At 44.4% G+C, this 144,179-nt stretch overlaps 2 protein-coding genes across 3 annotated transcripts; one reads left to right on the top strand and one right to left on the bottom strand.

Annotated features, from left to right (window-relative positions):
- Positions 1-4,648: 4,648 nt before the first annotated feature.
- Positions 4,649-21,995, top strand: WNT16 (Wnt family member 16). The gene is made up of 4 exons (XM_033959735.1): positions 4,649-4,850; positions 4,953-5,188; positions 11,814-12,100; positions 20,676-21,995. The coding sequence occupies exons 1-4, from the start codon at positions 4,777-4,779 to the stop codon at positions 21,138-21,140; spliced, it is 1,062 nt and encodes a 353-aa protein (XP_033815626.1). The 5' UTR covers positions 4,649-4,776; the 3' UTR covers positions 21,141-21,995.
- Positions 21,996-30,937: 8,942 nt separating this feature from the next.
- On the bottom strand, positions 30,938-134,281 carry LOC117367064 (protein FAM3C-like). Of its 2 annotated transcripts, XM_033959285.1 has the most exons (10): positions 134,237-134,281; positions 122,772-122,821; positions 100,122-100,180; positions 94,505-94,600; positions 85,422-85,545; positions 71,640-71,698; positions 51,915-51,965; positions 45,930-46,014; positions 33,830-33,956; positions 30,938-31,628 (listed from the first exon to the last, which is right to left on the bottom strand). In XM_033959285.1, exons 3-10 carry the CDS (start codon positions 100,132-100,134, stop codon positions 31,539-31,541), a joined length of 645 nt encoding a protein of 214 aa, XP_033815176.1. In that variant the 5' UTR covers positions 100,135-100,180; positions 122,772-122,821; positions 134,237-134,281; the 3' UTR covers positions 30,938-31,538. The 2 variants fall into 2 exon arrangements, with proteins under 2 accessions (XP_033815176.1, XP_033815177.1); XM_033959286.1 differs by lacking the exon at positions 122,772-122,821 and having other exon boundaries at positions 134,237-134,254.
- Between the last annotated feature and the right edge of the window lie 9,898 nt (positions 134,282-144,179).

Genomic DNA, 144,179 nt, shown 5'->3' with positions numbered 1-144,179 from the left:
CATATAATGGAAATGACAGGCATGCAAATCTGCTCCATGCATATTCATTTGGGCTATCCTGAAAACCCGATTGGCCTGGTGGTCCACCGGGACAGGGTTGGGAACCACTGTTCTAGGGCTTTTGATTGGCTGTTGAGACAGACATGGGAGAAGCCACTGCTTGCCCTGGATCGGTGGCATGGACTGCTGCTACTATTTGGGTTTTTGCCAGGTACTTGTGACCTGAATTGGTCTCCATGAAGACAGAATACTGGGCAAGATGGTCCATTGGTCTGATCCAGAAAGGCTATTCTTATGTTTGCCTTGCTGGGTGGGTGCTATCTTTTGTTTTAGACTACCTCCAGGGATGAAGCCATACTCTTGCTTCTTTGAGGTGGCTTTCTTGCACTCCTGTCTCCTTTTACGTGTGTTTTTCCTCTATTGATGGTTCCTGCTGGTTGGGGTAGTTTATGGCAGCTTTGGATGGGGAGGGGGGGGGGAATACCTGAGCAAATTATTGAAGCCAAGTTCAAGTTCAGGTTTATTTTGATTAATCGCCTATATAAAGCTTTCTAGGCGATGTACAATAAAATACAAGTTAAAAGAAAACAAAACATAATATCACATTAGTATTACAAAACATCCGAAACATAATCACAAATAATTATTAATTAATTAAATAAAATAGAGAAAATTTCTCTTTACCTAACAATTAACAAAAACATAAGACATAACAGGAGGAAAGGAGGGAAAGGGTTACAATATTTCTCTTAATAAAGGGAAAGAACAAATGGAAGGGAAAGACAATATATAAAAAAAAAAAAAAGGGAGAAAGGAAAGGAAATTAATCGTTAAAAGCATCGTTAAATAAAAAAGTTTTCAATAATTTTTTTAAAGAAATAAGATCTTTTTCCTTTCTGATAAAAAGAGGAAGGGTGTTCCACAGTTGGGGAGCTAGTACAGAGAACATATCATTTCTCCTAGTTCCAACAATTTTTAGTGAAGGGACCAATAATAAGTCTTGCTGGGAAGATCGAAGGAGTCGAGTTGTACAATAAGGGGTTATCATTCTAGATATGAATAATGGCGTATTGAACAATAATACCTTGTAAACTAAGAAAGCTATTTTAAATGTTATCCGATGATTAATAGGTAGCCAATGCGACTTGATAAGAAGAGGGGTAAAATGATCATATTTTTTATTAATTTTCTATTAATTTTCTATTAATATTCTGGTTCACTCTATGATAATTTCTAAATTAGATTATTGTAACTCTTTACTGTATAACATATCTCAAAAAAAAAAAAAAGAAAAGAAAAAAAAGCCATATGCTTATTTTAAGATCTGGGATCTAATCTTCACCTGGCAGCGAGCATTAGGCCTCTACTCGGGTTTCCACCTCGTTTATGCATGGAGGTCCATGACAGAACCCCGAGCCCTTGCTGGACATGGCAGGGTGGTAAGGTCAAGTTCAGGGTTATCCAGCTCTTGGTGGCACATAACTCACTTGTTTTGTGTTCTTCGCTCAGGTTAATATATTTCTTTTGATTCTGCCTTATTTTTGCAATAAGCAAAGCTGCAGTCTGCTTTAACTCCATTTGCAATGTGCTGTGTTCCTATTTAATCTTAATAGTCTATAGGGAGCAACTTTTCTGTTTTTAAGTAATGAAGGATGGCTTTATTGTTCATTTTCTGCCACTTATAGGTGTGCCTTGCATCTGATTTAATAGTTGTTGGGTGTTGTTTATTAAACAGTACATAGCGCTAGAATCCACTCCCAATTTGGGGCACGAGGATTTACACCAATTGAAACCTGGAGTAAATCCTCACACTTAATCTGCAGTGTTCTATAACACTGTGTGCAAAGTGGGGGCACCCCTGACCTGTCCGTGCTCCTCCCACAGCCAATAGTTAAGCTCTGGAACGCATTGCCAGAGGATGTGATAGGAACGGATAGCGTAGCTGGTTTTAAGGAAGGAGGAAATGTTCCTGGAGGAAATGTCCATAGTCTGTTACTGACAAAGACATGGGGGAAACCACTGCTTGCCCTGGATCGGTAGCATGGAATGTTGCTGCTCTTTGGGTTTTGGCCAGGTACTAGTGACCTGGATTGGCCACCGTGAGAACGGGCTACTGGGCTTGATGGACCTTTGGTCTGACCCAGTAAGGCTATTCTTATGTTCTTACATGAGCCAAGTATAGGACTATCAAGCCACTGTAACATCACTGATGAGGCTGGCTCTGAGGCACTGTAGAATGAGGCATTATGACATCACAATCTCAGCTCTGGATTGGGGTTCCAGAATCTTGCTGTTCTTTGGAGATGTTGGAATGTTGCTACTCTTTGGGTTTTGGCCAGGTACTAGTGACCTGGATTGGCCACTGTGAGAACAGGCTACTGGGCTTGAAATGACCCAGTAAGGCCATTCTTATGTTCTTATGCCCCCTATTCCGTTCTGTGCTTAAAAATTTACACACCCATATTTACAGAATGCCAGCTAGGAAGATGCACTCTGAAATGCAAATTGTTGCCAATTGGCGCCAAATAATTGATCGTTAGTGGCGAATTATTGCCACTAATTCACTCGTTATTCAATTAAATTGTGCATGCAAATGAGATGTATGCCCAAATGTGTGCACATAATTTGGGACACCATTTATAGAATTTGGGGGTATATGTGCAACTGCCATCATTATAAATGCCTTGTCTTATAAAACTGGACAGTAGCGTAGCAATGGGGGAGGGGAGGAGCGGTCCGCCCTGGGTGTGGTCTCCCTAAGGGCGTGGCACCCCTCCTCCTCCTCCCCACCCTCCTGTGCCTCTCCTTGCCGCAAGTACACGCTCTTTACCTTCCCCTGACATTTTTTTTAACTTTCCCTATATCGGCATTGGCGCACTCTCTGACATCACTTCTGGGACCCGCACCTAGGAAGTGACGTCAAAGGGTGAGCCGACACCGACGTGGGCATGCTGTTCATTTATTTATTTAGTCGAATTTCTAGCCCTTCCTCCCAGAAGAGCCTAGAACGGATTACAAGTTTACATACACAGTAGAAAGTTTAGCAACTAGATTACAACTTCATATACAGCAGATAAATAGAACTAATCAAAAGGATGATGAAATTCCGATGTACATGTTTTGAGAACTGAGCATGGCACATGATGGGCAAGAAAGATGCAAAATCAGAAAAAAGAAAAAGAAAAGAAGGAAGAAACTCTTCCGATACAAAATTTGCGCGAGCGGGAAGGCAAAAAAAGGGCTTTTCAACGGCTGTTGAAAAGAACGCGTCTTCTTAGCTCCGCAGAAACTAAGAAACTGGGGACCGCGCGCCTCCGTCAGGCAGGAAGGCACTCACGCGTGCGCGGTGCGGCCTACTAGAACTTTCCAAGTTCTTAGAGTGCAATCACTCTAAAATTGTCCGTAACGGGGCTCCGTCGGTGCCGTCACCCATCAGTCAAGAATATGCTGCCTGCTTGTCCTGGGATAATACAGGATTTGGGGGCTGAGCACAGTAACATGGCAACCAATGGACCCTATAAGTAAAGCAGGAACCCCCATGAATTTCAAAAAACTGCGAATACAGGGGGTTTTTTTGCCTGTCAAAAGGCAGGGGAGGCAGGAGAGGGCAGATGGAGAGGCAGGAGAGGGCAGCTGGAGCACGGGCGGGTGAAGAAAATCACTCGCAGTCTGCTCTGACTGCCTCTTCCTGCTGTAAAGTCGGGCTGCACCAATCTGGAGCTGCTTTGACACGCAGCTCCTGATTGGTGTAGCCCAGGGGTCTCAAAGTCCCTCCTTGAGGGCCACAATCCAGTCAGGTTTTCAGGATTTCCCCAATGAATATGCATGAGATCTATGTGCATGCACTGCTTTCAATGCATATTCATTGGGGAAATCCTGAAAACCCGACTGGATTGCGGCCCTCGAGGAGGGATTTTGAGATCCCTGTCCCTAATGAATATGCATAGAGCAGATTTGCATGCCTGGCACCTCCATTATATGCTGATCTCTCTCATGCATATTCATTGGGGCTATCCTGAAAACCTGACTGGCCTAGTGGTCCTCCAGGACAGGGTTGGGAACCACTGCACTAGATCCCTGCAGTAGGTCCAAAGCGGTTTACATCTGGCAACATTGTACAATTAAGAAAATGACAAAAAAATAACTTAATATATAGCAATCACAACGGAAGATAAAAGAAAAATAAATTATACCATGTTTAAGGAGCTACCTGTCACACCTGCCTCAGAACTGGTGAAAATTCCAGCATACTTCCTTTACTGGTGCATTTCAATTGTATATAGGGAAGCCCTTGGAGCAAGATAGAACTCATCGCCATGTATTTGGAATTACATGACACAAAACTGCCCCATGCCCCCTACCAGTGGAGTTGCAGAATCTCAGTCCACGCTAGCCACAAACTATGGCTCCAGCAAAAGGAGGCCGGATCGAGGCATCCGGGTTTTACTTCCAACCGGAAAGCAACGGAAACGAGGAGGACGTCTGGGGGTGCAAGCAAAACCCGGATGTCTCAATCCCGTCCCTCCTTTTGCCGGAGCCCTGGCTGTCAAAACTTCGCGGGTACACGAGGCGGCCGTCTGGAAAATTCTGTCCAATGGGGAGTGTGGACGGCCAGCTCGTGCATATGCATGAGCCGCTGAGCCAATCGGCTTTCGTGGGTGGGGATGGGGGAAAGAGAAGCCGAAAGGCGCTTTCTCACCTTAAAGCCAAGGGACAGGGAAGGCTCGGCGGTGGCTGTGTGCCGGGGACGGGTCCCTCCGTCCTCGGCGCCCAGGCATGGAGCCTCGCCTCTGCGTCCTGCTGACCGCCCTCCTGGCCCTCTGCCCTTGCTGCTCGCAGGGTACCTGGATGTGAGTAGCGCTGCCCCCCTTTTTTTTTTCTCTCCGGACCCCTGCACCCCTTGCCCGTCTCTTGTCTCTGCCCATTGGCTGACCCCTCCCTTGCCGTTGCAGGTGGCTGGGCATCGCCTCCTTCGGGCTCCCCGAGAAGCTGGGCTGCGCCAACCTGCCCCTCGGCGCCCGGCAGAGGGAGCTGTGCAAGAAGAAGCCCCACCTGCTCTCCAGCGTCCGCGAAGGGGCCAGGCTGGGCGTGCAGGAGTGCAGGAGCCAGTTCCGACACGAGCGGTGGAACTGCTCGATGGCCGCCGCCGCCGCCGACTTCTCCGTCTTTGGCTACGAGCAGAGCAGCGGTGAGTCTGTCCCCCCCCCCCCTCTCTCCGCGAAGCCTGGGTCAGCCCTCCGGTCCTGGGGGCTCTGGTTCTACTGCTGCCAGGATGTATGGGGGCTGTTCGAACCTGGACAAGAAAGTGTCGCCTAATAGATGGAAATTAGACGTGCAAAAGAGAGAAAGGACCCGGACAGGTGCAGAGGGGCCAGGAGAAGAAAATCAGGGGGGGGGGGGGCAACTTCTTAAAGTTTTCAACAGACATGGGGAGATGAGGCTTTAGTTTGTACGCGCAGAGGGGTTGAGACTAGAGGTCTGCACAGGAACGGGGATCGCGGGAATCCTGCGGATCCCGCAGGGGTCCCGCAGGAATCCCCCCTAACCCACGGGACTCCCACGGAGGACCCCCCTCTGGCCCACGGGACTCCCACGGGGACCCCCCCTCTAGCCAACGGGACTCCCATGGGGTTGGAAGGCAGGGTTCGTCCATATAATATAATGGACACGCCAGCCTTAGTAAAAGAGGGGGTTTATAAGTTAATTACCTGAACAGAAAACAAAAAAAGGATTCCACCAAAGAGATTTCCACAAGGAAAACAGCAGCGCAAACACAAAAGAAACTGTGGAATTGATGATCCTGTCAGAAGTAATTGCTGCTTTTTATGGGGACGGGCGGGGATGGAGGTAATTCCTTGCGGGGACGGGTGGGGACGGAGAGGATCCTGATGGGGACGGGTGGGGAAGGAGAGGATCCTGACGGGGACGGGTGGGGAAGGAGAGGATCCTGGCGGGGATGGGTGGGATTTCTGTCCCCGCGCAACTCTCTGTTTAACTTAAATTAGGAGTTGTAAGGAAGGGGTAAAACACGGATCTTAACTGCAGGTCCTTAAAACTCTGAAATCCATGCCACTTTTAGTCTCAGCCTAGGGAGAGAAAAGCATTAGGATCCGTCGGAGCTAAAGTGTCAGAGCCGTAACCTATGCTGAGACTAAGGGGTCCTTTTCTCAAGGCGCGGTAGGGGTTTAACGTGCGGAATACTGCGCGTTAAACCACCTGCCACGCTAGTCGCTAACGCCTCCATTGACGAGGCGTTAGTATTTTGGCTTGCCGCACAGGTTAGCGCGTGATGAAATGTCCGCGCTAACCCCCGTAGCGCACCTTGATAAAAGGAGCCCTAAATCTCCGGCCGCGCTAGCCGCTACCGCCTCCTCTTGAGCAGGCGGTAGTTTTTCGGCCAGCGCGGGGGTTAGCGCGTGATGAAAAGTCGCTGGTGTTAAACCCGCTAGCGCGGCTTCGTAAAAGGAGCCCTAAAAGTGGCACGGGCGCCCTCAGAGTTTTAAGGACGTGCAGTTAAGATCCGCAAAGTCCGCGTTATACCCCTTCTCGTGGTTTAGCCCAGGTTTCCATCCTGTGCTAATCCGACCCCTCCGCGCGTCTGTTACCCTGTGTCTCTGATGCAGGAAAACATTACAAAGTATAAAACACAGCTGCTGGATTTTATAGAGAAGGACATTAGCCTTCAGAATCTAGTGTTTTAGATAGATTGCGTACAGGAGACTGGCGGCACCTATTCATAGATTTATTAAAGCAAAAGCTTAGCTGGTTTGGAAACTTTTGAAGACCAGCGTTTTCAAGCAGTGGATGGCGAGGGAGAAAGATTTGGAGGGGGGAAGGGAGGAATGAATGCTGGACCTATGAGTACCGGGTACCAGGGGGAGAAAAATTAAGGAGGATGCTCGGCGGCTTTGCTTCAGCGGTTTATTAACGGATTCGCAAATTGCTGATCCTGAGATTTAGGATTAAGGGCCAGTTGAAAGAGCTGCCTGTAAAGCTATCGCCGTAGGGAAAGTCAAAAGTATTGTTTGATGATGGGTAGTATTAAACCATCAGTAGCTGAACAGCTGGGGAAGCATTATGTAGCCTGCGGAGAATGCTTCACATCTGCTTTGATTTAACCACAGTCCCTCCAGAGTACTTAGCCCTGGTCAAGTGACTAATTGGACAAAGTCGAAAGACCTATATAAGGCTCTTTCAAGATTTAATCTGCTGTCACAGCCTTGAATTTATGGAATAAAGATGATGGACATGATTCAAAACATGTAAAGAAAAAAAAAAAATAAAGGATTATGGAGATCCTTTTAGTCTGAGGTTAGACGTGAGCAGGCTGAAACGGTTATTTATTATACTGGGTTTCCAGGAGGGGGGGGGAATACTGAAAGATACAGTTAAACTGAGATCAGAAGAAAGGACAGAGCTGCTAATTTAACAGAGAAGTCCAAGTACCAAGAATGCTTTTCCATAACTGCATAATGAGAAAGGGCATTTTGGGAAAAAAAACAACAAAACACCCCCCCCTAAGTGATTAAAATGCACTCCTGACCTGTTTATCTGCAGTTCAGTTTTTAATTACCTGTTTATTGTTATATGCAGCGTTTTCTGTGTTCAAATTTTCCCCCAACATTTGATGACACACAATTTAAAATTGAATCTTTAATGCTAGAACTTAACCCTCCCCCCCCTCCCGTTTTACTAAGCCTTAATTTTTGAAATCAATAACTTTCTTTTCATTGCACCATTAACCCTTTTTTTCTTTTTTAAACCTGTTTTCTTTTCCCAGCCATAGTCGATGCTTCTGGACCAGCAACAGCTGGTTAAAACCAACAATCATACATCCATCATACAATTATGGATACTTCAGTTAGTAGGTGATTTTGGCACCTTACCATTTAAAGAGGGCTCGGAAATAAAACTCATGAAAATAGATAACGTAATAGAGATGTAGAGCCCAAAATGTGTTGCTATATTTATACGCACATACACTCTCTTTTATGAAGCTGCGTTAAAGAGTTTTTGTAGCGCCCGGCCATGGCAGTAAAAACTCAGATGCTCATAGAATTCCCAGGAGTACTGGAAATTTTGCCTTCATGACCGGGTGATTAAAAAACGCTAACGCAGCTTCATAAAAGAGGGGCTATTGTCCTACATCATTTACATAAATGTTTATTTTGTATGGGTTTTCAGAAATGTTTTTATTTTGATGACAATATCCTTAGGACTGCACTTATTTGTTTAGGGTTTTTTTTGGCTCAATTTTGTTGATTTAAGGATTTTGAATGTACAATCCCTTCATATATGGAGGCTCTCTTGATGTACGAGTAATGCGCCTTGCAGCTTTAAAGTGAGGGCGAAATATAAGAAAGTACAATAGAATGGTACTGCTGAATACTAAATCACTGAAGTACTATTTGGATAGTTTCATAGAATATCTTTAGACTACTGTAGCACTATCTCAATAGTACTAATGACTATCCAGTGTAGCGAGGGGGGGGAGGGGCAGGTCCGACCACTCTGGATGCCATCTTGATGGGGGCACTGACACCTCTCCTCCTTTCTGCACACCACCCCCGGTACCTCTTCAAAATCATCGCCGGCAGCAAAGAGCATCTCCTAGCTGCTAATTGCGCCAGCCTCGGCTCTTCTGACATCACTTCCTGGTCACAGGTCCAGGAAGTGACATCAGAGAGAGCTGAGGCCAGCGTGAGCAGCAGCTAGTTGTTGCTCACTGCCAGAGAAGATTTTGAAGAGATATTGGGGGGAAGGGGTAGACGCATGGCTTGGCGATGCCAGGTACCACTTCCCCAAGTGCCTCTTTCCCTCGCCAAGCTGCTGTGAATCTTTGCAGACCACAATGGCATACTCCAGATAGTGTTACTGAATATTTAACAGATAGTGTGGTACTATCCTGTAGTACCACTGAATATGTTTACAGAGCACCGTAACATTTGGGGTCCTTTTACTAAGGTTCGCTAGCTGATTTAGCACGCGCTAAATGCTAACGCATCCATTATATTCTATGGACATGTTTGCATATCGCATGCGCTAAATTAGCTAGCGCACCTTAATAAAAGACGGGGATTATTTGGAGAATGTCAATGCATTTCTTTTCAGACCATAGTACTGGCGTGATTTAGGAGTGGTGAAATCAGTTATCCAGGTTGCACAGGTATTTGGTGACACCACCCAAATAATTATCCAGATAATTTACAAGATAAAAAAAAAACCTGTCCTAAGTAAATCTGAATAAGCTATTTGGATTGCGACCAAATATTGCTGCTATCTGGAAATCACCAGGCAGCCTCTGGCTACTGCCACTGAATATCAAGATTGTTTTTTTTGCTCGTGGCAGCCAGAATTAAAAAAAAAAAAATATCAGGAGGCTAGAATTATCAACTAGAATTAAAATTAAGGGGTCCTTTTTATTAAAGTTACCATGTCTTAAAGCAGGGGTCTCAAAGTCCCTCCTCGAGGGCCGCAATCCAGTCGGGTTTTCAGGATTTCCCCAATGAATATGCATTGAAAGCAGTGCATGCACATAGATCTCATGCATATTCATTGGGGAAATCCTGAAAACCCGACTGGATTGCGGCCCTCAAGGAGGGACTTTGAGACCCCTGTCTTAAAGCATGAAATTACTGTGTGGGAGCTGCAAAACTAACAGAACAGCTATTCAAGGTACTCCCAGCATTTTGTTCTAACAGGTCCCATGCTAAAATGCCAAGCAGTGCCTGGCACCTGCTTGCAGTTAATACCAGGAGCACTTAGCACTCCTATTTGGGAGACAGTGAGTCTTCGCTAATTGCAAAACTGCCAGTTAGCACGTGGTATTTGCCGTGTGCTACCTGCAAAATGCTGGGCATGCACATTTCCTGTTCACACCTCGCCTCCTTAACACAAGGAGCATGCAACTCGCGGTTTGCTGTGTGCTAACTGCTAAAATACCACAAAAGCCATTAACACGGTTGTGTGCTAGCAGTTGCTATGGTAAACTGTGCTATCATGGCAAACAGCTCCTTGTGACTCTGGGCAAGTCACTTAACCCTCATTGCCCCAGGTACAAAGCTTAGATTGTGAGCCCACTAGGAACAGAGAATGTACTTGCATATAATAAATGCAGACCACTTTGGCTGTGCCACAGTATATTAAATCCCATACCCTGAAGTGCTTAATGAGCGTTAGTAAAAGGGCCCCTATGTTACACCATTAAAACACAATGCAATATCTTCATGCAATTGTGCAGAATTTCAGCCAACCAATCAAAGTGAACTTTTATTAATCTTTATTTTTCAGAATGTCAATTATTACATACCATAGAAAACACTATTACAAAACACAATCAGAAAATAGGAAAAAAAATAAGGAAATCAATTCAATCATTAGTCCACAATTATAGGAAATAGGATCTAAAATGAAAAGGAAATAGTAGATTACAAGGGGGTGCTAAAAAGTTCTCAGCCCAACCAACCAACTTCCTAAATTCTGAGCGTTATTGTGCCACTGTAGCTGAAAAGAGCGTTATCTTATTTCGTTAAGTGCCAATTTGCAGAAACAAAATTCTATGTTTTCACATTGTTTCAGATCATTGATTGAACCATATCCATGTCATTCTCTGAGAACTTTCCAGCACCCCCTCATAGTGTGAAGAGTCTCTGGTAACCAGAGCTGAGGTTGTGATGTCATAATGCCTCATTCCACCAATAAGAGTCAGCCTCATCATGATGTCACAATGGCCTGATTGTCCTATACTTTTCTCACGTTTATTACATATGAGGGAGTGCTAAAAAGTTCTCCGCCCAACGAACCAACTTCCTAAATTCTGAGTGTTATTTTGCCACTGTAACTGTTATTTTGTTAAGTGCCAATTTGCAGAAACCAAATTCTATGTTTTGACATTGTTTCAGATCATTGATTGAACCATATTTACATCATTCTCTTCTTGGTTGGACTGAACTTTTCAGCACCCCCTCCTACAACATTTATTCCAATATTTAAGTGGAGTTTTCCAGGGATCTCAAAGTCCCTCCTTGAGGGCCGCAATCCAATTGGGTTTTCAGGATTTCCCCAATGAATATGCATTGAAAGCAGTGCATGCACATAGATCTCATGCATATTCATTGGGGAAATCCTGAAAACCCGACTGGATTGCTGCCCTCAAGGAGGGACTTTGAGACTCCTGTATCAAACGTAGTAGCCAGTCATTACAGTGATTTCATACAATAAATCTCAATCCCTCTTTTGCTGAAATACAAATTAAGAGCTGAATTGGGTCAATGAAGGAATAATACCTTTCCTTATAACCCCCCCCCCCCCCCCCCCAACAAACCACACACTGGCAAGTAAATTTCAACTTAAAACTCAAACTTAAATTGAATTTCAACTTAAAACTCAATCCTAAATTGAATGCTCTAGGTCAGTGTTTCTCAACTCGATCCTGGAGTACCCCCTTGCCAGTCAGGTTTTCAGGATATTCACAATGAATATGCATTATCTTGATTTGCATACACTTCCTCCATCATATGCAAATTTCTTTCATGCATATTCACTGTGGATATCCTAAAAACCTGACTAGCAAGGGGGTACTCCATGACTGAGTTGAGAAACACTGCTCCAAGTCTTAAAGCCAGGAATTGCTGGTGTCTCTTCCATGTATCTCTAGCACGATCAGAAAACATACATATTTTAGACCTTAAGAATTGCTCATATTCAAAGTGACCTTTACTTTCAAAGGCTGCCTATTTAAGTTTTAATTTAGCAGCTGTAATGCTATACAAAATGCTTATTAGGGCTTGACATCTCCATTCCTTTTCCTGCAGGCACCAAAGAGACTGCTTTTATTTATGCGGTCATGGCGGCCGGCCTGGTGCATTCTGTGACGCGGTCCTGCAGTGCTGGGAACATGACTGAGTGCTCCTGCGACGCCAGCCTGCAGAATGGCGGCTCCCCAAGCGAGGGCTGGCACTGGGGGGGCTGCTCTGATGATATTCAGTACGGCATAGGGTTCAGTCGGCGGTTCTTAGATGAAACGAGCAATAACATCACTGGGAAGTACAGGGATGGATTGACAACAATGAACCTACACAACAGTGAAGCTGGTAGACAGGTATGTGCCAGCCCCCTAAACCTAGCAACTCAAACCCACAGTCCAGACTAGGGGTGGGCAACTCCGGTCCTCGAGGGCCGGAATTCAGTCGAGTTTTCAGGATTTCCTCAGTGAATATGCATTGAAAGCAGTGCATGCAAATAGATGTCATGCATATTCATTGGGGAAATCCTGAAAACCCGACTGGATTCCGCCCCTCGAGGACCGGAGTTGCCCACCCCTGGTCTGGACCCACTGATAAAACCACCCTCTGTTTAATATTCATCAGGCCAAAAGAGAAAAGGAAAAAAATAAGCCCACATGGGAAATGTAATATCAAAAAAAGGAGTGGGGAAGGAACACAATCAACCAACTATGGGAATAAACAATTGATTAAAAATATAACACATATTGCATGTACAAAACATATATATACACTTTGCCCTCCGTATTCACGGTTTCAGCTTTCGCGGTTTCGATTATTCACGGTTTTTAGCTTGCTTGCTCCTCCCCCCCAAATTACTTCAGCTTGCATAGAGAAATCGCTGATTCCAAGCGTTTACAGTGAAAATTGCCGATTCCCGTCACTTTTTTCACCGTGCTTTACCTCTCCTTCAGGAACAGGCCAGGCCATGTTATTCATGGTTTCACCATATTCACGATGATTTTTAATAGAAAACAGTGAATAACATATGAAAAAGTTATTCGCGGTTTTTCTGTACAGTATTTGCGGTTCTGTTAATCCCCTATCACAGTGAATATGGAGGGAGAAGTGTACGAGGGCTGTTTAAAAAGTATCAGACCTTTATTCATAAAAATACTCGTATTCAGATACAACAATCGTATACTAATCTCCTTCAAAGTAGTCCCTTTGGGCTGCCACACACTTCTTTTAATGGTTCTGCCACTGTCGGAAGCAGCACTGGAATGCCTCTTTTGAGATTGTTCGCATCTGGTCCGTCGCATTCTGCATGATAGCTTCTCTTGACTGAAATCTAGTTCCTTTCAGGGTCGTACCCATAAACCCTGGACTTATCGCCAATGATCACTGTGCTGAGGAAGTTGGGATCACTATTCACAGTCTCCAGCATGTCCTGTGCGATCTCCAAACGGAGTTGCTTCCGCTCGATCATTAACAACTTTGGCACGAACTTCGCTGAAATTCTCTTGAAGCCCAAATCATCGGTCAAAATGGAAAGAAAAGATCCAACGCTGATGTTCGCTTCTGCAAGTTCTCTGATCGTGATTTGACGATCCTGCATCACCAGGGTCCTCAATTGGTCAATGACGATCTCATTTCTGGATGTTGAGGGCCTACCAGAACGTGCTTTACTCTACTGGTGTGCGGCCATCTCTGAAGCGGTTGTACCACTCCTTTATCTGTGTGGTGCCCATTGCTTCGTCCCCGAAGGCCTGTTGAATTTTGCGGATCTGTTCCACTTGGGAATTGCCAAGTTTTACACAGAATTTAAGGCAGTGTTCAACTTTTTCTGTCATTTTGTCAAAAAAGGAAATCCGACGGCGCTCACTTACACTTCCTCTTCCTCACTCATCGGCGGTCTGCCGGCAACTGACAGCTTCTGTAGGCGGGAAAAAATTCAAGCATGCACATTAGGGTCGCCTACATACGTGCACCAAACCACGCCTTCCTAGCTTTATTTGTTTACCCAAGAAAAATTAAGGTCTGATATTTTATGAACAGCCCTTGTATATGTTGCAAGGCCTAAGAAAGTCTTTGACTCCTCTGTTTCCTGGGCCCCAACAGGAACAGCCTTCCTCAGGGGTATTTTAAGAGAGCCCAGTAGATGGCGCCAATATAGAAGCAATTAAACCACAGGCTAAAAAGCTGTGAGCCAAAAGCTCCGAAACTGTTTATCAAGGCCTGCCCTTCACTCTTGAAACCAAACAAAGATTCACTGTGAAGAAGTACTGCTGAATTTGAGTAGCGCTGCTGCTTTTGACTCACAGAGGAGTCGAAGACTTTTTAAGCCATGCTACATATATATGTTTTTTGTACATGCAATATGTGTTATATTTTTAATAAATTGTTTACTCCCATAGTTGGTTGATTGTGTCCCTTCCCCACTCCTTTTTTCGATATAATATTCTTCTGGGCCAGGGGTATGGAGATTATATCATTGTTTGCTTTATTCAATGTCTTTGTGTTTAATCACAATTTTTCTTATTTATTCTTCACAATAATTCTAGTTACTAATACTCATTTGGCCCAGTATTGAGCTGGCAGTGCGCAGTGTTTTTTTAAGGTGTTGATTTCTGCGGTTGAATTTGACCAAGATATTCAACGCTTGGCCCACGGTGTGGTCTATCTTTTGGGGCGTGGTGTGTCTGTCTTGCTTTGGTGGATGTCTTTCTGGGTTAATATCTGCCCTGCTCTCTGATGTATGTCTGTATCTACTTTTCCTGTGCACTTGGCACCCTGCTTTGTCCTACCTTGATTTCTCTCTCTTGTGTTATCCCCTTATCTCTCACTTGCATCTCATTTGCTTCTACTTCTGATTACTTTGTCCATTTTTGTACCTTCTTTCTGACGCTGATGTCGCGATCTTCTCCTTTCTGTAATCTTTGTACAGAAGCCCTCAGTTCTTTTAAGATGCTACCACCTACCTGAGCTGGATATGCCCCCCCCCCCCCCAGTGCTCCTGCCCTGCTCACTTTTCATAGGCCAAGCAGAGGAGGCAATGGACAGGGGCGTACTCCCCTTGCATTCTGTGCTGCCAGAGCACCTGTATTTAGCTCGGGGTGCAGCCACATAAGACACAAGTGAAATAGGGGGTAGCGAGATTGCTTCCTGCCCATTGTCTCTTCTTGGGTGATTCGGGCTTGGTACAGTCCTGTCATTAACATAATTTTAAGGATCAAATAAAAGCAGTAAGAATCTTATATTTGCACTGATTTCTTTTTTGCAAGTTTTCTTGTTACAATGCTTCCCCCTTTTATAAAGGGACCTAAACAAACTGGAGGAGTGGGCGAATAAATGGCAGATGGACTTCAATGTAGGGAAATGCAAGGTCATGCATATAGGGAGAAAGAACCCAATGTTCAGCTACCAAATGGGGGGATTAGTATTAGAGGGAAGTAACCTTGAAAGAGATTTGGGTGTACTGGTGGACACAACAATGAAGTTAACAGCACAATGCGCAGCAGCCGCGAAGAAGGCAAACAGAATGTTGGGTATTATTAAGAAGGGTATTACGACCAGAATGAGAGAAGTCATCCTGCCGTTGTATCGGGCAATGGTGCGCCCGCACCTGGAGTACTGTGTTCAGTATTGGTCACCGTACCTTAAGAAGGATATGGCAATACTTGAGAGGGTCCAGAGGAGAGCGACACAAATGATTAAGGGCATGGAAAACCTTTCATACACTGAAAGATTGGAGAGACTGGGGCTCTTCTCCCTGGAAAAGCGGAGACTCAGAGGAGACATGATAGAGACCTACAAGATCATGAAGGGCATAGAGAGAGTAGAGAGGGACAGATTTTTCAAACTTTCAAAACATAAAAGAACAAGAGGGCATTCGGAAAAGTTGGAAGGAGACAGATTCAGAACGAATGCTAGGAAGCTCTTCTTCACCTAAAGGGTAGTGGACACCTGGAATGCGCTTCCAGAGGATATAATAGGGCAGAGTACGGTACTGGGGTTTAAGAAAGGATTGGACAATTTCCTGTTGGAAAAGGGGATAGAGGGGTATAGATAGAGGATTACTGCACAGGTCCTGGACCTGTTGGGCCGCCGCGTGAGCAGACTGCTGGGCACGATGGATCTCGGGTCTGACCCAGTGGAGGCATTGCTTATGTTCTTATGATAAACTGTCTACACATATACCCTCAGTAAAATACTACTGTATAGTGGGCAAATATTCAGTGGAAATGATCTGAATAAGAACAATTCCTACCTGAATAAATTCCGCTGACTAGGTCATAGCCAGATTTTCAGTGGCATTTACCCCAACTGTGCCACTTAAAATCTGGGCATACCACCTTGGTACTATCTGGGCAGTCTGGAGGCAGAGCCAGGAGTTACCCAGTTATCAACAATATTCAGTATACATATTTCTATAATGCGATAGTCAAAAACACTTAATACATTTTTGTAAGTCTGTGCTGAAGTAACTAGCTATTTCTGGGAATTACAAATATTAATGTGACTACTTAAGAATGATCAGAAAACAGAAAAGCTTTTAATAAAATTCAGACCCTCATGGGCTCATCATTGCCTGCAAGGTTTTTAGCATACAGGTAGCAATGCATTATGTCCTCTGTTTTAAAAGTGTTTCCATTAATTTGCTTACCACAGAAGTCGGACATGCCAGTCTGTAATTTCCTACTCATTTATTTATTTAAAAATGTATATACCACATACAACTATGTGGTTTCCATATCACATACAACATAGACATGTCTAAACAATATCATTAATCGTCTCTGTTACAAACAGGGATAGAGCGCAAATTCAATCAATTCAGAAACACAAGCAAGCTTTAAATCGTACATTTCTGTCAAAAAAATTCTAAAAGGCGATTATCAACATTAATATACCTTAGCATAAGAAGGCATTGGCAAATAATTGAGTTTTCAGCATTTTCTTAAAATTCACCCTCCCCATACAAAGCCGCAGGATACCAGGCAAGGAATTCCATAGTTCTAAGCCAGCCACGGATATCATTGATGCTCCGATCCTAGCATGCATAGTCCACATTCTACCCTCCAAACTTAATTTCATCCCATTTACATCTCTAAGCTCTTTTCTCATTTTATAGATCTCAAAGAATGCTTGTAAGATCTTTGGGGAAACATGATACAATGTCTGATGTTTAATTGCAACAATATTAAACTGCTTTTCTCCAGTGCTCCTGTACCACTCCTGACTCTAGAGAAGCATTGAAAAGGTCAGTCAACCGAGCCACCAGAACTTCCCTAAGTTCCTTCAGCACCCTCAGACGTACACCATCCATTCCTATCGCTTTGTCTACCTTTAATTTAGCTAGCTCCTCATGAACACAACCCTCTGAAAATTGATCAGGGTCTACCATTCTTCTATCCCTATTCGCATTTTTCTTCTGAGCTCCTGTTCCCTATGCTTCAGCCGTGAACACAGAACAGAAATATTTGTTAAGCAATTCAGCCTTTTCTTTATCAGTTTCTACTGTTCTGCTTCATTTTTTCAATCAAGTTCCTTATATTCAACTTGATGTATTTTATCTGTTCTATGTATTACTTCTTTCCCTGCCATGCAGGTATTTTCTGCATTATATTGTAAATGCTTTGTGTCTATATCTGTTTTTAAGTCCATTATTCTAATTTGTATTTTATCTGTATCACCTTGTTGTGAACCGCCTAGAACTTTTTCGGTATGGCGGTATATAAGAATAAAATTATTATTATTATATTATTCCCCTTCACCTTTGAGTTTCACAATGCCAGTTTTGCACTTTTTCCTATCACTGATATATCTAAAAAATGATTTGTCTCCCAGTTTTACCATGTCAACTATTTTTTTTATTCCATTTGCATCTTTGCTTTCCTGATTACTCAACCAGCCTGTCTTAACTTTTCCAGATATTTTTGCCTGTCTTCCTCTTTCTGTGATCTTTTGTAGTTTATGAAAGCTAACCTCTTATTCATTACCTTCTCAGCTACTACGTTTGAGAACCAAAGCGGCCTTCTTTTCCTCTTACTTTTACTTACTTGCTTCACAAAAAGGTCTGCCATCCTTACAATAACTTCTCTGTTTTGCCCACTGCATTTCTACTCTTTCAAGCCGTTTCCTTGATATAATTCTCCATCCAAATAAAGTTGTTGTTTTTTTTTTTTTTTTTAAAGTGTAGAACCTTTACTTTTGAATGAGCCCTCTCTATACCTGTCTTAATATTAAACCGTACCATGCAGTGATCACCGGATGCCAGATGATCACCCACTATAACATCAGAAACATTTTCCCTGTTTGTAAGCACTAAGTCCAGTATGACCCCATCCTGAGCTAAAACTCTTCCCCATATTGATTTCCAAAACAATTGTACACAAAAACAAGCAAATAAGCATATGTTGAAGGTCTCCACTGCCAGGCAATAAGACCTATAAACACCCAAGCCCCCCTTTGACAACCGTGACACTTTATAGGGTTTCCAAAGGACCCGATGAGCCACAGAAGAGAGGGAGTGTGTCACTGAAGCTGAGAGGGAGGTCTACAAACCCTTGTCCAAAAAGTTACCCAGTCATCCTTCCCAAATGTACCCCCAAGCCACACATCGATTAATCCCCCTTAAACTTCTGGTACACGATTGAGGCTTTTTTTTATTCTGCCTAATTAACCCCTCTCAGAAATCTCACAAACCAGTATCTCCCTTCTGAACAAACCTTAATAAACTACAATCTTTTTTGCCTTTCAGGGTCAATGTTGTCATTAGTGGCTTTGTAAAATGAGCCCTTGAGTGATTAATGGAAATATTATCTGTATATTGTTTTGTTTTATACTGTTTTTTGGTGTTTTTATCTTGATTATGTTGCTTTTTATTTTGTAATCTGCTTAGGTATATGCAGAATATGTTTTTTTTTAAAATAAATACTTTTTTTGAGACAGCTTCTAGAACCTTTACCAACCACTGACCTCTTGTTGAAAGAGTGGCTGTTTTAGAGGAGACCTATATTTATACTTTATGTTTTTAGGTTTTAACTCGTAAACACTTCTGTAGCACACATGCTGCAAAATAGTTAAAATAAATATTTATTGGCTAAACACTGGGGAAATAGCACATCCCCTAATTCTCTTTCACCCCTTTCCTGGCTTGTAATGTATTCTCTGTTTTTGTAGCATTCCTGAACTGATTGTGCTTTTTATTCTCAGCTTATGACTGATTATAAAATTAAAAAAAAAATGTTAATGGAAGCTATGATGCATAAATGTTGTTCATAAAGTAATTCACAGATTGTGACTTGTGTGTGACAATGACAAGTTTGTTCCCAAACCCATTTTCACAAAGTCTACATTAGAGAGTTGCACGGGGACAGAAATCCCACCCGTCCCAGTGAGGAATCCCCTCCGTCTCCGCCCATCCCTATAAACTTCAGAAATAGTTATTTCATTTAATTATGCTACTGAATTAAAGGCTCTGGTAGAAATCCATTTATAAATAAGCAAAAAGACTTTATTAATTTGGAAATATTAATTGGGAAGAATACATACTTTGTAAACGGGTTTCTACCAGAGCCTCTAATGTTTATAAATTTTTATCAACACAACTAATATACTACTTTATCCTGAAGCAAAAAAAAAAAAGAAATAGAATTCTTTTCCTACCTCTGTTGCCTGGTTTCTGCTTTCCTCATGTTCTCATTCAATTCCTTCCATCCACTGTCTCTCTTCCCTTTGCGTCTTCCATTTGCTCTGTTACTGTGCCTCTCCCTTTCTCCCCCCTTCCAAATTGGTCTGGCACCCATCTTCTTCCCTCCGCTCCCCCCATAGACTGGCATCTCTGTCTTCTTCCCTGCCAGCGTCTTCTCCCCACTCTCTCTTCCCCATTTCCTTTCAGCGTCCTTCTCTCCCCCTGTCTACCCCATGGCCTTTCAGCGTCCTTCTCCCCCCTCTGTCTTCCCCATGGCCTTTCAGCTTCCTTCTCCCCCCCCGTCTTCCCCATGGCCTTTCAGCGTCCTTCTCCCCCCGTCTTCCCCATGGCCTTTCAGCGTCCTTCTCCCCCATGGCCTTTCAGCATCCTTCTCCCCCCCCCCCCCCGTCTTCCCCATGGCCTTTCAGCGTCCTTCTCCCACCCACCCACCCCCATCTTCCCCATGGCCTTTCAGCGTCCTTCTCCACCCCTTTGTCTTCCCCAGTGCTTTCAGCGTCCTTCTCCCCCCCTCAGTTTTACCCATTTCCCTTAAGCGTCTTTTCTTCTCCACTCCACCTTTCCTCCCTTTCTCCCTCCCTACCTTTGTGGCGCTTCCCCACCCAACCGACAACAGAACAGGCCCGGTCGGACAAACCTCCCTGCCCTGTAGCCGCGGATCTAAATTACTTTCTTACAGCTGCTGTAAGAAGGTAATTTAGATTCGCGGCTACAGGGCAGGGAGGTTTGTCGGACCGGGGTTGTTGTCGGTCGGGGAAGCGCTACAAAAGTAAGGGGACCTGGCCGGCTGTGCTGCACCTGGGGCGGACTGCCCCCCTCCCTTGGTACGCCACTCGAGCCGCGAGGCTACTCTTCTTCTCCTCCCTCCCCTCCGACGTCAGCGCTGACGTGGGAAGACTTCCGTTCGGCTCTGTGCTGCAAGCAGAGCAGTTAGGGAGAAGAAGAGCCACGCGACTGAGTACATCCAGCCCCGTAGGAACCCCGCGACTCTAGGGGGCGTCCCCAAGGGATTCCTGTGACCCTAGGGGGTGTCCCCATGGGATCCCCTTGACCCGAAGGGGGAACCCGCGGGATTCCCGTCATCCCCGTTCAGCTCTCTAGTCTACATGGAGGTCATGTAAAAATATGTGTACCACACCCAGTTAAATGCTCACGTTGGCAGATTATGACAAAAAAACCCAAACAAACATTCTGTGCACACATTTACTATCTTAACCTCTTCTGTGTTTTGTTTGTAGGCTGTAGCGAAGCTAATGTCTGTGGACTGTCGTTGTCATGGCGTTTCCGGTTCCTGCGCCGTGAAGACATGTTGGAAGACCATGTCTTCTTTTGAGAAGGTTGGGAGCTTCTTGAAAGACAAGTATGAAAACAGTGTACACGTGCTAGACAGACTGAAAAAGAAAGTACGCAGGAAAGAGAAAGACCAGCGCAAAATCCCAGTGCACAAAGAAGATCTAATCTATATGCATAGCTCTCCAAATTACTGTATGCGAGATCAAAAATTGGCAGTCCCTGGGACACATGGCAGAGTGTGCAATCGCACTTCAGATGGACCCGATGGTTGCAACCTCCTCTGTTGTGGGCGTGGCTATAACACCCATGTTGTCAGGCACGTGCAACGCTGTGAATGCAAATTTGTATGGTGCTGCTATGTGCGATGCAGACAGTGTGAAAGTGTGACTGATGTGCACACCTGTAAATGACAATCACACCTAGAAAAAAGGTGGCAGATTGTGGGAACTAGGCTTTAGTGAGAGAAGACTGATGAGTCGTTTAGAAAACACAACCAGTCACTATATTAAATTCTCATCTTTTTATGACAATCAAAGAACTCCAGCTCCATTGACTAATGAAATCATACCTACAGCCCAGGATAGATACGTCTGAAAAGGTCTGATAGTTTGGTACCAGTCATGATTACCATGATGGTAACAGAATGTCACAGAACACAAGACACTTGTAGTTCTGTGCTGTGTTCCACTAGAGGAAAGACGTGAATGTTTTAAATGAATAGCCCAGATGTAGATATGGGGCCTACATTGACGAGTGGGAACTGGGCAGAGGACCAGAAATGAAGAGTGGGAACCGGACAGAGGACGAGACACACAGTGAATTCAATGGGGTCTGTGGCGATGTGGTTGGCAGCATAGATACAATAGGTGTTTTACTACCCTCCAATATTGAGCAAACACCTTCACTATGAGCGGAGGGATAATGCATGTTGCCTTCGGCACTCGTGTTCATTTTGAAGTCTGCAGGAGTAATGGGGCAGACTGGATGGATCAAGGGGTTCTTATATTTACCACCTGCTCCTGTGTCAATGCTCGTATATTTATTATTTTGGCATCTGTACATCATAGACACTGCAGCTACATATCATTGCTAATTCCAAGGGATACTTACCAGCTGACGGCAACATGAATCAGCTTGTAAAAGCAAAACCTAGTGCTTGCACTGGGACATTCACAAAGAGGGAAGGGGAGCTGCACATTGGAACTTACTTGTCGCTTTTGTAGTTTATGGTTTTCTGGGTAAAATTCACCTCATCTTTTCCCTTTCCACGTTTTGTTCACTGTGTTTCCTTGGCTTGGTGTGGACAAAATATGTTTTCTTTTATGCCTATTAGGGGATTATGAATTAAGCCTCTTTTTTTAGAGTATTGCGTTCAATTCTGGTCTCCTTATCTCAAGAAAGATATAGCGGCACTAAAAAAGGTTCAAAGAAGAGTGACTAAGGTGGTAAAAGGGATATAACTCCTCTCATATGAGGAAAGACTAAAATGGTTAGGGCTCTTCAGCTTGGAAATGAGACGGCTGAGGGGAGCTATGATTGAAGTCTACAAAATCCTGAGTGGAGTAGAACGGGTACATGTGGATCGATTTTTCACGCTGTCAAAAATTACAAAGACTAGGGGACACTCGAACTTACAGAGAAATACTTTTAAAACCAATAGGAGGAAATTTTTTTCACTCGGAGAATAGTTAAGCTCTGGAACGCGTTGCCAGAGGATGTGGTAAGAACGGATGACGTAGCTAGTTTTAAGAAAGGTTTGGACAACTTCCTGGAGGAAAAGTCCATAGTCTGTTATTGAGAAAGACATGGGGGAAGCCACTGGTAGCCCTGTATTGGTAGCATGGAATATTGCTACACCTTTGGTTTTGGCCAGGTACTAGTGACCTGGATTGGCCACCATGAGAATGGGCTACTGGGCTTTATGGACCATTGGTCTGACCCAGTAAGGCTATTCTTATGTAAAATATACTGTTAAGTTTATGCAAAATAAGAGCTTGATTTTGAAACTAGCAGGCTAGGGCTGTATAGCTTTGATTTTTAATTACTGGCCCTTTAAAGACAAAAAGCTGCAATCTTTATAGGAGCCACTGGATGGCGCTCTTTAGGTATAGATGCAGAGTTACCCAGCTCAAACTGTAAAGATGCAGTTTAAAGTCATTCACATTTTGCAGTGTAGTTTTGATTGTCATGGTTGACTGACCATAGCCGGACTTTCACTGCATTTCAGACCTGTCCTGATTATGGCAACAAGTTCACCCTTCAGACCTGGCTGGGCACAGAGAACATATTTCACTTACACAGTTGCCACATCCTAATACTATTTTTACAAAATAAAAAAAAAGTCAGACAGCAGTAGGACATCAACTCTGGCCTCCATGGACATAAGCGTGTTGCAGGAACCAGGACATTATTGACAGATTCATTGTTTTACTCGCACGCTGTAAGGCAATGGGGGGCATGGGTCTCCTTCTTTCAATTGTAGTGGAAACAGGACTTTAGAACAACCTGCTAACATCAAGCGGGAAAGCTTTATTTTTCCAATTTTAGAAAAACATTTTCAAAGTGATGGCTTCAGAAGCATCGTGTAAAAAGAGTTCACTGTTTAAATGTAAAAAGTAGTATTTTTGATAAGACAAAATAGAGTACTTTATATTTTCTAAATGTTTAAATTATGCAAGTAAAAGGAAATATTTAGTTTAATAAGGCCCAGTAGAGTGTTTTAGCGCTGGCCGGCGCGGTAAATGCTCCGATACTTGTAGGAATTGAATGACCATCAGAGCATTCATGGCGCCGGCCAGCATTATAACGCTTGATAAAAGGGAGCCCAACTGTTATTCTCTATGTTAGGTTGATAACATTATAACTATTAAAATAAGCAGTTTTGAGCTTCTTCGCTTTTTTTAAATGTGGGATGGAAGAGGGCCTAATGGTTAAGCACAGCAGGCTGACAATAAGGTTAAACCAGGGTCCAATTCCATTGCTGCTTCTTGTGACCTTGAGCAATTACTTAACTCATATACAAATTTACGGCCCAATAGTCAGCAAAAATGGTAAGCATCATTTGCACCACTCACAGCTGCAGGCTAAACTGACTCGAGTTATTCAATGCTGGGGCATATGAGGGTCCCAGCATTCAACATCTGGGTAGAAACATAGAAATTGATGGCAGATCCATCCAGTCTGCCCACCCTAATGATCCTCCCCTGCCTTTACTTTGCGAATAGATCCCACGTGTCGATCCCATTTGGCCTTAAAATCAGGCACGCTGCTGGCCTCAATCACCTGAAGTGGAAGACCATTCCAGCGATCTACCACCCTTTCAGTGAAAAATAATTTCCTGGTGTCACCGTGCAGTTTCCCGCCTCTGATTTTCCACAGGTGTCCTCTTGTTGCCGTGGGACCCTTGAAAATGAAGATATCTTCTTCCACCTCGATGGTCACCCAGATGTTAACTAGGCAGTGGCTGATATTCAGCCTTTTTTTGCTGTCCTAACATTAGCTGGTTAGTGGACTGAAAAATCACTGCTAACCAGCTAAGTAGATGCTCCACTCATACTCTGTCCCTGGCCTAGCCATAATCTAACTGGTTAGGGCAAGACTTCTCACCCCACTCCTCAGGATACACAGAGTCCCATCAGGTTTTCAGGAGACCCACAGTGAATATGTAAGAGAGAGGTTGGCATGCATTTTCTCCTTGGTATGTAAATTTATCTCACACATATTCATTGTGAATAGCCAAAAAACCCAATGGTCCATGGTGTACCCCGAGGACTGGGTTGAGAAATCCTGCTGGTTAGCTGCAATATTCAACAGCACTAGCTGGTAAGTGCCATCGAACAGTGGCATAGCCACAGGTGGGCTCAGGTCCACCCAACATTTCAGTCTTCCACTGTGGTTGGTGGGGATTCCCAAGCCCTGCCAGCTGAAGACCTCCTCCCCACCAAAGGAATTTATGTCAGGCAGCCACGGGCACCATCTTAGAGCCACCATTTTTCCTAGCCATAGACCACTTCTTCCCTCAAGCGTGCTCAGTTTTCACACATGTGTAAAACTTAGCATATACACATGGGGACTGGTGGTTAGCGGCAAAGGCTCCAAGACAGTGTCAGCGACTGCCCACCATGCCAATTTCTTTAGTGGAGAAGGTCTTCAGCATCCCCGCCAGCAAAGGTATGCTGTTGACCCTGGGGGATACCAGGGGGAGGCAGCAGAAATTAAAATTAGATTTTCTTCAATTGGGGGGAGGAGGGTAGAGATGAAAATTTTGGCCTACCCTAAATCAGCTGCCTGCTTATGCTACTGCCACCGAATAGCAAAGATTAGTTATCTCAATGAGGTTTAACCCAGCAGGAACCTCTTCTGCCTGGTTAAACTATTTAGAATATTGAGCAGTTAGCTTTCAAGCTCTCTGGAGACAGAAATATACCTACTGTACCTGAGTAACTCTTTGAGTTACTGCTAAAAAATATGCACCCTAAATCCAAAACCCCTTCACTGCTCTAGATGCTTCTAGAGAGCAAGTTTCAAAGGTCGTTTACCAATTTCAGTAGCAGGGGCTGTTTGCAATGAAGTGGCCTTGGCAGCTTTCTTGGAAAGCAAAATTGGCACTGCTATTTGAACCAGCACAATGTACAGGGCAAACAGCTCAGGCAGAAGTACTAGACAGACAATAACACGTATCTAAAGAGAGCTCAGAAAATAATGAACTGATTACACAACTGTAATTTCAGATAATAAAAAGCTGAACACTGTATTAATACTAGTTAGAAAAAGTGGAACTGACAATGAGAAGCTAATCTCAAGATTCACAGATCAGTTCAGATGCAGCAATTGTGGCTATTTATAACTGGAAACATTTGCACCAAGTGGTACACTTACAAAATTTAAAAAGTGTAATTTTACCTTAGTTTTGTATTTTAAAAAAGGAAACATCTTAGGTGCCAACTCAGCTATGTATAGTATTAAAATGCTGAATCAAGAAAGAAATATTAAATGGAGGGGATGGCGAAACTATTCAGAGCCTTGTTAGGATAGGAGAAATCAGCAAGGCAAAGTGACCCAATGGAAATGGCTTTGTGGTTCAAGGTTAGGAGAAGTGATATGTTCTGTAAACGACAGGAAGCCAATTCTGATGGCACAGAAGAGGAATGATGTGATTGAAATGTCAGGCATCAGTTAACAGTCTTGATAAAAGATTTTTGCGCAGACTGCAATCTTTTAAGGAAAGAAGAGATAAGCCTGCAAAGAGGGTGTTACAGTAATCAAAGTGAGATGTAACTAAAGGATAGAGAAGGGTAGCACAAGTGGTATCCTCAGGGTAATTATAAACTGTCTGAATATAACAGAGTAAGAAAAGCTGGATCTGATGGCTAAAGTAACCTGGGCCTCAAAAGAGAGTAAGTGTTTTAGGTAAATAAATACCCAGTCACAAATGTACTAGAACAAAAAACTGTTCTTTTTTTTTTTTTTTTACAAAAAATATACAATTGGCTCATTTTAATTGCAGAGAGAGAGAGCCTAGAGAAGGCTTCCATTACATGTAATTATCACAGCAAATCAAAGCTAATCAAAAAGTCAGGCACATCTCATTTTATTGATTCTTGTAATACAGTTGATGCTTATTTCTAAATTTTCATACTGCACTACCATAAGTGATTGTTCAACACCGCTTCTAAATATTTAGTGCAAACCACAAGGCTTAATAAAAGCTGATAATTATATAGCAATTTTAGTTACCCTACTGTACGACTGCTATGTCAGTCCCTCTGAAAATCCTGTCTTCATGGTTCTTGTTGAAATAAACAAAGCAGTACCAGCAGTGTTAATGCAGTAGGCAGGGGGTCCAGAGGCTGAATGCATGTGTCCTTCAAGTGACTAGAAACATCTCAGTGTCACTGTTTATATCCAAATCAAAGTTCTACAGCAGTCCCACCAAAATGTGCACGTGTAGTTCCATGAACATAGTTTTTTGAGAGTTTTTTGTCTTTCTGCTCTTCAAACTCCAATAGGAGCCAAAGCATCAGAGACTGCTTTACCTTGGAAGGGGTGCAAGTAATGTTGCTTCTCTGTTGGTTTAATGATATCTGGCACTGTACTATCAAAAAACATTGTCTGGATGTTGCAGTCCAAGATGCAAAGCATCTACTGTACTCGCACTGTTCACTTCTTTGTACTGGATGGGCCATGGGAAATCCAGGCTTTTGGTGTGCGAGTAAAACTGGATGGGCCTACCCGATACCATTCTAGAGCCCATCACTTGCCAGCATTCAGTAGATGTGTGGAAAACTGGTGAGCTACAAGTCAAATAATTAGTTGCTGTAAAGGTGGAATAGATTAGAACATAGTCAGTTACAGGTTTTATAATCTAGTTCATTTATGTTTTACATAAATATTATGCAGAAACCTCAAAACGCAGTAAAAGGTCTAATCAACTCATAGAGCGACCCGCTCTGCCTATAGCACCAAATCTAATCCAAAACCAAATATAAATATTATAATAACAAGTGAGGGAGAGGGTCCTCAGTGTGAAGGATAAGCGAAAGGAGAGTATCTCCAGCGCTTTATACAAACTAATGAAGGTACAATAACCTCCACCTGCACACCATCACTAGACCCCTCCAGTGTGCCCAAAATAATCACAACGTGAACAACCAATTGAGTGACAAAATAATCACGGCAAAAATGGTGCTTGAAACGGCAGAGCAGGATGCTCTGGGAGCTCCCCAGCTCATTCCTAGATAAAAAAAAGCAACTGAGCTTGCAAGCATGGTCCAAAAAGTTAACGGGCAGAAAAAACTGCCGCCGAAGTAGATTCTACCAAGCCCGGTTTCGGTGACACTAGGTCCCTTCCTCAGGAATCTGTTGAACAGGACGGACGGAGATGAGCGGCCATGAGTGGCCCAGCACAAGTCAGCCAAGGGAGAAGGAGGAGCTAAAAGAGCAGAATGCAAAACATGCTTAAAAACTGAGCAAAGGAATACGTCATCACAGGACAGCCAATCAGAGCCCCAACGGCAAAGACCATACAATAGTATTCCACTCCATACTTTCATTGAGGCTGTGGGGATGAACAGCATTAAGCTCAAAAATCCAGAATTGCTCACGAAGCTGGATACGAGCAATTCTATCCCCTCTAAAATCCACAGACAATTGTTCAATAATGAACCAGGTAAGATCAAAAAGCGTATGGCCTCTTTCCAAATAATGGACCATGGGGGAAGACATAGTAGAGGTATTGAGTCGGCTCTTATGTTCAGCAAGTCTCGTTTTTATTTTACGACTGGTTCGTCCCACATATAACAAATTACATGGGCATGTGATGACATAGACAACCCATTGGAATAGACAAGTAGTGTGCTGTCTAAGCTTGTACTAACGTTGGGTAGTAGGATGGCACCAAGTCGTAATTGCAAGAGAATTGAAAAAGACATTGCAGGAGCCACAAGGTTTGTGACTCCCTTGAGCATTATTCCCATACGATTGGCTTAATAAGTTGCCTAAGTTCTTGGAGCGAGAAAAAGCAATTATGGGTAGTTCTTTAAAACTGTCATGACTAGTTAGAATGTGCCAATGCTTCCTAATAATACTGGCCACAGTTTGAGCTTGGTCCGAGTAGGAAATGACACACACTTGACGATCAGATGTAACAGTACTCTGAGGATTCAACAATAATTTGGGGTTGGCATAGCGAGCTCTATGGTAAGCGCATTTAATGACCCAATCCGGGTAACCCCTATCCTTAAAGCGCTGAGTGAGCAATTTGGCCTGGATTTTGAATTTGGCAGCGGTAGAACAGATACGCCGAATTCTTAAAAACTGACTGATAGGAAGAGACTGTTTTAGTCTGGTGGGATGACAGCTAGAATAATGCAGATAGGTGTTGCGTTCAGTTGGTTTTCTATAAACAGAAGTGGTAAGTTTATGAGCTGTCTTGACCAGTGTCCAAATAAGTAACAGTTTGTCTATCAATCACAGCAGAAAATTTCAAATGCACATCCACAGAATTAAGCCAAGTTAAAAATTGTTGGAATTTTTAATAATAATAATAACAGTTTATATACCGCAGTACCGTTAAGTTCTATGCGGTTTACATAAGATTAATGAAGTACAAGTTGAGAGAACTTAAGGGATGGGAAAACAAGAGGGGGATAGGGTAAGAGAACCGTTAAAGAGGGGAAGAGAGGAGCGGGTCAGCTATCTAGATACTTCAGGAACAGGTGAGTTTTGAGGCGCTTCCTGAATACTTTGTAAGTGGTGGGCGAGAGCAGTTGTTCTTGATCTTTACCCCATAAAGCTGCTTGATGTGAGAGAAGGTGTTCATGGTGTTTTTTTAGTCTGCAACCTCTAACGGGGAGAAACGAAGTGCAAGTGAGAGCTTCTCTTGTGTCTGTTGGCTGAGAAGGAGAAGAGGTCAGTTATGTATTTAGGGGCTAGACCGTAAAGAACTTTAAAGCATAGGCAGGCGAACTTAAACTTTACACGAGCTTCCAACGGCAGCCAATGCAGCTGTTTGTAGTATGGCGTCACGTGATCAAATTTCTTTAGACCGAAGATAAGTCTGACCGCAGCGTTTTGCATTAATTGTAAGAGTCGCATATTCTTTTGGGAGATTGCTAAATAGGCGATGTTACAGTAGTCGAGTTGACCCAGTACAAGGGATTGTACCAGGATTCTGAATGCAGAGTTGTCAAAATATGATTTAATGGATTTAAGCTTCCAGAGGGTGAAAAAACCCTTTTTTATTAAAGAGTCCACCTGGTCTTTCATGGTTAGGCATTGGTCAAGAGTTACACCCAGTATTTTAATGGTGGGCTGTATGGGGTAGTTAAATTTGTTGATGCCTAGTGGCGTTTTGGTGTCAAGCGGGTGTGGTGAAGCAACAAAAAATTTTGTCTTCTCTGTATTGAGCTTGAGCTTGAAGTCTGTCATCCAGTGCTCCATCAAGTTTATGGCTTCTGATGCTTTGGGGATGGTTTCCGAGATGGAGTTGACAAATGGGATGATGATCGTAAAGTCATCAGTGTAACTGAATAATTTTATCCTCAGCCGGGTTAATTGTACGCCCAGTGAGGTCATGTAGATATTGAAAAGCAATGGGGATAGCGGGGACCCCTTGCGGTACACCGGATGGGTTGCTCCAGGTGTTGGAGAGATCATTATTGAAACATATCTGATAGGTGCGGGATAGAAGGAAGCCAAGAAACCAGTTTAGCACTTCACCCCTGATGCCAATAGCGTCTAGGCATTTTCGCATGGTCCACCGATCAAAGGCAGAGCTCATGTCGAATTACATGATCAGGGCATTGAGGTCTTTGCTTAACAATAGATGCAAATTATCTAAGATAGCCGCAATTACAGTTTCCATGCTGAAAAGAGGTCTAAAGCCGGATTGAGTCTCATGTAGGAGTGAGAACTGGTCAAGATATTCCATCAACTGGGAGTGTACCAATCTCTCCATGATTTTTACGATAAGTGGAATGGAAGCAATTGGTCTATAGTTGGTTACTAGAGCTGAGGATTCTTTACTATTTTTTAGGATAGGGGTTATTATTATATGACCATTATTGGTGAAGAATTTCCCATTTTTCAAGTTATGGGCTAAGTAGTGCAGTAGTGATAGTTTAAATTCAAGTGGTGCCGCTTTCATGATTTCTGGGGGACATGAGTCCAGGATGCAATATGATTTGGAGTATTTGTTATATAATTTGGTATAGTTATTCCATTCTATGTCTTGAAAGGAACTCCAGATCATATCTGCAGGTGTTTCATTTCCTTGTGTGTTAGCTATTTGGTGATCACTAGGTTCTTTTGTTGAGCAATTGTTTCTTAGGTTTTTCCGCTGTGTCGGACCAAATCAAGAAAACATTGTCGATATAGTGCAACCATAATGTAATAGAAGCCATCCAAGTAGACAAATACAAAAATTTTTTTTCAAAAGCTGTTACATAGAGATTAGCTACACTCGGGGCCATGGCAGTGCCCATGGCCACCCCATGACTTTGAAGAAAAAAATCTCCTTCATCTTCAAAAAATATGCAGCATTATTCCTCTTATCACTCATCTATCATAATGATTCTTTTTGGAAGGATGGTTTGATTTGTTGAGCTTGTTTCTACGTTTAGGTTTAGATCTTATAATTCAGTTTTCCATTTTGATTCTATTTATTGGGGGGTCAGAAAGTAGACACACACCAAAACAGTAGATGAAATAACAGAATGAATATTTCTTTAGAACAGAACTACAATACAGTTTTGCCAGACAAAGTAGATGCCAAAACATTTTTAAAGAATTATTCTCCTTCAAATTTAAACCCTTTGTATTCCTAAAAAAACATTACATTTCAAGAGCAGAGTGCAATGGCATCTCTCTGCTTTGTCACTAACTGGTATATTTTACATTTATAAGAATGGTTTGCATTTATAAGATTTACCCATAATTAAAATACCTGTCAAAAGCACCAACATAAATTTCCATTATAAAATCAATTTGCTTAGGTGAACAGCAATTATTTTTCAGTTTGGACCCAAGAAGAATGCATGATATTAATAAGTATGCAACATCACGGTATTATTTTGGAGAGAAAGAAGAGTTAACTGTCCTGAAATGGTTCTTGATCTTGTCCTTTATTGGCTCATTTATTGATTTTTCTCCAAAACTATGGTAGCAATAAATAATCCACATATCAAATGTATGAATGCTCAGGTTCACACTCTGAGCATATTTACAGGGGGTTGCTTCATATCTTGCTTTCACTGCCATTTCTACCACACCCCTTTCCGATGCAAGAAGTTCACATTGGCTTGCTGGTTTTAGTCCTGCTTTTGGGGGATGCAGCCTTCCATCTCCACAAACTCCGGCCACCCTTCGTATTTGTTTGTGTCCTTGTTGTTCTTTATCAGCTGTAAACAGAAAAAGTTCTTCCTAAGATGCTCAATTTCATATATTCATTTAGACTCGTGAGTTATGCAACAATCAATCAGTATAATATATACTCTCAGTCAATTCCAACCTTATATAGCTTTAGCTTTCTATATTTATTTTGGCCTCTGTTTCACCAGCTCCAACGCTTAACCATATTTCTTTTAGCGGGAAACCTTGGGTGTTAAATCGTCGCCGGCCTCAAATATCTTAATCAAAAACTTTAGGATTAATCCTATTTTTCAGTTTTTAGAAATATAATTTTAAACTTATCTTAATCTGTAGCTTCATCGCTAGCAATAATTACAACCTAGGAAACATGGAGTCCAACATGTTTCGCTATCGCATTTTCAAGGAACTCCAAGTGCCGCTAATGTCATCCTCTTGCTCAGAGGATCAGGGAGAGTCGGATGACATTAGCGGCATGAATGTGCCTAAACTGTGGAATTCAGTTAAAGAATGGCTCCCTGAGTGCATAATCACATAAAATTGTTTCTGTCAGAGGAGTTCATGGAAAAGTATTATAATAAGAGAATCCCATAGAGGGGCATAATCGAAAGGAACGTCTAAGTCAGTTTTCGTCCAAGTCGCAAGTCGTCCAAAGTAAAAACTAGCTTAGGACACATTTTTGAAAAATACGTTCAAAATTTTTTTTCATTTCGAAAATCGTCTAACTATACGTCCTGCTGATCTGATCATCCAAGCCGCTAAATCATCCATCTTTATACCACATTTCTTCCAACTTTTCGTCCAAGTCAAAAACGCCTAGAACAAGCCCTGTTGAATGTGGGAGGAGTCTGCAAAGTGATAGACTGACCACCCAGACATGGCACCTAAATAGTGGGGCACTGCTGTGAACTTCACAAAAAGAGTGTCATGTCATCATCTCACTACAGCTCCCTTATAGCTCTTGGTGAGCCCCCCAAACCACCTCCAGAATTCCCTAGACCCACTTATCTACCACCCCAATAGCCCTTATGGCTGCAGGAGCCACTTATATGCCAGTACAAAAGGGTTTTGTGGGTGTATAGGGGAGTGCACATGTTTCAGTATCAATGCAGTGATTACAAGGGCTTATGGGCATGGGGCTCCTCTCCATGGTTCCCTAACCCACCCCCAAGATGGCTTAAGACACCTCTGTGCAGCACGACTAGGCTTTCCTATGCCAGGCTGACAGGTGATGATGTTCTGGAGGCACAATTTTCAAGTTGTGATTAATATTTTTATGGAGGCGGGGGGGGGGTCGGTGATCACTGGGGTAGTGTGTGGGGGTCTGTATTATGTGTTTGCAGTGCTTATCTGGTGACTTTAGGTGGGTTTTTGTGACTTAGACCATGTTTGATCTAAGTCACAACGTCCAAGTTCCGTCGATCCTGTGCTGTCGGTTATACATGCAGTACGACTAAGTCTAAGTTGGCCCATGTCCTGCCCAATTCTCGCCCTCGACACTCCTCCTGAAATGCCCCGTTTAGCTATGGTTGTTCAGCGGCACTATAAAGGCCTTGGTCGTTTAGAAATACATCCAAAACCTGTTTTTATTATTGGCACTTGGACATATTTTGACAATGTTCGTCCAAGTGCCGACTTAGGCCGGTTTTTGGACGTTTTTCTCTTTCGATTATGAGCCCCATAGTATACACACACATAAAAGTACTTTTACACTACCTGTATGTAGGCATTCCTGGGGGTATAGTGTGGGTGGAGCATGGGCAGATTCCCAAAGTATTCCCCTACTCACATACATATCTGCATATTTCACCTGGGTATATTTATACCAGATATAAATATACAGCACTGCATTTAGCCACAATTTCTGCAGGTTTTGTAAGGCTATTTTATAAGACCTCTTTGTCTTTATAAAAAAAATCCCCAAATAGGTGCCTACTTGCATTTTCTACCAAGGTGACCTGTTATAAAATTACCTTCCATATGTCTTTGTAAAACCACTGTGTACATTTGCTATTCACTATAAAAATCACAATAAAATATTCCATTGGAATGTTTTTGCAGTACATCAGCCTTATTATAGCAAAGATACAAATCGCTCAAAGGCTTCTTTTCTCTGTAGACCGTACTAAAGCTTTATACAGCCTGATATTTTTTTAATTCACTTCCAAATAAATATATTTAACTGTCAGTCACTAAATTGCTGAATGAAAACAAACAAAAAAACACAACTGACCTTTTCAAATGGACTTTTGGTTTTAATTCTTTTTCCACCTGCAAAAACCCAGTTATCTCTAAGGGAAAGCTCATTGATAGACGTACTTCCCAGATCAGAAATCAGCTTCCGTGACTCACTGGTGAGCCTTAAAACAAACAGCAAGTGGATAGGTTAAACATGACCATTGCCCCTTTCACAGGCTGGCTGCTGCCATCTCTGAAATGTTTGTGTTCCTGAACAGGGCTTTTTTTTTTACATTCTGCATTTCAAAACAGCACAGCACCTGAACCCAGAGTTTTCCCATTGAGTATAATGGAACATAGCATTTTCCCCTACAATTCTATACATAAGTTAGATAAATGCAATCTATAATTTTATTTAAAGATGGCTTCAGGTCAGTTTTTAGAGAATGACACAGGGACAAAGTTTGTCCCATCCCCACTGTCCATCTCCACCCCATCTCTATCCCATCCGCATAGGCTCTGTCCCCAACTTTATTCGTGTCTTGATACCTCGCAATATGGTAAAACCTCCTAAGTGGTTAATCTAATATAGGGAGAGGGGTGCGAGAGTTCAAGACAGACACAAGAGTGAGGGTAAGGGGTAAACTACAAATTATGATAGGAAAAGGGGGGAGGTGGAACAGATTGGGGAAATGGGAGTTTATCATCCCATCCCCCTAGTCGTTTGGGATCATGAAAGAGAGGGACCAGATTATGTGTAAGCATCTGAACATAGGATGTCTTTAGTTTAGTTCTGAACTGGTCTAAAAGTAGGTAATAGTCTTATTGAAGAGGGAAGAGAGTTCCAGAGTTGTGAGCCATGAACAGGAAAAGTAGATTGCCAAATGTGCTCATGTACTGACACATGGTTTGATGGTATAAAAGTTAATTAATGTTGGCAGATTCGAGTGCCCTAGCAGGAAGAGTAGGGAATGAGGTATCGCGTGAAATGTAGTGGTTCTGCTGAGAATAAAATTCAAAATTCTACAACCAATAGTTACAAAAATCAAATATCATAAAACTGGAAAGATGTATCAATTTCTAGATGTGTGAGATAATTGATTCATCTTTTCACTCTCATGTTTCCAGTTTTATGATTTTTGTTGTGGTTCTGCTGAATTTTGAAGATTAGAGTGAGTTAAGAATATAAGAACATAAGAAGTTGCTTCCGCTGGGTCAGACCAGAGGTCCATCGCGCCCAGCAGCCCGCACCCGCGGTGGCCCATCAGGTCTATGACCTGTCAGGTGTTCCTTGACACCCCTTTAATCCCCCTTTTTCTTCTATCTATACTCTTCCTAACCTATCTCTACTTTTAACTGTACCCCTCAATCCCCCTATCATTCAGGAATTTATCCAATCCTTCTTTGAATCCCCGTAGCGTGCTCTGCCCTATCACAACCTCCTGGAGCACATTCCATGTGTCCACCACTCTCTGGGTGTAAAAGAACTTCCTGGCATTGGTTCTAAACTTGTCCCCTTTCAGTTTCTCCGAGTGCCCCCTTGTACTTGTGGTTCCCCATAGTCTGAAGAATCTGTCCCTGTCTACCTTCTCTATGCCTTTCATGATTTTGAAGGTTTCTATCATGTCTCCTCTAAGTCTTCGCTTTTCCGGGGAGAAGAGCCCCAGCCTTTCTAACCTATCAGCGTATGAAAGGTTTCCCATACCTCTTATCATTTTTGTCGCTCTTCTCTGGACCCTCTCAAGTATCACCATGTCCTTCTTGAGGTACGGCGACCAATACTGGACACAGTACTACAGGTGCGGGCGCACCATTCCACGATACAGCGGCATGATGACTTCCTCCGTCCTGGTCGTGATACCCTTCTTAATGATACCCAACATTCTGTTTGCTTTCTTTGAAGCTGTTGCACACTGTGCCGATGATTTCATTGTTGTATCCACCAGCACACCCAAGTCCTTCTCAAGGTTACTTTCCCCTAGCAATGATCCCCCCATTGTGTAGCTGAACATCGGGTTCTTTTTCCCTATATGCATGACCTTGCATTTCTCTATATTAAAGCGCATTTGCCACTTTTTTGCCCACTCTTCCAGTTTCTTTAGGTCCCTTTGCATTCTTCCACGGTTCTGACCCTGCTGCAGAGTTTGGTGTCATCTGAAAATTTAATAACTTCACACTTTGTCCCCGTTTCCAAGTCGTTTATGAATATATTGAACAGCAGCGGTCCCAGCACCGACCCCTGCGGAACACCGCTCGTGACCCACTGCCAGTCCGAGTATTGGCCTTTTACTCCAACCCTTTGCTTTCTTTCTGCCAACCAGTGTTTAATCCATCGGTAAACATCCCCTTCCACCTGAGCATGGGGCATTGACGCCATTTGTGAAAGCTTCAGGTTTGAAAATAATTCTACATGCAAAATGACACCAGCGCAAGGTTTTAAAATTATAACCAGGATTTATTGAATTATTGGTTCTATTTTCCCATTATTAGATCAAAAGAATAGCATAATTGCTTACATTGCGCTCATGGGAGATCATCATCGTGGCCAAAGACTGGCCTTCTCACAATGGTCTCGTCTTTCTATCTCATTACAGTCTATTATATAACTTTTGGTTTAGTGACATCATCAAGTTTGACGACCAATAACATTTCTATGGGTGGTCTTAAAGTTTAGACAAAGAAACATTCCTCCATGTTTAAAAGTTAGTCAAAGTTTCAGATGATTTCTGAATTAACATTAACATTCAAAAGAATTCACAATTATTAACATGGTAAATTCTCAGTCCTTCCATGCTGACAAGTTCTGAGCCTTAAAGGAAAAAAACTCCTAAGCTGACAGATTCAAATTGCACAGCCTTACACAGAAATCTTACTCAGGAGAAAAAAGGGGGGTTAAATCCCCCTCTCCTCTTCCTGAAGCATGTTTATGCTTATAAAACCATTTATATAAACCATTTATATTTTACATTCATGTCACCACATATCACATTCAGGGGCCCCAAACATTCATAATTTCATTCATATCTTGGCCATTCATACTTCATACATTTTATATCTCAGTTTGGAATATGGAGTTTTCCTAACTAGCCTGAGCACATCTGTTTTCAATTAGAACCACGAGGCTAAAGGCGGGAAGCTGAACAAAGAACAGAAACTATTCACTGGCACAAGATGCTGGCCTAAGACAGGACAGTTATAGTAAAGAACCTAAACTGGACTCCATGTAATCATGATTTCATGATTTCCACCATGATTTAGCTCAAACAGCAAAGTACACAAAAAACACCATTCTTTTCCTTATATTAATCTTTAGTATATTTTTCTTCTGGCCTTAGCTACATTATATTTAAATGTTTTATTCACCTATTTTTCGTACGCTTCTATTTGGGCGCGGTCCTTAACTAACACAGATGTTTGTCTAACTAGAATTACCCAGAATCATACGAAAAACTGGCTTTTTGTAGAAAAAAACTCCACAAAAAATACTGCACTTATCATGTCCTAACATCCATTCTCATTTCCGTCCCATAACCAGCACCCCCTGCTGGCCACGAGCCACTACTCACACCCCGTGGTTCCACAGCTTCCTAAGTAGCCGCTCGTGGGGCACCTTGTTGAAGGCTTTTTGGAAGTCGAGGTAAATGATGTCTATGGATTCCCCTTTGTCCATCTAGTTGTTTATCCCTTCAAAGAAGTGTAGTAATTTTGTTAGGCACGACCTTCCCTTGCAGAAGCCATGCTGGCTCGCTTTCAGTTGTCCATTCTTTTCTATGTGTTATTTTATAGGCAACACAGTAGGGCAAGGGGAGTAAGTAAGCTTGATTCAGAAGGGGGTAATATGATCAAACTTGTGAGCATTACTGATTAATCGGATGCAGTGTTCTGAACTAACGGTAGTCTATGTAAATCTGTCTGCTGCAGACCAACATATAAAAAGAGCTGCAGTAGCTGATTTGCTGGTTGATTAAGAAATGAACCAGTATGCTGACTGCAGAAGCTAAAAGAAGTGATTGGATAGACTGAATCATGCGCAATTTGATGGAATGTCTATTTGACCAATTTGAGGGCGAAATGTCAATTTGGAGTCAAGAACCGCACCTAGAACGCGAATGGAGTCATCGTAGGAATTGGAGTATTGTGAATTGTCACTGGGAGGGGTAGAGTAACAGTGTTCTGGTTAGAAAAAAATGCTAGACTTGGATTTGTTGAGATTTAGTTTTAATTTAAAGTATAAAAAGGGACAATAATCTGTACAACTGTGGCGCAGTGGTTAAAACTACAGTCTCAGCACCCTGAGGTTATGGGTTCAAACCCACGCTGCTCCTTGTGACCCTGGGCAACACACTTAATCCCCCCCCCATTGCCCCAGGTACATTAGATAGATTGTGAGCTCACCAGGACAGACAGGGAAACATGCTTGAGTACCTGAATAAATTTGTGCAAACCGTTCTGAGCTTCCCTGGGAGAACGGTATAGAAAATTAAATAAAAAATAAAATCACAAATAGAGCTTTTCATTTTGATCTGGTTTTGCTATGATAAAACAACTACAGACTGTACAAAACACAGCTCTCAGACTGATCTACTCGCTGAGTAAATATGAGCACATCACCCTCCCTCCACTCCGGCCCAGACCAGTATGAAATATTTCCTTTTGTTTCCCTCCCCTCTCTCTTTCTCTCTCTCTTCGCCTCCCTCACCCACGAGTCCTGCATCTGGCCCTCTCCCTTCTACTTGCACTTGGCAACACCCCCCTGCTCCGTGGCTCTCTTAAGCAACTCGTCAGCAGCGGTGATCAAGACAAGCTGCCGACATCGAGGCCTTCCCTCTACGAGTCCCGCCTTTGTGGAAAAAGGAAGTTGAAACAAACGGGACTCGCAGAGGGTAGGCCCCGACGTCAGAAGCTTGTGTCGATCGCTGCTGCTGAGTTGCCCAAGAGAGCCGTGGAGCAGGGGGTGTGGCCGGAAGCAGGTAGAAGGGAGAGGGAGATAGGAAGGCTGTAGAAGCTCCGGAGCATGACACCGACCCCGGCCAGGATGATTTCTTTTACAGGCTGCTGCTGCCGCTGCCATGCTCCCCTCCCTCCCCCCCCACCCGAAATGACAAAAACAGCCTAAAGTGGATGCCCGGCGTCGGCGTCTTTGACGTCGGGGAGAGGAAGGCTGATAGGCCCGGTAGATCGGGATGGCAACACGAGCCTTATCACGGAGTCCGGGATGGGCTCTGCGATCAACTCACGTTGCCTTCCTGAGCTACCGGTTGATCGCGATCGACGTGTTGGGCACCCCTGATCTATCATGTTTACCTCTACCTAACTTGCAAATCTTCTGGAAATGTACAGTTAGCTTCTTTGTAATCTTAATTCCTAAACTGTAATGTTCCTGGAAATGTCCAGTTAGCTTCTTTGTAATCTGCCTAGAACTGCAAGGTACGAGCGGAATAGAAGTCACTAATGTAATGTAATAACCTTCCCATAGATTCAATTGCCTATGTTTTTACATCATCTGGGAAGGAAGTTGGATTGTCTTTCAGACATGGGTGTAGGAGAGAACCTAAACTATACAGTGAATAAACAGGAAAATAAGTGTCTATTAAATGTAGGGAATGTTCTTTGATGCCAGCAACGATGGATGAATCTTTGCAGTAAGATTCTTGGGCAACTGGGCAAAAGATGGAAGACGTTGCAGATGGTAGGAGTCTGATCAGCAGATAAGACTCTTGTTTCCACATCAAAGGCAGACCAGACACAAATGATGTCATTTAACATTTAAATCCAAAACCAGCTTGTGCAGGTTCTATTTTTTTAAAACCATTGAATTCAGTTACCAATTGTCTAACGTGTGTTTTGACATATTGATACTAGTCTCCAGTTTTAAAAGAATGACACGGGAACAAAGTTTGTCCCTGTCCCCGTGATTAACTACGAGTACCCATCCCTGTGTCATTCTCTAAGCAAGGTCCCTGGTTGGTTTCTCTGTGACTTGGTTGTGCACATTATCACAATTCTGGAGACCACATTATCAAAAAGATGTGCGGAGAATCGAGTCGGTTCAGCGAATGACCACCAGGATGGTCTCGGGACTCAAGAATCTCCCATATGAGGAAAGACTGAATAAACTGCAACTATACTTGCTCGAGGAACGTAGAGAGAGGGGGGACATGATTGAGACTTTTAAATATATCACGGGTTGCATCGAGGTGGAAAACGATATCTTCTTTCTTAAAGGACCTTCAACCACAAGAGGTCATCCGCCGAAAATCAAAAGTGGGCAATTTCATGGCGACACCAGGAAGTATTTCTTCACCGAAAGGGTAGTCGATCATTGGAATGAACTTCCATTGCAGGTGATTAACGCCAGCAGCGTGCTCGATTTCAAAAAGAAATGGGATATGTATGTGGGATCTCTAGCCGGGTGAAGTCTGGGGGTGGGTCATTAGCGTGGGCAGACTTAATGGGCTACAGCCCTTTTCTGCCGTCATATTCTATGTTTCTATGTATAGTTTGGCTTTTCAGAGCAATGTTCCCTCACCACCTTTCTACCTATCTTAAGATTTACTATAATTCCTTTTTCCATGCTTGTATTATAAATTATTGTAAACCTCTCAAAGTATTGACTTATAGTGCGGTATATCAAAATTACATGGAACTCTTAAATACACAGAAAACGAGGCTGTCTGACTAAGCCATATAAAAACATGCTAAGCCCATATTCTAACACAGTATTTTCCCATGTACTAAGTCCATTTCTAATTTAGCAATATTTGACATTTTTCAAAAATTTACCTTAAAAATTTAACACGGGAGCATTTATCGCATCTTAGTTAAGAGGCACTGTGTTAATTCTGCATAAACCAGTTAGCACACACCAAGGCAAAGGTGTTAGCTGTAACACCATTCTACACCAATAATATGCCTTCAGCAAAAAATATATTTAAAAAGTTAACACACAAGGTGGTGCACGTTGACAGGCAAACTACCACATAATGCAGTAATGTGTTTTGCAGGAAGCCTTTTTTCCCTGTGTTAAGCACAAGTTAGCACTTAAATGCTCTTAGTAAAATGGCCCCAACATGTTATATGTATAAGTCAACCAATTTAGTAGGAAAGATTTCATTTTTGCTTTTCATTATATTGGGCATGCACTGAAATTGAGCTGTCCAGGAATACCTTCAGATAGAAAATATGAAGAGTAATTAATGAGAATAAACCCCCCGAAAAAAGAGGAGGGAGAGGAGGAGAATTTGAACAGAAGGCAGAGAGAAATTCCGTAATAGAAGGCTTACCAATACTTCATTTATTATTATTTAAAATTCATTGCTCATCAATTTACAAGAACTTCAGTAGGTTTACCAAAAAAAACCTAACTTATAACAGTTACAGAAGATAATTAACTGGGCCTGGCTGGCAGCAATGTTGCATGCTATTATAGAGAGCAATCTGGTAGAGAAGAGATACCATTAATGTCCATCGTCATCACCTACTAGCCAAATTTAAGGCCCAGGATTGTAGGGTTGTATAGAAGCACTGTTACATAGGATCTTACCAAACACTGAGGCTGCAAAGACTTTAATAAATTAAGTTAGGAAGGGATATCAAAGAGGGAAAAATAATTCCTTGGTCCTTGCAAATGAGATGCCGGATCTAAGCCCTGATTCTGACCGATTTATTTTATTTATTTAAAAAAATTTGTAAACTGCTTAAAATCTAAGTGGTAGACAAATAAGCAGGGTCGGCTCAAGCTATGGACCAGGTGAGACACTGGCTCAAAGTGCTGATAGAAGGCATCTAAATTAGAGAATGACACGGGGAAAAAATCTGTCCCCGTCACTGCACCATCCCCGGCCCACCATCCTCTGCACCGCCCCGCCACCGTCACCGCCATCCCTTTCACCGCCCCGTCACTGCCACTGCCATCCCATTCACCACCCCATCACCGTCCCCGTCTAGCACCCATCTTCTTCCCTCCGCTCCCCCATAGTCTGGCATCTGTCTTCTTCCCTTCCAGCGTCTTCTCCCCACTCTGCCTTCCACATTTCCTTTCAGGGTCTGTTCCTCTCTACCCTCTTTCAATGTCTGTTTTATTCCTTTCCACCACCACCCTTCCCTCCCTCCTTTACCATCTGTTCCTTTCTACCACCCTTCTTTCATATCTTCTATCAGTCCCCCCACCATCACTAACAGTCTCTCTTCTCCCTTACCATGAGCAAATAGAACTTCTGAAAATTGTATTGCTGAGGCATTATTTCTAGTACGCCTTTTTTTCCAGATGGATAATGACATCAATTTAATAATTCTTACTGTCTGCTCTGATTTCATTCACAATTTGGTTTGTGTTTTGTACCTGAGGATTCCATGAGGTATTTAACCTTTTCCTGTCTCTTCTGTGATTTCAAGTTGATTCCTTCAATAATGGAGTCTCAAGGCAGTAGCAGTTTTCTATTTTGGGCTCTTTTGACATTGTTTAAGGGATTTCTTGTACATTTGGTGCTGGTCTTCTTTGATGAGGTCACTTCAGAATCTATTTCCAAGGAAGAGAAACTTTTTCCCTTTCACCCCCTCCTTCCTTGTGTGAGCCGGAACACGCGGTCCCCGCAAGCAAGTAATTTTATATCATTTTCATTCTATTCATTCATAGAAATTAAAGTCTAGATAATGCCAGTCACATAACAAAACATGATTTTACAAAAATAATTCCCTGCACAGTCAAGCCTGCAAGGATTACTAGATGTCTTTCAGCAGCTCCCCTCCCTCCCTCCCCCTTACCTTTGTGGACAAGTCAAAATGCTCTACCAACAACAAAATTTTAAAAACACAAAGCACGCTGTACGCAGAGAAAATGTTAATTATCATTTATATTCCGCGGGTTTTCAAAGAGGTCAAGGCAGATGACTTTCTGCAATGTCACCTCAGTAACAACTATACAAAAATAGACAAATATTCCCCCTCCCTTTTTACTAAACTGCGATAGCGGTTTTTAGCGCAGGGAGCTGCACTGAATGCCTCACGCTGCTCTCGACGCTCATAGGCTCCCTGCGCTAAAAACCGCTATTGCGTTTTAGTAAAAGGGGGCCATAGTGCAAAATATAGACAGCAGATATAAATTCTCAAAACGGACACATTTTGTTCACTAAGTTGAAAATAAAATCATTTTTCCTACCTTTTTGTCTGGTGATTTCATGAGTCTCTGGTCCTTCTTCTGGTCCTTCTTCTTTCTTCTCCTGCCCCCCCCTCTTTCTTTCTCTCTCCCCCTGGCCCCAATCTTTATTTCTGCCTTTCTTTCTCTCTCCCCCTGGCCTCCCTCTTTATTTCTCTCTCCCCCTGGCCCTCCTCTTTCTTTCTGCCTTTCTTTCTCTCCCCCTTGACCCCCTCTTTATTTCTGCCTTTCTTTCTCTCTCCCTCTGGCCCCCCTCTTTATTTCTGCCTTTCTTTCTCTCTTCCCCTGGCCTCCCTCTTTATTTCTCTCTCCCCCTAGCCCTCCTCTTTCTTTCTGCCTTTCTTTCTCTCCCTCTTGACCCCCTCTTTATTTCTGCCTTTCTTTCTCTCTCCCCTTGGTCCCCCTCTTTCTTTCTGCCTTTCTTTCTCTCTCCCCCTGACCCCTCTTTATTTCTGCCTTTCTTTCTCTCTCCCCCTGGCCCCCCCTCTTTATTTTTTCCTTTTTTTCTCTCTCCCCCTAGCCCCCACAAAGCCATCGTGCCAATTTCTCCACTTCCACGATTCTTTCCCTACCCTTACCCCCAAGCCAGCAGCCGATTTCTCCCTGCTCCTTCCCCGATGTCCTGATGTCCTGAATTTCATCGGGCAGCAGCAGCATTCACAATTCACTGCTGTTGCCCGCTTCAGGCCTTCCTCTCTGTCGGGTCCTGTCTTCATGAAAACAGGAAGTAGGCAGGACCCTGCAGAGAACAAGGCCTGAAGCCAGCAACAGCAGCGAATTGTAAACGCTGCTGCTGCCCGAAGAAGGTAATGGAGCACCGAGGCAGACCGCTTCTCCCCCCTCCCATCCGAACCCCCGCTGAACCTCCTATCTCCCCCCCGTGAACCTTTCCGACCCTCCCAGCGAGAGCAGCAAACCTCCTTCACGGCTTTCTCCTCCCTCTGCCGCGTCACTGATGATGTCATCAGTGATGCGGCAGAGGGAGGAGAAAGCCGACGCTACTGGAGGGAGGTTTGCTGCTTTCGCTGGGAGGGTCGGAAAGGTTCACTTGGGGGGGAGAGATAGAAGGGTCAGCGGGGGTTCGGCTGGGAGGGGGGAGAAGCGGTCTGCCTCGGTGCTCCAAGGCCTGGCGCCATTACCTTTTTCGCCCCCTCCCCCCCCTTGGTACGCTACTGCTCTCCAGCTCTCCTTAGTTTGCCGGTTTTCTTTTTCGGCGACCGGCACGCTTTCAAAGAGCCGCGCATGCGCGGCTGCTCAAAGTTCAATCTTCTGCTCTGCTGCAACTTCCTGTTTCCGGTTGGGTCAGAGCAGAAGATTGAATACTGAGCAGTCGCGCGTGCGCGGCTCTTTTGAAAGCGTTCCGGTCGCCGAAAAAGAAAGCCGGCAAACTAAGGTGAGGTGGAGAGAGGAAGCTGGTTAAACGATCGAGCCGGCGTGCAGGCGGGCAGGTGGGGGCTGAGGGGACCGCATGATCCTTTATGCCTCACTGCGGTGACAAGACAATTCACCGCTCCACGGAGCGGTGATGGCCTTGTCCCTGTCCCCGCAGAGGCTGCTAATTTTCATTCCCCGTTTTGGGCGGGTTACCCGTGGCTAAATGCGGTAGCCGCGGGTAAACCGCCATCATGTCATTCTCTAATCTAAATCACTGTTCCCTTTAGTCCAGGGGTAGGGAACTCCGGTCCTTGAGAGCCGTATTCCACTCGGGTTTTCAGGATTTCCCCAATGAATATGCATTGAAAGCAGTGCATGCAAATAGATCTCATGCATATTCATTGTGGAAATCCTGAACACCCGACTGGAATATGGCTCTCGAGGACCGGAGTTCCCTACCCTTCTTTAGTTCCATCTCTCTGTCCTCTCTCCTTGCAGTCCAGCCTCTCTTCCCTTCCTCCATCTGCAGTTTGGCATCACTATTTTCGCTCAACCCTTGACAGTAGATGGGGAGAAAGAGCAAGACAATACTACAAAGGGGAAGGGGAGATAGTGAGAACAATTAATTTTGACACCTTTTATCACTGGTGAGGTGCAGAGGATACACTTCATAGAGAGGGGAGATACTGGATTGAGGACAGGATTGAGGGTCATGCCGCTGCAAAAATGTTAGCTCAAGGCACTACAGTCCCTTAAGCAAGTCCTGCAAAGAATTAAAAGAAAACTCCTGTGTCAGAAAAAGAGAATTAACTTGACAGTATGCAGTCAAACCTACTTTTCTTGTATTCTGTTTACAAGGAGCAAAACATTAGTATCTATAATTTGCAAGTTTTATTTTCAATTTCCATGCAGCCTCTGCACTGGGAGACATATTTTTGCAACATGTCTCAAACCCTTATGAGAAGGCAGCACATGCAGATCTCATCTTATACATATACATATTAAATGTGGCTAGCCTGAAAACATGACTAGCTAGGAGGTACTACAGAAGTGGATTGAAAATCCAATATAGTAGAATAAACGGAGAGATGTGAGAAAAAGTAAGTACTCTGGCTCGTAATGTCTTGAACATATGGGAAAACACAACAGGAGACCCAAGCATCCGTCTGGATGAATCATATTTGGGAGGTACAACGTACAACAAATAATGACTTGTCTGCACTGTATATTTTCTATTGTGGGGGAGAAGGAAGTTGTAATTTTCAAACCTTACCAAGTGTGCAAAAATACCTTGTTCCAGTTCTACAGGCTCCAATATTCAGCTATATTTTCATTCTGTTTCTCATATCGTTTACAGAAATTTTCTGTTTGGTACACATTTTTATTTTTTTCCCCCATTTTGAAGGGCATTAAGAGGAAAAAGCGTACACTATTTGTGATGTAGGATAAAACCCAAAGTTTCAGGGGCTTTCTTTTCTTTCCAGGCAAAACATACAGCATGGGGAACATTATTCCAAATGCACATCCATAGCTGTGACCATAAATGGATCTAGCACTCTATGCACATGGAAACTATCTAACAATGCGCTTACAGGATAGAAGACCAGTTATAATAATCACTACTTACTTTGTTGCACCATCATCATAAGTTGCCATCAACACTATGGTGCCGTCTGGTATTTTCTTTAGAAATTCATTAAATGGGGTCACATCTAAAACAGAGACTTTTCAGTAAAAATTATTATTACAAACACCAGGGATTCATCTACAGGGCTGTTACCTCAGGACAGTGTTTAAAAAAAAATTTATTGACAGTCTGCAACCTAACTTACTAACCACTGACAGAAGAGACTTACTGACAACCTAACTTCTGCATATATATAGGTTTTTCTTTTACCATTTTGTGCACAGTTGACTTTATTCCAAGATTTACCTCTGTTTGGAGAGATGCAATCTCCAATGGCCTCCCATTTCACATGCATTCTTTTTATCATCATGTAACTGTTAGTTGGCAAGCCTGCTTATTTATGCTGTATAGTCTCCAAGTGGTCACCCTTTGGATACCATAGTAATAGCTGAACAAATTCTGATTACATAGCAATAGACATACAGAACACTGAAGACATTCTTTTCTTAGGAGGATATAGAGTAAAATATCCCTAGAAATTTATAAAGCAGAAAAGAATAAAAAGTGAAGCTGTATGTACTGGATTGTGGTGCTGATTGCAGAAAAAAAATAAGAGGATAAACTAGAATATGTTACGAAATTAGAGAAAAAAATAGGTGTCATTAAAAAATGACAAACAATTAATGAGACACTCTGTAGTAATTAAGTGATTCAATAAATAACTTATTAAAAATTCATCACTTAAAATCTTTAAATCAAGACTTTTTAACTTAACTTATACTTAAATTTGTATATATATAACACAAAAAATTGGTGAATGTGAAAAGCTCAGACCCTACAACCAAACTCTAGTGTATATAGACACGGAGCTAGTTGTTACAGAGACCACCACAGCTGATCACTGTCTCATTCCACCGCTATCTACCAAATTATACACAGATCATAAATACTTCTCTGTGGTGGTGGCGGTGGAGTTGCTGGAAACGTCTCACAACTGCTCCGGTCTGATAATCAACATAAAATAAAGATTGCTGCTGTCTCAAAATAGAGAGTTGCGCGGGGACAGAAATTCCACCCGTCCCCACCCGTCCCCGCCAAAGTCCCACCCGTCCCCACCCGTCCCCGTGAGGACTCCCACCCGTCCCCACCCGTCCCCGCGAGGAATCCCTCCGTCCCCACCCGTCCCCGCGAGGAATCCCCTCCGTCCCCACCCGTCCCCGCGAGGAATCCCCTACGTCCCTGCCTGTCCCTATAAACTACAGAAATAGTTATTTCATTTAATTATGCTACTGAATTAAAGGCTCTGGTAGAAACCCATTTAAAAATAAGCAAAAAGACTTTATTAATTTGGAAATATTAATTGGGAAGAATACATACTTTGTAAACAGGTTTCTACCAGAGCCTCTAATGTTTATAAATTTTTATCAACACAACTAATATACTACTTTATCCTTAAGCAAAAAAAAAAAATAATAATAATTTTTTTCCTACCTTTATTGCCTGGTTTCTGCTTTCTTCATGTTCTCATTCAATTCCTTCCATCCACTGCCTCTCTTCTCTCTGTGTCTTCCATTTGCTCTGTTACTGTGCCTCTCCCTTTCTCCCCCCTCCCAAATTGGTCTGGCACCCATCTTTTTCCCTCCGCTCCCCCATAGTCTGGCACCTCTGTCTTCTTCCCTGCCAGCGTCTTCTTCCCATTCCCTCTTCCCCATTTCCTTTCAGTGTCCTTCTCCCCCACCATCTTTCCCATGTCCTGTCAGGCAGCATCCTTCTCCCCTCTCTGCCTTCCCCATGTCCTTTCAGTGGCATTCTCCACCCCTTTGTCTTCCCCAGTGCTTTCAGGGTCCTTCCCCCCCCCTTTCTCCCGTTTACCCCATTTCCTTTCAGTGTCCTTCTCCCCCACCATCTTCCCCATGTCCTGTCAGGCAGCATGCTTCTCCCCCCTCTGCCTTCCCCATGTCCCTTCAGCATCCTTCTCCCCCCTCTGTCTTCCCCATGTCCTTTCAGCGGCCTTCTCCACTCCTGTTTTCCCCATGTCCTTTCAGTGGCATTCTCCACCCCTTTGTCTTCCCCAGTGCTTTCAGGGTCCTTCCCCCCCTTCATCCCGTTTACCCCATGTCCTTTCAGCGTTCTTTTCCACCCCTTTGTCTTCCCCAGTGCTTTCAGCGGCCTTCTCCCCCCTTAAGCGTCTTTCCTTCTCCACTCCACCTTTCCTCCCTCCCTGCCTCCACCTTTGTGGCGCTTTTGCACCCGGCCGACAACAGAACAGGCCCGGTCGGACAAATCTCCCTGTCCTGTAGCCACGAATCTAAATTACCTTCTTACAGCAGCTGGAGTAGTGAAGCTGCTGTAAGAGGTAATTTAGATTCGCGGCTACAGGGCAGGGAGATTTGTCGGCCGGGCCTGTTGTCGGTCGATCGGGGGATCTGACCGGCTGTGCACATTCTCCGGGGCGATCCGCCCCCTCCCCCCTCTTTCGTACGCCATTGCCTTCTTCCTACCTGCCCTGCCGCATACAGCCGACCGGAAGTCTTCCTGATGTCAGCGCTGACGTCGGAGGAAGGGAGGGCTTTGCTTAAGCCCTCCCTCCGACGTCAGCGCTGACATCGGGAAGATTTCCGTTCGGTTGTGTGCTGCGACAGGGCAGGTAAGGAAAAGGAGACTACCCTCGCGGCTCGAGTGCACTGCGATCCAACCCCGCAGGAACCCCGCGACCCTCGGAGGCGTCCCCACGGGATCCCCACGACCCTAGGGGGCGTCCCCACGGGATCCCCGTGACCCAAAGGGGGAACCCGCGGGATCCCCACGGGTCCCGCGGGATTCCCGTCATCCCCGTTCCCGTGCAGCTCTCTATCTCAAAACTTCCCTCGATCTCCCTATTCGAGTTTCATGAATTGGAGCTTCATCAGGAGGGGACACATTTTAAGATATTTGTGTGCCAAGATTAGTTCAATTGTTCTGAAGAGAGAGAGAGAGAGAGAAAAGTAAAGTCTAAACTAGTAACCCTGTTCTTTGAAATGATACTTGTCTTGGATGCCGCTTGCGCTGCCGCTTCGAAGGTGCCTGCATGCAACATACTTGCTCCTGTCTATGAGGTACAGGATCCGCAGGGCTCTAGTCCACGCTCTCTCTTCAGAACAATTGAACTAATCTTGGCACGCAAATATCTTAAAACGTGTTCCCTTCTGATGAAGCTCCAATTCGTGAAACTCGAGTTGGGGAAGGGGGTCGATGGAAGCTTTGAGACAGCAGCAATCTTTATTTTATGTTGATTATCAGACCGGAGCAGTTGTGAGACGTTCCCAGCGACTTCACCGCCACAGAGAAATATTTATGATCTGTGTATAATTTGGTAGATAGCAATGGAATGAGACAGTGATCAGCTGTGATGGTCTCTTCAACAACTAGCTCGGTGTCTGTACACTAGAGTTTGGTTGTAACATAGAAACATAGAAGAAGAAGATAACGGCAGATAAAGGCCATAGCCCATCAGGTCTGCCCACTCTACTGACCCACCCCCAAGTCTACTATCCTAGAGATCCTACTCCTGGTGACAGGTTCCCTTGGCTTAACCCTCTAAGGGATCCCACATGGGCATCCCATTTGCTCTTAAATTCTTGCACGCTGTTTGCCTCGATCACCTGCATCGGGAGCTCGTTCCAAGGATCAACCACTCTCTCGGTGAAGAAATATTTCCTGGTGTCGCCATGAAATTTCCCGCCCCTGAGTTTGAGCAGATGCCCTCTTGTGGCTGAGGGTCCTTTGAGAAAGAGAATCTCTTCTTCCATCTTGATAAGGCCGGTAATATACTTAAACGTCTCGATCATGTCTCCTCTCTCCCTACGTTCCTCAAGTTCGTACAGCCGCAAATTTTTCAGCCTTTCCTCGTACGATAGATCCTTGAGCCCCGAGACCATCCTGGTGGCCATCCATTGCACTGACTCTACTCTCAGCACATCTTTTCGGTAGTGTGGCCTCCAGAATTGCACACAGTATTCCAAATGAGGTCTCACCATGGTTCTGTATAATGGCATTTTGACTTTAGGCTTCCGGCTGACGAAACTCCTGCGGATGCAACCTAACAACTGTCTTGCCTTAGATGAAGCCTTCTCCACATGATCAGCAGTTTTCATGTCTGCGCTGATGATCACTCCCAAGTCTCGTTCTGTTGAAGTTCTAGCTAAGGTCTCACCATTCAAGGTGTAAGTTCTGCATGGATTTCTGCTGCCGAGGTACATGATCTTGCATTTCTTAGCGTTGAAGCCCAGCTGCCAGGTCGAGGACCAAAGCTCCAACAAATGTAGGTCCTGTGTCATACTATCGTGTGAATTGCCGTCTCTCACTATATTGCATAGTTTGGCGTCGTCAGTGAATAATGTTATCTTACCTTGAAGCCCCTGAGTTAGGTCCCCTATGAATATGTTGAAAAGGAGCGGGCACAAGACTGAGCCCTGCGGTATTCCACTGGTCACCTCCGATGTTTTAGAGAGGGTACCGTTAACTACCACCCTCTGAAGTCTGCCACTCAGCCAGTCATTGATCCATGTAGTTAGTGTTTCTCCCAGCCCCATTGATTTCATCTTGGTCAACAGCCTGCGATGCGTGACACTATCGAAAGCTTTGCTGAAGTCTAGGTATATGACGTCCATGGATTCTCCCATGTCTAGCTGTTTTGTTACCCAATCAAAGAAGGGTCTGAGCTTTTCACATTCACCAATTTTTTGTATTATATATATATATATATATATATATATATATATATACAAATTTAAGTATAAGTTACGTAAAAAAGTCTTGATTTAAACATTTTAAGTGATGAATTTTTAATAAATTAAAAAATGACAACCAAACATAACAAAACAACAAGATTTGTAAGCAGTCATACAATCTTTCCTTTTTAAACTCTCTAGGGTAAATGGGTCTTGAAGATATCATCACTGTTAAGAAGAACCACACCAAGTCTGTGTCCAGGCTTCTAAAGTCAGTGGGCTATGTAAAAGTCTGTTGAGCAGTTCTACAATGCGTAAAGTCATAAGTTAAGAAGAAAGGATTATGAAGGAGTCTGTTCATTAGATCTTTGGCTACCAAGACCATAGGTGAACTACATCCATGTCTGGCTATTACTAACAGGGTAACCAGAGTTGCTCTCTCCACCCAAGCAGAAGATAAAAAGGGTTGTGTCAAGGTGCCAGAGACTGAAGAAGGAAGGAAGGAAGAGGCAGCTGAGAAGCAGATTTGGAAACAAGAAAATGTTCTTCAAGCTTTAAGGGGGAAACAAGTTAAACCATGAAGAGACAGTTAACTCATTATATGTGAAGCTGAGAGTGAGAAGCCTAAAATTTAAGGCTGGTCTTTGGGAAGTGAAGGAACTGGAGCAAGCCTTACTATACTATGCATTTTTCCTATAGATACAAAATGGAAGATAACCTTTAATTCATAAGCCCAGAGCTAGACGTACTTGGTTTTGCTCTACTTTACGAGGAAAATAATTTACAGAGAGGTGTTATATAAATCTCAGTATCACAGAGAACCATATACTGGCACGTTTTCCCTGCCTAAAGGTAGTTACCATGGCACTTCTATGACAGTACAGAACCTTAAGCCAGACCCTGGTGCCCTACAAAGATGCTCATGTCACGTGTATATTTCCCTATCAGATCTGCTCAGTCTTATGGACTGTTATGGTCAAACATTCTCCATGCTCTTACCCACTGTATAAAGAAGGCACGAGCAGGAGGGAAAAAGCTCATGCTTCACCATCCTTCATCAACAAGCTGTTAGAAAGTAAATGGGTGATCCTATCTAGAAAACTACATAACTAAGGCCACAGAGCATCCACATTAAGTGTCATCCTAAAGCTACATTTTCAGGAAACACTTTTACAGGGACGATCACTTGAAGAAAAATAAAAGGAGTTTCTGCTCACATGCACACTGGCATACAACAGAGGTAGAATAAACACATGCATATATGGTATACACTTACCTCCTGCCCACATGTCAAAATATTTTGTGTCTACCACATCTCCAGTTTTGCCTAGGAAAAGAAATATATTCAAAATAAATTATGAGATGGTTTAGTTAGCAATCAATAAGTTTTTGCATAAGCACAAAAATATTGCCAAAGCCTTCTTGCTCCTGGACTACTCTAAGTTTGGGTTCCTTCCACTAGTTAGATTCTAGGTCTAAAATTGTGGAATTTATTGCCAAAGGATGCTAGGTTAGAAAACATTAAGAAATGTAAAGCACTCTTATTTGCACCAGGTCTATGTGGTATATAACTCCGTTTTAAAATATTTTAAGATCTCCACCTGTACATTTAGGAATCTTCAGGCCATCAACCCTGTCACTCTCGCCACCGCTGTTTCACCCCTCCTCTCCACATCTATGCTACACAAGTCTGAAAACAAGAAATCTCCTCCTGTAATACCACTCTCTCTTCTGGTCTAAATACCCTCACTTCCTCTACCCTACGCTCTGTAAGGTACCCCAAACCCCAGCCCTGGCTAAACTCTAAAATCCACTACTTATGATCCTATGCCAGATCTGCTGAACAGTTCTGGCTCAAATCCCATATTCATGATGACTTCATTCATTTCAAATTACTACACCCACCTAACTATCTCAACTCCAAACTTCACCGCCTCTTTACCACACTGAACTCCTTACTCAAGGTCCCCCTACCCCAAACCCCTCTGTCACTCTCCCCTCAGACTATGACTGAGTATCTAGCCAGGGGGAATGACAAATGCCTGTATCTTGATGTTGTATACAGACCTCCAAGACAACAGGAAAAGCACAGTTACTTACCGTAACAGGTGTTATCCAGGGATAGCAGGCAGATATTCTTGACTGATGGGTGACGGCACCGACGGAGCCCCGGTACGGACAATTTTAGAGTGATTGCACTCTAAGAACTTAGAAAGTTCTAGCTAGGCCATACCGCGCGTGCGCCTTCCCGCCCGACAGAGGCGCGCGGTCCCCAGTTAAGATAAGCCAGCTAAGAAGCCAACCCGGGGAGGTGGGAGGGACGCAAGAATATCTGCCTGCTGTCCCTGGATAACACCTGTTACGGTAAGTAACTGTGCTTTATCCCAGGACAAGCAGGCAGCATATTCTTGACTGATGGGTGACCTCCAAGCTAACAAAAAAGAGGGGTGGAGGGAAGGTTGGCCATTAAGAAAACAAATTTTGTAAAACAGATTGGCCGAAGTGTCCATCCCGTCTGGAGAATGCATCCAGACAATAGTGAGATGTGAAAGTATGAACTGAGGACCAAGTAGCAGCCTTGCAGATATCCTCAATAGGAGTGGAACGGAGGAAAGCTACAGATGCTGCCATAGCTCTAACTTTGTGGCCTGTGACAGAACCTTCCAGTGTCAGGCCCGACTGAGCATAACAGAATGAAACGCAAGCAGCAAGCCAATTGGATAGGGTGCGTTTAGATACAGGATGACCCAACTTGTTAGGATCAAAAGACAAAAACAGTTGAGATGATCTGTGAGGTGTAGTGCGTTCGAGATCGTAAGCCAAAGCACGTTTACAGTCCAAGGTATGCAAAGCCTGTTCACCTGATGAGAATGAGGCTTTGGAAAAAATACAGGTAGGACAATGGACTGATTAAGATGAAAGTCAGACACAACCTTAGGGAGAAATTTGGGGTGTGTACGTAGAACCACCTTATCATGGTGAAAAACTGTGAAAGGTGGATCGGCCACTAGTGCATGCAACTCACTGACCCTCCTGGCAGAAGTGAGAGCTATCAGGAAGACCACTTTCCAAGCGAGAAATTTGAAATGTGCTGTGGCCAAAGGCTCAAAAGGAGGCATCATTAAAGCGGAAAGAACCACATTGAGATCCCAAACCACAGGAGGGGGCTTGAGAGGTGGTTTTACATTAAAAAGGCCCCTCATGAATCTAGAAACCAGAGGATGAGCCGAGAGGGGTTTTCCATGAACTGGCTCATGAAATGCAGCAATGGCACTAAAATGAACTCTGATAGAAGTAGATTTAAGGCCAGAGTCAGACAAGGAAAGAAGATAGTCCAACACCAGTCCCACTGCCAGAGACATGGGATTATGGTGATGTAAGATGCACCAGGAAGAAAACCGAGACCATTTCTGTTGATAACACTGAAGAGTGGCCAGTTTCCTGGAAACATCAATGATAGAACGGACAGGCTGAGAAAGGAGTGAATGAGCCGAAGTCAGCCCGAGAGAAACCAAGCTGTCAGGTGCAGAGACTGTAAGTTGGGATGCAATAGGGACTGTTGATGCTGAGTAAGCAGAGAAGGAAACAGTGGAAGAGGTATGGGTTCCCTGCAACTGAGTTGAAGTAGAAGGGAGAACCAATGTTGCCTGGGCCACCGTGTAGCGATAAGAATCATGGTGGCTCGTTCCCTCTTGAGCTTGAACAATGTCCATAGCATGAGCGGTAGAGGGGGAAATGCATATAGGAAGAGATTGGTTCAATCCAGGAGAAATGCATCGGGTGCCAGACGGTGAGTAGAGTAGAGTCTGGAGCAAAACAGGGGCAGCTGATGATTGTGAGGAGCTGCAAAAAGGTCCACTTGAGGAGTGCCCCATTGGGCGAAAATGGACTGAAGAGTCGTGGGATTGAGAGTCCATTCGTGAGGTTGGAGAATTCTGCTGAGATTGTCCGCTAAGGACAATTCTGCTCCCCTTGAATGTAGACAGCCTTCAGGAATAAGTGACGAGCTGTCGCCCAAGACCAAATCCGTTGGGCTTCCTGACACAACAGGCGAGAGCCCGTCCCTCCCTGTTTGTTGATGTAGTACATTGCAACTTGATTGTCTGTGCAAATGAGTAGTACTTGAGGAAAAAGAAGATGTTGAAAAGCCTTGAGGGCATAAAACATCGCTCGGAGTTCCAGGAAATTGATGTGGTGTGTCTGTTCCTGGACAGTCCAAAACCCCTGAGTTTAGAACTCGTTCAAGTGAGCTCCACAGGCATAGGGGGAGGAATCTGTGGTGATGACTAGTTGATGAGGAGATAGATGGAACTGTAGACCTCTGGATAGATGTGAAGATGTCAACCACCAAAGAAGCGACTGTCGAAGAGACGAGGTCACAGATATGTGTTGTGAACAAGGATCCGTCGCTTGTGACCACTGGTTCGCTAGGGTCCATTGAGGAGTACGTAGGTGGAGACGTGCGAAGGAGGTGACATGTACTGTCAAAGCCATATGCCCCAATAGCACCATCATGTGATTGGCAGAGATGGTAATCTGTTGAAACACCTGCCGACAGAGATGAAGGATGGTCTGAAGGCGGTTGGATGGAAGAAACGCCCGCATCAGAACAGTGTCCAGAATGGCTCCAATGAATTGAAGGTGCTGGGTTGGAATGAGGTGCGACTTGGGTAGATTGATTTCGAAACCCAACAGCCGAAGAAAGTGGATGGTCTGGTTGGTGGCAAGCAGAACCGCCTGAGGAGAGTGAGCTTTGATCATCCAGTCGTCCAAGGAAGGGAAGACTTGAAAATTGTGAGAGCGGAGATAGGCCGCTACTACAATCAGGCACTTGGTGATTACCCTGGGAGAGGAGGCCAGACCGAAGGGTAGCACCTTGTACTGATAATGGGTTTGATTGATGAGAAAGCGAAGATATTGCCTGGACGTCAGATGGATAGGAATATGTGTGTAAGCTTCTTTTAGATCGAGGGAGCATAGCCAGTCGCCCTGAGAGATGAGAGGGTAGAGGGTGGCAAGAGAGAGCATTTTGAACTTCTCCTTGACCAAGCATTTGTTGAGATCTCTGAGATCTAATATAGGTCTGAGGTCTCCGGTCTTTTTGGGAACTAGAAATTACCGGGAGTAAAATCCCTGACCTCTCTGATCTTGAGGAACTTCTTCGATGGCATTGAGAAGAAGGAGGGATTGAACCTCTTGAGCTAGAAGGAGGGACTGAGACTTGTTGGAAGCAGACTCTGTTGGCAGACCTAACGGCGGAGGAGTCTGAAAATTGAGGGAGTAGCCGTGGGCTATGATAGAGAACACTCACTGGTCGGTGGTGATCACTTCCCATCGAGTTAGAAAAATGTGTAGTCGACCTTCTATAGGTTGCGAAAGAGGACATGAGGGAGGAATACTGGCAATGCCCTGGAGAAGCGAGTCAAAAGGGCTGAGTTGGTTTAGGCTGAGCAACAGGTTTCATGGCAGGCGGCTGTTGTTGGCGAGCCTGTTGTTGTTGCTGCCTTTGCCTCCGAGGCTGAGGAGGATGAGGCTGAATCGGCCGAGCAGAAAAACGCCTCTGATAGGACGTCTGCTGCCTGAAAGGACGAGGAAGAGGTTTCTTCTTGTTTTTCAATAAAGTATCACACCTCGTCTCATGAGCAGAAAGCTTCTGAGTGGTGGTATCCAGAGACTCACCAAACAGCTCATCACCCAGGCAGGGAGCATTGGCAAGGCGGTCCTGGTGGTTCACATCAAGGTCTGAGACGCGAAGCCACGCCAATCGTCTCATCGCTACAGCCATAGCAGTAGCTCGAGAGGTCAGTTCAAAAGTGTCATAGATGGAACGGACCATAAACTTCCTGAGTTGCAAGAGACTGGCAGTGCATTGTTGAAAAGCAGAAAGCTTGCGGTCAGGAATAATAGCATTTTGGGAAAGTCGTTTACCAAATTTATCCATGGCCTTGCCTTCTCTGCCAGGAGGGACAGAGGCCTATACACTAGAGCCTGCAGATTTTTTGAGGGTTGACTCCACCAGCAAAGATTCATGTGGAAGCTGAGGTTTGTCAAACCCTGGGATAGGAATAACTTTATAAAGCGATTCCAATTTCCTTGGAGCTCCTGGAATAGTGAGAGGAGTTTCCAAATTTTTGTAAAAAGTTTCCCTTAATATATCATGAAGGGGTAACTTTAAAAATTCTTTGGGAGGTTGTTCAAAGTCCAAAGGCTCCAAGAATGCTTTTGACTTCTTAGAATCAGATTCCAAGGGAAGAGAAAGGGTGTCTGACATGTCTCTAAGAAATTTGGTGAAGGAAGAGTGCTCTGGCTTACTAGCAGGATCCTGCACCGATTGATCAGCCTCATCCAATGAAAAATCCTCCTCGGTACCGAGGGGATCATCGGAGTCATCCCATAAATCAGGGTCCCGTACCGATGGGAGACGGCCCTGAGACAAAGGGGTAGAGGATTCGGTATGCCTGGTTTTGCGTACCGATTTGCCTGAACGCAGCGACACCGTACCCGGTGACTGTAAAATGGGACGGGTGTCAGAAAGCGGTACCGGATCAGAGGCCGAGTGAGCCATACGTCGAAGAGACTTTGGCTCTGCCAATAAGACAGGCATCGAAACGGAAGAGGCAGATTTTAGCGGTGCCGATAACATCGATGCCGATAACATAGGCTGGTCGACTATCGGTACCACAGGCTCAGTGAGTACCGACACCGGAAGGTTCGGAGTTAGCAGAGCCGGGAGCAGGAGTTGTAATTGCTCCTTAAGCTGGACCTGAAGGATGGATGCTATACGCTCATCCAGAGACGGTCCCAATGGCACCGGTACCGCTTTTTTCTTGCTCGGTACCTGCGGTGCCGCTCGACGCTCAGGCAAAGTCGATGCCGATGAAGAGGCAGTGACTTCTATGGGAGCGAAGCATTTGCGGGGCCGGCGCGCAGTCTGCAGGACTTGGCTCACTGCTTGGTCGACTGGCGGGCCAAGAACAGAAGGGGACGGCTTCTTAGCCGGCTTACCTGAAGGGTGCGACACCGAAGAGACCTCTTGCGGTGTCGAAACCACCGGTACCGATTTGGAGGAAGTCGCTGGAGTCGACGCCGGTGGAACTTCCATAGCGGCACCGAAAAGAATCCGCTGTTGAATTTGGCGGTTCTTCAAAGTTCTCTTTTGAGAGAACTACAGCGGGTGCACATTTCCGCCCTATGGTCCGGACCCAAACACTGAAGGCACCACTTGTGCGGGTCGGATAAAGAAATAGGGCGTGCACACCGCTGACAGTTCTTAAAACCCAAAGACGGGGGCATGAAGGGAAAAACGGCAGAAGCAAAATCGAAGCCCGAGGCTTCGATGGTGCCAACAGGCCCCGCTGGGGCCGACCGAAAAAAGTAAAAAAAAATAGACTTTTTTTTTTTTTTTAGAAAAATAATAAAAGAAGAAAAAGTGAATAAATTCACGAGAAAAATTACGCGAGCGGGAAGGCGAAAAAAGAGAGTCCAACAGCCGTTGGAAACACGCGTCTTCTTAGCTCCGCGGAAACTAAGAAACTGGGGACCGCGCGCCTCTGTCGGGTGGGAAGGCACTCGCGCACGCGCGGTGCGGCCTAGCTAGAACTTTCTAAGTTCTTAGAGTGCAATCACTCTAAAATTGTCCGTACCGGGGCTCCGTCTGTGCCGTCACCCATCAGTCAAGAATAAGCTGCCTGCTTGTCCTGGGATAAACATAGATATAGAACTAATCGAAGATATAGAGACCATCACTCTGCGAGGAGACACGGTACTGTTGGGGGACTTCAATATGCCTGATGTAGATTGGAACAAACTTTCTGCTATGTCCAGCGGCAGCAGAAGGCTACTAACCTCCATAAGGGGAGCACAACTCAAACAGTTGGTATTAGAGCCCTATAAGGATCAAGCGATACTGGACCTAGTACTCACCAACAGAGATAGTGTCACAGAGGTTTCAGTAGGCGATACATTGGCCTCCAGTGACCACAACATGGTATGGTTTCACCTCAGGAAAGGTTTCACTAGATCAAACACATCCACAAAGGTCTTCAACTTTAAGGGCACCAACTTCAAAAGCATGGGAGATTTCGTCTATCGGGCGCTGCAAAACCAGGCCACAACAGATAACGTAGAGATAATGTGGTCAGCTCTGAAATCTGCCCTACACGAAGCGACCAACCTCTATATAAAAACAGTAAGTAAATGGCGGAGAAACAATAAACCTCAGTGGTTCTCTGCGGAGATATCGGACCTCGTAAAAAAGAAAAAAGGAGCATTTATCTCCTACAAACATTCAGGAAAACAAGAGACTAAAGAAGACTATCTGGTCAAGTCTAGAGCTGTCAAAAAACAGTCAGAGAGGCCAAACTCCGGATGGAAGAGAATCTAGCAAAGAACATTAAAAAGGGGGATAAATCCTTCTTCAGGTATATTAGTGACAGAAAAAGGAACACAGATGGTATAGTGCGCCTTAGGAAACCAGATGGGAATCATGTAGAATCGGACTCCGATAAAGCCGCACTATTAAATAAATACTTCTGCTCAGTCTTTACCTGCGAGGTGCCAGGATCTGGTCCAAAGCTGCAGGCAAGGGAGAGCTCGGAAGACCCGTTTCGAGATTTTGAGTTTACGCCCAACAGCGTCTACTATGAACTTTCCAAGTTCAAAGTGAACAAAGCCATGGGACCGGACAAACTACATCCCAGGGTACTTAGGGAGTTGAGTGATATCCTGGTGGAGCCGTTATCCACGCTCTTCAATCTTTCCCTAAGTACAGAAAGAGTCCCATTGGACTGGAAAACAGCCAACGTAATTCCACTCCACAAAAAGGGATGCAGGATAGAGGCTGCAAATTACAGACCAGTGAGTCTCACATCGATAGTGTGTAAAATTATGGAAACACTAATCAAACACAAATTAGATACGATCCTGAACGATGAGACTCTACGAGATCCCCATCAACATGGATTTACAAAGGGAAGGTCCTGCCAATCCAATCTGATCAGCTTCTTTGACTGGGTAACGAAAAAGCTGAATATGGGGGAATCCCTGGACGTTGTGTACTTGGACTTCAGTAAGGCTTTTGATAGTGTTCCACACTGCAGGTTATTGAGCAAGATGAGTTCAATGGGATTAGGAGAAACGTTAACTGCATAGGTAAAAGACTGGCTCAAAGGTAGACTTCAGAGGGTGGTGGTGAACGGTACTCCCTCTGAAACATTGGCAGTGATCAGTGGAGTGCCGCAGGGTTCAGTCTTGAGTCCGATCCTATTTAATATCTTCGTAAGGTACCTGGCTCAGGGGCTTCAAGGGAAAATTACATTATTCGCTGATGATGCCAAACTATGCAACAGCACAGTGCCCGACTATATGACACAGGACCTACTCTTACTGGAGCATTGGTCCTCAACTTGGTAACTAAGTTTTAATGCCAAAAAGTGTAAGGTCATGCACCTTGGCAGCAGAAATCCTTGTAGAACTTACACCCTAAATGGTGAGACCTTAGCAAGAACTGCAGCAGAACGGGACTTGGGAGTGATCATTAGTGAAGACATGAAGACTGCCAATCAAATGGAGAAAGCTTCATCCAAGGCTAGACAAATGATGGGTTGTATCCGAAGAGGTATCATCAGCTGGAAGCCCGAAGTTATAATGCCATTATACAGATTCATGGTGAGACCTCATCTGGAATATTGTGTACAATTCTGGAGACCACATTATCAAAAAGATGTGCGGACGATTGAGTCGATTCAGCGAATGGCCACCAGGATGGTCTCAGGACTCAAGGATCTCCCATATGAGGAACGGGTGGGTAAGTTGCAGCTGTACTCACTCGAGGAACATAGAGAGAGGGGAGACATGATCGAGACGTTCAAATATGTCACGGGCCATATTGAGGTAGAAGAGGATATCTTTTTTCTTAAAGGACCTACGGCGACAAGTTGAAACTCGGGGGTGGGAGATTTCATAGTGACACCAGGAAGTATTTCTTCATCGAAAGGGTGGTTGATCATTGGAATAGTCTTCCACTGCAGGTAATTGAGGCCAGCAGTGTGCTGGATTTCAAGAGAAAATAGGATAAGCATGTGGGATTACTTCAAGGAAGAAATTAGGGGGTGGGTCATTAGAGTGGGAAGACTTGTTGGGCCGTGGCCCTTTTCTGCCATCATCTTCTATGTTTCTATGTTACTTCTATGACAATGTTCACAAAATTAACCTCGAGTTCTCAACCGAACCACCTCCCCCAGCCCAACCCCAACTCATCCCTTGCCACCTTATTCTTCCTTTCCTGAAATTAAAGAGGAAGAAACTGCACATTTTATTTCCTTCTCCAAACTCATCACCTGTTACTCTGATCCCATCGCCATCCATCTACTAACCACTATCTCTCCTATTGTCATCCCCTCTATCTGCTATATCCTCAACCTATCACTCTCCACCGCAACTGTGCCCGATGCCTTCATAAGAACATAAGAGTTGCCGCTGCTGGGTCAGACCAGTGGTCCATCATGCCCAGCAGTTTGCTCATGGGGCGGCCCTTTTGGTCAAAGACCATCACCCTAACTGAGACTAGCCCTACCAGCGTATGTCCTTGTTCAGTAGGAACTTGTCTAACTTAGTGTTAAATCCCTGGAGGGTGTTTTTCCCTATGACAGCCTCCGGGAGAGTGTTCTAGTTTTCCACCTTTCTCTGGGTGAAGAAGATCTTCCTTACGTTTGTACGGAATCTTTCCCCTTTCAATTTTAAAGAGTGCCTTCTCGTTCTCCCTACCTTGGAGAGGGTGAACAACCTGTCCTTATCTATTAAGTCTATTCCCTTCAGTACCTTGAATGTTTCGATCATGTCCCCTCTCAATCTCCTCTGTTCGAGAAAGAAGAGGCCCAGTTTCTCTAATCTTTCACTGTTCAGCAGCTCCTCCAACCCCTTAACCATCTTAGTCGCTCTTCTCTGGACCCTCTCGAGTAGTACCGTGTCTTTCTTCATGTATGGCGACCAATGCTGTACGCAGTACTCCAGGTGAGGATGCACCATGGCCCGGTATAGCGGCATGGTAACCTTCTCCAATCTGTTCGTGATCCCCTTCTTTATCATCCCTAGCATTCTGTTTGCCCTTTTCGCCACCGCCACACATTGTGCAGATGGCTTCATCGACTAGCCTATCAGAACTCCCAAGTCTCTTTCCTGGGAGGTCTTTCCAAGTACCGCCCCATGCCATTGTTACACTACTCCTCAAAAAACCCTCGTCGATCCCTACTTGTCCTTCCAACTTTGTCTCCCTCCTCCCCTTCTTATCCAAACTACTTGAACGTGTTTGTTCACCGCCGTTGTCTTGACTTTCTTTCATCTCAGGCTATCTTTGACCCGCTTCAATCAGGCTTTTGCCCTCTTCATTTTACAGAAGCTGCACTTATGAAAGTCTGCAATGACCTGCTCCTGGCCAAATCCAAAGGCCTCTACTCCGTCCTCATCCTTCTTGAGCTATCTGCAGCTCTGACAAGGTAATCACCACCTACTCATCAATATATTGTCCTTGCTTGGATTTCAAGGCTCTATTGCATGGTTTTCTTCCTATCTTTCCCATCGAACCTTTAGCATATGTTGTGCTGGATCCTCCTCCACCACCATCCCACTGTCAGTTGGTGTGCCTCAGGGCTCTGTCCTGGAACCACTTCTTTTTTTCTCCCATCTACTTTTCTTCCCTTGGTGCTCTAATTGCCTCCTATGGCTTTCAGTATCACCTCGATGCCAACGACTCACAGATCTCTCTCTCTCTACACCTGAAACCTCGAAAGACATTCATTCCCAGGTTTCAACCTGCTTGTTTGGCATCACTACCTATATGCCTCGCTACCATCTAAAATTAAACATGGCCAAGACTGAGCTCCTTATCTTTGCATGTCTCTCCTCTTTCCACATTAAGAACATAAGAACATAAGAAGTTGCCTCCACTGGGTCAGACCAGAGGTCCATCGCGCCCAGCAGTCCGCTCCTGCACCGGCCCATCAGGCCTATGACCTGTAAAGTGGTCCCTGACTATTCCTATAACCTACCTCTACTTCTATCTGTACCCCTCAATCTCCTTATCCTTTAGGAACCTATCTAAACCTTCCTTGAACCCCTGTATCGTGCTCTGGCCTATCTCAACCTCCGGAAGCACGTTCCATGTGTCCACCACCCTCTGGGTAAAAAAGAACTTCCTAGCGTTTGTTCTAAACCTGTCCCCTTTCAATTTCTCCGAGTGCCCCCTTGTACTTGTGGTTCCCCACGGTCTGAAGAATCTGTCCCTGTCTACCTTCTCTATGCCCTTCAGGATTTTGAAGGTTTCTATCATGTCTCCTCTAAGTCTCCGCTTTTCCAGGGAGAATAGCCCTAGTATTTCCAACCTGTCAGCGTATGAAAAGTTTTCCATACCTTTTATCAGTTTAGTCGCTCTTCTCTGAACTTCCTCAAGTACTGCCATGTCTTTCTTGAGGTACGGCGACCAGTACTGGACACAGTACTCCAGATGTGGTCGCATCATTGCACGATACAGTGGCATGATGACTTCCTTCGTCCTGGTCGTGATACCCTTTTTAATGATACCCAACATTCTGTTTGCTTTCTTTGAGGCTGTCGCACACTGTGCTGATGCTTTCAATGTTGTGTCCACCATCATCCCCAGGTCTCTTTCAAGGTTGCTTACCCCTAGCAATGATCCTCCCATTTTGTAGCTGAACATCGGGTTCTTTTTCCCTACATGCATGACCTTGCATTTCTCTATGTTAAAGCTCATTTGCCACTTTTTTGCCCACTCTTCCAGCCTCGTTAGGTCCCTTTGCAGGTCTTCGCAGTCTTCCGCGGTTCTAACCCTGCTGCAGAGTTTGGTGTCATCCGCAAATTTAATAACCTCACATTTTGTTCCCGCCTCCAGGTCGTTAATAAATATATTGAACAGGAGCGGTCCCAGCACCGACCCCTGTGGAACTCCGCTCGTGACCCATTGCCAGTCTGAGTAATGGCCCTTTACTCCAATCCTCTGTTTTCTGCCTGCCAGCCAGTGTTTGATCCATCGGTGGACATCGCCTTGCACCCCATGGTTCCACAGCTTCTTAAGCAGCCGTTCGTGGGGTACCTTGTCGAAGGCTTTTTGGAAGTCAAGGTAAATGATGTCTATGGATTCCCCTTTATCCATTTGGCTGTTTATTCCCTCAAAGAAGTATAGTAAGTTCGTGAGGCACGACCTTCCCTTGCAGAAGCCATGCTGGCTCGCCTTCAGCTGTCCATTGTTTTCTATGTGTTCGCAGATGCTGTCCTTAACCAGTGCTTCCATCATCTTTTCCGGAACTGAGGTCATGTTCACCGGTCTGTAGTTTCCCGGGTCACCCCTTGATCCCTTCTTAAAGATGGGCGTGACATTTGCTATTTTCCAGTCCTCTGGGATCTCCCCAGTTTTTAAGGATAGGTTACATATTTGGCGAAGTGTATCCGCTATTTCGTTTCTCAGTTCTTTTAGTACGCTTAGGTGGATGCCGTCCGGACCAGGTGATTTGTCGCTTTTCAGTCTGTCTATCTGTCGGAGGACATCCTCTTGGCTTACCTCTAATTGGACCAGCTTTTCATCCTGATCCCCACTTATGAACTCCTCGGGTTCTGGAATATTGGATGTGTCCTCTCTCGTGAAGACTGACGAGAAGAACTTGTTTAACCTGTCAGCTATCTCTTTTTCCTCCTTTACCACTCCCTTCTTGTCTCCATCATCCAATGGTCCCACTTCCTCCCTGGCCGGTTGCTTCCCCTTCACGTACCTGAAGAATGGTTTGAAGTTTCTTGCTTCCCCCGCTAGTCTCTCTTCATATTCTCTTTTTGCTTTCCTAATCACTCGGTGACATTCCTTTTGGTGTCTTTTGTGCTCCTTCTGGTTGTCCTTGGTTTGGTCCTTTTTCCATTTTCTGAACGATGTTTTCTTATCCCTTATCGCATTTTTCACTGCATTTGTTATCCACACCGGGTTTTTTGTTCGATTCTTTTTGCACCCTTTCCTAAACCTGGGAACGTACAGGTTCTGTGCTTTGTGCACCGTGTCCTTGAGTAGGGATCAGGCTTTTTCTACGGTCTCCATCTTCCCTGAGCTGCTGCTGAGTTTCTTTCCCACCATTTTCCTCATGGCCTCGTAATTCCCTTTTCTGAAATTGAGTGCTGTCATTGTGGTTCTTTTCACCTTTGATGTTCCTATTGCTAGCTTGCACCGGATCATGCTGTGATCACTGTTTCCTAGTAGTGCTAGTACTACTACCTCCTTTGTGAGTTCCCCTAGCCCGTTGAGGATTAGGTCGAGAGTGGCATCTCCTCGTGTTGGTTCCATGACCAGTTGTTCCATGAAACAGTCCCTCATAGCCTCCAGGAATTTTGTTTCCCTCGTACAGTTTGAGTGTCCAATACTCCAGTCTATTCCAGCGTAGTTGAAATCCCCCATCACTACCACACTTCCGCTTTTGCATACCTGCCTCAATTCAGCCTCCAGGTCCTGGTCATTTGCTTCTGATTGTCCTGGCGGGCGATAGTACAGTCCCAATTTTATGTCTGCTCCATTTCCTCCTGGTAGCTTAACCCATAGTGATTCCAAGCCATCCGCCCTTACTGTTGTTTCCATCCTGGTTGAAGGAATGGAGTCTTTTATATATAGCGCTATTCCTCCACCCTTCTTGTATGTCCTGTCTCTCCTATAGAGCTTGTACCCTGGTATGACCACATCCCAATTGTTGTCCTCGGACCACCATGTTTCTGTGACTCCAATTATGTCTAGGTCCTCCTAACTGGCTATGACTTCTAGCTCTCCCATTTTGGTTCTTAGGCTCCTTGCATTAGTGTATAAGCAATTTAAGTCCCGGTTGTTTACATTCCCTGTTTGTTTTCCTCGTGGTTTGGTGCTCCTGCCGACCCCCTCATGGGCTGCCAGTTCCCGAGCCTCGTTTCGTTCATCCTCCTCCTGTGGTATGTCTGTTTCGTCCTCATCCTCCTCCTGTGGTATGTCTGTTTCGTCCTCCTCCTCCTCCTGTGGTGTGTCTATCTCGTCCTCAGTCTGCTTCCCCATTTTTGGATGTCCTCTGGCTCCTGCTGTTCTCTCTTCTTCCTGCTTTTTAGTTTTGTTTGTTCCTTACTCTATTTCTGTCTTGTTGGTTCGCAAACTTGGGGTAATCTTTGACTCATCTCTCTCCTCCTCTTCACATATCCAACACACTGTTAAAACCTGTCATTTTTTTCTCTACAGTATCGCTAAAATCAGACCCTTCCTTTCTGAGCGCACTACAACTTGCTTCTCACTGGCCTTCCGTTAAACCATTTCTCCCTCCTTCAATCTGTTCAGAACTCTGCTGCATGCCTCATATTCTGCCAATGTCACTATGCCCACATTACACCTCTCAAGTCACTTCATTGGCTCCTTATCCATCTCCGCATACAGTTCAAACTCCTCTTACTGACCTACAAGTGTATTCACTCTGCAGCTCCTCAGTATCTTTCCCTACACTTCCCGCACCCCACCTCTACGAGACTGCTAATAGAAGTCTCAACAGCCATTTCATCGCTGAAAGAGCATGGGAAGGAGCGAGTGGGAATTGCTCCTGCTCCAGTGCACACCAAACAAGGTAGGCCTGGGGGTTTTCCTCTGGGTCTGCGAGGGGATTGGTGGTGTCTGTTTGGGGAGGAAGGGTGAATGCTGCTTTTTCTTGTTGGGGGGGGGGGGACGTTGACAGTAGTTTCCACATTTATTATTAAAAACAAAATAATGAATGAATGTCCAATCTGGATTTTCCATTATCCGGACTGCTCTCTGCCGAGGTTAGTCCGGATATCAGCATCCTACTGTATGTGTGATGTTTTGTTTCATACAACAATATTTCTCAGCACTTATTATTTGGCCAAAGTCAGAAGACCTGCACTTATTGAGTTTTAATGCCTGAGCACCATTGCGGGCTGTGTTGGACTTAACCTGGCCTTTTATGTTATCAGTACTATCAGGGATATCTACTAGAGAATGACATGTGACAAAATTCATCACTGTTCCCATCCCCATGAATAACCACGGGAAACAATCCCGTGTAATGCTTTAGTGTTTTATCTCAGCCTCAGTCATAGAAACATAGAAGATGACGGCAGATAAGGGCCATAGCCCATCAGGTCTGCCCACTCTACTGACACACCCCCAAGTCTACTATCCTAGAGATCCCACTCCTGGTGACAGGTTCCCTTGGCTTAACCCTCTAAGGGATCCCACTGGGCATCCCATTTGCTCTTAAATTCTTGCACGCTGTTTGCCTCGATCACCTACACCGGGAGCTCGTTCCAAGGATCGACCACTTTCTCGGTGAAGAAATATTTCCTAGTGTCGCCATGAAATTTCCCGCCCCTGAGTTTGAGCGGATGCCCTCTTGTGGCTGAGGGTCCTTTGAGAAAGAGAATCTCTTCTTCCATCTCGATACGGCCGGTAATATACTTAAACGTCTCAGTCATGTCTCCTCTCTCCCTACGTTCTTTGAGTGAGTACAGCCGCAAATTTTTCAGCCTTTCCTCATACGATAGATCCTTGAGCCCCGAGACCATCCTGGTGGCCATCCGTTGCACCGACTCTACTTTCAGCACATCTTTTCGGTACTGTGGCCTCGAGAATTGCACTCAGTATTCCAAATGAGGCCTCACCATGGTTCTGTTTAATGGCATTATGACTTCAGGCTTCCGGCTGACCCGGCTGACGAAACTCCTGCGAATGCAACCTAACAACTGTTTTGCCTTAGATGAAGCTTTCTCCACATGATCAGCAGGGTCAGTGGTTGTGCCCATTCATACTCTGATTCTTCCCTCTAGCCTTAAAGAATGACATGGAGATGGTTTCCAGCGGTTATCCACGGGTGCTTATACCAACCAAAATCGCTCCACCCTTGTCAGCCCTGGAAATGAGTGAATGGATGACATTAGCTGCATAGCTGTTTGTGGGAGTGTCATTGTAAAAGCTACGATTTTTCCAGCCTCTGATTGGTGGATTTTTTTCAGTCCCTGATTGGATGATTTTTCCAGTTGTTTGATTGGTGGATGGGCCCTACATGTGGGTAGGTTGAGAGTTCTTTAACTCTGTTTGGAACGCCGTGGCCATGTTGATAATTCCGGCATGATTTTGGTTGGTATAAGCTAAATGCTGACAGCCTGAACATTTCTGGTAAGCCAGTATATAGTTTATAATTCACTAGTCTTTAAGCCCGTTACATTAACGGGTCCTAGAATATGTGTGTGTGTCTGTATTTCTTTCTTTCTCTCTCTCTCCTTAGCCTGTTTCTGTATTTCTTTCTTTCTGTCTTTCTTTTTCCTCGGCTGTCCACCACCACCCCTTGCCTGCTCCCCCTGTCCATTCTCCCTTCCTTTTTCTTCCCCTGTGTCCACCACCACCCCTTCACTGGTCCCCTTATCCAGCAGCAGCCCTTCTCCCTTGGTTTTAACTTCCCCCCCTGTCCAGCAGCACCTCTTTCCTGCTCCCCCTGTCCAGCAGGAGGCCTCTCTTCCTTTTTCTGCCCCTCCTCCGTCCAGCAGCATCTCTTTTCTGCTCCCCCTGTCCAGCAGTAGGCCTCCCTTCCTTTTTCTGCTCCCCTGTCCCTCAGCACCTCTTCCCCTGTCCAGCAGAACCTCTTTTCTGTTCCCCCTGTCCAGCAGTAGGCTTCCCTTCCTTTTTCTGCCCCCCTGTCCATCAGCACTTCTTCCCCTGTCCATCAGCACCTATTTTTTTGCTCCCCCTTTCCAGCAGTAGGCCTCCCTTCCTTTTTCTGCCCCCCTGTCCATGAGCACCTCTTCCCCTGTCCATCAGCACCTATTTTTTGCTCACCCTGTCCAGCAGTAGGCCTCCCTTCCTTTTTTTTGTCCCCCTCCTTTTTTTGCCCCCCCGTCCATCACACCTTTTCCCATGTCCAGCAGTACCTCTTTTCTGCCCTTCCATCCATGTCCAGCAGCAACCCTTACCTCCTTTATTTTTTGTCTGCCCTCCACCGACATCTGCCTAAAGCCGCCGCGGCCTGCAGGTATCGACAGCCTCTGCGGCCTGCTCCCACTCCCTCCTCGCCGTCGCTTGTGGTGGCTCCGTGCTCCGTGCTTAGCCGCCGCGGCCTGCAGCTGCTGACAGCCGCCATGGTCTGCAGCCGCCGACAGCCACCGCGGTCTACAGCTGCAGTGGTCGACAGCCGCCGGGGCTATTAGGCTTCCACCTCTCACTTTTGCTGGTCTGGTCTGGCCTGCTAGCCTTGCCGTATTTTTTTTTTTAGTTGAAACACGCGGCGGTGGCTCCTCTCATGATCCCCACCTGCGTCGGAAGTCCGACGCAGGCGGGGATCGTGAGAGTAGCCACCGCTGCGTCTTTCAACTAAAAAATGCAATACGGCAGGGAGCAGGGCAGACCGTAAGCCGCGCATGCGCACTTCCTATGGGTCGCTACAGATCACGGAAAACGGACGCATGCGATGGGGGTGCGCATGCGCGGCCTAGCGTTTTATTATATTAGATAGTAAGGTGTATTTGTACATAAGAACATAAACATAAGAACATAAGAAGCGCCATCTCCGGATCAGACCTTCGGTCCATCAAGTCCGGCGATCCGCACACGCGGAGGCCCTGCTAGGTATTCACCTGGCTTATTTTATAGCCAACCATATCTTTATATGCCTATCTCAAGGAGATATGCATCTAGTTTGCTTTTGAAACCTAGGACTGTCGATTCCGCAATAATCTCCCCTGGGAGAGTATTCCAGATGTCAACCACTCTCTGTGTGAAGCAGAACTTCCTGACATTAGTCCTGAACTTGCCCCCCCTTAGCTTCATTTCATGTCCTCTTGTCCGTGTCAAATTGGACATTGTAGACTTAGTAGATAATGGGAACCTAATAGGTATTGTTTTTTGCAGTACTTTCCTCGACCGTGAAGAAGAATGAAACGCGTCGGTGGGGAATGAAACAGCAATGATTCTTAAGCTAAGTTTCAATTTATAAATATATCTATAAAACTGATTTTAAGAACAAGCACTGGCACTTTAATTAGGTTGCATAAAATAAACTTTATAAAAATAAATTAGATATAGAGAAAGCACCGATTTTTAAGTCTGATGTGGACTGTCACCACACAAGCTCTCTTGTTGAGAGTTTAAGTGTGGCTTACTAAGGAGCTTCGGTGGAATATATAAATAAGAAGTCATCATTCAGAATTTGAGACTTTAAGTTCTAAGGAGGTGTATTAATAATAATAATAACAGCTTATATACCGCAATACCGTGAAGTTCTATGCGGTTTACAAAGATTAAGCAAAGGTAATAATTGATTGACTTTAAGAGGGGAGGAAGAAAGAGGGTTAATAGGACAGGAAATCCATTTTTGAGGAGAGAGTGATCAATAGAACAAGTTAATCGCTATAGAGGGGAGAGAGAAGAGAGGATCAGTTGTCTAGATACTTTAGGAACAGGTGTGTTTTCAGACGTTTCCTAAATTCCTCATAAGTAGTGGGCGAAAGCAATTGTTCTAGTTCTTTACCCCACGATGCTGCTTGGTGCGAGAGAAGATGTTCATGGTGTTTTTTCAGTTTACAACCTCTCACTGGGGGGAAACGAAGTTGGAATGTGAGCTTTTCTTGTGTCTGTTGGCTGAGAAGATGAAAAGGTCAGTTATATATTTAGGGGCAAGTCGGTGTAGTGCTTTGAAGCAGAAGCAGGCAAATTTAAACTTTATGCGCGCCTCCATTGGCAGCCAATTCAGCTGCCGGTAGTAGGGTGTCACGTGGTCAAACTTCCTCAGCCCAAAGATCAGTTTGATCACTGCATTTTGCATCAATTGTAAACGCTGCATGTTCTTTTGGGAAAATGCTAAATAGGCGATGTTACAGTAGTCAAGTAGACTCAGTACGAGGGATTGGACTAGGGTTCTGAATGCTGCTGTATCGAAATAAGCTTTAATGGATCTGAGTTTCCAGAGAGTGAGAAATCCCTTTCTGATCAAGGAGTCCACCTGGTCTCTCAGGGTTAGGCACTGATCCAAAGTTACACCTAGTATCTTTATGGTAGGTTGGATAGGGTAATTAAGATTATTGATACATAGTGGTGATTTGGTGTCAAGTGGATGTGGCGAAGCAACGAAGAAAGTTGTCTTTTCTGAATTAAGTTTGAGCCTAAAGGTTGTCATCCAGTGCTCCATCACGTTTATGGCTTCTGAAGCTTTAGGAATAGTTTCAGAGATAGAATTAATGGGATGATGATCGTAAAATTAAAGAACCAGTCAGTGGTAGTAAATACATACATGTCATAAATGCGCACGAGATGAGTCTCCTTCATTTGAAAGGAAGCTCCGAAATGAGAGGGTATAGGATGAAGTTAAAAGGCTCAGTAGTAATCTAAGGAAATACTTTTTTTTTTTTTTTTTTTTTACAGAAAGGGTGATAGATATATGGAATAGTCTCCCAGCAGAAGTGGTGGATACAAAGTGTATCTGAATTCAATAAAGCATGGGACAAGCATGTGGGATCTCCTAGGGAAAGGAAGAGACAGTAGATGCTGTGGATGGGCAGACTGAAAGGGCCATTTGGCTTTTATCTGCCATCATGTTTTTATGTTTAGGATAAGAAGATAGGCAGCAGGGCTCTGATGCCCTGTTTTAAAGACTATTGATTGAAATACTGAATTTCCTTCTTTAAAACAAAATACTACATAACATTAGAAAACCCATCACATTTTAGCCTGCATTAGCATTTATCTACTCAGAAGTGGGAATTCAAATGCTGAACACATGTTGGTCATCTTATATAGGCTGGCTGCAAGGTACCAGTAAATTTCAAAGACTACTGCTAAAAAGCTGCTGTCCTCTATGGCAATCTTTGGGTGACTCCAGCTAAAGTGATGGAATCTCCTATGGGAACATGCTGGAATCTATCTACAAAGCTCTGTATCAAACACACTGAACTGCATTATTGGAAAAACAATTTAACGTTTAAGCCGACGTTCATTTATTGCACTCACCATTTACCAAAGCGATATTGATCCCTCTGCCAACATTGTTTTTAACAGCACTCATTAAACTGAAAAAAATAAAAACAACCTTGCCCTTAAATTATAGTACATTATATAGCACAAATGACAAATAAAAAGCTGGGTGTAAATATATTAAATATGGCACTATCACCATATCAAATAAGATTTATAGCAGATGCTTAAAAATAAATTATAGTCACAGTTTCAAACTGAAGCACATTTCTATCCTATATTAAAGAGAAAGTGAAGATGTCCTGATATTAGTTCCATAACAGGTTCAGAAAAGCCATTTTTCTTCACAATCACAGAGCCCATTGTTTCTAAAAATGGTCATTATAGGAAACCATTATTTTAAAATAATAAATTTTGTATGTATGAAATTGGTGTAGAAATGGAGAGATTATAGGATGACAGAGGTGTCAAATTTTGATTTACACATAAGACTATTCTATGTTATTGTATTGTAGTGATCTATCGTCTTTCCCCGAAAATAAGACTGGGTCTTAATTTTTGCTCAAAAAAATGTGTTAGGGCTTATTTTCAGGGGATTTTTTTTTCATGTACAACAGTCATCTCTCCCTTCTTCTCCACCCCAATTCTTCCTCTCTCCTTTCTCCTCCCCCATGTGCAGCATCTTTCCTCCCATTCCCCTGTGCAAAAGAATCCCACTGACCCTTCCACTGTGAGACTGACATACCTCCGAGGCTTCCAAAATCATCGGACTCGTCGATTCAGTGACCTCCACGCCAGCGAGACCCAACATAGCTCTGCTCCGAGGCCTCCTAAAGCAGTGGTGGTGGTAATGCTTTGAACGGCAGGAGAAAGCAGCTGGAGCGCCAGTAGGTGAAGAAAATTACTCGCGGTCTACTCCGACCGCCTCTTCCTGTAGTAAAGTCGGGCTACAAGAATCAGGAGCTGCTTTGACAAGCAGCTCCTGATTGCTGTAGCCCGACTTTACTACAGAAAGAGGCAGTTGGAGCAGTCTGCAAATGAGCAGATCCATGATTTGCGAACCGCGAATTCGCGGGGGAACACTGTATGCCATTAATGCTTGAGCCAAGTGGATTTTATGAGCCTCTTTTGATAATAGTGTGAACACAGATGAATGATGCTATGCCAATGATCACTAAGGAATTGTATTTTACGTATACTGTATATCTATATGAAACACTAATCTCCTCCCTGGAATCCTGAGGACATGTTTGGACCGGTTATAGTTTAAAAAATTGTAAAAAAAAAACTCAACTGTATGTGAATGCTTTTCTTTAAAAGTTTTGTCGTAGAAAGATACCTAATGTGAAACTTGAACTATAATGACTGTTCTATAATTACTGAAGATTGATAGTATGTAATTTCCTTCAGTTTTTAATACTATTTTTAGTGGGCTAATATATAACGTGATTGTGTTGTATTGATAGTATTTTTTATTCATGTTGTCCTTTGAACCGTTGTGAATGTTTAATTTGTTAACCGCTTAGTTATAAGTGTTCAAGAAATTTTAGAAATACCGTATTTTTCGCTCCATTAGATGCATTTTTTTTCCCCAAAGTGGGTGGAAATTAGGGTGCATCTTATGAAGAGCATACTCAAAGCGTGCCCCCCCCTCTGTTACCTTATTCGAATGCGGCCACCCTCCCTTGGTGATGCGGCGCACAAGGCAGGCCCTGGCCCTCTTCCTCCTCCCTGACGCCTCCCGCGCGTACCTTTTTTTTAAAAAAAAACTTCTGGATGCGGCGTCTCACTGAGAGCGGCGCTCCAGGCTGGCTGCCTGGTTCCCGCCACTTCCTCCGAGAAATGCCAGCTGCCTGCCTGGTTCCACGCCACTTCCCGTGAGAACTTTCTCACGGGAAGTGGTGCAGGGACCAGGCAGGCAACCTGCTGCGCCACTACGCGAGAGAACAGAAGAAGAGGCAGCCGGCAGTTCTCGGAGGAAGCAGCGGGAACCAGGTAGCCAGCCTGGTGCGCTGCTCTCAGCAAGGCGCCGCGTCCAGAAGTTTTTAAAAAATAAAGGTACATGCAGGAGGCATCAGGGCGGAGGAGGAGGGCCAGGGCCTGCCTGTCGCCTGCCTGGGGGGTAAGGAGGGAGGAGGGAGAGGCTGGGACCTGTCTACCTGCCCTGCTGAATTAAAAATAGGGAGCAGAGAGAATCTGGGCCTGCCTGCCTGCCTGTGAGGAGGCCTGGAGGGGGGGAGGACTGCTTTCTTGCTTGCTTGCCTGGGGGAGCCTGCCTGCCTGGGGGGGCTGCCTGGGAGGGGGGAGGCCTACTTGCTTGCCTTGGGGCTGCCTGCCTGCCTGGAGGGGTGAGTACTGCCTGCCTGTCTGGGGGGATGCCTGGGAGGGGGGGGCTGCCTGCCACTATGCCTGCCTGCCCTGTCCCTGTCTGCCCTGTGCCCTGTTCCGGCCTACCACTAGACCACCAGGTGGGGGACAGGGTACAGAGCCTGGCAGGGAGGAGGGACAGGGTGCAGAGCTTAGCAAGGAGTGTGGGATTGGGTGCAGAGCCTGGCAGGAAGAATTTGGTTCAGAATGTTTTTTTTCTTGTTTTTCTCCTTTAAATCTGGGGTGCGTCTTATGGTGAGGTGCATCTTATGGAGCGAAAAATACGGTAAATAAATAAGCTTGCCCTTTATACATAGCACATGGATCTGTCATCTTACAAATGCTCTAAGTCAGGGATCTCAAAGTCCCTCCATGAGGGACGCAATCCAGTCAGGTTTTAGGATTTTCCCAATGAATATGCATTGAAAGCAGTGCACGCACATAGATCTCATGCATATTCATTAGGGAAATCCTGAAAACCCGACTAGATTGCGGCCTTCAAGGAGGGACTTTGAGACCCCTGCTCTAAGTGCACAGTAGAATAGCACAGAGATGTGGCCTTCCATGAAGAAACTGGCTTACTGCAATTTCTGGATAGAGAATGGCTACAGGAAGAGGCGGTCGGAACAGACCGCGAGTGATTTTCTTCACCCGCTGGCACTCCAGCTGCTTTCTGCCTCTCCAGGTGCCCTCTCCTGCCTCCCCTTTTTTGAAATTCACAGGGGTTCCGTTCAGGGCAGTATTGTATATCAAAACTTTTATTTTGTACCAAAATATAAAAACGTGTAATCTGTTTAAATATTCACAATAAGCTAAGTTCTTAAACCAGATCTTACATCAGAAAGGTATTTCAGAACAGGGTTTAACATCAGAATCATAGCACCCATAATTTGGAAGTAACAAATTTCAATATTATTAGTATGTCGCAAAGAGGTAAAGATACTGTAGTACGGTAGATGATGGCAGATAAAATTGAAATGATTGATCCAGTCCACCTGCAGTCTTCTGATCCTACACCATTGTGTGTAGACATTAGAAGTGTCTCTCAACTCGGTCTTTGAGTACCCCCTTGCCAGTCAGGTTTTTCAGATATCCACAATGAATATGCAAATGTATTTCATGCATATACTATCCCTATTATATGCAAATGTCTTTAATGCATATTCATTGTGGATATTTTGAAAACCTGACCTGCAAGGGGGTACTCCAAGACAGAGTTGAGAAACATTGTATTAGAACACCAGGATTTGAACCTGTGACCTACAGACATCATGGGAGGCAAAAGCAGGGAAAGCACCATGTGAAAGAGCCCTTAGTTTATACATGTATAAAGGATCTCAACCATAAGAACACAGAAAAAGAATATCTGAAAGTAAAAAAAAACAAGAAAAGAAATCAGGAGTGCAAAAGCATGAGTGTAAGAAAAGATTGCTAAGGACATAGAGAGATGACCAGGGCTTTGTCAGGGAAAGGTAGAACTGTTAAGATTAAAAGGTGCAATGAGAAAAAGGCAGAAAGTCAATACTTCTGTTCAGTGTTCATAAACAACAACCTTGGAGTACTGCAGATAGTTGGGAAAGGAGTAGACACCATTTATGGAAGGGAGTACATATAAAAGCTTGCAGAACTAAAAAGGGACAAAGTCAAGAGACACATCCCAGGTCAGAGAGCTCAAAGATCTCAGCAAGCCTGCTGAAACATGCATTTAATATATCTTTGGGGACTATAGTGGTTCCACAAGACTGGAGAAGAGCATAAAAATGTCAACAGATTGGATACTGGCTTACTTCATAGTGAAAATAGTATATATGCTAAAGAATAGATCATTATGTAAACTGAGATCCAAGGCACCATGGTTTTATCGGAGGCCACTTGTATCGGACAAATCTAATTCCCTCAGGTAGATGACCAGAGAATTAGATTGAGAACATGTGCTGGGATGTGTTTTATTTGCCGTTGATATTGCCCTGCATATGAAGCTGAATAAACTGAGCAACCTGGGAAGGGCTGGGGGAGGGATGGGGTAGAAGAGGATTTGGTCCCAAACTGATTGACGAATGAGAGAAAAATTCACTCATAGGAGAAAAGAATGAGGCATGAAGTACCATAGTGATTGGTTCTGTTCCTTCTTTTTGTAAGTCATAATGTGGAAAGGCTAGAAGTATTGGTGTAGATTGCCCATTAACTTCGGCATGGGGGGGGGGGAGGAATGGGCAAAGGGCAAGGAAGTCATATCAGCTGTGAGGGTTCAATTCAGCATTAGCACCCACAATGTTTGGGAGAGCGCTGCCCCCACTCCCAGCTGCATCTATGGATAGAAGGAAAAGTTTACCTTTTTACAGATGAGACAAAGATCTGCAACAGAGTGGACACCTCCGAAGCAATAGACAAAAGGAGACGTGGTTTAAAAAAAATTCTCTTGGGTAAAAGCTTGGCATTTAAACATTAATACAAAGAACATTTGGTAGAGAAAGCCAAAGATGGAAGGAGTGGAGAAACAGCATGGACCAAAGACTGACCTTGGGTGATAAATGCCAAGGATCTAAAAATATTGAAAAGCACAACAAATAAATAGCCAAAGCCAGATGTTTGCTGGGCTGCATAGAGAAGAGCAGGATAATGCCAGCCATCAGAGGCACTCCGCTGGCACAATAACATCCTGGAACAGTTTCCTACTCTTGATATGGCATGTTGGTTCCTACTAACTACTGGATTCTCTGCTGTGGTTCTTAAGCCCTTGCTGCTAGCCTTCTTTGCTATGGTCATATGCCTTTACCCCTTGGATTACTACTCCCTCTTGTCTCACTTCTATACTTTGAAGTTTGTTGGCCTTGGATGTAGTTCTCTGGTCCCAAGTGCCTCCAGCCCTTCACTCTAAACCCAGTACGTGAGCTACCAAGTTTATAATCTTCCAGCAGTTTAGCTGAATTCTTAATTTAATTTAGTTTATTAAAAAAAGTCTTACCATACTGCCTCTTGTTACATACACCCATATAATTAAAATACAGAAACCAATAAAACAAAACCAGAACACAAAACATAATACAGCCTAAGAGGACAAACAGAAGATGAGCATTCAACTTTCCATGTTGAAACCAATACCAGCTCCCTCCCATATCTGCTCCCTGAATTGTCAATCCTGTTCTGTATCAGTTAACAACCTCTTTAAATATCATTAGAGGACCGACCTCTTCCACATGTACAGCCAGTTTCCTCTAGCCTTTTCCAACTTGCTTGTTTCCTAGATTAATTCAATCCTGCCTATTTCTTTCCATCAAGCTTTGCAAAAGTCTAATCAATTACCAAAAATTAGAGAAGATGTTTGAAACATCTAGTCTCCCAGTTTTGCTGCTATTAGGGTTATAAATAGAGCTACGCCATGCAGGTTATTCTAGCCATTTTAGGAGTCTTATGCAGCTGTAGCAACATTCACTGTGTTCATTTGTATTCTTCTTTCCTGGCCCTCTCAAATTTCATACTCAAGTCTCATTCTTATGCCATATAACATTGCATTTACTTCTTGAATTGGCTTTGGATTGTCACCTGATGCTTAGAGGATTCATTTATACTGCCCATCCCCATCCCAGCCAAATCCCTTCTTTCATCTAACAAGGAAAAATTATGTCTTACTTGATAAATTTTCTTTCCTTTCCTTTAGTCACAGCAGATGTGATCATCCACCAAGCAGGTGGAGATAGAGAACACAAAAGCTGAGCTCTGTCATATATAGGATGGTAAGCCTCCTGGTAAGCCAGTATTCCTCATAACAAATCAGCAGGACAAACATCAAGTTTCATTAAAATTTGATTTGATCACTTATCAAGTGTTTCTAAGCGAAGTACAAAAAAATATTTTTTTAAGAACATAAAGTCATATAACTTAAAAATTATTCTTGTACGGTCTGTGTCTGTGTATGGCCGTTTGGAGGAGGATGGGCAGGGGAGGGCTTCAATGGCTGGGAGGGTGTAGATGGGCTGGCGTAAGTCTTAACAGAGATTTCGGCAGTTGGAACCCAAGCACAGTACCGGGTAAAGCTTTGGATTCTCGCCCAGAAATAGCTAAGAAGAAAAAAAAAAAAAAAAAAAATTTTAAATTGAATCAGTTTCAAGTTTCAAGTTTCAAGTTTATTTTACATTTGATGTATCGCTTATTACAAATTTCTAAGCGATGTACAATTTAAAAACCAGCAGATTGTGGTAATACATACAATTTTACTACTGTGGACAGTTGACATAACGAATTTAGACAAACATGATTGAGAAGGAAGGAAGGGGAAAGTTACAGTTGCATTAATTGTTAAAATTTCAGGTTGGGCAGACTGGATGGACCATTCGGGTCTTTATCTGCCGTCATCTACTATGTTACTATATTCACAATAAAAATATTTTAGACAATACGAGTACATATACTAACTGGTACATAAAGACAGTGGAAGTCGAACTACAATTTGTTTTAGAAAAAAGACAGGTAACATATATGGCAAGCACAATAAGGATGGGGAAGGGAAAATGTAAAGAGGGAAATAGAAATAACTTTTTTCTGGAGGAGTTATAGGTTGAAGCCGTCTTTAAGCAGAAAGCTTTTCAGGGAACTTTTAAAAACATGACGATCAAGGGCTAGATTCACCAACCCTCTGATCCGTGGACGATTGGAGGCAGGCTGACCGATTCGCCAACCATTTGCATGCAAATGGGGGCGATCGTTGGCACGTCCCCAACTGACTGCATGGATCGGAATGAGCCTTGACAGTAGTGACAGGAGAAGCAGCCTCCTCTCACTGCTGTCAGGGCTCTGCCAGGCCGGCCGGGCCTGGCCCACCCTCCGCTTAAAATTATGGCAGGAGAGTTCCCACTCCCTCCTGCCATCAGTCCCACCCACCCAAAAACTAACAGCAGGAGGAATGCCAACTTCCTCCTGCCGCCCCCCTCCCCATTCCCGGTCTCCACTCCACCCCACCCCCATACCTTTCACAAAGCAGGAGGGGTGCCCAGTCCCTCCAGCTCCTGGCCTCCTTTGCCGATGAGTGTGGCCTTAGGCCCCGCCCCGGTGCAACATGTGTTAAACAGGGTGTGGCCCAAGGCCCTGATTGGCTGAGGCGCCTTGAGCTCCTCCCTTGAGAGAGGCCTGGGGCGCCTCAGCCAATCAGGGATTTCCTTAGGGAGGAGTCTAAGGAAGTCTCCGATTGGCTATTATTCCTCTAGCAATTATACGTTGTTATGTTACCGTTGGCTTTTAGTTAAACCAGTTACCCTTGGTTTTTTACCCCCTTTTATATGGCTGCCCAACTTTGGACCTCTTCTATCAAACTGTGCTAGCAGTTTGTAGCACAGAGAGCTGCACTGAATAGCCCGTGCTGCTCCTGACGCTCATAGAAACTCTATGAGCATTTGATAGAAGAGGCCCTTATCAAGCAGTATTATGGGGTAAAGATCTAGAACAGTTACTTATGCATGCTAATAACTATGAGGAATTTAGGAGACAACTAAAAACATATCTGTTCCTGAAGTACCTAGGTGGCTGATCTGCACAATCTTTCCCACAAAAGAATTGTTAGTCACTAATTTCTAACTTTGTTAGTTCTACTCAATCTGTAGCATTTTTAATCATTGCAAATTGCATAGAACTTCACGGTGTTGTGGTATATAAATTGCAGCCAATCACAGAGCAGCGTGGGACCAGGCAGGAAGTGCACAGGTCATGCTCCTGTGTCGCTCTTCTAAAGACACAGGCGGCTGTCCCAGAGACCACGCTGGACCAACTCTAAAAAAAGGTACCGGAGGGGGTGCTTCTGGTGCTTCGGGCGGCTGCGGGCGGTTTCAGGCTTGGGCCGTTTCAGGCTTCGGGTAGCTACGGGCGGCTTCAGGCTTTGGGCGGCTGCGGGCGGCTTCAGGTGGCTGCGGGCGGCTTCAGGCGGCTACAGGCGGCTTCGGGTGGCTGTGGGAAGTTTTAGGCTTCGGGTGGCTGCGGGCAGCTTTCGATGCTTCGGGCGGTTTCAGGCTTTGGGTGGCTGTGGGTGGCTTCAGGTGCTTCGGGCGGATTCAGGCGGCTGTGGGCGATTTCAGGCTTCGGGTGGCTGCGGGCGGTTTCAGGCTTCGGGTGGCTGCGGGCGCATTCAGGCTTTGGGTGGCTTAGGACTTCTGACAGCTGTGGGCAGATTTGGGTGGCAGGCTGTGGGCTTCACAGCACCAGACGAACCTACATGTAGAGGAGGGAAAACCAAGAAGAAGAAAATTCTGAACCAAATTTTTTTGTTCTTGGTTTTTCCTCCTCTACAGGGGGATGCGTCTGATGGTCCAAAAAATACGGTAAGTATGGTTTAGATCTCAATGTTTTTCATGTACAGTTTTATGTTATTGTTTTTAATAGTTTGCATACATTTATATTTTTATATATGTTTTTATTCTAGTTGTTTGTCCCCTGAAGAAGGCAATCCAGTTTTGCTGAAACTGGGATCCTAGTTAGGACTTCTCAAATCAATAAACAGTTCCATTGGTTGAAACGGACATCTCTCTTGTCTTTTTTGTTCTGTTTGTCACATATTGAAGCAATATTTCTTCCTGTCTTCTGTTTGGTTCTTTCTGGCATTTGCCTCACTCGAAGATTATTATTGCGAGCTTAGTTTTCAAAGTCTTCTAGTTACAGTAATAACTCATCCTGCTTAGCTTTAAGTTTCTCACACCAAGACTGTAATTGCATAAGGTCACCCTCATGGCTAATGACCCTCTCTTTGAACTCTGAGGCATTGCTCCATTTTCTCCACTGTTTTCCTCAAACCATCTACATCTTTGTGCAACTCATGCTGCACTGTCATTATTGTAGACTAAGTCGAGAATCCAGCCCCACATTTCTGCTTTTGATGCCGGTTTCATGTCTTCCTCCAGCACTGGTATTTCAGAGGATCATTCTGACTCGCTCCTGCCTAGCTCGAGAGCTGGAGGCTGCTCCCAAGGGAGTCACTGAGTGGTATGCAAATGGGCGACTTCAACTATCCGGGGATAGAATGGAACCTTGGCACCTTCAGCTGTGCTAGAGAGACCAAGTTCCGGGAAACTGTAGGCGATTGTTTCCTGGAACAACTTGTCAAGAATAACACGAGAGAAAATACAATTCTGGACTTAATTCTAAATAGGCTGCAAGGACCGGCGCAGGATGTAGAAGTAGAAGGGACGCTGGGAAACAGCAATCACAATATGATCTGCTTCAACTTGGAAACAGGGGCAAAACAGCAGTCCAGATCGACGGCTACAGCGCTAAACTTCCAAAAAGGGAATTACGAAGGGATGAGGCGCATGGTGGGGAAGAAGATTAAGAAGAGGATAAACACTGTAAAGACGCTAGAGCAAGCTTGGACTCTTTTTAAGGATACGGTCAGCGAGGTACAAAATCTATATATATCGCGTATCAACAAGGGATCAAAGAGGAAAAAGAATAAAGAACCAGCGTGACTCACTGTAGAGATGAAGGAAGCAATCAGAGACAAGAAAACCTCATTTAAGGAATGGAAAAGATCAAAAACGGACAAAAACTTAAATAAGCACAAACAACATCAACGCAGGTGTCATAAGGCGGTAAAAGGGGCCAAAAGAGACTACGAGGAAAAAATAGCCAAGGAGGCAAAAAACTTCAAGCTGTTCTTTCGATATATTAAGGGGAAACGACCCACGAAGGAATCGGTGGGACCGTTGGATGACCATGGAATAAAGGGAGCGCTAAAGGAGGACAAAGCAACCACTGACAAACTGAACACATTTTTTTGTCTGTATTTACCGAAGAGGATATACACAGCATACCGGAACCCATCAGGCTATATGCTGGAAGTGAAAAAGGGAACTGGCAGGATTAACGGTCAGTCTAGAAGAGGTATGCAGGCAGATTGATATGCTCAAGAGCAATAAATCCCCGGGACCGGATGGCATCCATCCGAGGGTCATCAAAGAACTGAAAGGGACCATAGCTGAACTGTTTCAACTAATAGCCAATCTGTCAATCAAAACGGGAAAGATTCCGGAGGACTGGAAGGTGGCAAATGTTACACCGATCTTCAAAAAAGGTTCGAGGGGAGACCCGGGAAACTACAGGCCGGTGAGTCTGACCTCAGTACCGGGAAAGATGGTAGAGGCGCTGATAAAGGACCGCATCATTGATCACCTTGACGGACATGGACTGATGAGGATCAGCCAGCATAATTTCAGCTAAGGCAGATCTTGTTTGACAAACTTGCTGCACTTCTTCGAGGGAGTAAACAGGCAGATAGACAAGGGCGAACCGATCGACATTGTATATCTGGATTTTCAGAAGGTGTTTGACAAGGTTCCACATGAACGACTACTTCGGAAAATTGCGAGCCATGGAATCGAGGGTGAAATACTCAAGTATGATTAAAAACTGGCTGGAGCATAGGAAACAGAGAGTGGGGATAAATGGACAATACTTGGACTGGAAGAGCGTCACCAGCGGGATGCCGCAGGGCTCTGTGCTTGGACCCGTGCTCTTCAACATCTTCATAAACAATCTGGACATAGGTACGATGAGCGAGGTGATAAAATTTGTGGACGATACGAAGTTATTCAGAGTAGTGAAGACGCAGGGAGATTGCGAAGATCTACAACGTGACATAATCAGGCCAAGGAATGGGCTGTGACATGGCAGATGAGGTTCAATGTGGACAAGTGTAAAGTGATACATGTTGGTAACAAAAATCTCATGCACAAATACAGGATGTCCGGGGTGGTACTTGGAGAGACCTCCCAGGAAAGGGACTTGGCAGTTCTGATCAACAAGTCGATGAAGCCATCCGTGCAATGTGCGGCAGTGGCGAAAAGGGCGAACAGAATGCTAGGAATAATAAAGAAGGGGATCACAAAAAGATCGGAGAAGGTTATCATGCCGCTGTACTGGGCCATGGTGCACCTTCATCTGGAGTACTGCGTCCAGCACTGGTCGCTGTACATGAAGGACATGGTACTACTCGAAAGAGTTCAGAAAGAGCGACTAAGATGGTTAAGGGGTTGGAGGAGCTGCCATACAGCGAAAGATTAGAGAAACTGGACCTCTTCTCCCTCGAACAGAGAAGATTGAGATGGGACATGATTGAAACATTCAAGGTACTGAAGGGGGTAGACTTAGTAGATAAAGACAGGTCGTTCACCCTCTCCATGGTAGGGAAAACGAGAGGGCACTCTCTAAAGTTGAAAGGGGATAGATTTTGCACAAACGTAAGGAAGTTCTTCTTCACCCAGAGAGTGGTAGAAAACTGGAACGCTCTTCCGGAGTCTGTCATAGGGGAACACGCCCTCCAGGGATTCAAGACGAAGTTAGACAAGTTCCTGCTGAACAAGGACATACGCTGGTGGGGCTAGTGTCAATTGGGGCGCTGGTCTTTGGCCAGAGGGCCACCGTGTAAGCGGACTTCTGGGCATGATGGACCACTGGTCTGACCCAGCAGTGGCAATTCTTATGTTCTTATGTCTCCAGGCTGCTAATAGATGACCTAAAAAGGGCAAACTTGAGATTCTACGGGACAGGTGATTGCTAAAATTGGCAGGCCGAAGAGCAGCTGAGTGGTTAGGCAGCTATCTCACAGATGAAGTCACTTCCTCCCCACTCTCCCCAATTTCTCAATTAACCCCCTCCCCCATTTTAGGGGGTTTCATATTATTATAAATGTCCAGAGCTACAGTCAGGCAGAAACACCAGCTGACAGAAATGCCAAGAGAAATCACAAAATGCCCCATCATAAAGCACTGGAAAGAAGTAGAAGTGTCCAAGTAAGAATCAGCTTGAAGGAAGAAAAACTCTGGGGAGAAGTAATATCAGCCATAGGAAAAAGATGCACAGCAAGCTGTGCAGACACTGAAATTAGCTACCTGATAAAAACAGGAGTCCTCTCACCTGCAGAGCCTGAAACATGGGTTTCAAAATGGCTAGTGACTGAGCTACAAGACTGTGTAGGAACTCAATGGCCCCGCTACCACCAATGCCTCTGATCCCAAGGGAAATCCCAGACCTTGCCCTCCTGCTGCTCTTCACATCCCAGTGAGAGAGCACTTTATAGTCTCAGCAGAGATAGAAAGGAATACGAAACAGGTGCACTCACCTTTGTAAAGGGCTGACAGACCTGAAGTTTATTATGGCTCAAAGATACTTCAGCTCCCTTTAAACTTTGGCCACAAGTATTTAGAAGATGCCAAAAAGTGCCCTTTTTTGTGAGGAGGGAGAATGGGGCAGCGACATGGAGGAAGTTTGTAATGTCTCGGTCTTCAATGTATTTTAAACAGTATGAACCCCTTCTTATATTTATAAATCGCTTTGAAATTATGATAAAGCGATTGAATCAAAATTTTAATAAAACTTGAAACTTGATCTAGCACCACCAGATGTACCCCCTAAAGTAGGCATTGCTTAGGCTAAACACCCCCAGTTTCACTGAACTGAGAAACTCAGAACAGAGGCAAAGTATCCAAGACCAGGAGCTTGTGAAAGACCATCCATCCACCTGCTGGAGATAGAGAATACTGACTTACCATCCTATAAATGACAGAGCTCAGCTTTTGTGTTCTCTATCTTCACCTTCTGGTACTCATCTCTGGATTCATCTGCTGCTGATGACAAGTAAGTACATTTTCAGCCTCTTACTTTTTCTTTCTACTGGTACACTGTAAGTCATGCCTCATTTTAGTAAACATAGAAACATAGAAATAGACGGCAGATAAGGGCCACGGCCCATCTAATCTGCCCACCCCAATAACCCTCCCCTACCTTTCTCTGTGAATAGATCCCACGTGTCTATCCCATTTGGCCTTAAAATCAGGCACGCTGCTGCCCTCAATAACCTGAAGTGGAAGACTATTCCAGCGATCAACCACCCTTTCAGTGAAAAAGAATTTCCTGGTGTTCCCGTGCAGTTTCCCATCCCTGATTTTCCACGGATGCCCCCTTGTTGCCGCGGGACCCTTGAAAAAGAATATATCTTCTTCCACCTCGATGCGGCCCGTGAGATACTTGAATGTCTCGATCATGTCACCCCTCTTTCTGCGTTCCTCGAGTGAGTACAGCTGCAACTTATCCAGCCGTTCCTCATACGGGAGATCCTTGAGTAGTCCTTCTTTGAACATTTCCATGTTTCTCAATGTCCTTATAAAGAAAAAAGCCACCAGAACTGAACATAATTCTCAAGATGGGGGTCTCACTAGTGATCCCAAAATGTGTATTTTCCCAATGTTCTAGGTCTGTTGAGGTACATTTCCTCAAAAGAAGGACATGTGGGAGCTTTCATCAACACTCACTAGCACGATGAATCTGGAGACTGCCATTACAGACAAGTACAACAAAGGAGTAGAAGTAAAATTTGTAATAGCTCTATAAATACTGGTGTGAATTCTCTGTTTTGCACAGTAAACTGTTTTCCTTCAGAAATATTTTATATTTATTAAAGATTAAAGAAATGCTTACATTTTATCATTCACACAGATTTTTGGTCCAACGACATCAGCTGCTCCACTTGTCATTTTAAAGGTAAAATGCTTCTCAGGACAAGGTTTTGCAATTTCACATTTAAACTTTGGGGGTTTTGTGACTATGGGAAGAAAGTAAATATTTTATATTAGCACTATTGCCTTTGATATCTAATCTATCCTTCTTGTTTAGTTAATTACGATGACAGATCTGAAAAAGGTGTGAAGGTCATGAACACTAAACCTAGATAAATTAAAGCTCTAGAGATCCTCTTACATTTGCTGAGATATTTAAAATATATAGACACTAGTTAATATAGGAAAAGGCTATGGTTAAAAAAAGTACCATTTAAAAGGTGTGCACTAAATCCAGCAAAAAGCCAATAAACATGTCAGCTCACTCATCAGATAAGCCTACCTGTCCTATTGTGAGATTACAGATCTTACTTGATCTACAGTATGGTTTATTATACCACATATACTGATGCATGGTCTTCTTTTCTACCTCTCACCATGAAGGTCCATTTGTATCTGTCCCATGCTCGAATTCTTCCACTGATTTGGCTTACTGTATTCTCTCTAATAGCCCACCCCAGTTTCTCCTTAAAAGCCAAATTTAGATTCCTCCAATAAAAGCTCATCCCGAAGAATTCACATTAACTGATACTGCTCACTTCCACCTTCCATCCCCTCCTCCCCATCCTGTAATGACCAGATCCGTCTTCATACCTTTACTCACGGCTCTGGTATGGGTCAATGTAGGGCCTTGAACTGTGAGAAGAGGTAAGAACAGAGAACCAATGATATTGGGGCTGGGGAGCGAATAGAGGAGAGCAATGCTGGTTACCATTGTTCCCTCTAAGCAGAGCAGGAGTCCTTCACCTACATTCCTGCCAGTGGGGGTGCTGTTTCACTATCACTTTTTCAGTAATGAGGAACAGACAAATGCCACAGCATTCCAGGAAACTTGCCTGTACCTAGCAATCACTACCCCCCACTGGCAGCAATGCAGTTGGAAGAGTGCTGGTTACCACGGAAGAGAAAAATTTTGCCTCTGTAAACAGCCCAGCCTAGACTTCAGGAAACCCCCATTGATCCTAATAATAGCCTAGCCAGGGTGATTATTAGTGAGAATGCAAATATATGCATAGTCCTGGGAACAATTTTGCACTACGGTGCATTGCAGAATTTCTTCCCCATATAGAATTCTGCAGCTGTCACACAGGAATGAGGAAGCAGTGCTCTCTTTTTCTATCTCCCCAACTCTCTCCTCCTGCACCCCCGTCACATGTTCATCATCCCCCCCCATGTCCTCCTCTTCCTCTGCCACCCCAGTGTCAAATGCAAAATTTTGCATCCTGTGCCAAAGCAGCAGAGGACAACATGGCCTGGTACACAGCTACTCTCCTTTTTTTCTGCCTGTGGTGATCAGGGCAAGGCAGAAGGTGCACACCTATATGGAGAAACTATAGGAGGAAGGGGGAATTCAGCAGAAGGGAGAATTAGGTGGGACATTGGATTGATAAGTTAAAAGGATGATAGCACTATATCTTTGGTCAAATCCATTGTGCCAAATTCCATTGCTTAAGGTTTATCCGATTCCATTCTGTTCTACAAATATTTTCAAAGCCCACACATACAATTTAACTTTATTGAAAGCCTCTTTAGGCAAGTTCACTTGAGCAATAGTGGCAGATTAGGTTTTCACATTCGATAATTTTCTTTCCGTTAGTACCTGTAGGATTCAGTATGCTAGGGGGCTCATAATCAAAACTTAACACCTCTAAAGACCTGCCCAAGTCAACACTTGGGACGACTTAAGACTGGTCCATTCTAGTGCCGATAATCAAACTGACTTTTTGGACGTAACCAGGGACTATTTAGGCCTCTGAATGCTGCTCTGCGCCCAGAGTTAAAAGGGGTGTATCTGGAGGAGTGGTTAGGGTGGTATTTGGGCCTACCTAGTCTTAGTCGTCCTAGTACATTCTCAGTAACCTTTGTATTGAAACAACTTGCTCAACCCTTAGCTAGACTAGCTAGCCATAAATCAGGATTCTTTGTAGGATGTAATATCAACTAGAGAATGACATGGGGACAGAGTCTGTCCCTGTCCCATCTGCAGAAGCCTTGAACACTTATGATTTTATATTTAAATCTTTTTATTAAAATATTAAAAAAGGAACAATATTTTGTAGAATTGTTGTTTATAAATGACAAACAACAAATGTCCAGGGGGACAAAATACAAGAACATAAGAATAGCCATATTGGGTCAGACCAATTGATCCTTCTAGCCCACTATCCTATTTCCACAGTGGCTAATCCAGGTCACACATGGCAAAAACCCAAATAATAGCAATATTATATGCCACAATCCACTTTATATGCCTTAGCAGAGGAAAACTATGCCCTATGAAGCACTGTTATGATTTTTAAAATCTGTGAATGAATAAGTTTTTAATCTCAGGATTCAGTCTAGCTCTCCTGTCTTCTACTGTCCTATAGAAAATGTCATTTCAAAAGACATGCTGGTAGCAGGAATGCAAAAGATCTTATGTGGAAGTTTTGGCCAGCACTTTTGCTTGTTTTTCTAAAAAAAAATCTAGACATCGTCATCTGCATCATTCAAACTATCCAAATAACAATCCCATTCATTAACAATAGCTTTCAAAAGGAGGCAATGTTTCATAAAAGTCATTCAGAAACCTGCTAAACATCCATTTTCATTCTTCTGGAGTGGGGGGCTCTTTCACAGATGTGACATTTTCTGGGGATGTAGATTGTGGAGAAATCCGAGTTGTTGATGTTGATAGACCTGACCTTCAATTGCAATCTGGTTTTGGTTGCCTATGCTTTTACATCATCTGGGAACATAATTGGTACTTGGGTGTAGAAGAGAGTCAACACTGTATAGCGGATGAACAGGAAAATAAGTATCAATTAAGCTTGCAACTGGGCACATAATGGAAGGATGTTGCAGATGGTAGGAGTCTGATCAGCAGACAAGACTCTTATTGCACATCAAAGGTAGAAAAGACACAAATTATGTTGTTTACAAATGCTTCATTTAAATCCCAAAGCAGCTTCTGCAGTATTTTATCATTTCATTTGGGTGCCAGTTCTCAAAGTGTTAAGTTTCTACATACTGATACTAGCATTTTATATATGACATATGGACAAAGTTTGTCCCCGTCCCCATGTCATTCTTTAATACCAACACAAACAGAACAAAGATGAGGCTGTACATGAGCTTTAGATCAACTGAGAACTTCATGGTCTGACAACAGTTAAGTATACCATCCGTTTTGGATAATACCCAGGTTTGTTTAGACAAAGATTGTCCAAACCTACACAGAATGTAAGTTTATTCATATTGGATTGACATATGGGTTAAAACAGTGTTCTTCAACCTTTTGACACCTATGGACTGGCGGAAATACAATAATTATTTTGTGGACTGGCACCTGTCCACGGACCGGCAGTTGAAGAACACTGGGCTAAGTTGTGCCCATCTCTATCCAATCTCCGCCCCAGACCTCGCCCCCCATAATAGTACAGTGGTGCCTCACACAACGAACTTAATTGGTTCCAGGAGCAAGTTTGTTATGTGAAACGTTCGTTATGTGAAACGCGTTTTCCCATAGGAATACATGTAAAAAAAAATAATTCGTTCTGCAGCATAAAATATGCTAAGATGACATAAAAAAGATAAATTTTTTGTTATTATTTTTATTTAGATACATCTAAAAACATACATCTCCCTGTCCTTTTACTTCCACTATCTTCCTATCCCATCTCTATTCCCTTTTGTCCCTCTCCCCATGATCAATCATCTCACCACCTCTCTCTGCCCTCACCCTCAGGGTTCAAGATTGCTTCCACTCTTTTTCCTGTTGTTCTCTCTGCTTGTCACCCTATGATTTAGCATCCCTTCTGCCCTTGTCCAATATTTCCCCTTCTCTCCCTCCCTCTCATCCCCTGCTCCAACATGTGCTTTCAGCGGCCTTCTCCCCCCTTAAGCGTCTTTTCTTCTCCACTCCACCTTTCCTCCCTCCCTGCCTCCACCTTTGTGGCGCTTTTGCACCCGACCGACAACAGAACAGGCCCGGTCGGACAAATCTCCCTGTCCTGTAGCCGCGAATCTAAATTACCTTCTTACAGCAGCTGGAGTATTGAAGCTGCTGTAAGAGGTAATTTAGATTCGCGGCTACAGGGCAGGGAGGTTTGTCGGCCGGGCCTGTTGTCGGTCGATCGGGGGACCTGACCAGCTGTGCACATTCTTCGGGGCGGACCGCCCCCTCCCCCCTCTTTCGTTCGCCATTGCCTTCTTCCTACCTGCCCTGCCGCAGCCGCACACAGCCGAACGGAAGTCTTCCTGATGTCAGCGCTGACGTCGGAGGAAGGGAGGGCTTTGCTTAAGCCCTCCCTCCGACGTCAGCGCTGACATCGGGAAGATTTCCGTTCGGCTGTGTGCAGCGACAGGGCAGGTAAGGAGAAGGAGACTACCCTCGCGGCTCGACCAACCCCGCTGCGATCCAACCCCGCAGGAACCCCGGACTTCGTTGTGTGAAACGAAGTCCGTTGTACGAATCAAGACATAAAGTTCGTTGTGCGCAGCGTTCGCTGTGCGAGGCGTTCGCTGTGCGAGGCACCACTGTACTAATTGTAACACCAATTTTTCCATTCATTTTTCATATATACACACACACACAATATAATCGTATTAACAACACATAATGGTTAACCACAAAATTAAAATACACAAAGCACACTATATGCTTTTCAACATTCATTCCTACCAGAAAACAGATAACCCCATGCAAATGCAGAACCAAAAACTAAAAGTACTAATATTTACAAACAAACCCTAAGATGCAAGACTCTGCAAGCAGTATAACCCTAGAAAATGGAGTAGATTCTGCGCCGTTCACGGAGGAGGGTGTTTATGAGCAACTTGAAAAACTGAAGGTGGACAAAGTGATGGGACCAGACGGGATCCATCCCAGGATACTAAGGGAGCTCAGAGAGTTTCTGGCGAGTCCTATTAAAGACTTGTTCAACAAATCTCTGGAGACGGGAGTGGTTCCTGGGGATTGGAGGAGAGTGGATGTGGTCCCTATTCACAAAAATGGTCACAGGGATGAAGCGGGAAACTACAGGCCGGTGAGCTTCACTTCATTTGTTGGAAAAATAATGGAAGTGTTGCTGAAAGAAAAATAGTGTACTTCCTTGAATCTAATGGGTTACAGGATCTGAGGCAACATGGCTTTACAAAAGGTAAATCGTGCCAAACGAACCTGATTGAATTTTTTGATTGGGTGACCAGAGAGCTGGATCAAGGACATATGCTAGATGTAATTTACTTAGATTTCAGTAAAGCCTTTGATACAGTTCTTCATAGGAGACTGTTGAACAAACTTGAAGGGCTGAAGTTAGGACCCAAAGTGGTGAACTGGGTTAGAAACTGGCTGTCGGACAGACGCCAGAGGGTGGTGGTTAATGGAAGTCGCTCGGAGGAAGGAAAGGTGAGTAGTGGAGTCCCTCAGGGTTCGGTGCTGGGGCCGATCCTGTTCAATATGTTTGTGAGTGACATTACTGAAGGGTTAGAAGGAAAAGTGTGCCTTTTTGCAGATGATATCATGATTTGTAACAGAGTAGACACCGAAGAGGGAGTGGAAAATATGAAAAAGGATCTGCAAAAGTTAGAGGAATGGTCTAATGCCTGGCAACTAAAATTCATTGTAAAGAAATGCAGAGTAATGCATTTGAGGATTAATAATCGGAAGGAACCATATATGCTGGGAGGAGAGAAGCTGATATGCACGGACGGGGAGAGGGACCTTGGGGTGATAGTGTCCGAAGATCTAAAGGCGACAAAACAGTGTGACAAGGCAGTGGCTGCTGCCAGAAGGATGCTGGGCTGTATAAAGAGAGGCGCAGCCAGTAGAAGGAAGAAGGTGTTGATGCCCCTGTACAGGTCATTGATAAGGCCCCACTTGGAGTATTGTGTTCAGTTTTGGAGACTGTATCTGGCGAAGGACGTAAGAAGACCTGAAGCGGTCCAGAGGAGGGCGACGAAAAAGATAGGAGGCTTGCGCCAGAAGACGTATGAGGGGAGACTGGAAGCCCTGAATATGTATACCCTAGAGGAAAGGAGGGACAGGGGAGATATGATTCAGACGTTCAAATATTTGAAGGGTATTAACGTAGAACAAAATCTTTTCCAGAGAAAGGAAAATGGTAAAACCAGAGGACATAATTTGAGGTTGAGGGGTGGTAGATTCAAAGGCAATGTTAGGAAATTCTACTTTACGGAGAGGGTGATGGATGCCTGGAATGCGCTCCCGAAAGAGGTGGTGGAGAGTAAAACTGTGTCTGAGTTCAAAGAAGCGTGGGATGAACACAGAGGATCTAGAATCAGAAAATAATATTAAATATTGAACTAAAGCCAGTACTGGGCAGACTTGCACGGTCTGTGTCTGTGTATAGCCGTTTGGTGGGGGATGGGCTGGGGAAGGCTTCAGTGGCTGGGAGGGTGTAGATAGGCTGGAGTATGTTTTAACAGAGATTTCGGCAGTTGGAACCCAAGCACAGTACCGGGTAGAGCTTTGGATTCTTGCCCAGAAATAGCTAAGAAAAAAATAAAAAAATTTAAATTGAATCAGGTTGGGCAGACTGGATGGACCATTTGGGTCTTTATCTGCTGTCATCTACTATGTTACTTTGTTACATTTCCATTTCACAAAATGCTTTTAAACCCCCCTCCCCCCAAGGGCCATATTCTATAAATGGCATCCCGCTTGTAGGCGGCGGTAGGCATACTACTGCTACCTAACCAGCCAATCAGGACGTTTTCTAAAAACAACAAAAAACAACCCAAGGCAGGCTGCCTACACAGTAGGCGTATGTCACAGTTGAGGGAGACACGAAGGGATGCTTAAGCTTGGCCAAGTCTGGGCATGGATTTACCCAGATGTAGCTTTAGTCAAGCTTAGACAGCCCTAGGCGTCTCCCTAGGGCTGTGATAAGCGCCTGAAATGTAGGCCATTGAAATGCTGACCTACATTTCAATTAGATGCAGCTGCTAAACTGATCGCGGCAAGGAAATCTCCCTGCCGCAATCAGCTGAGCAGCCGTGGCAGGGAACCTTCAAACCCCACTGCAAGTCGGCCGGCAAAAAGGATGCCCACTCCCTCCCGCCACCACTCCTCGAACTCCCCCTCAGGTGGGCTCCCTCAAATCAGGCCTCAAATCTCCAAAAGGTAAAGTCAAGATACCTTACATAATTCTTGCTTAATCATTGCAGTGTGTCTTGGCCTTTTTACAATATCAAAAACAGGTTGAAAGATTTAAAGATTTAAATATTGACATTTGACTGTAAAGCAAAATATATGAGGGTGCTTTTTTAACATTTTTTGTTGGCAAGTATATGAACAATATTTTTCAGTTTTTTGGGGGGATATTTTTTCCCAGAAGGGAATTTGGATTTAGCTTGCATCTCTCCAGTGCTAGCTCAAGGTGAATTAAATTCAGATGTGGTAATTATACGAGGGCAGAGAGTGTACAGTCTAAATTTGTATTTGAGACATTAGCGGGTGAAGTGGCTTTGCCCATGATCACAATAATAATAATAACTTTATTCTTGTATACCGCAATACCATGGAAGTTCAATGAGGTTAACAGATGAAGAGACTGTACATTTACAGCGAAGTTACATACATGGCAATGATGAGGCATTTAATATAAAGGCATAACAAAGACAGGACATTTAGTTAAACTAAGAGATCAATTTTGATAGGCCATTTAGTGGCTTGGCAAGATCGGAGGAGTCGGAGAGTCAGGAGGCATATCGAGGTTAGAGAGGGGGGCAGGGAAGGGAGGGAGGGGAGAAGTTAGAGGAATTTGTCAAAGAGATAGGTTTTGACTGACTTCCTGAACAATTGGTAGGGCAGGGAATTAGAAATGATCGTGGTTAGGCAATTGTTCCATTTGCCCGCTTGGAATGCTAGGTATCTATCGAGGAATCTCTTGTAGAGGCAGCCCTTTATGGAGGGAAAGGTGAACAGGTAAGCGTTTCGTGTGCAAGTGGGGCCTGCGATTTCAAGGTGCTCAGACAGGTAGATTGGAGAAGAGCCTGTTAAGCTTTTGAAGCAGAGGCAGGCAAACTTAAAGATGATCCTTGCCTCTACTGGTAGCCAGTGGAGTTTGGTGTAATAGGAGCTTACATAGTCATATTTTTTGAGATCGTAAATTAGGCGAATGGCCACATTTTGGACTATTCTTAAACGTTTGATGGTACTTTTATAGGATCCCAGGTATATGATGTTGCAGTAGTCTAGTATGCTTAATATTAGAGATTGGACCAGTAGTCGAAAGGAGAGGTGGTCGAAGTGACGTTTAATGGTGCGAAGTTTCCAGAGGGTGCAAAAGCATTTTTTCACCTGGGTGCTGGTATGGTCATCGAAGGTCAGGCTTCGGTCCAGGATGACTCCAAGGATTTTTATGGTGGGGTTGATAGGGTAGTCTAGTCCATTCAATTTCAGGGAAGTGTTTGTTAGTTTATGGGTGGGACTTGCCAAGAAAATTTTGGTTTTTTCAGTGTTCAATTTTAATTTGAGTTGTGAGGTCCATAGTTCTAACAAGGGAAAGTAGTAGAATTTAAACTGGGTTTCCCCACTTCCCAGCCTAAAGTTCTAACCATTAGACTGCTCCTCTATTCCATTGTTTTACCAGCTTCAGAGACATTTAAGAGGTTTTAATACATATTGCTTTTAATTCAGATTGATTACCAATTAAGCGAGTGACTAGTGAACTAAGCATTGCAGTGTGTCTTGGGGAAGCCCACCTAGATCTCCCCGTACCTTTTAACAGGAAGGCCAGCCAGAGGGATGCCTACTCCCTCCAGCTGGCAGGCCCACCTCTTCAGAATGGCATTCCTTCCCCTTCCCGGTGCATTCTGGGATGCACTGGGGAGGGGCCTAAGGTCCTGACTGCACCAGGTGCCTAAGGCTCCTCACATAGAAAGGACTTTAGGCACCTGGGGCAACCGGAGTCTTAGGCCTCCTTCCCAGTGTAGACTTACCAAATATGTTTTCATCCAATTTTTTTCCAAATAAATTAGAAATGATATAGAAGATCACTAGGAAACCTGCCACTGCTATAGCAAATTTTATGATACCTGAAAAAAAACACAAAACAGAAAGAAAGTGTTAAGAGCTTTTTGTAGACAATACTGTATTTCCTAACATATTAAAGGAACTTTACAGCATAGCAACATATATGAAGTTTTACTTGAAAATAGGCCCCTGGATTTCTGCCCTAATTTGTAGTGAACTTGCATTGTTGTGAAATCTTTCCCCCTTTTATTATCTTTAACATTTTTTTATAAAACAGAATAGGAAAGCAAGATCATTTTGAAATTCTAAATTGTGTCCACAAACCCTGATAAAAATTCAAATGTGTCCCTGAGACTTTTCCAGGATGTTTCTCTTATCCAGAGAAACTCATGTCCTAGAAAAGTAAATGAATGAAAGTAATAGAAAACTGTTCAATATAAATGGGGTTTCTCCTTTCCAGGGAAAAGTTTACAAAATTATATAGCAATTCTTTGGCACATCTATAAAAACCTGCATACCATTTACAATATTTGATATCCAGAATAAGTCAATTCTCTATACAATAAATTTAAGGTTTTAATTATTCCTTAAAATATTTAAAAATATATTAAAATTTGTCATATGCAGATAGCTGTTCCTGGATTTCTTTAATTCCTGCATTTTGTTTTTTCTCTTCTTTCTGTTATCCTCCTGTTTCCTTTGCTGCCTCCTCTTATTCCTTTTCGCTTCTTACTGAGGCAGAGAAATTGTGTGGCTCTAAACTCTATAGACAAATTCAAACTGGATTATAATACTTGAAGTTTCTTTGGGCTCCAACTCTTTAAGTGGTGTGTTTTTTTTAAATTTATTTATCAATTTAATAGTTAACAATATCAAATGAAACCAAGGAAAAAAAGGTTTTTAACCACAAATTAAAAGTAATATACAAACACAAAAAATCCTTTTCAAATCCACAACAATGGGGAGCAATGCTACTTACAAACTAACAAAGTATAAGGAAAATTAAGAGATTGTTCTTGATTCATATGAATCTAGACATTCCCAACAAATTCGGGACTTTGACATCCTACCATTTCCTCAGTGGTGAATCATTAAAGGCAAAAATAAAACTCATTTCTGTTCTCGAGCTATTAGAAATTGCTGTAACTGAATGGGATCCCAAAATACATATTCAATGTCTTGTAATTTTTTTTTTTTTTTTTTAAGTTCAAATGTTTTTAAAAAAGGAACAAAAGTGGAAGTTTTTAATACCTTCCAAACCAAAGTGGTGCTCAGAATCCAAGAATGGAATGGAAAAGCTCAACGTGGGGAACAAACCCCTAAAGAGTCTTTCACTGAATCTAACATTGCACCATCTTATTTGATAGAAAGGTGATTAAAATGGCTTCATAAAAAACAGTGTATATGTCTTATATATCCATAAAGTGAATAAAATGTCCAACACATCGTAACTGCAAAAGGTAGTGTAATCAAAAACTTAGCTTCAATGTCCATACAGCGATGGTCCGGCGGGGTTCTAACCTTAGGCACCTGGTGCATTGAAGCTAAGTTTTTGATTACACTACCTTTTGCAGTTACGAGGTGTTGGACATTTTATTCACTTTATGGATATATAAGACATTTACACTGTTTTTTATGAAGCCATTTTAATCACCTTTCTATCAAATAAGATGGTGCAATGATAGATTCAGTGAAAGACTCTTTAGGGGTTTGTTCCCCATGTTGAGCTTTTCCATTCCATTCTTGGATTCTGAGCGCCACGTTGGTTTGGAAGGTATTAAAAACTTCTACTTTTGTTCCTTTTTTGCTGTTGTTGCTATATTTACCTTGGGAACATTTTTTGTTTACTTATTTACCCAGTTGTTGGTATTGGGCATCCAGAACTATTTTGTATTTTAACAAGATATTTACATGGAAATTTTAAATAAAAAGATGCCTCAAGTGCTAAGACTCTTGTTCTTAATTTTAAAAATTCTTTCCTTCTTAGCTGCGTTGCTCTTGAGACATCGGGAAAAATCCTAACAAAATCTCCACAAAATTTAGTCAGCCTATTTTTAAAGTAAAGTTTCATTATTAATGTTTTGTCTATCTCACTCATGCATGTTATTCCCATGGTGGACCTACTCTGGATCACATCCTGAGTATCCTCCAAAAACTCTGTCAGATTTATTTCTTCTGTTACCAGTTGGTCTACCTCCTGGTCGGATTGTATTTTTTTTTTGCGGAATATAATAAGAATTATTTATTGGGAAATTCTCCGCATTGGGTAATCCCAGGATTTCTTTAAAAAATTTCCTTAACAATATTTCAGAGGATAATAAATGAGTCATTGGGAAATTAACCAAGCGGAGGTTCCTCACTCTATGCATATTTTCCAACATTTCTATTTTAGAATGTAACATCGTGGAATCCTTAACAGCAGATACTGAGACAGATTGCAATGTATTAACTTGAGTTTCAACCCCACTTAATCTTTTGTCCAAACAATTTAAGTTAGAGTCCACATTCTGAAACTTTTGAGACACAGAATGAGAATAGTCCGAAGTTTGTTTCACTGATTCTCTGAGAAACCCTTCAACTCTAGAAATACCTAACCACAAATCTTGTTTTTCCTTTGTTGGTGGTTGGTCTTCTACTACACCTGAAAATTCAGGTGGTTTAGGTATTTCAGTGAAAACTAGTTTATTTGTCTGAGTAGATACAACCACTAAACCAGTGGAAAGAGCGGGAGTAATATTCCCGCTACCTCCAGATATTGGATGAAGGGGGGGTGTCCTTTCAAGGGGGCTCAACGATGCTCCTGATGTGGGATAATTTATGTCAAGTAAAGGTTGTGATGGAGTTTCTGCAGGAAATATTAAATGTCTGTCCATAGGACCAGAAACAACAGGGGTTGAGCTCTTGAGCTTGATTTTCCATTTACCCATATTGTCAAAATTAAAGTTATACTACCTGAGCTCCCACTCCCCAGCTCCGCGGCAGCAGGCAGAATTTAAAGAAAATCAACGAAGGGAGACGGACCCGGTGACGTCAGGGGTCCGTCCTCCACAGTGCCTGCCCGAAAATCCACTCCGGGGCCAGCCGCCGCAGCGAGCAACACGGGGCAGCAGTGAAGCACTCCTCCAACGTCCCAGCACAGACCAGCAGCTCCCCTAAGTGGTTTGGTAAGAGTAAGACCCAGCTTGTCTGCAACAGCAGTAGTACGAAACTGAAATTTGCATGCTGGCACCTATGGCTAAGGAATACTGTTTTAAAAGGAACTGAATATTGTTGAATCACAAGGAAGAAATACAAAGCTTGAAATGGTAACTTGGGCAAGCAGGATGGCTCTAGCAGCTTGTTTCTTGGGCTACCTTTCATTCAGGTTCCAAAACCTGAAACCCTCAAACCTTCAATTTTTTTTTTTTTTGGGGGGGTAGAATGCAGCCGACCTCTGTACGATCCATAAGGATCGTATGCTGTTTACACAGGAATCTTCTATATTGCTCTGTTTAATTCAGGACAAAATCAGTTGTGTGGGGAGCTATTCACAGGGCTAAATTAAGGCAACTGCGACTAGCCAATATGTCTTTCTTACCCTTTTAGGTAAATATCTAACGGTTGGGATGTCTCAAGATCCGCTCTATGAAGACAAACCAGCTGGCAATTCAGAACCACAAGAATATATCACAAACAAATCACAAATATTCAGCATGGAAAATCCAACCAATTTGCAGTTCTTGAACAATGAATATCTAGGTACTTAAAGTATCTCCTCCTTCTCAAACTTTCCACTAGTTTCTCCTCCTCTTAGTTTTTAAGCAGTCCAAATGTGCTGCCACATTCTAAAAGAAGCAGATGGTGTGCTTAGTTCACTGGGCACTCGCTTAATTGGTATTCAATCTGGATGAAAAGCAATATGTATTAAAACCTCTTAAATGTCTCTGAAGCTGGTAAAACAATGGAAAAGAGGAGCAGTCTTATGGTTAGAGCTGTAGGCTGGGAAGTGGGGAAACCCAGTAGAGAATGACACGGTGGCGGTTACCCGCGGCTAGCCGCATTTAGCCGCGGGTAACCCGCCAAAACGGTGATGAAAAAAATGGTCACCACAAGTTCGGGGACAAGGCCATTCACTGCTCCGTGGAGCGGTGAATGGTAGCACGGGGCGGTGAACAATCTTGAACGCGCGGTGACCGAGCGTTCGAACCGGCAGCCTACTCTCACCCGCCGTCCGTCCATGTATCTCCCTCCCTCCTTTTCCCTTACCTTTTCTTCTTAAAGTGGTGATTTCTATAAGGCTACGAGCTGTATTACAGCCAGAGCCTTGAAGTCGCTTTGCGTTGCATGCTGGTAAAAGTCTCCTCCGACGCAACTTCCTGTTTCCGGTTGCATCGGACGAGACTTCTAGCAGGCAACCCGACGTGACTTCAAGGCTCTGGCTGTAATACAGCTCGTAGCCTTATAGAAATTGCCATTTTAAGAAAAGGTAAGGGAAAAGGAGGGAAATGCACGGCTGGCCGGCGGGAGGGAGCTGCTGGACCGCGTGAAGGGTGCTGGGGGTGGGGGGATGGAGAGAAGAAACGCTGAAGACGGGGACAGGGCGGTGAAAGAGATAGCGGGGCGGTGACGGGGCAGTGAAGAGGACGGCAGAGACGGGGACGGGGACGGGGCGGTGAAAGAGACAGCGGGGACGGGGCGGTGCAGAGGATGGTGGTGACAGAATTTTTCCCCATGTCATTCTCTAAAACCCAGTTTAAATTCTACTACTGTCCCTTGTGATCATGGGCAAAGTCACTTCATCCGCTAATGTCTCAAATACAAATTTAGACTGTACACTCTCTGCCCTCGTACAACTGCCGAACCTGAATTTAATTCACCTTGAGCTAGTACTGGAGAGATGCAAGCTAAATCCAAATTCCCTTCTGGGAAAAAATATCCCCCCCCCAAAACTGAAATATATTGTTCATATACTTGCCAACAAAAAATGTTAAAAAAGCACCCCCATATATTTTGCTTTACAGCCAAATGTCAATACTTAAATCTTTAAATCTTTCAACCTGTTGTTGATATTGTAAAAAGGCCAAGACACTACAACGATTAAGCAAAAATTATGTAAGGGTATCTTGGCTTTACCTTTTGGAGGCTTGAGGCCTGACTTAGGCCATGAACCATCTTTTCTCTCCTGGGGCATTATGGACTTGTTTACAAGATGTGTGTGCACAGCCGAGGTCATCTACCAGCTCCAGGCCCCTCTTACTGTGTGAAGATGTGTAGGAGAGTGTGCTTTGCAAGGCTATGCTATGAACTATGTCTTGTGCTCTTATCTTGGCAAGACACGCTGTCTGACCGGTGGATTCTGCAAGAAGCCTATTCATTATTCTTCAGTATCCGACAGTACCCTGATTGGTGCTGCTTTCCCTAGAAACAAGTCCAAGATAATTTCTGTACTGAGATTGCCAGGTAAACTTTATAGTTCCTTATTCTGTAATTATATTCTAATTGGGGGTAGACCTCACAATGTACAGAAAAATTTCAACACACAATCACACAGTGAAGTCATATTTCACTGTTATAATTTAAATAGTTGAATGTCAAAAGCCTTACCAACGGTTTTCATGTTTACACTTCACTGACAGCAGCACTGCATTAAAGCCAGCAACAACCTAAATAAATGGGAAAAAGTATTAGGAGGAGCAAGTGGTTCAGCAATACAGTTCCTTGCATATATTATATATATATTATATACACACACACACACACAAGGGTGTGCTGAAAAGTTCTCAGCCCAACCAAGACGGGAATAATGTGGAGCCCAAGTTCAACACACTTGGCACATCATGCCTGAAGTTTGTGTAACCCTTCCAAAATATACTCTGATGTCTGGTCACTGAAATACTGCCCTTTCAAACTCTTTTTTAAGATTTGGAAACACAAAAAAAATAGTCAGATGGAGAAAGATCTGGTGAGTAGGGTGGATCGTTCATGCACTGAAATCCCAACTGCATCAAAACATCCATCGCTTTGCCAGTCTTGGGAGCTAGGTGCATTGTCTTGCAAAAAAAAGAACTCCTCTCCTTTTTAAAAAAAATATCTTTATTCATTTTAAAGCCATAAATAAGTGCAACAAATTATACAATCTTATCCTATATAATAAAATGCTAGCCGCGCATGCGCACTCAGACTTGCGTGATCTGTAATCCCTGATCTGTAGGTCCGTGGCCAGAGTGCGTATGCGGCGGCTAGACAAAGCGGGAGAAACAGACTCCACTCAGAGACGGCATTGACACAGACAAAGTGCTGCACAGGTACTGGAGGGGGAGAGCTTCTGCACATACCGGTACAAACCTCTCTCCAGCGTTGGCAGCCGCAGCACGTTAAACAGGCTGCTTCGTGACTTTCTCCTGCAGTTGAGTCCCTCTGCCGCATCACTAATGATGTCATCAATGACGCGACAGAGAGAATCAAAGGCAGAAGAAAGCCGCGAACCAGCCTGTTTATCGTTCTGCACCTGCCAACGCTGGAGGGAGGTTTGTTATTTAAGTCATCTCGCCGGGAGGGTCGCAGAGTCAGCGGGGGTTGGGCTGGGAGGAGAGAGAAGCGTCTGCCTTGGGTGCTTCAGGCAGCAGCAGCGTTTACAATTCGCTGCTGTTGCGGCTTCAGGCCTTCCTCTCTGGCCGGTCCTGCCTACTTCCTGTTTTCATGAACACAGGACCCGCCAGAGAGGAATACCTGAAGCCAGCAACAGCAATGAATTGTGAATGCTGCTGTTGCCCGATGAAGTAGTTGAAGGAAGAAAGTGAGCAGAGGGGGAGAGAACGACTTGGAGGGAAGAACAGATGGCAGGGCATGGAGGGAAGGAGGAAGGTATGCCAGACCAAGGGAAAAGGAAAGAGGAGATGGAGAGAGGCCATATGGGACAGAGAGAGAGGGGGTGGACACTGGATGGAAAGAGAAGAGAGGGAAGTGAATGGAAGGGGCAACATAGAGGGTGAACAGTATTCTAGCACCCGTTAATGTAACGGGCTTAATGACTAGTTATACTATAAAAGCACTTAGATTCAACCAAAATTGTAATCTATGACAAATAGATATATCACCCTCCCATATTTACATTCAAAAATTGCACTCAAATGAAAGAATTAAAAAATTTTTCCAAACCCCCTTCCCACCCACCCACCCTAGACATGCATGACCAAAGGGCAAAGTCAACAATCACTTTTTGCAAAATTTTGTCAATGGCTCCCAAATCCTCAGAAACTTCTTATAATGTCCTTGTTATATAGCCATAGTACGTTCAATTTTAAAGATGTGACACAGGACTACCACCAAAAAGTACAGTTTAAGCGATCCCAATTTTTCCAATTCCTTAAAATAAGCTGTATGGCAACCCCTATCATAATAAAGAGAAGTTTGTTATTGTGAGATGATATTTGGCTTTTCGCTCTCAAAGTGCCAAGTGCCACTGGATTTTCCATTACTTTGTTCACCTGATCCCAAATGGATCTCCAAAATTGAAGTATCAAGGGACAATAAAATAATAAATGTTCTAATATCCCAGGTTCAAGATGACAGAGCCAACACCTATTAGACTTGGAACTATATAATTTCTGTAATCTAACCGGAGACCAAAATGCTCAATGTAACCAAAAAAACCCACGTTTGTCTCATAGATGCAGACAGCGTACATCTCAAACTCCAAGTTCAAATTTGTGGCCATTGAGATGCAGTAATCTGATGCTTCATCTCAATGCTCTAAATGTCATGCAGACCAGTTTTTGGTTTCTTATTCAAAAATCCAAATATTAATTTATACCACTGAGCAGCCTGGTGACCCAGGAAATCCGTCTGGAAGCACAGGAATGGCAATCTATACTGAGTTTTAAGATTTTTCCAATGAGGGAACCCCTCCTGAATGGCCTGCTTCAACTGCAACCACCTATAACTTTGAGATTTAGCAATACCAAATTTTTGTTGCAGTCGTGAAAAATCAAGCAGCTTTCCGTCTAATACTACATCATCTAGAGCATTGTTCTTCAACCTCTGGTCCGCGGACCGGTGCCGGTCCGCAGAAAATTCCTGCCGGTCCGCGCAGGGCTGGCGAGGTTGATATCTGCAATTTCCTGCCAGTTCGTGCAGGGCTAGCAAGATTGACGAGCTGAAGTCTGCGCAGGGCCGGAGAGATCACGGGGAGCCTCTGACAGTGGCTTTCTCCCTTCTCAGCAGCTTTCCTAACTTACCAGCGCAGCGATTCAGGAAGGCAACCTTGGGGCTTTTGCTGAGTCGGGGCCGCCTCTGATGATGCAACTTCCTCTTTCCTCATAGGCGGCGCGACCCATCAAAGGACCCAAGGTTGCCTTCCTGAATCACTGTGCTGGCAAGTAAGGAGAGCTGCTGGGAGGGAAGAAAGCCACTGTTAGAGGCTGGGAAGCTGCTGGGCATGGTAAAAAAAAAAAAAAAAGGGGGACAGCTGCTACTGGACCTGGAGGGAAGGATAAGGAGAGATGCTGATGGGAGGGGAGGAGAGAAAGCAGTCTGGGAAGCTGCTGGGCAAGGGAAAAAAAGGGAAAGCTGCTACTGGACCTGGAAAGAGAGAGAAGGAGAGATGCTGCTGGGAGGGGAGGAGGGAAAGGAGTCTGGGAAGCTGTTGGGCAAGGGAAAAAAAGGGGACAGCTGCTACTGGAACTGGAGAGGGAGAAGGAGAGATGCTGTTGGGAGGGGAGGAGGGAAAGGAGTCTGGCAAGGTGCTGGGCAAGGGAAAAAAAGGGATAGCTGCTACTGGACCTGGAGAGAGGGAGAAGGAGAGATGCTGCTGGGAGGGGAGGAGGGAAAGTAGTCTGGGAAGCTGCTGGACAAGGGAAAAAAGGTGACAGCTGCTACTGGACCTAGAGGGAAGGATAAGGAGAAATGCTGCTGGGAGGGGAGGAGGGAAAGGAGTCTGGGAAGCTGTTGGGCAAGGGGAAAATAGGGACATCTGCTACTGGACCTGGAGAGGGAGAAGGAGAGATGCTGCTGGGAGGGGAGGAGGGAAAGGAGCCTAGCAAGGTGCTGGGCAAGGGAAAAAAAGGGACAGCTGCTACTGGACCTGGAGAGAGGGAGAAGGAGAGATGCTGCTGGGAGGGGAGGAGGGAAAGGAGTCTGGGAAGCTGCTGGACAAGGGAAAAAAGGGGACAGCTGCTACTAGACCTGGAGGGAAGAATAAGGGGAGATGCTGCTGCGAGGGGAGGAGGGAAAGGAGTCTGGGAATCTGCTGGGCAAGGGAAAAAAAGGGACAGCTGCTTCTGGACCTGGAGAGGGAGAAGGAGAGATGCTGCTGGGAGGGGAGGAGGGAAAGGAGTCTGGGAAGCTGCTGGACAAGGGGAAAAAGGGACAGCTGCTACTGGACCTGGAGGGAAGGAGAAGGAGATATGCTGCTGGGAGGGGAGGAGGAAAAGGGAAGGGAAGAGAGTTCCTGCTGGACAGGGGGAGGAGGGAAGGGAGAAGGAAAAAGGAAGGAAACAGCTGGCAGGGAGATTAGAGGAAAGGAAGGGGAGAGACAGGAATGAGATGGGAAGGGGGATCAGCAGAGAAATAGAGAGGGACAAAGATGCTAGATCTGGTGTAGGAGAGATAAAATAGAAGACAGCAGTGAAGCTGGAATGAATCATGTAAAAAGGAGAGAGGGGGCACAGGCTGGATGGAAAGGGGAGAGGGGCATTGAAAGAAGACAGATACCATATGGAAGGGGGAGAGTGCAGACAGTAGATGGAAGGGGAAGATGCTGGATTGAAGAGACAGAGAGGGCGGATGCTGGAAGGAAGAGAGTAAAAAGAAAATGAAAGCAGAAACCAGAGACAACAAAAGGTAGAAACAAATAATTTTATTTCTATTTTGTGATTAGAATATATCAGATTTGAAATATATATCCTGCTAGAGCTGGTGTTAGACATAACTGGGGACTGCAAAGTCCAGGCAGTCGTTTTGGATTTTCTTTTTCGCCTTCCTGTAAGGATTATTTATGTACCTTAAGGAAGGAGAAGAAGAAGAAAATTCAAAACGATTAGCATCCAGTGTGACTGACCATTCTACAAAGCCAGGATTTTATGGGCTCTCTTACAAGTGTAGCCAGTATTAAAAGGACTACTTCTAAAGTCCTATTTTTCAATTTTTTTACCAGCACTCTAAGGCCAACTCTCTAACTGAGCATCTGCATTTACCCATCACTTGTACATGGAGGGGGAAGAAGACAGATGCCAGACCAAGGGCAAGAAAGGAGGGAGGGAGAGAAAGGAAGGAGAGGAAATGCCAGATAATGGAGGGGGAGGAAGAGATAGAAGAGGAGAGCAGAGAGGTGCCAGGGTATGAGGGAAGGGAAACTAAGGAGACAGATGCCAGACCGGAGGGAAAGGAACGAGAGGAGATGCCAGAGCATGGAGGGGGAGGGAGAGGTAGAAGAGAAGGAAATGCATGTGATGCCAGGCCATGGGGTTGATTGGGAAGTTAGGAAAGGAGAAGAGACAGATGCCAGAGCACAGGGGAAGGAGTGGAGACAGAAAAATGAAGAGGGGTGAAGCTGAAATGAATCATGTACAAAGGAGAGAAGGGGTACAGGACAGACAGCTTATTGAAAGGACATAGAAAGAGGGAAATTGCCATATGGAAGAGAGATAGAGAGTGGACACTGGATGGAAAGAGCAGACAGGGCAGTGGATGGGAGGGGTGAGAGAGGGTGAACAGTAGATGGAAGGGGTAGAGAGAGGGGGACCGGTGCTGAATGGAAGTGTAAGGGAGAGGGTGGACAGATGCTGAATAGAAGTGTGGGGAGGGGGGCAGACATTGAATGGAAGGGGGTGAGAGAGGGGAGTAGACGCTGGAAGGAAGTGGAGAGAAGAAAGAAAAAAGGGCACATGCTGGATTGAGGGAAGAGGATAGAGTTAGATACTGGAAGGGGTGGGAAAGAAGTGGCAAGCTATAGGTAGACACAATGAAAGAGGGAAATTGAGGACTGAATAGTAAGAAAGAATTTAGACAGAGGCAGAAAATAAATTGAGAAGGAAGAACAGGAGGAAGGGAGCAGAGAGAGAGAGAGAGATGCCTGAGCAGGGGGTAAGGGGAGGAGACAGACAGGGCCGCCATCAGAAATTTCTGGGCCCCTTACTGAGCAATCCTATGGGGCCCCCCCACGCACCCCTTCCCCCCCCCCGCACCCTCCCTTCTTCCATGGGCCGAATACACACATACTTTTCTCTGTCGCCGCACTCTTTGACCAAAAGATTTGTAAGCCTGCAACCACGTCAAGGTAGACTCTTTCAGCAGGGCCCTAACCTAACCTAAACTAAACTAATCTATACCTATCTATTCTAAACTAACATATGTCTAATACTGAACTAATAACAAACTAACAAACATCTGCATAATAAATAACTAATAAATAATAGTGCTAGTAGCTATAATTCACTTTTGAATGTAAAATCTCAGTTAAGGATTTCTTTTGACCTTTGTAGGGCAGAAGTAGATCACAATTGCACAAAATTTTTTGTAACAAGTATTAAATGTGTTTTTATAAATACTGTAAGCTTAATAAATATATCAGAAAAAACTACACATCTAAGCGCATATCTGAACATACACATCTGTATGATCCCATCCTCCTCAGCTTGCCTATAGCTGCATCATGCATGTTAAAAATGTACGATATGTTGATATGTGCACCTTCATTCCTTCCCATCCATCCTCCTCAGCCTGTCCTTACACATCCATAGCTGCATGTTAATGATGATGTATATGTTATGATGATAAATAAGTGCATATAAGTACATCATTAACATGCAGCTATGGATGAATATAAAAAAGAAACAATATTCTGTACAATTGTCAATTTATAAATCAGCATCTTCTCCCCACTCTCTCTTCCCCATTTCCCTTCAGCGTCCTCAGTGCACTCTCTCTCCACTTTCCTTCAGCGCACGCACATAAAAACAAGCAAGTAATTTATATCATTTTCATTCTATTCATTCATAGAAATTAAAGTCTAAATAATGCCAGTCACATAACAAAACATAATTTTACAAAAATAATTCCCTGCACAGTCAAGCCTGCAAGGATTACTAGATGTCTTTCAGCAGCTCCCCTCCCTCCCTCCCCCTTACCTTTGTGGCCAAGTCAAAATGATCTACCAACAATAAAATTTTAAAAACACAAAGCATGCTGTACGCAGAGAAACTGTTAATTATCATTTATATTCTGCGGGTTTTCAAAGAGGTCAAGGCAGATGACTTTATGCAATGTCACCTCAGTAACAACTATACAAAAATAGACAAATATTCCCCCTCCCTTTTTACTAAAACGCGATAGCGGTTTTAGCGCAGGGAGCTGCGCTGAATGCCCCACGCTGCTCTCAACGCTCAAAGACTCCCTGCGCTAAAAAACGCTATTGCGGTTTAGTATAAGGGGGCCAAAGTGCAAAATATAGACAGCATATATAAATTCTCAAAGCAGAAACATTTTGATCACTAAATTGAAAATAAAATCATTTTTCCTACCTTTGGTAATTTCATCAGTCTCTGGTTGCACTTTATTCTTCTGACTGTGCATCCGATATTTCTTCCCTTCTTTCAGCCTCCTGTATGCTTCCTCTCCTCCAGACCTCATTCCCTCCCCAAACTTTTTCTTTGTTTCACCCTGCCCCTTCTTTCTTTTTCTCTCTCTCCATACCCCCTTTCTTTCTGAATGTCTGTTTTTCTCTCTCTCTCTCTCTCACCCTGCCCCCTTCTTTCTTTCTCTCTCCACACCCTCTTTCGTTCTGTATGTCTGTCTTTCTCTCTCCATGCCCCATTTTTCTTTGTTTCACCCTGCCCCCTTTCTTTCTTTCTGGCTTCCTGTCCCCCCCTTTCTTTCTTTCTCCCTGCCCTCCCCTATGCCACCACCATTGGGAAAATGCTGCCACCGCCACTGGGGTAAGACTGCCACTGCCGCCATCGGGAACAGGCCGGCGCCGAGTTCGCCCTGCTTCTCTTCCCAGCGGGGCCGACCAACTCTTGCCACCCGACATCAATTCTAACGTCAGAGAGGACGTTCTAGGCCAGCCAGGCAGCGATTGGCTGGCCCAGAACGTCCTCGCCGACGTCAGAATTGACACAAGTGGCGAGAGTTGGTCGGCCCAACAGGGAAAAGCAGAGAGAACTTGGCGCCGGCCTGTTCCCGATGGCGGCGGTGGCACTCAAGTGGCTAAAGAGCCGCAGTTTGCCGGCCTAGGGAGAACACTGGAGGGTGGCCAGCTGTGCACCCCCTTGAGACGTAAACCCGGGGTGGGGCGGGGTGGACCGCCCCCCACCCTCCCCCACCTTGGTATGCCACTATCTGTACCTCACTCCCTCCCTATGACCAAAAATTATCCTTTCTTCTATTCCCCATGTACACAACCATCTCTTTTCCTCCCTTCCTCTCTCCCAAGTCCATGCCTTCTGTGTCCAAAAACCCATTCCCTCCCCCACCTCAGCATCTCTTTCTCTCCCTTCCTCTCTCCTAAGTCCATGCCTTCTGTGTCCAAAAACCCATTCCCTCCCCCACCTCAGCATCTTTCCCTCCCTTCCTCTCTCCCAAGTCCATGCCTTCTTTGTCCAAAAACCCATTCCCTCCCCCACCTCAGCATCTATTTCCCTCCCTTCCTCTCTCCTAAGTCCATGCCTTCTGTGTCCAAAAACCCATTCCCTCCCCCACCTCAGCATCTCTTTCCCTCCCTTCCTCTCTCCCAAGTCCATGCCTTCTGTGTCCAAAAACCCATTCCATCCCCCACCTCAGCATCTCTTTCCCTCCCTTCCTCTCTCCCAAGTCCATGCCTTCTGTGTCCAAAAACGCATTCCCTCCTCCACCTCAGCATCTCTTTCCTTCCCTTCCAAGTTCATGCCTTCTGTGTTCAAAAACCCATTCCATCCCCCACCTCAGCATCTCTTTCCCTCCCTTCCTCTCTCCCAAGTTCATGCCTTGTGTCCAAAACGCACTCCCTCCCCCTTTTGTGTTCCGCGTTTGCCTCCCAGCCCATCTTTGCAACTTTCTCAGCAAAATGGAGCTCGAGCCGAGAGGCTTGTCTCCTGTTTCCTGCCTGCCCTGCCGTGCACAAATAGCCAACCGGAAGTATTCTCCGACGTCAGCACTGACGTCGGAGGGCAGGCTTTGCTTAAGCCCTCCCTCCGACATCAGCGTTGACATCGGGGAACACTTCCGATCGGCTATATGTGAGCAGCAGGGCAGATAGGAACAGAAGACGAGCCTCGCGGCTCGAGATGTATTGAACTCCGCGGGTCCCCCGTCCAGTTCTCTCCTGTGTACCTGGGGCGGACCGCCCCCCCCCCCTTGGTACGCCACTGGGACCGGCACCGGTCTGCGGACCGGCGGTTGAAGAACTGTGACCTAGGACACTGGGGGAGCCCGGGCCCCCTGTCAGTTCCTGGCCCCTGAATGCAGGACTGGTAGTACTGCCCTGATGGCGGCCCTGGAGACAGATACCAGACCTGGGAGGAGGAAAAGAGGAAGGAGACAGATACCAGATCTGAGGGGAGAAAAGGAGGAGAGAGATATGCTAAAATCTTCTGGGAGAGAAGGAGAAAGGGAGGCGAAAAAGGGGGGGGTGTAAGCAGATTAGAAAAACTAGAGAGAGAAAGGCCTGCCCTGAACCAAAGGGGAAAGACAGGAGGCAGATGCAGGACTATGGGAGGTTTAGATGGAGGGGGAGAGACCCTGGGGAAGAACAGAGAGATTTAAGATCATAACAGAGGAGGGAGAGAGAGGGAGACCTGGAATAGAGAATGACACGGGGAAAAAAAATCTGTCCCTGTCACCGCCCCGTCCCCGACCCACCGTCCCCTTCACCGCCCCGTCACCACCATTCCCTTCACCGCCCCGTCACCGTCACCACCATCCCCTTCACTGCTCCATCACCATCACTGCCATCCCATTCACCGCCCCGTCACCGTCCCCGCAGCATCCATATAAGCCTTAGTACTGCAATATTTAGCTTATTCCTTCTTTATAAATCAAAGTTCTGGCTGCTGAACTAGAGAAAGAGATGTCTGTTCTATTCCTTTCCACCACCCTTCCCTCCCTCCTTTACCATCTGTTCCTTTCTATCACCCTTCTTTCATATCTTCTATCAGCCCCACCACCACCACTAGCAGCCCTTTATAACTGTGTTCTGTGTTTTTAGATTTGGGTTTTTGCCATTTCTACTAGTAGAATGTTCTAGGCATCAGTCTTCCTACACTTTTTTCCCTGTAATGTTATGCCATGTCATGACTCCTTTACTGAAGCCCACCAAATATTTGAAAGTTTCCATCGCGTCTCTCCATTCCTTCTATCCATCGGCAAGTATATTTTAAGCTTCTAAAGCCTTTGTGTCAGGGACCCTATATCATTTTAGCAGCCCTTTCCTGAAACATCTCCTTCCTCTTAATGTTCTAAAATGTGTGGTCTCAAGAATTGAAGTTTCTTAAGTGGGAGGTCTTACAAGTAGCCTACAAAGAGGCAAAATTTATTTCATTTGTTGTAAATTCTGCTATGAAACTTAATGACTGAACTGTATAATCTTTTTCCCTTTCACTCCCTCCTTCCTTGTGTGAGCCGGGAGGGACCAGCAGCCCCCCCACCCCCCGCCCGATCGCAGCATTTAGCCAGCTCCCTCCCTCCACCTCACCTTAGTTTGCCGGCTTTCTTTTTCGGCGACCCGCACACTTTCAAAGAGCCGCGCACGCGCGACTGCTGGAGTTGTTCAATCTTCTCCTCTGCTGCAACTTCCTGTTTCCGGTTGCGTCAGAGCAGAAGATTGAACACTGAGCAGCTGCGTGTGCATGGCTCCTTGAAAGTGTGCGGGTCGCCGAAAAAGAAAGCCTGCAAACTAAGGTGAAGTGGAGGGAAGGAGCTGGCTAAATGCTGCGATCGGGCTGGTGGGGGCTGCTGGACCGTACAATCTTTGATTGCCTCACTGCGGGGACAAGACCATTCACCGCACCACGGGGCGGTGAATGGCCTTGTCCCCGTCCCCACAGCGACCACTATTTTTCTTTCCCCGCTTTGGCGGGTTACCCACGGCTATTCGCGGTTAGCCGTGGATAACAACCACCGTGTCATTCTCTAACCTGGAACAAAGGTACAAATGAGAACTGACACTGGATCTGGGGAGGGAAACAGAGGGAAAAGAGAGAGAGACCTGGACCCAAAGGGGATGGGGCTGGATTGTGAAAGAAATGCTGGATGCGAAAGAAAGAAAGATTGGGTGCACAGTCAGAAGGAAGTGCAACCAGAGACTCATGAAATCACCAAACAACAAAGTTAAGAAAAATGATTTTATTTTAAATTTAGTGATCAAAATGTGTCTGTTTTGAGAATTTATATCTGCTGTCTATATTTTGCACTATATTTGTCTATTTTTCTATAGTTACTGAGGTGGCATTGCATATTTTAAAGTAATCTGCCTTGACATCTTTGAAAAAAAACCGAAACTCGTAAATGATAATTAACATTTTCTCTGTGTACAGCGTGCTATGTGTTTTTTAAAAATTTTATATTTACCATTATGAATTAATAAGATATTGTGTGTACATGAAAAATGAATGGATGAAATTGGGGACGGGGCAAGGGCGGGATCGAGGCAGGGCTGAATATTAATAGATGTCCCGTTTTGATGAAAAAAATAAATGGTCACGTTAGCTTAATTTCATCTTTACAAGACAGTTGGAACAGAAGCTGTTTTCTTATGTGGCAATTTCCCCCTGCCTCTGTTGTTCGAGGAAAGGAACATACAGCACACGTGTTACAATACAGCACAGATGAGATCAATGCTTGGTGTATGGACACAAAATTATAATACTGCTGCTTAGCTGGAAGATAGAGACAGGCCTGCAGGTGTAAAGCAGTCAGCAGTGATTCCTGCATTTCCTGTATTCTCTGACCAGAGATGAAACAATGGACAGCAGGCCAGGCATGAGACCTATGCATTGTGTGCACAGAATGCAAAACTTGGACAAGTGACAAGGTTGTCCTTCTGACAGTTGTCACCACAGATTGAGTAACAGCTTTTTTGGAACATCAGATAAAGATAACACAGAACTACAGTTGCCTTGGTCCAAGGAGCCACAAAAGAACGCGATGACCTGAACGTATGCAAAACCATAGCACCTAGAGGACAGAGTGGGGGGCTGTTCTCGGAATTGGGCAGAGGTCATGCTTAGATGACCTCTGAAAAAAGCCCCAAGCAGAAGGGTGTCAAGGGCAGATAAGATTAGGTGGGTTTGGCCATCAAAATCAATCTGATAATGACATATGTAAGTGGAAAATTGCTTTAAAGACATACGCAGATGTTAATGGCTTTTACGTCAATTAGGGATATAGCCAATTGTATGCATTTGTAACCACTGAATTAAGTCTAATGATGCTACCAAATCAGATTAGCAACTGATCACTTGTGATAATGCTAATAACCAATCAGAAACTTTCCAATAGATTGTAATGCAAGGCTAATAATATATTAATTCATGTAAGATGAGAAAGAGAAACAGATAGGGTATTTTTCCGCATACCTGCAGGGTGTGGAACTTTATCTGATCTGTGACACTTCTGAATGCTGGTAATCTGTTCTTTTTACATGCTGCTTCATATTTTATGATAAATCTGTAACTTTTATGCAACAGCATTCCTGGTGCGGCCTGAGTCAGTTTTTATGGAAAGGGTCTAGCAGCCTACCTTTTCCAAAACAGCAGAACTGAAGGAATCTGAGACTGGTTTTCCTGAGTTTTGAACTAAGTTTTCTCCTTAATAAAATGCTGAATTATGTTTAATTGCAGACCTGACTTATCTCATGTTCTAGCCTGCCTACACTGGGTGTTTTAGCTTGAGCGTTTTAGCTTCTTATGCTTATCTCAGCATACACAGTATTGTATTCCACCCTCCTGGACATGTAACAGAGTGACCTGCTAGTGTGAGCTTAGGACCAATGATTGTTAAGAAAAGTAACACATGATAAGTTTTTTTCTAGCATTCTGTTGTTTAGCCAGAAAATGTATAAATATCACTGTAACTTCCTGGTTACAGGACTTCTGAAGCTGCCAGCTTGGGGGCTCAGGAGTCCGCACATGCTGAATAAAACATTTGTGCTTTCTTCAAGTCTCTTAAGTTTTGTGGCTGACCAAAGTGATCTTTTCAGAACAACAGAATAAATTTCAGTTAGGTGCTTGGTTAAAAATAAGAGGATAAAATCACAGTTAATAAGACAGAACGTCTTATATTCCAAGATGTTTTAAATAAAATTAATATCTAAAAGTATGCAGGGGGGGCGCTAGTGAGCACCACTGTAAATGGCAGCGTAATGGTTTTGCTCCGCAGCTCGGATCACTAAAAAGAATCGATATTCTCTCCCCTCGGCGGCGATAAACACGCGAACCGCCGGATTACCTGTCTGAAGATGTCAGCTACCAAGACAGGCAAGAGGAAGAATGTAGAACCCATCTCGCCGCAAAAAAATCCATCTACAAAAGACGAGGCTGACTCTTTACAAACTGTCATGGCGGAACTCCGCTCCATGCGCGAACTGCTGACCACCACGAATCAAAATACAGAAGACATCAAGACGGAATTAGCCTCACTGATAATTGAAATGGCAGTTTGCCGCTCAAGAATCGACACAGCTGAACAAAAAATCGAAGTAAATGAAAATAACATTAAAACGCTGCAACGTCAGGTTAAAAAAATCGCCATTTTGGAACAAGAGCTCGAGGACGCTCAGAACCGCTCACGTAGAAACAATCCTGCGTGTTCTATAAATTCCGGAAGCGAGGGAAGGCAGAGACACCATTGCCTTTCTGCAAATTATTTTACCGAAGCTGCTGAATATCGAATTTAAATTCGAATTGGAAATCGACAGAGCCCACCGCTCACCGACGCATGTGTTGGATGTGCAGGCGAAATACCCGAGGCCCATCATCGCCCGGCTACTACGATACTCCCAGGTCATGGAGATTATGCGACAAGCAAAGCTGCAACATCCTCTTAAATTTGAGGGCCACACCGTTCTTATTGTTCCGGATCTTTCTAAACAGACTGCGAAACGTAGAAAACAACTATTGGAATATAGACCGAAACTGAAAAGTATGGGCGCTAAATACGGCATGTTCTATCCAGCCACCCTCCGAGTTACGATTAACAACACCACAAACAATTTTCATCATCCCCATGAATTGGCAGATTTCTTGGAGCTACAAGCGCCGAGCAATATCGATGCCACATGAACCTCCTGGCCATATGATGTCCTCTTGCTGTGTTGTATGAGACCTGTACTACCTAGTCTCATAATACTTCTGAATGCCTTATTGACCTGAATGTTATGCTGACTGCATATACTTTTTGACTCGGCGTGTTTGCTGTTTAATTGTTAGGTTATGTAGAAATTTTTCATGTTTTCCCAAGGGAACAATTCTGTGTTTTCTGAGATGTGTTGAGCTATCCACTATCTGCCTATGTGGCCTTACTATACCTAAGTTTTTTCAAGTACCTCTGTCCGTTCTTTTTATTTTTTTCTTTTCCTGTGTTCATTTCAAGACACCCTTCTCAGAGTCTATTTCTAACATTGGTGTAACAACTATATTTGTTTTGCTTTATTCTCCTCTGCTTTCTACTGATTGCATTAACCTCATTAATTCGATGTATGTCTTTCATATCAGTTACCTGTTCATTGTATGCCTCAGATGCTTAACCATTTCTAGTAGATACTTTAGTTTCTCTGTAACACATGTACTATTTCAGAATTTATGCCATAGCTTCCACGATATCATTTATGTGGCACTATGAGTATGTCTAAAAGGGGTTATCTACCTTTATTGCCAGTCGCTTTACTCAAACAGTGGAGTAATATAACTGTTCTTTACATATGGAATGCTCAAATTACATTTGCTTTACTCTATTCTCTATTTCTTAAACCTGTGTTATATCTTCATGACTTGATTTCCTTGTGCTTTTTGGTGCATTATTACACTTGATTTGCTATGTCACTTAAATTTTGTGCCTTGAATGTAAAAGGCCTAAACAATCCTGTTAAACAACAAAAAATCAGGGAATATGTGTCAAGGTTTCAGCCTGATGTAGTGTTTCTTCAAGAAACTCACTTAAATGCTAATGACTCTGCTAAATTTCAATTTCCCTGGGCCTTACCACCCTTGTGTTCCTCAGCTGTAGATTAAAAAAATGGTGTTCTGATGTGCGTAGACAGGACTTACAATTGATATCCCACTCCTCTGATATTGCAGGAAGATGGATAGTTGCACACTTAGATATATGCGGTCTTCCCATAATGTGCCTCAATATCTACGCTCCTAATGGTGATACACCCACATTTTTTGATGACATAGCTGAACAACTAACACTTTCTCCTGATGAATTTTTTTATTTTAGGTGGGGATTTCAACCTTATTTTAGATTCCGCCAGAGACCGTCAGTCCACTGCCCAACACAAACTATCTCGCTCTTGGCATAAATTACAGGGATTGATTTCACAATTTAACTTAACTGATCCCTGGTGGGTAACTCACCCTGAAGATAGGAAGTTCACATTTTACTCCTCGCCACACTCAACATATTCACGCATTGACTTCTTCTTAATTAGTACAGCCCTCTCCACATATCTCTCTACTACAGACATTAGAGAAATTGCTATTTCAGATCATGCTGCTATTCTACTTAACCTTCACAATATCTCTAGGCCTATTTTGTGTAAACAATGGAGATTCAATAATTCACTACTTCAGGAACCAGATTTTTTGGAAACAGTTTCCCTAGCAATAAATGGCTTTTTCTCTATTAATAGTCCCTCATCCACTAATTGGATTAATCTATGGGATTCCTTTAAGGCTTTTATTAGAGGGGTTATTATATCAAAGGCGGCATTCCTGAAGCGTGAGAGATTGAAACTAGTTGCAGAGCTAGAATGCCAAATCAAAACAACTGAGGAATTACATGTGCTTCACCAGCTTGATTTTGGAACCCTATCTCATCTTAGGGCCTTAAAGGTGGAATACAATCTTCTCCTTAGCAAAACGGCATCGCATACATTATTACTTAAAAATGCTTCGTACTACTCTGAAAATAATTGTAGTGGGCACCAACTTGCTCTGTACCTTAAAGGCAGAAGTTCCAAAACTTATGTAACTGCTATAACTGATGAGAACAATTGTACTCTGACTAACTCTGCAGACATACTCTCCTGCTTTCATAAATTCTACTCTTCTCTATACACGTCCGAAGCTTGCAATTTACCTACTATAAATAAATTTTTAGATAATTTGCCACACACGCCGATCCCTCCTTCTTGTCAACAAGATTTTTCCTCTCCCATATCCAAAACTGATATTGAATTGGCTATTACACAACTTGCTAAAGGTAAGGCCCCTGGTCCGGACGGACTCACAGCAGAATTTTACAGGATGCTTCTCTCTCAATTGATAGATCCCATTCTCTCTTTCTTTACCTTCATTATTCAATCAGGCAAAATTTCTGGTACCTTTACAGAAGCAACCATTATAATATTTCCCAAACCGGGCAAATCCCCTCTGTCAGTAGCCAATTATAGGCCACTATCATTGATCAATACTGATGCTAAGATTTTTGCCAAAATTATTGCTAATAAACTTATCCCTAGTATATCGAATATAATTTCACCGGACCAAACAGGATTCTTACCTGGTCGCCTTTCTAGTGATAATACTAGGTTATTAACTGATGTTATATGCTCAGCTGCAGCTGACCCGGACCCCTTGTTTCTTATGGGATTAGACGCTGAAAAAGCGTTCGATCGCATTGAATGGAACTATATGTTTCAGGTATTGCAATGGTATGGCTTCCCTTCCTATTTCCTCTCATTGGTTAAACTTCTGTACTCTGCAGTGCACCTACTACTAAATTATATATCAATGATCTGTATTCGGCCCCATTCCACCCTTCCAGGGGAACTAGACAGGGGTGTCCACTATCCCCTTTACTGTTTAACATTGCCCTGGAACCCTTTCTGACAGCGATTCGCACGAACTCAAATATTAGAGGTCTAATAACTCCAAATGCCCATGTCAAATTATCAGCTTATGCTGATGACGTATTATTGTATGCACATCCATCCTCGATACATCATATTCTTGCACTGATCGCTTCATATTCGAATGTCTCGGGATATAAACTTAACCAAACCAAAACTGAAATCATGTCAATTAATTGTCCTGATGCCAAAGCAGACATTGTTAAATATGGTTTCTTATGGTCACCTAACAAACTTAAGTATTTGGGAGTCCTTTTTGGTCCAACTATAGATGATACTCTGTCCTATAATATGGAACACTTGACCTCTAAACTTAAAATACTCATTTCTCGATGGTCTCCTTTGAAGCTCACATGGTGGGGAAGATTAGACACTATCAAAATGATGCTTATCCCAATCATCAACTATACCATGTCTATGCTCCCTTGCCTAATGCCGGCTCAAAACTATAAAAAATTAGAACGTATGTTAGTATCATTTTTATGGAACGATAAAACACCTAGAATTAGTATTCGAAAACTCAAATGTACCAAACAACAAGGAGGTGTTAATTTCCCTAGTACAGTGGTGCCTCGCATAATGAACGCCTCGCACAGCGAACGCTGCGCACAACGAACTTCATGTCTTGCTTCCTACAACGAACTTCGTTTCACACAACGAAGTCGCCCGAGCTGCATCCTTCCGCGCAGGCACTGCGCTTAACTGCCCTCTCTCCGCCTGGCTCCCTGTGCAGTAGCGGACCGTCGGCTCGCAGGGGCCCGGCGCCTACTGCTGATGCGTTGGGGGGGGCGGAGCTACTCTCGCCGCTTCCCCGATGCTAGAAAAAAAAAAAAAATGAACAGTTAAGTCCCAGTTTTTGCCGCTGAGACTCTGCCCTCTCTCACTGTAAAATTATTGTTTATACAGTATATCATGGCTTCTAAAAAAAGCAGGAAGGTGATTTCTGTTGAAATTAAACGGGAAATAATTAGAAGGAGTGAATGTGGGGTAAAACAGTGTGACCTCGTCAAAGAGTTTGGCCTCAGCAAAACCACCATTTTCACCATTTTGACAAATAAGGATGCAATAAAATCAGCCAAAGTAGCCAAAGGAGTATCAAAACTATTTCATGAAAAACATAGGTCTTCAATCCACGAGGAAATGGAGAGGCTATTAGCAATTTGGATTAAGGACAGGCAGGTGAAAGGTGATGTGTTGTTTTAAAAAACAATTATGTTTTTAGATGTATCTAAATAAAAATAATAACAAAAAATTTATCTTTTTTTATGTCATCTTAGCATATTTTATGCTACAGAACAAATTATTTTTTTTAACATGTATTGTTATGGGAAAACGCGTTTCACATAACGAACTTTTCGCATAACAAACTTGCTCCTGGAACCAATTAAGTTCGTTGTGTGAGGCACCACTGTATATATGATTACCATTTGGCGTTCCTACTGAGACAAAGTAAGAGATGGATGGATTTTCCTTCTTCTACTCCTGTACCCTTATGGGTATTCTTGGAATCATTTAGTAACCCTTTATTTTTAACATACGCTCCTGCTATGCGTGGAGTCACTTCTCTAGAAAATCATCTTGTGGTTCACTCCACACTCACTGCAATTAGATATTATGATGCTTACACTGACGATAAATGGGCCACATCTCTAACGGCACCACTATGGCATAACCCTAATATTAAAATTCAGAACAAAATGGTATCGTGGAGACTGTGGCAAGATCATGGGCTATGGTGCATTTCTCACTTGTATGATGGAAAAATTTGATCTCTTTCGAAACCATCTGCAGAACACATAACTTACCGCCTTCTCAATTTTTTAGATGGTTGCAACTGACACACTGCATCAAAAAGCTACTTTCTAATGCAGTATATATTGCCGCTTTGCCTTCCTATATGGTGACTTGTGCTTTCATTGCAGCTTCGGGTAAAGAGGCTTCTAGATGGTACAAGTCTTCTCACAGATTCTCCACTCCTGTCTACTAGAAATATTTGACATGCAGAACTTTCCACTACCTTAACAGATGATGACTGGTCAAATATATGGCTGTCGACTAGCAAAGCATTACATTCCGCTTCTATGCTCCAATCGGCCTACTTTCTGTTACATAGAGCGTACTGGACCCCTTGTAGATTGGCTAAAATAGACTCTTCTAAGTCTAAATTATGCTGGTCTTGTAACCTACATGATGGCACACTATGGCATATGATTTTTGACTGCCCAATGTTACATTCTTTCTGGAAGCTAGTTTGGGGGGATATAGTCAGGATGCTTAATGTTAAGGAAACTTTATCCTATACTCTGCTTATCATTGGTACTACATCCTCTTGGTATTCCCCTACTGATCCTGGGAGTTTATTGTTATGAGCACTACTTTTAATAGCAGATCATATTCTCTAACTGGAAGAATTTAACTGATGTATCTCATGCAGAATGGTGGTCTCATTTAAATATTATTGTCAAATATGAATCTATTTTTGCTCAGAGAATGGGTTCCCTACAACAGTTTCATGCTATATGGGACCCTATTATACAATATTGTTTGCAAGAATCTGCTAGAGGATGATTTGGCTATTTCCTTATAAATACTTTATTAGTGACTATATGATTCTTTGATATGTTTATCTTACTTGAGGTTTATTCTAGACTGATTATTCATTATATTTTGCAATTTTTAACTGATTTACTTTTCATTTCAATCTATGCGGTTGTTCTCCTTATGTACAATACAATCTGTATCTTGCTTTTGTCTTTTACCCTTCTTTCTTATATACGGACATTGGACTATGGATTCACATTTATCCTGTTGATATTCCTTATTTTTCTGTTTATATTGTTGATTTTACCTAAAATCAATAAAAACTTTTTGAACTATAAAAGTATGCAGGGTAAAGCAATATATTTCTGCATCTTGATGGCCACGAATTTGGACTTGGAGGATGAAATGTACAGCGTCAGCATCTATAAGACAAACATGGTTTTTTCTGTTACATAGATCTTTTTGGACCCCTGCTGGTTCTAAATCTAATAGATGCTAGCACTATCATCTAGACATAGGAACACTGTATCATCTATTGTTCTATTGTCCTTTGATTATCAGCTTTTGGAATAGAAATCCCACCCGTCCCCACCAAAATCCCACCCGTTTCCACCCATCCCCGTGAGGAATCCTTCCGTCCCCACCTGTCCTCATGAGGAATCCCTCCGTCTCCACCCATCCCCGCGAGGAATCCCCTCCATCCCCACCCATCCCCGCGATGAATCCCCGCCCGTCCCTATAAACTTCAGAAATAGTTATTTCATTTAATTGTGCTACTGAATTAAAGGCTCTGGTAGAGACCTATTTACAAATAAGCAAAAACACTTTATTAATTTGGAAATATTAATTGGGAAGAATACATACTTTGTAAACGGGTTTCTACCAGAGCCTCTAATGTAAATATAAAATATAAATACTCAGCTGATGAGAACCCCTAAGCTGTCAGCTGAGGACTTCCTTTGCAGTTGGCCGGGGGTCCCTTTGCCAAGCTTGGCAGGCAGAGGTAGTGTCCCTAAGTCACAGATGCTGGCACCTCAGTGGCTCATAGATGTTGCCAGCGACTGCTGTGCTTGGTGGAGGGGAGTTCTGGCTGTCTCTAGAGGAGGTCCTCTGCTAGCAGTGCTTGGGGATCCCCACCAGTCACAGCAAGGGTCAGCAAGTACTTCAACACTGTAGAAATAAAAACAGATATGCATTTCCTTTTCTTTTGAACACAATTTAAAGACATCTGCTATATACATTTCCCAAAGCTAACATATTTTAGTCAATAAATTCTGTTTTTTGCCTATGTTTTCTGGAGACTTATTTTTCCATAAAGTTGGTCCCAGTTTCTTTTTTCTGCTTTCCCATCTTCTGTAAATTCTTATTTTGCTGTCCATTGATTCCTCCTACTATGGGCCAGCATTTATCCCTTTCTCATTTTTCACCCCTGCCCACCAGTCCCATGCCCAACATTTCTCCTTCTATCACCCCTCTCCAGCACCATGCCACATCTCTCCCTCTATTCTCTTCACCACTATGTCCAACATTCCTCCCTCTTGCATCCATTTCAATCTGTCCCACTGTTCCCTTTCCACCACAATATTTCTCCCTCTCATCTGTACCTCACTCCCCTATGACCAAAAATTCTCCTTTCTTCCATTCCCCCTGTACACAACCATCTCTTTTCCTCCCTTCCTCTCTCCCAAGTTCATGCCTTCTGTGTCCAAAAACGCATTCCCTCCCCCACCTCAGCATCTCTTTCCCTCCCTTCCTCTCTCCCAAGTTCATGCCTTCTGTGTCCAAAATCGCATTCCCTCCCCCACCTCAGCATCTCTTTCCCTCCCTTCCTCTCTCCCAAGTTCATGCCTTCTGTGTCCAAAATGTATTCCCTCCCCCACCTCAGCATCTCTTTCCCTCCCTTCCTCTCTCCCAAGTTCATGCCTTCTGTGTCCAAAAACGCATTCCCTCCCCCACCTCAGCATCTCTTTCCCTCCCTTCCTCTCCCCCAAGTTCATGCCTTCTGTGTCCAAAAATGTATTCCCTCCCCCACCTCAGCATCTCTTTCCCTCCCTTCCTCTCTCCCAAGTTCATGCCTTCTGTGTCCAGAAACTCATTCCCTCCCCCACCTCAGCATCTCTTTCCCTCCCTTCCTCTCTCCCAAGTTCATTCCTTCTGTGTCCAAAATCACATTCCCTTCCCCACCTCAGCATCTCTTTCCCTTCCTCCCTCTCTCCCAAGTTCATTCCTTCTGTGTCCAAAAACGCATTCCCTACCCCACCTCAGCATCTCTTTCCCTCCCTTCCTCTCTCCCAAGTTCATGCCTTCTGTGTCCAAACACGCATTCCCTCCCCCACCTCAGCATCTCTTTCCCTCCCTTCCTCTTTCCCAAGTTCATGCCTTCTGTGTCCAAAAACGCATTCCCTCCCCCACCTCAGCATCTCTTTCCCTCCCTTCCTCTTTCCCAAGTTCATTCCTTCTGTGTCCAAACACGCATTCTCTCCCCCACCTCAGCATCTCTTTCCCTCCCTTCCTCTTTCCCAAGTTCATGCCTTGTATCCAAAAACACACTCCCTCCCCCCTTTTGTGTTCTGCGTTTGTCTCCCAACCCTCATCTGCAAGCAAATTACCTTAGCAACTTTCTCAGCCAAATGGAGCTCGAGCCGTGAGGCTCGTCTTCTATTTCCTGTCTGCCCTGCCCCAGCATGTATAGTTGACCGGAAGTCTTCTCCGATGTCAGCGCTGACGTCGGAGGGATGACTTTGCTTAAGCCCTCCCTCCGATATCGGTGCTGACATCGGGGAAGACTTCTGGTCGGCTATGTGTGCTGTGGCAGGGCAGGTAGGAAAAAGAAGACGAGCCTCGCGGCTCGAGCTGTATCGAACCCCGCAGGATCCCTGCGACCTTAGGAGGCGTCGCCACGGGATCCCCGTGACCCTAGGGGGCGTCCCCACGGGATCCCCAGGGCCCGAAGGGGGAACCCACGAGATCCCTGTGGGTCCCGCAGGATTCCCCGTCTTCCCTGTTACCGTGCAGCTCTCTATTTTGGAAGTCAATATGGGGACAGATTAATCTCATACTGGAATCAACAATCCCTTTGACGTATGAGGCAATTATATGTGGAATATTGCTGCATATCAAGCCTCCCATGGATCTTTACAAAGGCAGGCTTTTCCTAATTATGACAGGGATTGCTGTACATATGATAACCCGCAATTGGAAAAATTGTGATCGCCTTAACTTTCCGTTTTGGTGGGCCAGTTTATTTTTAGGTTACAAATATGAGAAGATAAATGAGGATATGTTGGGGCATTGCAAATTATTTGAATTGGTTTGGGGCCCGTTGACATCCTTTGTTACTTCAACATAGTTGTCTTTGTTTAAATTTTTTGTTTATTTTTATACATATCCAGGACGGGGTGGAGGGGGGATATCTTTCTGGTTTATTTCTTGATTAAATTGTTGGATGGGAGGGGAGGGATAGTTTTCTTCTGCATTGTTATTGATGGAATTTAAGTGCTTACGTTGATTATTAATGTCTGTATAAGTCTTGGCACTTTGTATTATTTCTGAAATTTAATAAAGATTAAAAAAAAAAAGTATGCAGCCACGGCCATCAGATTTGTTTTGTGTTTTGCACATGTTTGCTATCATGAGCTTTTCTCTACCAAGAGACATACACTGAGACCTACCCGGTTTATCCAGGCTGAATATCTGGTATGCTCCAGCAAAACACATTCATCTACAAGGTTAAACAAACATAATGTTATAAAAAATATTGAAACAAAGCTTTCTAAAGTCCCTGACTGCTTGCCAAATAAATCAACTCTTAAATTCAGTCACCCCAGAGACTCATTTTAAACCTGTGCTGCAAACAGTTGCTCAAGGTTCTGTCCAATACATCTGAAAACAGCCCATCTTCTTGCAATTGACCATAAAACTCAAAGCCTTTCCCCTTCTGCAAAAAGGGAGGGGAAGCAGAGAAGGTTCTTGAATGTTCCTGCCTCTTGTGCCACCTCTCATGGCAAGAAAAAAAAAAAAACACAATGGAAAGGGAGGCAACATTCATCCCTTCCCATTTCAGCCAAGCATTGACCCACTGAAGTCTTCCGGATTCATCAATCCTTTTGGATACAAACTGTTTTATGACTACTGTATATTTGTCCTTTTAAGATTGTTCATTAAAGACTTGGTATCTTGTACATCACCACTGCAGTTTTTGCCTTTCGACTCTGTATTTTACTGCAGTTTCATAAAAACATAAGCAGTGCCTCTGCTGGGTCAGACCAGGAGTTTATCCTGCCCAGCAGTCCGCGGCGGCCCATCAGGTCCAGGACCTGTATAGTGATCTCTATCTATATCCTTCTATCCCTTTTTTTTCAGGAATTCATCCAATCCTTTCTTGAACCCTGATACCGTACCCTGTCCTATCACACCCTCTGGAAGCGCATTCCAGGCATCCACCACCCTTTGGGTGAAGAAGAACTTCCTAGCATTGGTTCTGAATCTGTCCCCTCTTAATTTTTCCGTATGCCCTCTCGTTCTTGTCGTTTCTGAAAGTTTGAAGAATCTGTCCCTCTCCACTTTCTCTATGCCCTTCATGATCTTGTAAGCCTCTATCATGTCCCCTTTGTTTGTTTGTTGCCTTCAGGCAAATAGCAACACAATGGAGGGGACCAGAGAGCAAAAAGTAAAGTAAAGTGTGGACATAGCCTAGCCATGCTCTACAGAATCTCCTGCCCAGCTTGTTCCTTATTCAGAAAACTGGAATATATGAGGAACTCGAAGGCTGGACAGAACAGAGGAGATTCTGAGAATGTTACTAACAGGAGAATAATGAGTGGGTTGCCAAAGTAATACTTTTCGATCCCAGAAAATGTGCCTAAATAAAGCTTAAATCATGATGTAGTAAAGATCAGCTCAGAGACATGGAGGGGCTTTTTCAGAAGGTAAAAAACCCCTATTTTGCCACCTCACCAATCATTGCTGAATCTTTCATACTTTAAAGCATTAAATAGTGCCAAATTCATACCAAATAAATATTAAAAAATCCAAAAATTGCTTAACTTAAAGCTTGGTTTCTAGGGGGGGTTTTAACTTCTTTTTGTTCAAAATTTTTATTGTTTTAGAATATATATGGGATGGAGCTAGGGGTGGAGTAGAGAAGCACGTTGTCGGCATACGCCGAAAGTTTGACTTCTAATGACTCGAATTTCACACCAACTATTAGGGGGTTTGACCTGAATTTAATAAGAAGGGGTTCTAGAGTTAGGTTGAAAAGTAAGGGGGAAAGTGGACAACCTTGCCTAGTACCACGTTGTGGGTGGAATGGATCCGAAAATAGACCATTAACAAATATTTTTGTAGTTTGGTTGGTATATAGAATTTTTACCATATTTATAAACATTAATGGGAAATTGAACCAGTGAAGTACAGAAAAAAGATAGGATCATTCTATACGATCGAACGCTTTTTCTGCGTTAAGGGCAATGGCTACCATAGATGTGGAGGAAAGAAATGCTTGTTATATCACATTGGTTAGTACAGCACAGTTACTTACCGTTCGGACGAGAACCACGTGGTCGCGAAGCAGATGTGGAAAGCCTTCAGAGCGTTGAAAATGGCTCGGATCTCCTGCAGATTGATATGACAGCAGCAGTCCTTGCTGGACCAAAGGCCTAGGTGTGCAGACTGTCGAGTTGAGCCCCCCCAAGCGTAGGCTGACGAGTCTATTGTGAGGACCTTCTGCGGAGGAAGAGCTTGAAATTGAAAACCTCTGGAAAGATTGGAAGAGAGCATCCACCAGCGGAGAGACAGTTTCAATTAAGGAATCACTACAATGCGAGGCCAGAGTCCACTGAGGAATGCAAAGGTGAAGTCTGGCAAAAGGCGTCATGTGAACTGTGGAGGCCATGTGACCCAGCAGTACCATCATGTGCTAGGCCGAAACTGATTGAAGGAGAGACACCCCTCGGCAAAGGTGGATGAGAGCATTCTGACGCGGCTGAGACAGGAAAGAACGCAGGCAAAGCATGTCCAGCACTGCTCTGATGAACTGGAGAGACTGAGACGGACACAACTGGGACTTGGGGAAGTTCACCTCGAAGCCAAGATGCTGAAGGAATGTAATAGTCAACTGGGTCGCTGCAATAACCTCCTGCCGAGACGGCGCCTTGATGAGCCAATCGTTGAGTTAAGGAAAGACCTGAAGGCCCCGCATCTGAAGAGCTGCAGCCATCACCTCAAAACACTTCGTGAAAACCCTCGGGGAGGCGGCGAGGCTGAAAGGGAGAACACAATACTGGAGATGGAGATTCCCCACCCGAAATCTCAAAAATATGCATGAGGCCGGATGAATTAGGATATGAGTATAGGCCTCCTTGAGATCCAGCGAGCATAATCAGTCCCCCTCATCCATCAGGGGGTACAACAGGGGGAGAGAGAGCATACAAAACTTCTCTTTGACCAGAAACCGGTTGAGAGCCCTCAGGTCCAAGATAGGACGCAAATCCCCGGTCTTCTTGGGCACCAGAAAATCCCGGGAGTAAAACCCCATGTTCTGTTGACACAACGGAGCCTCCTCAACAGCCCAGAGGCGAAGGAGAGCCCGAGCCTCCTGTAGAAGGGGAAATTGTGACCTGCTGGAAGGAAACTCTCTTGGAGGAAGGTCCGGAGGTACGTGATGGAAATGAAGGGAGTACCCCTCCCGAATGACGGTGAAAACCCAGGCATCTGAAGTTATTACCTCCCACTGAAGATAAAAATGACAGTGTCGACCTCCTATGGACAGGAGAGAGGACAGTTGGACGAAGGGGGCCGGCACGCTCAGACTGGAATTGTCAAAAGGATGGCGCTGGTTTGGCCACAGCAGGCGCCTGAGATTTAGAGGGACGCTGTTGCTGCTGCGGCTACTGAGGAGGCAGACGTGAGAAAGCCAGCGTAGACTTCTGCAGGTAGTGCCTTGGAGGAAGCTTGTACGGCTTAGCAGGTGGAGTCTTCGCTTTCTGCCGCACAAGAGAGGTAAAGGATCGCACATGCTCGGAGAGACGTTTAGTGGCCGCCTCAATTGAATCGTCAAACAGCTCATTCCCCACACAAGGGAGATTCGCCAGACGATCCTGCAGATTGGGGTCCATGTCGACAATGCAGAGCCAGGCCAGGCGGCGCATGGCGACTGCAAACACCGTGACCCGAGATGACAACTCAAAAGCATCATAGGAGGCCTGGAGCATATAGAGATGAATCTGGGAAAGTGTCTCCTGAAGCTACTGGAACTCCTGTCAGCGGTGGGCAGCCAAATCCGACTGAAACGATGGCAAGGTGGCAATGCAATATTAGAGATAGGAGGTAAAAGTGAAATTATAATTAAAGACACGGTTCGCCATCATCGAGTTCTGGTAGAGACGGCGACCAAACTTATCCATCGTACACCCCTCTCTGCCAGGGGGGGACAGCCGCATAGACTTTGGACGGGTTAGATTTATTTAACGAAGACTCAACAACCAAGGACTGATGGGAAAGCTGGGCATTTTCAAATCCCTTACAAGGAACTGTCTGATAACGGGACTCCATCTTGGAAGGGATGGCAGGAACCGCATAAGGTGTCTCCAGATTCCTGAAAAATGTCTGCTTCAAGACCTGATGCAGAGGTAGACGTAAAGACTCCCGGGGCAGATGAGGGAGGCCCATCTCTGCCAAATATTCCTGGGTATAGCGGGATTCAGACTGGAGATCCAGCTGAAGAGCCTTCCCCATGTCAGAGAAAAATCAGGTGAAAGAGGAGGTCTTAGAAGAGAAAGGTCTCTCAGGAGGTGAGGAAGACCGAGACCCCGGAGCGGCCGTGAAGGAAGGAGAAACTTCCCTCAAATAGTAAGCAGGCATATCGGACTCCCGAGACTGGGACAACGAAGATGCCCTGCTGCAGAATCATGGAGGAGTCAAAGAACTCCCACGCTTCACGTGACTCAGAGAGTACCCCGGGGAGTACTATCCGGAGACGCCGGAGGGAAAGTAAGCCCCTCAAAAGGCGTCGAAGAAGGGTACCTCGACTCAGATAAGCCGCGCCCTGCAGAAACCGACGGGGAAGGAGGCTGCCGAGAATGAGACCCATGTCTTTGCCGCACCGAAGCCTCGTGGCCCACGAGGCAGGGGACTGTCCCCGCCGAGGGGGGGGGGAATCCCTTGGCTGCTTCAAAGGCAGATGCCTTGAATACGAGGCAGGTTTAGCGCGGTGCCTTGGTCGAGGCGCACTAGAAAGTGATCTAGGCTTCAAAATAGCAGGAGAGGAATCATTAGAAGACAAACAGCGAGACTTGTGAGACTTGTCCCGAAGAGCCTCGGGGGGATGCTCAGGCTGGTCCACCGCAGGACGGGTCGAGGCCGAGGTAAGCTGGCCCAACACCGAGGATATCTGCTTAGTCAGGATAGCTATTAGCATGTCCTCGAACATGGGCACCAAGACCATTGGATCTAGTCGGGCAGGTGCAGCAGTGCACTCCAATGAGGGCGACCTCGAGGAAGAGTATTCCCTGTGTGTGGAGGCACACTTGGTGGGAGGTCTTGAAGAGGCGGGTGCAACAGCACTCACCAGAGACTCTGTGGAAGGCTTCTTCACTAGCACATCTGAAAGAGGAAGAGGAGATTTACCCAAATCCTGTGACAAACTGACTTCTTTCCCAAGGTTTGCCACAGGGAAATGTAGGAAAGTAAACAAACCCCGGTGTAGAAGGGCTGACCAGGTCAGTGCCCAAGACAATAAGTTAGCTGACTACCCTGTGAGTAAGGATGAGGAAATGGAAATAGAACAGGAAAGCTTAGACTTACCTGAAGCAATCCCAAAGCCAGGCAGGAAGAATCTGCCTTGCTATTGTCCAGTGCCTGTAAGGCAGAAAGCTCACAAGCAGTTTCCCCTCAAAGAAACGGCATAGGCTGAGGAAGGAATTCCCTTCCCCCAATCCACAGCCAAGAGGGAGTGGTTCTTTCCTTCAGCTTAAAGCCAGGCTTGTCAGAGAGCAAGGGGGGGAGGTGGAGCAGAACGAGGCTTGGCAGAAAGAGCAGGACCAGAGCAGAGGAGAGAAGTTCAGGACAGGGCGGAGCTTGCCTCAGACCCTGCAGGGTAGTTCGTCAACAGGTACTGGGAAATGACTGAGGAGCAGACTGGTAATTTGGCTACAGAATTCCTTCCCCCAGAGCCAATGGTGGTGGAAGAGTGTAGGGCTGTGGAGGAGAGCTGGCCAGAGGAAATGGAGAGATGAACACACTGGGAAAAGGTCTGTGAAAGGGTTTTCTTTCCGGCTGTGTTTTTCTGTTTTCTCATTGAGCTAATGACTGTGGGAGTTATCAAGGAACATAATCCTGTACTGCAGTTTGCACATGCTAGTGTGCTGGACTTTGTGAAAGACACAGTAATCTCCTCTTCAGGAAATGTGCCTAGCCGAACCAAACGCTAGGCTGTAATTCTAGCCAGGTTAAACCCAGAGGTTCCTGGTTTCAGGACTCCGTGCAAGAGCCCAGCTGTGAATTAATTGCCATAGCAACTAGGTAATTGAGTTAGCCTGCATGCCTCTTAGGAAAAGGGGATTAATCATCTCAGGGTAAAGCCTGCTCCATGACTTTGTAGAAAGTCCATAGGGAAAAAGCTGCGGCCATGCGAGGCCAGGTGGCCGCAACGAAACGCTGGATCCCTGGGTTGAACGACAGCAGAAAAGTCAAACAAAAATTTTTGTTGTTGTTTTAAAAATGCGCCGCACAGCGTCTCACTGATAAGATAATAAAAGCAAGCCGCGGTGCAAGAAGCACTTAGGAATCACGCAGAGTAGAGGAACAGGGCATCTGGCTCCGTGGAAAACTAAGAACTGAGGCCATGCTGAGGAGACTCACGCCCTAACTCAGGCGGGAAGGCACACGTGCATGCGCGGTACACTCGCAAGCTTGAAGATCTTCAAGCAAGTCTGCTTGCGAGGCTGTCCGCTCCGGGGCTCCGTTGATGATGTCACCCACATGTTGAGAATATGCTGCCTGCTTGTCCTGGGATAAACGAGAATTATCACTGGGAAGGCGACCTAACATAAAACCATTTTGATCAGCAGAAATGAAAAATGCCATAACTGTATTCTGGAGGCCAGTAATTTGGCGTAAATTTTTGCATCGGTATTTATCAATGATAGTGGCCTATAACTAGATGTAGAGAGGGGATCTTTACCAGGTTTTAAAAGGACTATTGCGGTGGCTTCTGTAAATGTGCCCATGGTACAACCGGATGTGATCATATAAGAAAAAATTGAAGGAGAAGAGGAGCAAGAATGGTGGCAAAAGCTGTGTAAAATTCAGCATTTAGTTCATCCGGACCGGGGGCTTTATTTTTTTCATGTTTTAAATAGATAGTGTTATTTCTGAAATAGTAATGTCTGCATTAAGTTGTTCATGAAAGATCAAGGGGACTGTGGGATTTGGTAGACTAGACAAGAATTTATCAGGTATTTTTGTGGGATCAAGTTCCGAAGCATATAGCTGGTTGTAAAAGTGCTGAAATTGGTGAATAATTTCTTTGTGATCTAAAAGGATGTTTCCTGCTTGATCTTTAATTCCAGGTATTGCATTTTTTTTCTATTTTGCCTTTCAGATAGGAAGCTAGTTGGTGACCACATTTATTTTGTTCAGAATAGTATTTTGCATTCTGCATAAAAATTTGGCGTACAGAGGAGCGAGACAGGACTGAATTATATGAGTTTTGTGGATTGTATTTGTTTTAAGAGACTCATATTGGTTGGATCTTTACGATGTAAAGTCCCAACTGTTTAAGTTCAGTTTCTAAGACCTTAATCCCATGAGAATTATTTTGGATATAGAAGCAGTATATGAAATAATAGCACCTCAGACTGATGCCTTAAAGGCATCCCAAAGTGTGAACCAATTGGTATCAGTTGCTTTATTGAAAGAGAAGTATTCTTCTATATGTTTCGTGAGATATGGAACAAACCCCAGTTCCTGTAGTATAGTGGAATTGAATCTCCATTGCTTCTGAAAGGGGGGTTTTCTGATATTGTCAAATTGTAAGATGATGGGAGCATGATCTGAAATTGCAATTTCTTTAATTTGCATATTAACAATGTAGGGAGCCAATGAATTACTAATAAGAAAAAAAATCTATCCTCGAATAGGAAGAATGTGGAGAGAAGAAGGTAAAGTCTTTTTCTTGTGGATGAGTTAGTCTCCAAGGATCAACTAGTTGGAAGTGAGTAATCAGGTCTTGTAATTTCATCTATGATTTGGGTTTTTTAAATGGTGTGGCTGATTTCCTATCTAGGGTAGGATCTAATATTAAATTGAAGTCTCCACCTATAATATGTCTGTGACCTACACCAGAGTTAATTGATTCTGCTAATTCTTCAAAAATGATTGGATCATCTACATTTGAACTGTAAATATTGGTTAATATGGTGCGGAGACCATTTATTTCTAAGCGTACCTTAATCCATCTACCTTGGGAGTCTGTTGCATGGGAGAGTACCTTAATATCAATCCGCTTTCGTATCAGAATTAGGACGCCATTACACTTGCCTAAGGCCGATGAAAATAGAGGTGGTAGGGCCCATGAGGTTGTAATTTTTGGGCTTCCATGGCAGAAAGATGAGTCTCCTGAAATAAGACAATATCAGGGTGTAGTTTAGATACTTAGGTGAGTATTTTCTTACGTTTGATGGGGTTGTTAAATCCTTTAACATTACGGGATACACAGTTCAATGCCATATGAAGGGTAGTATTACAACAGTGTGTGTCTCCTGCATATACCAGATATACTCACAGAGAGAAGGATTAATGGTTATCTGGAGACTGTAGAGATCTAATGAGGAGGTGTCATACCTATATTTAAGCAGTGAAAAAAACACAACAATCATGAGTAACAAGAGTCAGTGGGTCCACAGGAAAGGCCGGCATAGCCGGTCCCGGAACCACCCAGGATGGATATACATATGGAAAAAAAAGCCCCATATAATATTGCAAATGTAAAGGGTTAAAAGGTATGATTAGAGTCTTGTGTGCAGTTCTATAGTAAATTGTAAATTCTGTAATAAGGGGCCACAATGGAGCAAAGGGAACTCTTAATAAGTAAAATGAGAGCAAATATAAGAACACTATCTGAATAGCAATTTCATTGCACAGACAAGTAACAGTGTGAGTGCATAACAGGTTGCTGTTTCAGCGAACATTAACAGGTATAATATTTGCGTAGAGATCAATGTATTCATTCAGCTAATAAAATTCAATAACTTCTGAAAACTAAATTTCAGGTATAACATGTACCAGAGCATTCACAAAATGACATTTGCTTTCCTGCAAGGATTAGAAAATAGAAATGCAGTATCTAATAATATTCAGTTAGAACTGTCAGGGAAATAAAAAGAGTCTGCGGGAGAGAGAGATTATTATAACCAATACAAGATCAATAGCTGGAGAGTAAAAAAATAAAATAAAATAAAATATATATACCATATGGCTAGTTAATATCAGCAGGCAAGACTATGCAAAAGCTTTATGTCTCTTACTACCAATAATATAGAGTTGCAGGTAGATGGTATAGATCTATAACATAAAGTAAGTAGCAATCTGTTTTAGATGCGCATGCAATCTAACATCAGAGTATCACCATACTTGCAAGATATGGGTGGCAGAAGCAGGTCCGAAGATATTAAGACAGATGTACATTGTGTGTGGAATGTCAAGCAGTCAGAAGAGTGACCGGGCTAAGTGATGGCAGAGCAGAACAAAAATGGATCATTCTTCTTTGGTGGAGTGCCATGCAGTATAGAGGCGGGAACAGCTAAATCGCCAGAGGGTGGTTGATCACACACTTTCAATGTTGGAAAGAGAGATTTGTTCCAGGTATTCTGCCAGTGACCCAGGATTGGTGAAGTCTTTGGTCACATTATTATTGTAAGTTACACACATTTTAGCTGGGTACAGCATCCCATATTTTGCCCCAATTTGTTTCAGTCTGGGACAGTATTCCAACAACATTTTCCGAACCTTAGCTGTTTGTTTAGATAGGTCAGGCACAAAGAAGATGGTATTGCCTTCATATTTTATCGGGGCCAGGGATCTGGCTTGCTGCATGATTTCGAGAACTTGATTGTAGCGAAGCAGCTGAACTACTACAGGTCTGGGGTATTTATTACCCGGTCTTGGTTCTCTGGTGGGAACTCGGTGGGCGTGATCAATTTTGAATTCTTGCTTGAAGACTTTGGGGATCATAGTAGATAGAAATCCAAGCATGTCACGGCCTTCCAATAGGCTCAAAAGCCTAAAATTATTTCTACGAGAGCAATTGTTAGAGTCCTCGAGGTCAGCTTCCAACGTCAAAATTCTCTTTGTTAATCTGAGCAAATTGGTGATATTGGTTTCAGCCACCGTGAGTTTTGCTTCAGTGGTGGTAACTCTGGTAGTTAGGGAGGCTAATTCTTTGAAAGTGGTGATTTCTGCTTTGATATCCTCAGTATCCTGCTTGGTTTCCTCGAGCAAATCACGCATGGCACGTACATCATCAATGAGCTGTTGCAGTCGGTCTCCGTCTGTTTTTTCGGCAGCCGATTTCTGCAATGAGATAGGTTCCAAGCAACTTCACTTGCCTGTTTTGTTGGTTGCCATGGTCTACTGCACACGTAATGAACAAAAAGTCCAGCAAGAATATCTTAATTCGCGATATTATTTGATTCTTTATAGAGTGTGCTCCGGGAGCCGAGAAGTTATGCTGCCATTAGCTGCATGGCTCACTAGCGCCCCCTTGGGGTTTTTACCTTCTGAAAAAGCCCCTCCATGTCTCTGAGCTGATCTTTACTACATATGTATAGCATGATTTAAGCTTTATTTAGGCACATTTTCTGGGTAGTGCTCTGATATTATAATACACAAAGGGCTCCTTTTACGAAGCCGCGTTAGCGGTTTAACGTGCCCAATAGTGCATGCTAAACTGCTGGCCGCGCTAGCCACTACCGCCTCCTCTTGAGCAGGCGGTAGTTTTACGGCTAGCGCGTGATAAAGTTACATGCGATAAAGCCGCTAATGCGGCTTCGTAAAAGGAGCCCAAAGTCTTTCACTGCCTCTTTCCTTTTTGAGGTATTTTTATACCTTGACCCCAAATCTTTTTTTGACTAAAGTAATACTTTTAGCAGTTAACGGGAAAACAAGGCAGAACAGGAGGTAAATTTTACTACCATAAACTTACAGCGTTCAGAGAGGGGATTTCCCCGGTTCTGGCCCCTTGCTCCTTAATCTCCCCTCCAACCATCTCATTTACAAGGGGGGGGGGGGGTGTAGAAGGTGCCGTATACTGGCAGAAATATAAAGCCACCTCTGTAACCTTCTAGTTGTAAAACAGCAGAAGCGAGTCCCGCAGCTGCGAAGTGACTTCTCATCCCACCCAAGGCCTCAAGCACAAAAGAGCGGCCGGGAAAAGTGAAAGAACGAGGAGCAGGGAGAAGAAATGAGCGGAGAGCGCGGGGCACACTTGCCCCGTCCCTCTGGCACTGCTCGGGGCCCAGCAACCTATTCGGTACAAATGGGCGCTGGGGAGCCCCTTTCCGACAGCAAGGCGTCGCCCATGCTCCCTTGGTGTCGCGGTAAGGTGCAGGCTTCCCACCCCCAGCCAATTAAATAGTGGTTGATGTGCCCCGACGCCCTCCCTCACCTATCTGCTACAAGTCCGTTTCCTCCTTCCCACGACTGAGCCCGTGACAGCAAGAAACGGGGGGAAAGAAGCCATAGCGAAAGCCGCCTGGCCTCAGTGGTCTGCAGTGCCACCACTGGTGGAGGACCCCGGGAGACGCAGCGTCTGCTTCGCGCCAAAAAAAAGGTACCTCAATCTTAATACCCAGCTCCCTGGATGGTCAGGACAGAGCACCTGCCACATTTACCTTCCACCCTCTTTGATACAGTCAGCTGAATCCAATACCCAGCACTCTTCTCACCCTCCCACAGCAAGACACAGCACCTTCCACGTCTGAATCCTGCTTAATAAAAGTATCTGAATCTTAATACCCAGCTCTCACCCTCCCCTAGGCACACAGCACTTTCCACCTGCACCCTCTCAGAATCTACTACAGGACACAGAATCTCTCCTACAGTAGAGCCAGATGACTCTAATACCCAGCACTCTACTCACTCTCTCCCAGCAGGACAGCAGCACCTTCCACTTTCACCTGTCTCCAGAGCAGGATTAATACGGCCCCTAGGCACACAAGTACACTGGGCATCCTGCCCCGCCCTCACCCCACATGCCCCGCCCCCTGCCCCGCCTCCATGTATTTACTTTTTTATTTCCACTTTATTTCTTTTATTTTTAAATTCAAAACAAACAAAGATTACCATACCAGTGCCAGTGTACAGTTTTTCTTCTATGCAACCTCCAAATATCTCTGAACAAAACTCTCCTTCCTTCCTAGAGGAAGAGATCTTCAGCTGGCAGGGCTTTGGGAAGCCCACCAATTTATATTTTGCATTTGGGTAGGAGGCATGGGGCATAGCGGGGAAGAAAATTTAGTGCCCATCATTTTATTGGACTAATACATTTCTTACTTAGCTTTCAGAGGTTAAAACCTCTTTCTTCACATCAGTAAACTATATTGCTGTTACAGAATCCCTGTCCTGACCTGAGGAAAGGAGTTATGGTTTCTGAATTTGTAAAAAATGTATTAAAAATTAGTTCAATAAACAGTATTTCCATTTTCTATTAATAAACGATTATCAACACAGCTACAATAATACCTTATCCTAAAGCAAAAATAAATAAATAAAACAAATAGATATTTTTTTTCTACCTTTTGTTGTCTGGTTTCTGCTTTCCTCATCTTCTCATCATTCTCTTCGTTCCATCCACTGTCTGCCCCTTCCATAAAATGTTTCTCTCCCTCTGCCATCTCTGCTCCTGCCCCCTCCCCCACCTTGGACTGGCATCCATTACCTTCCCTCTGTTCCCCTCATAGTCTGGCATCTCTCTCCTTCCATCTCTCCTTCCCTCCCCCCCTGTGGATTTTAGCAATTCTCTTCTCATTTCCTTCACTTGGATGTGATATCTTTGTATCCTTCCCTGTTCTTTGGCATCTTTCTCCTCTCCTCTCTCTTCCCTTTCCTTTTCTTCTCTGGCCTTCCTTCTCTATTTTCTGCCTCTGTGTAAATTAAATTGTTTCTTACTATTCAGCTCTCAGTTTCCCTCTTTTCACTGTGTCTACTCACAGCTTGCCACACCTTTCCTTCACCCCTCCACTATCTTACTAACTCTATCTTCTTCCCCTCATCCAGCATGTGGGAAAGCAGTAGCAGTTGTGAGGAGGTGAAGGCTGGGCACAAGTTCTCTCCACTTCCATCATCTGCCCTGCTCCCTTTTGTCTCCCATCATCTGCCCTGCCCCTTTCTTCCCATATCCATCATCTGCCCTGCTCCCTTCGGTCTCCCTTCTCCCCACTTCCATCATCTGCCCTGCCCCTTTCTTCCCACATCCATCATCTGCCCTGCTCCCTTCGGTATCCCTTCTCCCCACTTCCATCATCTGCCCTGCCCCTTTCTTCCCACATCCATCATCTGCCCTGCTCCCTTTGGTCTCCCTTCCCCCCACTTCCATCATCTGCCCTGCCCCTTTCTTCCCACATCCATCATCTGCCCTGCTCCCTTCGGTCTCCCTTCTCTCCACTTCCATCACCTGCCCTGCCCCTTTCTTCCCACATCCAACATATGCCCTGCTCCCTTCGGTCTCCCTTCTACCAACATCCATCATCTGCCCTGCTCTGCCTTGTCCCCTTCTCTCTCTTCCTCCACCCCAGGCCTATCTCACTACTCACCTTTCACTCCAATTATGTTATTTTAGAATGGCAATGCGGACCCTCCGATCGGCAACGTGGCCCCCCTCCGATCAGCAACACGGGCACCCCCATCGATGGAAAGTAATACAAACGAGCAACGCGGGTAAGAACGGTAAGGGGAACTGTAATTTTGCAAGTGATGCTGCTTGCCCAAAGCTTTGCTCTGACGCGCCCAGGCAGAAACAGGAAGCTGTGTCAAAGGGAAGCTTTGGGCAAGCAGCACTGCTTGCAAAATTACAGTTCCTCTTGCCTTTCTTACCCACGTTTGCTCGTTTTTATTACTCTCCGTCGATGGGGGGACCCACGTTGCAGATCGAGGGGGCCCGCATTGCCAATCAGGGGGCCCGTGTTGCCGATCGGGGGGGCCCGCATTGCCGATCAGGGGGGGGCATCGCCATTTTGAAAAAACAATGTTGATGCCCTCCTTCATCGAGCCTCCCTGACCATTTCGGGCCCTAGGCACGTGCCTACTAGGCCTATTGGTTAATCCGGCCCTGCCTGTCTCTCCAGCAGATGGTTATCTAAGCCTACTACAGATACTATTTGAAACAAAAAAAGAGCCAGAGAGCTTGTCTTGATGGGCGACTATAACAATTGGCTGGATCGCCCATGCTGAGACAGTTTGCAAGGGCATGGGGAGGTAGTTGGGTAAGAATGAGTCGGAGATAGAAAGGTGGGACTTGGTTTCCCACCAGGAAGGGATTGGTCGAGCAAGGGGAAGCATGCATGATGGGAAGGGGTTTTGAGGTTGCATGCCTCCGAGGAACAGTGTGCATTCCTGTCCCTCAGAGGCAACTTTTGAGGTGCATGTACTCCTTTGCTCAGGTACAGCCTTACCTTTTTAGGTTTGCTGGGCTTCGGGTTTGGGCTGATCCCGTTCGGGAGGCACATTGTGGTATGCTGTCTGTTTGTTGTGAGGTAGAGCGGCAGCATTCCTGGGCTCCCTGACGGTGGTGGCGGCGGCGTTAGGTTGTTCTGACATGCAGCGCGTACACTGGGTGATGCGCGGGGCCTGCGCTGGGCGTTGGGCACCAGTAGCAGAGGTTGGGGCATTCCCTGATACGGTGTGGTTGCCTGCCCGAAGTTGGGTGTGCCATATCCTCGGTCAGGCGGCGGCCTGCTGGACCCGACGGTGTGACTCCCTCTTGGGCGCTTGCTACGGGGGATGTTGCCGATACAGTTCTTGGGTGGCGGTCCGCCCTGTTGCCTGGCCAGCCGTGGCAGGTGTGTGGTGGACTGCAGCACATCTTGACGAGGCGGCCCGGGTGTGCCATGCACAGGGGTCGGGGTCGTGCTGCAGGGTCTTAGTGCGCAGCCGGGCAGGGTGTGCGTGGCGGCTGTGGGGTTTAGGTGGCGTGAAGGTCATGCTGACCCACTCCCGGTGGCCTTCGCATAAAGAGAAGCGCTGAAAATACTCATTCACATACGTACAGCTCAGCTTGATTGCTTTGCAACACCCTAGAGTCAAATAAAGGGTTCACGTTGCTGTCTGCAACACCTGACATGGATTCAAACATTTTTCCTCTTCGGGGGGGGGGGGGGGGGGAGGGAGGCGGTTTACGAAGTCTGTTACCACCTAGCAGAGTGCCAGATCATCTTGCGACAAGCACAAGACACCTGTGTAAGGTTTTCTACCACATAAAAGTTCTTTGTTAATATTTTGGCATAAAACTAAATGAACACAATATGTACAGCCCAAATCATAGTTTAACATAATTTACCTTTGGCGAAACAGGAAAGAGGGTATTATAGCACATTAAAAACAAACAAACTTACTTACTTAGTGTATTGCAGGAAGCAGTATAACTCCGTAAAAACCCCCAAAACAAAACATGGGACAACAGGGCCCATGGCCCCTACCCCACTGCATCTTCCGCTGGAGAGATTGGGGTGGTGTTGGAGGATGGTTTCTCAGGCCCTTCTGACCACAGAGCTATTCCGCAAGTTGACGCGTCTCCATGGACCAGTGTGGCTCACTGGTGGAGTTGCTGCCTCTGCACCCAGAGGTTGTGAAATCTAATCCTAGTGCTGCTCCATGTGACCCTGGATGAGTTATTTAATCTCACATATGTGTTTCCGTTTTACATGTGAACTTTACTAACTTGAAAGAATGTGGGGGTGCATGGGGCTTCCTATCTTGTAGACCATCAGTGCGTGGGGCGGAAGCGGCTGCCTTGGACTGGGGCGGTGGGTACTGGGTAGGACACATGGGGTGAATTACCACTGCAGCAGGGGGTGGTTTCGAGGGGCCATCAGGGCTTTCTTTTTGTGGGTCTGTGGTGTCTTGGTTTCTTCTGGCAGCCTTCTGCCACCTGTTGGTGCCCACGTAGTCTTTTGTGGGACTGTCCAGAAGCTCAGCTCAGCCTGCGGCATTGCCGGGATATCGCAGGGTGTTGGAACATCCAGGTACTCTTGTGGAGCTCGGGTAATCTGGTTTGGTACAGCCCCCAGCGGTAGCTAGGTGGGGTCACTGCCTTCATGGCGGCAAGGTGGCCTTAGGGTTGCGGGGATTTTTTGGTATTGTGCGGGGAACCGGATCCTTGGGGGTTTTGGGGCAGAGTATTGTGGAGGTTCCCTGGGGGGCGCCAGAACAGGGGGGGGGCGTGTATTGCAGCACGCTACAGGAGAGAGCCCATAGTGGGTGTCCTGAGTCCACACTGGGTAGGGTGCTCGAGAGTTATAAAAAAGGTGGGTGTGTTAACAACAGTGATAAAAAGATCAATACTGCGGGTATCAACAACTTCATGTACATTGGAAGAGCCAATATGAAAGTCCTCAATATGAAGCTTATCATTATCAACTTTCAGTTCAATGGTGTGGGAAGGTTTTGTCATCAAATATTGTTCCACTTCAAGGGTAAAGTTGATGGGATGTCCACGGAAAACATCTAAGATTTCTAATTCAGTTTCAGTAGGAGTAGAGTCCAAATGAAAAAGAGAAACACCTCCAACGGAAACAAAAGCATAAGGTGGAACAGTAATCATACAGACATTACTAGGTAAAGTAAAACGATTAGTCACATCATGTTTGGTATAGGTGACAATAAGTTCAGAAGTAGGAGTACTGATTAACCAAGCATTGTTTGCAATGGCAACAGTGGTGTCAGAAAAATCCACATACTTAGTCATGGTTACCTGGCATTTCTCAGGAATGGAGACAGATAAACCACAGAGTGTTTCAGAGGTGTCTTTCAGGAAGGGTTTACCAGGGCAGAGCCAAATTAGGGACCAAATAATGAGTGGGATCATCATAGTGGAAAGCTACATGTTCTGGAGTGTCCACCTTTATGTGAATGTTATCTTTCCAGGTACCTACATTAAGAACGTGTTTTAACTGGTAGACATTCTCAGGGAGAATAAAAGGTATATGTAGCACAAAAGCCAGTTCCATGCGTTCTACATTTACATATAAAGGAACTGCAGAACCTAAGTGGAAAGCAATTTGGATTTGAAAAGGGTCAAGAGGAATACGAGTAATTTTAGAAAATGCTTCTCTAAGTACATCAGAGGAAACCAAATACAGGGGAATATGACCCAATAGAAGATGACTAATACTAGTGTCAATTTCACGGAAAAGATTATAAGTCATTTCTCTCATGGGATGCATAAATGTACGCTCATCATTCATCATGCCTTTGATCACAGATACCTCAGCAGCATTAAAGTCAATTTGATGTGAATGCAGATTAACTAGAGTCACAGTATCATGGAGAGTCTGTCCTTGAGCAATGAGTTTTTGCTGTTGGATACTCACTTGAGACTGAATTGCATCCAAATTATTTTGGAACTGATTGACAGTTGTACGTAGTTTATTAATGGAGACAGCATTTGCAATGGACATTGATGAGCCAAAAAGTGAACCAAGAGCAGTAATTAAAAGTACACCAGAGACAAAACCAACAAAACGTTGGGGTCTGCCATGGTGAGGTTGAACCTGCGGTACCATTACTTTTTCAAGTTGACTCAGAATATGCTGCACATTGGTAGTAGCATAGCGCAGGTGGTCACGAAACCATAATTGGGTATTCCAGTTAGTAGTAGGAGCGTTGGTTTGACTGGTAAAGTTGAAATGCTTCCGGAACACATCGAGAGGAGCCAAAGAGATGAAGACTTTCTGTGTAACGATCTGCGACTGAGTAATCAGGAAACCAGGAGAATCTTGAAGGACAACTCCGGATTGGGGACCAGGTTCGATCATCTTGGGACCAACTCCAATCGGCATGTAAAACAAGAACAGCAACAGCAGAACTCGTTTCTCCATCTGAAAAACAGAATAGAAGCAGACTATGCCGTTGGGTTAACATTAGACATTACAGCAATGGTTTCATCCTGGGCAAATTTATTGGGATGACATGGTCTCAGTTGATTAATGTGGACCCATTTAAGGACATCTGCACCTGGAGAATTCGATTTGATGAGAATTTGATAGGCCACAGGTGAAGCTTTTTCCACTATAGGGAATGGACCATGCCAACTTGGCAAAAATTTACTTTCTTTAGTCTTGGTTTTGCCAAAATTGTAATAAAATACCTTGTCGCCAATTTGGTATTCCTTTGTGGTAGTCCTATGATCATAATAGGCTTTTCTACCTTTAGCAGCAATTTCCAGATTTTTCTGGGCAAAAGAAAATGCACCCTGTAAATGGTTACGTAAATGGGTGACATATTCATGAGCAGTAGTAGCACTAGAAAGATTTACATCATTAGTTCTATACAACAAATGAATTGGTAATATCATTTCTCTACCTGTCATCATTTCAAAAGGCGTCACCCCCGTAGACCGGTGAGGCGTGGCACGAATAGCCATCAGTACCAAAGGTAACTTCATGTCCCAATTCTTACCAGAGGTAGACACGTACTTCTTCAGGATCGTGATGATAGTACGATTCGCTCTTTCCACTTGTCCCGATGATTGAGGGTGGTAAGCTATGTGCAATTTACTTTTCACTCCGAGCATCTTCCACATATGTCGCATCACCTCTGCAGTGAAATGTGATCCTTGGTCTGAGTCCACTCTCATGGGCAAACCCCACCTACTGAACACATGATTCAGTAACAAGGTAGCGGTAGTCTCTGCCGTACAATTGGGTGCAGGCAAGCACTCAATCCACTTTGTAAACAAACAAGTGACAGACTTATTACCTCGGGAGGAACGGACCACTGGGCCAATCCAGTCAATCTGGATGTCGGACCAGGGCATGACCAAACCCTTCTTTCTCAAGGGTGCTCGGTGAAGTGGTGTAGAGGGTTGAAATTGACAACAAGTCAAGCAACCTCTCGTATATAACTGCACATCTTGCCGCATATGAGGCCAGTAGGCCACTTGCTTCAGTGTCTCATAGGTAACTTCTTCACCTCTATGTCCAGCACAAGGTTCATCATGGGCATGTTTCAACATGATTCCTCGATATGCACGGGGTACAACCCACTGCACAATACCATGCTTACTCGTCCGAGTGAGCAGGTTCTGATGAATCGAAAATTTCTCTCTGGAGGTGTAGAGTATCCTAAGTTCTTCATCCTTCCGATCGTCTTCAGACAATGGATGATCCTGTGGATTCTGTATGAAGTTATAGAACTTTCCCAGAATAAGATCTGTCTTCTGAGCGATTACAAGATCAAAGGAAGGGACATCATTACCCCACTGCATTACAGGTGTTTCAGCTACCTGTTTAGCTTGGCGTCGAGTAATAGCATGTACCATTGAAAACAACTCTTCAGGGCATTGCCATAGTTCACCTGACAAAGCACCTTCTTTGGCCAGTTGATCCGCAAGGTCATTTCCGATCTTGTCAGAACTATTAACTTTAGCATGACCTTTCACTTTCTTCCAGTAAATGGTCATGTCATTGTCTCGTACCAATTGATCTAAGGCTAGAATCAAGTCGCCATGATGGACAGGCTTTCCTTTGGAATTTAACATGTCCTTCTTTTTCCACACGGGTAAGTGAGACACAAAGTTTTGACGCACATAATCAGAATCTGTACAGATAATCAGTTCTGGGATCCCCTTTTGTACCGCAGACTGTACAGCGACCAAGGCTGCTACAATCTCTGCGTATTGGTTGGTTTTAGCACCCAATTTATACTTCAAGGTTTCCATAGGTGTGTCGACATTCCACACTACACCTACTCCTGCGACCAAGTTATGGGTCGAGGTCTGGTGGAAGGCACAGCCATCTACGTAGACTTGGGTGTATTGGCACATAGCTGTTCATCATAAACCTCCTCTTCTGGTGGAACATCAGGTTCCGGTATACCTGTAAGAGAATCTTGTTCTGTACAATCATGCAATTCTGCTATCCCTTGGGCTACTGTGTTACGATGTTTCAGGGCATACTTTACCTGTAAAGGCCATCCTTGGAGAGCCAAAGTCCATGAAACTATTCGGCTATTGGAGACACGACCAGTTTTGATCTTGTCACTGCCCAAGAAACTAATGGGTTGATGACAAGTCTCTACAATGAGTTTTTCTCCTTGGATATAACTCCGAAAATGTTGAAGAGCCCAAACAGTTGACAGAAGAGCTTTCTCACATTCAGAATACTTCTTCTCTACATCGGTGAAGCCTTTGCTTGCATAGGCCACCACACGCTTGTCAGAGTCGTATTTCTGGTACAGGACAGCACTCATAGAGTATTTGGAGAATCCTAGGTCGATGAAGAATTCACGACCACTCTCAGGGTAGGACAAGCAAGGAAAGCGATTAAGCTGCTCTTTCATCTCTTGCATAGCATCTTCCTGTTCAGGACCCCACGTCCAAGGTACATCCTTCTTTAGTAAGGCAACCAAGGGTCTAGAGATCTCTGCATACTGATCTATGAACTGTCGAGAATAATTGCATATTCCTAAAAATGAACGAAGTTCCGTCAAATTGGTAGGTTTCCTCAACTGTTGTAGGGCCTGTATCCTTTTCTTCTGTGGTCGAAGACCTTCAGAGGAAATGTCATACCCTAAATAATTCAGAGATGTTCGGCACCATTGACCTTTGGCAAGAGTCAATTTAGCTCCTGCATTTTGCAATTGTTGGAACACATGTTCTACCTCTTCCAGGTGTTTCTGAAAGGTGGGACTCTTGATCAGGATATCATCCACATAGACTAGAGTTCCTCGAGCTTCCGCATCTGGAAGGGCTTTATGGAGAAATATATTGAACTCAGCTGGAGAGTTCAGAAAACCAAAAGGTGTTCTATTCCACGTGTACTGTTTCTTCCCAAAGGTAAATGCTAGTTTGTATTGATCCGGTGGATGTACAGGAACTGTCCAAAATCCAGAAGCTAAATCCAAACTGGTAAAATACTTAGCTCCTTTGATGGTAGTCAAGCTCTGGTCAAGATGGGCCATAGGCCACCTAGACAAGGGTACCCGCTTGTTTAGCTGTCGGTAGTCCAAGGCAATTCTCCAACTGTTATTCTTCTTCAGGATTGGCCACAAGGGTGAGTTGTATGTACTGTTGCAAAGCCTAATGATACCCCTAGTTTCCAGGGTATCAAGTATCTCTTGCACGGACTCATACGAGGCCAAAGGAATCTTATACTGACGTACGAAGACGGGCTTACTGTGGAGATCCGTAGGAATCTTGGTCACATGTAGATTGGTCAGACCAGTGTCATAAGAATCCACTGCAAAAAGGTCTCGATACTTGTACAACAACTGTGTGAACTGAGCCTTTTCTTCATCAGAAGAGCACGCATCAGCTAGGTCCACTTGTTCCTTTACCATAGCATCAAACTTAGAAAAAGGTTGGTTGGAAGAGATTTCCACTTGGTCTTCAATCTGTTCTTGCAAAGATGAAGACTCAATGGCATTCACCGCTTTAGATTGGTCAGACAGAGCTAACTTCCTGGATAAAATCAAAAAATCATTATCCACTGTTACATGGGAAGTCGTTGCATCATATGGCCAAAGGAAGTCCAGTGAAATGAGTCCTTTAGGTGAGGTAAAAATATGGTCCAGTATATCCCTCCCCTGGCAGGGGTCAACAATGGAAGACAAGCTGCCAATGATAGGCAATGTTACCTCAACATCAGGAAAAGATTCACCCACTAGAAAACCCAAATGTTCTCCAGCGGAAAGAAAGACTTCCGTAGGTTGAGCATTGACAATCAATACATGGAAAGAAGAGGTAGGTACTTCAAGACATGGTAAAGCACCTAGAGAAAGACCATGCTCGAGAAAAGAGGAATTCGGGTTGAAAAAGCCAATATCATCGAGCATGCGTTGACCATGGGCCAAACGAAGAGGCAGAGCAA

This window comes from Geotrypetes seraphini, chromosome 9 (assembly GCF_902459505.1).
Source record: "Geotrypetes seraphini chromosome 9, aGeoSer1.1, whole genome shotgun sequence".
In the NCBI taxonomy this organism is placed as follows: Eukaryota; Metazoa; Chordata; class Amphibia; order Gymnophiona; family Dermophiidae; genus Geotrypetes; species Geotrypetes seraphini.
This window is presented reverse-complemented; position numbering and strand designations above follow the sequence as displayed.

Excerpts from the sequence above, each read along its gene's own strand:
- LOC117367064 (XM_033959285.1), bottom strand. Across the intron at positions 85,546-94,504 it reads ATTGGATGAAAACATATTTG|TCACAAAACCCCCAAAGTTT; the intron begins GTAAGTCTACAC and ends TTCTTCCCATAG. Across the intron at positions 31,629-33,829 it reads CCAAAAGTCCATTTGAAAAG|CTGATAAAGAACAACAAGGA; the intron begins GTCAGTTGTGTT and ends TTCTGTTTACAG.
- WNT16 (XM_033959735.1), top strand. The coding sequence starts at position 4,777 with ATGGAGCCTCGCCTCTGCGTCCTGCTGACCGCCCTCCTGGCCCTCTGC. Across the intron at positions 4,851-4,952 it reads TGCTCGCAGGGTACCTGGAT|GTGGCTGGGCATCGCCTCCT; the intron begins GTGAGTAGCGCT and ends TTGCCGTTGCAG. Across the intron at positions 5,189-11,813 it reads TGGCTACGAGCAGAGCAGCG|GCACCAAAGAGACTGCTTTT; the intron begins GTGAGTCTGTCC and ends CTTTTCCTGCAG.